Source organism: Tympanuchus pallidicinctus, unplaced genomic scaffold, assembly GCF_026119805.1.
Source record: "Tympanuchus pallidicinctus isolate F22 unplaced genomic scaffold, pur_lepc_1.0 scaffold16, whole genome shotgun sequence".
Lineage (NCBI taxonomy): Eukaryota > Metazoa > Chordata > Aves > Galliformes > Phasianidae > Tympanuchus > Tympanuchus pallidicinctus.
Window position 1 is genome coordinate 31,162,165 of NW_026294679.1, and position 128,718 is coordinate 31,290,882.

Consider the following 128,718-nt stretch of genomic DNA (forward strand, 5'->3'; position numbering starts at 1 on the left):
TGTGAATTTATAAGTAACAGATCCGGAAGAAAAATATTAAATTGCTCCAACTGCTTGAATTATTTTATCTCTAAATTACAACATGGATCTTGGAGAAGAAAATCCATAACCTGTGTAATATAAAAAAAAAAAATGTAACAGACTTAAAATGCAGTGAATTTGTTACTGAACATATTTCATTTTATAGCTAGTTATGCTGCACAGTAATCATTATGTATATGACCAAAAAAATGACTTGTGGAAGTAATTTTCATATGAATAAGCACAAAGGTTGATGTTCCCGAACTATTATACAGATTATTTAATCAAATACGCAGTCAAAAAATACCATAAATTAGAATAAAACAGATTTGATTCTATTTATTTGATCACCCTCCTAATAACACCAGTCTCATTTTTTCTACAACAGACTTCTAAGTAGAAGAAAGGCTCCAGAAAATCAGAACTAAAAAACACTGCAGATAAAATAGGCAGATAAAATTAGGCATATATATATATATATATTTTTTTTTTTTTCTCCAGCAAAGGCAACAGGGAAACTTTGTCCTTTAATTCTTACTGAAGAATCCGTTCACAATCACTTATTAAGAACCCAAATATGAAAAACCAGTGGTAGCAACCACTTTTTATGGTTCTCTGATCTCATCGTGCCTTCCATTCATACACATCATCAGCTCACTAATGCTGTTGCACAGAACTACACAAAAAGATGCGACAAACCTGCTCAGTCCAAAAAGCCTCTTCAGTGTTTCAGACATCTTATTTGCAGAGGCAAATTCAGCACTTGAGAGGAAAGGAATCAGGACAGCCAAGGGGGTAATGACTTGTTAACCAAGATCTATTTATTATACCCCTTACTGAAGAAGGTTGCTTTACCTGTCAGCATTCACATGGCAGCAGTCCTTCCTCCTTCCAAGCACAGGGATTTCACCAGTGGCCGCACTGGTACAACAGCACGCTTCATACAGCGCACCTAAACACCTCTCAGCTCACAGAAAACAAGTTACAAAAATCTGAAGAATAAATACAGCATAGCATCTCTAAATATTTCAGAGGCATTTTGGATGATGAGATCTGAATTCTCACAGGCTGTCACAGATTGTCATGGTCTTTCCTCATTAACCAGACTTCCTAAATGCTTTTATTTGCATCCAGATTATAAGGTCTTCAGCAATATCCACAGGCTGCTATGTACTAGAGAGGATTTATTCCAAAACATGTGAACTATTTGTATATTAGTACGAAACCACATTTGTAGTTATGACAAATGCTTGCAATATTATTCAGCATATTTTTAACGCAGACAGATGTGCTTCAGCGTTCCAGGCCAAAAAAAAAAAAGCACAGCATCCAAATTCAGCAAACAAACAGATTAGAAATGTTAAGAAAATCTTCATGTACCAAATAGTACTTGATTTACTAGCAAACAAATAAATAAGATACCATGGCTATAACATGGCTCGACATTTACAGTTATGCCAACTTTCACACACTAAGTCAGACCTCAACCTCCTTTTCTGTATTTGTGTGAAGTCCTAAGACGACTTAGCTCTGCTAAGAAAGCTTATTAACTTTTAACTAAATTATTAAGGAATGACATTGCAAAGACATTTCCATATTATAGTACTCCTTTATGTAACAACTTAAGAAGAAAATGTGTCTAAAAAACTCATTCAACCACCCTTTACCTTTTATAAATAGGACAATCAATAGGTGCATTATTCAACTGTCTCCCAGGGATAGCAGGTTGAAAGCAAATTAATTGACTGATCTACATCTCAAAACTACAACAGTGTGTCTGGATTGCATAATAGTCACAGTGTATATGTAGCAGTCAAAGCAAAATAATGAGATGTACAGAAATGGCTGGCACTGCAGTTTTATACAACTAATTACTGCTTCCTGTAGACCTTCTACAATGATACAACTTCTCCCATATCTAAAGCAATCAAAGTCTGTTTGACCTAGGAAATAAATAAATATCTGCTTTGAAAGAGAAGCATGTTAGATGGGATCCTTTGATAGGTTGCTAACTATAGCATCAGAAAGATTCTAATTCTTATATCAAGAAAGTTCATCAACTGTTTCATTCATCGGACAGCATTCATTTCATTTTTGTTGTCTAGGGTCTGGTCTAAGACCTCCACCAGTCAGACAAGAATTGAATAAATAGTTCTTTCTCTCCTTAGGATAACATCTTAAGGACTCTGCAGACTTTCCAGAAATGACAAACCTGAATTTATCTGAATACCCTGGTGAATGGTGATTTACTACTTTAAGGACAATTAGTCATGTTTTTGATGCAAAAAGTCTGAGGGAGTTGATTGTTCTAATTGCTGGTCTAATAAAAGATATTGTGCATACCTACAAAATTAATGGCTAGGCCACACATCAGGAATAGAATCTTAATCCATGACTTCCCATGTCTTACATAAGCATCTTTTTATAGTCAGAGAAGATGAAAATGTTTTCCTCTTTGCTTTGCCACCTGTGCTTCAATTCAGCACTAAGTAGAATAATCAGATGGACAGACACTTGCTACAATTTAAGCAGATGAGTTTTCCCATATATTTAGACTGGGACAGACTAAGTACCTCGTTAAACCAAAACCTTGGATCCAAAGATACACTCTCATAACTCTAGGAAACCAAGCAAAGCCTAAGTAGTTCCAAATCTATAGCAAGTGTTGTAAACACTGTTATTGTTACAGAGCAGAGGACCTTCCGCCTAATCCAAGAGAGTGGGATCTTCCTATCTTTGGCAAAAATCCTGAAAAGCAATCCACGATGTGCAGTAAAAGCAGCCCAGGTGCTTTCAGAGATAGCTAAGAATGGTAGGTTGTATTTTAGCACATACAACGTTACTACAGGGCACGTTATAGCATGTTAGCTGTGTTTTTTCCACATTTTAATGCTCACCAGTTACTGGTCTTGCAATTGCAATTGTTCTATTGGCAAAGACTACAGTGCCTCTCCTTTAACAATGCAGATGAAATGAAGAAACTGTGTATTGAAGCAGATTTGGTTCTGACCTTGATACCTTTTCTGGAAAGCACAGACCAAGACATGTTGCTTCATGCTGGGAGGGCTATTGGTCGCATCTGTTATGATAATCGTAAGTATCTATTTCAGAGAACCCTATTTTTGCTATCTGCAAGAAATTTTTTTGAATGACAAGCTACACTTTGAGACCTGAGCATGCAATGTTCTTCAACCTTCTATTATACAGTTCACACAGCTCATATATTGCCAGGCTGAATGCACTCCAAACAACTCAAACTCTAAGTTTCCCCATATATTTTGATTGTGTGGTAATACATATTTGTCAGACCAGAGACTGAATGCTCCTGATCTTCAAAGAGTAGCAGAGCTTCATATGAATCTTAATTAGCTGCGTAGAAGTGCCTTGAAGCCAAATCCTGAAGGTCATTGACTTCATCCAACACAGTAAGTGTTTAGAAGGCAAAGCATTTCTTTAAAAGTGTGTCAGAAGAAAAAAAAAAAAAAAGAAACACACTAAAAAGAACTAATAATGACATAACTGCTTCTTCATTAAAGAACATTCTTTGAATACAGAAAACATCTGTGATGTAAAGGCTTCCATACAGTCAGAATACCAGCTATCCTGCTGACCTACAAATTGATACTATTTTCACTTAATTGCCCCAATAGATTTCTCTAGATTTTTTTCTTTCATCTTTAATTCCTACCCTGATCAAAATACTTAGTGCTTAGTGGAGCTAATACGGAGATTCTCAACCAGTACGTATTATCAGTTTCTCTCCATGTAATTTCCCTTATCTTTCTAGTGGGGAACCACGCAGCTTTATCTAGAAAACCATGACTATGCCTTCTGTCCTACTGCTATGAAATACAAGCACATACATATGCATATACGTATCTGGTACAGACTCTACTACCCTCCTGAAAATTAGTCCAGTGATTCCCTGATTATAAGTTGTACAATAGCACTCAGCTGCTTTTCCTGGTGCTGGTCGTACATGCTGCCAACTGAAGTGCAGTCTAGGTCTCAGCAAGACACTTTCATGACAGCAATGTTATTGCAACATTAAGCAACAATCCCTGATCAGCTTTGTATTTCTGTTCATGCCATTCTCAAAAGTAAAGACTAGTTTTTCATTCTAACTAAAACTACATAAAACTACATAATTACATAACTACATAACTAAAACTACAAAACCACTAAACTGTTTTCTCAATAGTTCTGCAAAGCAGAAACAACTGTTATTAGCATATAAGAACTAGGAACAAATTAATTTCAATCCACTGTACTTCACTGACTTCCCTCGAGCTACACTGATCTGCATTGGTCTGAGGACCTTTCTCAGCCTATGAAAACACAGAAGATGGATAGAACTCAAGCATTTCCTGACTCTCAAGATTCAGAGCAATTAAAACTGGAAAAAAAAAATACTGAAGAGGATTATTCTCCTAGAATACTTTAATGTAACCTTTTTCTTCCTCAAAAAATAATTGTTACTAACAAAGAGCAGGTATGTCCCTGCCCCTCAGGATGAAGGAAGCCAATGGATAATACAGCACAGGTTGCTACTCCCTGAAAGAAATAAGCCAATGTATGTTCCTCTCTCCATTTTAGGACAGTTACCAAGAGACACGTTGCTATCTAGTCCATCAGAACTTATACTAGAAGCTGTCGTACAAATCATTACAAATCAGTATTTGTCGTACAAATACTCATTCAACTGCCTTAATCTGTTTTTTTTGTTGGTTTTTTTTTTGGCTTTTTTTTTTTTTTTTTTTAACTACTCAGGCCCAAGTAAAACCAGGAGGCCTAGCAGAACTGTCCTGAATCAGCATTTTTCACATACACATACCAGTCTGAACTCACGATATCAAAGCTGCATGAAATCTAGCACTGCAAGAATGAACTGGATTATCTTGCTACAGAGCAACTCAGTTGGATCCTCTTTACTTCATTAATTGGTCTCTAGTTAACCACCCTTAACTTCTGTACTTGCTATTACCAGGTGATCTTCAGGAAGAGCTGGTAAAGGTAGGAGTCATCCCATCACTGGTCCGAATATTGACTGATCACGCAGAGAGTGAACCACTTGTCCACGTTGACCTATTGGCCTTATGCAATCTTGCAGACCTTGGTAAGTAAATGCCTTCATATCTTGCAGGAAAATGCCATCTTCACACCTCTCCCTTTATGTGCAGAATGCCCACACATCTGGAAGGGTTTTTGTTTTGCTGGGCATTTTGTTTTCTTTTTTTTTTTTTTTTTGTTATCCCCTACTGGTACATAATCAGGAATTGGTCACAACATCCATGTTAGTAAAGTAGCTACTCTGTCCTGGAGTATCAGCAACTGCTGGATCATCTCAAAATAATATTTTTTTGCTCCATAAAGAAGTATAGATAGCATAACTTTACCTACTGTAAATTGACATCGTTTCAACTATTCATATACGGAATATGAAATTCTAAAAATTACTACTTTTTAATAATTAGTGTATAAAAACCTTAATGAAACAGCTTAGCTTTGAATTGACACAATTTTCAAGAAAAAGGCATCTACATCAACTTAATCTGTGCTACCTTACACAAAGTAGTGATGGAAGAGGAAGACCAAACAGAAGTAACCTCACCTTCTACATGGTCTGACTCTACAGTTTAAACTGTTGCTTCCTACCTACAGTGGGAGATGCAAAGAACAGGGTTCACACGTATCTCGCATAAGTTCAAGATCTTAGCAAGATTAAAGCCATTTAACCTAATCAAAGAAGAAAATACACTGCTAAAGCAAACTGGCATGTGTCAAGAGCCAATTTGATAAATGAAATATCATACTATAGATGGATGTATAAGGGTAAGCAGAGCTACAGTTAGGGTTAATTTTACAGCTATTATAAAACATAGCTACAGAAAGTAAACAAAAACAGCATTAAGTAAAAGAAAGTGTAAAGAAGTGATAACAGAGTTTTGCACTCTCCATGCTGTCCGAAGTGACATAATCTACAAATAAAACCTTTCAAAACCCATTTAACTTCTATCATTTCTGATTACATGAAGACAATTTTAACATTTTATCGAACATAGAAAAATTTCTAATGCTGGCTTTTTCACATGTACAGATACAGCTAAGGAAGCTCTGAGCAAGACAAAGGTTGCTGAACAGCTGGTGAAACAACTGAGAAGAGCAGAGAACCATGAGAGGTTAGAAATCATCTTTGAAGTCCTCCAAGCGCTTGCAGAAAATGGTAAGGCTTGGAAGGAGGAGAGAAAATTATACTGGTGCTTAGCTTTAGATCTGAGCTTGCTATGGGATCCTACTAGTGGAAATCAGTAACCCCTTCAGTGGAAATAAACCACAAGATCAAAACTTGGAAGTTAAGATAATAAAAAGGAAGGTGAGAGTAGTCATTTCCACTCTATTTCAGTAAAGTACGAACTGAGGGAGAACATGACTTTGCAACTGAAAAACAGACTAAATTTTTTTCACTGACAAACTTTAACGCAGTCTGATAGTGATAGGACAAGGAGGAACAGTTTTCAACTAAAAGAGAGAAGATTTAGATTAGATATTAGGAGATTGTCCACTCAAAGTTGGTGAGGCACTGGAACAGAAAAGCTGTGGGTGTCCCATCCCTGGAGGCGTTCAAGGCCTGGTTGGATGGGACGCTGGGCAGCCTTAACAGATGGCAACCAGCCCACAGCAAGAGGTTGGAACTTGGTGGGCTTTTAAGACCCTTCCACCCCCAAATATTCAGTGATTCTATGATGGTAAGCATTCAAAGGTATCTAGATACCTGATGAAGATTTTAAAATTGAAAACTCTTAACTGGCAATACAGCAAACTTTAAGGATCAGCTCTGAAGCTTTGCTCATTCAGCCTGTGGTATCATCCTGGCACCAAGACGTCTGTTAAAAACAAAACAAAAAACAATCAACAAAAAAGAGCACATCTGGAAGAGAGACTAGCTTAAAGTAAAGGACTTTGCTTCCTTGCTTCAGACACTTCACAAATAACCCAATGACCCAACTCTTAGTGTGCTTTTCTGATGCCTGCAGATGCTCTGAAAGTTCAGCTGGTGGAGGCAGGTGTGCAAGAGGTCCTATCCGACATCCTGCTGAGGCTCCAGGGCAGTTCACAAGCTGAAGACACATGCGTTGTGAAGGCCACATCCGATCTCATCGTCTCTCTGCTTCTTGGAGGTAAAACAAACCAACAACCCACACATTCCAGATACAAAGAACATCACAAAATCCCATTGGAATAGGAGTTGCCATTTGCTCATTGTCTTCCATTTCCTTGACAGACACATCTGCAACCTGTTTCATAACCCAATGGATTACTCAGACATCATCCTTTCCTTATTTATAGCAGTTGTATGCTCACGTTCCCATGTTTCCGTTCAAGTGTCACCTATATGCTGGCTCAAGCCATCTAATGTTACTATGACTGCCTCTTGGCAGAAGATAATACCTCTGTGCAGGTAGAATTTCAGGCCATTGCAGCTGTACCCAAGGCTGGTCAGTCCACATACAGCTTCTAACACTTCACTTTCAAAACTGGCCTAACAGATTGCTTTGAATTTAAAGCCAGTTGTCAGATTAAAACATTTACATGGCCTCGAGCCATTTATTTCTTTCTCATTTACTGCTTCAAGCCCATGTATATACTTCAAATATTCGGATTAACCAATAAACTTAAAAATTTATTTGTAATATAGATTGTGTATCTGTGAAGCAGAAAAAAAACATCATTCCAGACCATACACATAGCTGACCTAGAGTTTTCTCTAAGTCTTTAAGTTGATTTGAGACACACTGCAAAAAGTCTGAAGACTTCTAATGGCACCTAAGTTTAGGTGTCCCTGTTATCCCTATTGTCATTTTAGGCAAATGAAAAAATAAGTTTCAAGAACTGCATGCTTACACTGCACCCCACTCCCAAATCCCAAAGGAAACATCAGTCAAAGGTTTTAAAGGTTGTTGTCATTGTTAATAATTGAAGTTGTCATCGATTCAGATTTTCCCCTGGATCCCTCCAAAGACAGATGGAATAACTCACTGTGTGGCTATCTACAAACAGACATAAGATGTACTTGACATTCTCCATTTATTATGCCTCAGATAAGTACATGCTAAATTTTGTCTAAGGGATGTGGCATTCTCTCCCAGAATGCTGGAACCTGCCTCATATCCAAACATGCAGAGTCAGGAGGATCGGTTATTGTCAGCTTTACAAAAATAATGGTAAGGTTGATTGTTCTCTACCCATCATACCTAAAAAGCCACTGTTTATAAGTAGAGGGAAAAGCAACACTATTAGATTTCATTTGCTGCACGTCTCTTAATAACTTGCTTTTCTGCAGGCTGGAGACTTGAATACTTTTAAGTAACAAAAACTAATGTTGAAATAATCTAAGGAACAATGGTCAAAAATAGGGTGATCAGGGATGCAAGCATTCATACTTTGTTTTACCTAAAACCCATATTAATAGAGATGAGACTCTGGAACAGTTTCATAGCAAATTCATTTGTTCAAAATACACAGACAAAAAAGCTCAAGTTAAGTCATTTTTATCTTTCATGCTTTCCTATTTTAGAGATCTTTGAGCTTTAATACGATGCAGAGAGAAACAGAGAAACTCTTATGAAGAGATTCCTGGGAAGCTTTACTGTGCTGAATCAGTCAGAGGAAAACCTACATTTTCTGTCCATGCCTCTGCCACTGACAGCTGTTGTACTGGGATCAAACTGGGTTCAAACAAAAAAGAGCTTTTTCAACACTGCTCGACTTTCTCCATTAATTTAATTATCAGAAAGGACTCCCTCAGATCTCTCTGAATGGTCAGCAATATAGTAAGCTTTAGAAAAAAAGCTGTGACTACCATATGTGTTTCTCCCTACCTCTCCCCTACATCCTCCTTATACTTCCTTTATTCGTGGTCTCTGACTTAGCTCTTAATCAGCCATTGTGTGTCACTGACTATGAAGCCCTCTGTGCCTTTCAAGTCACTATCTTCCATTTACTCAGCTGAATGGCTTGCTTTGTCACTCCCTCTTCCTCCTCCATCTCTCCCACAACCCCATTAGATATTTCTTGGGGAAAAATTGAATAATCCTTTTCACATCCCAGTTTGTGCCACTGCTGTATGCATAGCTTTAATCTATGAAAAGAAATCCCATGGAAACCCCATGTCAGCATCAACTGACTTCTAAAGCAGTGAAAAATTGCACCTTTTGCAGCTATCGAGATGGTTGTTCCTAGCAACTTAACTATGAGCCACTAAATTCTGCTACTAGCCAAGCAAAAATCCATAAGAGAGGGAACCAATTTGGAACTCTGGAACAATCAAAGCAAGGCAGTCGCTACTGGGTTCCACTACCTGTACTCTACAACAAGAGGAAAAAGATGCTTAGCCATTCTTTGGTTTGAAAGGTTGGGGGTGTAGAAAAATTAAGTTCAGTGAAGATTAGCCTGTATGGAGGTTAAGGCATTTTTTGCCCGTAGAATTCTGTCAGACTAAAACAGTCTATTTTCTGATAACTTATTCCTTAATAGAGCTAGGCAACTTTCCTCTTATACTCTAATGTCCAAAGATTAGGGCCAGGCAAGAGAACATGTTTTTACTTGTGGTTCTTCAATCATCCTCTTTACAGAATGCAGACATGAAACTGTAATTAAAAAAATTTTGCACGAATGAAATTTGAAGTACTTCTCTGACTAACAGTTTACTCATGAAAATATCTACTCACACTCAAATACTTTTACATTCTTATTGTACACACAAAAACTTAGGAAGAAAAACATGCAACCAACTGAAATGCAACAGCAGAAAAAACACTAAAAGAGCAGTGCTATTGGTTCAAAAGGGAACATTCAAAAGGGAATAGTTTCTACTGCTTTGGAGTAGAAATAGCATTCAGACCAGCACAAGCCTTAAAAACTACTACATATGGCCATTTAAGCAGCATACACAAGAAACTAGAAATTGGTATATTTTAGGCATGCAGCTAGCAGAATCAACTAAACCTACTTTTGGTCAAATATGTACTAAGACTGTATTAGCTAAATAAGTAATTCATTATCCCACGTGAGGATGTGATCCTCCTGAGTAGCACTGACAATTTTTTGCCATCTTTTATCAACAAGTATTCATACAGTAAGAACACAGCAATGAAATAACGTTGACTGGTGTCAAGAAGATGCTTTGCTTGCAATGTGATTAACTAAACAGAATAATCAAATACAGAAAAATATTTGCCAAACGGCATCTTCAAAACACTTCATTCAGGAAAGATGTGGAGGGTAGCAGTTTCCTTCAACTCTTTAAGAGAACTCAATCACATTTCCTATCAAAGGGAGCTAAAGAACTTCTGATAATGAAAGAGTTGTCATCCCTGCAGAGTGTTCTCAAAGAAAGGGAGACAATACAGACAGACAGATACTCAAAAAGAATCGTGGAGCACATACTGCCCCAAATCATTGTTCTTTGGAAAGCACAAATCCACTCTTTCTCCAGGTTTGAACACATACAAACTCTCTAAATCTAGAGTTTTTTCTAGTTTCATGAGTGCAACAAAGACTTATTTCACAAAGTGCGTTTCTCAGAACAGGTAAGAAAAAAAATCTAACAATCTTACTATATAAAAAGAGGAGTCATTGTACAAAACAAGTAATCAGACTAACAACTGCTGGATAAGGTAGATAGTATCACAGTAGTCTCTTAAACAAGTAGAATAGCAAAATTGGAGTATTAAAGCTATCCTGCAGAGAAATGTGAAACACCACTAGAATTCCATCACATATATACAAGGGAAATTAAAGCAGTACTGGAGAAAGAAATTTATTGGTAAAGATATGGCTTTTAATCTGACAGTGAATGGCTCTAGAAAGAGTTGTCAAGCCATGTCTTACTCAAGGATGCATCTCAGCATCAGTTCACAGGCAGCTTATGTTCACTTTTCTCTCTAAAGATTTGAAGCTTCTAAAAACTACTGCCAAAAGCTTCCATCTCAATCTTTTCAAAACGTTATAAGAGACCAGGCAAAGACTCTCTGAATTCTCAATTCATATTACTTAAATTTTACCAGCGATTCTCATCTCACCTCCCCCACCTGCTTGGTTTCTCCTATTTCCTTAGATGGCAACTGTGTACGAATGGTACAGGTGGGAGTCATACATCAGCTTCTGGATCTTTTGGAAAAACACGTGGAGAGTGAAGACATCTCTGTTCAACATGCAGCACTCAGTGCACTTCGAAACCTTGCTGTCCCAGGTACAGTTTGAACACGACAGATTTACTGTGATTTTTTGTAAAGCTGGGTCATTTAATGGAGATCTGTGCAGTTATGTCCATGTCACCAATTCCAGTCCTCCGTATTCTGGAGGACAACTGAGTTTTTTCCACCCTACAGAAGCATATTATGTAACCCATCTGGACTTACCAGATATACAAGGGACCTAAATATAATACAGCCTGATCTCGTTGTCAGCTGCTGAAGTGATTTCACATTAAAAGCACACAGAGGTTAAAGACAAAAACACGTAACACTTATAACTTCACCCCATGTTTTGTACTATAAGCTATCTCACCACACTCGGTAGACATTATAAATTCGTTCTTCTATAAAGCCCATATCTCCTGGAAATGTTGCGTGTGTAAGAGTTTTAAAACTCCACTCTCACGATCTTTAATAAATGTACCAGAAAACTCTGTTACCTCTAATCTCTAAACTACAGCTTCCATGTGAAAGTTCAACTCAGACCAAGAAGATTTTACTACAGACCTAACAGAACAGCACCCCACACCACAGTCCTCACACTGCTGCAGAGCACTTCAAATAAGAACAAGGCACCAACATTATTTTCTGAAAATTAAAGCATAGACTTATTACGTCAACTAGCCAGCATGCTTAGTTGAGTAAACATTTCTATATATAGTCACTGCTTTGAATAAACAAGAGCCCCACAACATACTACTTGCTAGTTGGCTTCTATTGCTTCCGTTTGTATTGAGATATACCTTTGTTTCTTCCCAGTCAGGAAGATTTCTGTGGCACATCTTACTCCTTTCACTGTCGCCTACATATCCTGCAAGGCACATGTAAGATTGGAGGAAAATTGCTCTGGAGGAAGCAGCTTAGGTAGCACAGTTAAGCAGCATTAGGACTCTTTCCAGACAAGCTTCTGATTATTACCAGGGATTACTACACTAACAAGGAGCAAAGGCAAGATTTGAGAGAGGAAAGCAAAGAAACAAAGGCATGAACAACAGAGGACCAGCGAGCTCAAATAAAAGAAACACCATATGCAACCAGTACGGTTATGCAAGTCATTTCTGCCACTCAGCTCAGTTAAGATAAGCAAGAACAGAAAAAGCCTTGATCAAGCAAGTGGGCAAGTGAATAGAAATCTTTTACAAGATATACAAAGAGAAACAAGAGTGTTGTGTTTATCCTGTTTTTTACTGTGTTCTGGGGAGGCTTGAGATCAAAAGACCCAGAAGTCTTCTAACAGCAATTTCTTGAAAGCTTTTAGCTCAAAACACAGACCTAAATAGTTGGTCTGTCCTGACCTTATCTCCAACTTTTCTACTAAGTTGGACATTTCTGCTAAAAGCATAATGGAACACTGGATTCAGAACAATGATTATATTAAGTCATAATTATAATTTCAGATGTTTGTGTAATGGCTTAACTTCCCATTAATTCCTTTCTATTCACCAATTCCATTCTCTAGTTGTTAACAAGGTTCAAATGCTGGAGGAAGGCGTGGCAGAACGGATTCAGGCACTTCTACGGTCAGAGATGCCTCCTGCGCAGTTTAAACTTCTTGGAACACTACGAATGTTAGCAGATGGCCAAGGTAGGGAATTGCTGATGTTTACTGATGTCAACTACAAATTCTTCTCCTTCCTGTGTCCCATAGGGCACGTACAGGGAGAGGACAGGCTAAGCATCCCGCTAACCTAATTCCACTCCCTCTGGCGAGGTTCCCACAGAGACCATTGCTCAGGGCTGCAAAAGCCTTCCCACATCACTCTCAGTCAACCTCAATAGATGAGGAACACACCAAATAAACAACCTGTAGTAGTCAGTGAGAAATGCCAAAGGCCTAAAGGAAAATGTTTTCTACAGAAAATACATCAACAAAGCATGAGTACGATGGAAAGGATTTGTAATGCCAGATAGCTAAAAAATAAACAAACAGAAGAATTAAACAATACAAAGGAGTTGAGGTTTATGAAAAATGAGTTGCTACCACCAGTCCAGTAACCTAGTCTCTCTCTATATATATTTTCACAGGTTAGTTTTGGTAAGGCTCAAATGTTGAAATTAAGGGATTATCTGCTTGCACTTCACATCATTTTGCTTTACACTGAGATGAGCATGCAAAGGCAACAGACTTCAATGAATGCTTCTCAACAATCTAGCTATATGCAAAGTGCACAATTAAGGCACAAAACCTCACAATTATGTTAACATTATGACAACATCCTAACTTTTAAATGTATTGAGTTTCTTAGCAGAACATATACATAAAAACAAGTTGCTGCAGCTTTTTATAATAATGGTACGACAGTGGTCTGAAGTCACCAGAGCAGCTGCTCTGGAACACTGATCAATTTAGTTATCAAGGTAAGATCTAGCACTCATTAGTTTGCACTGATTCCAATGCTTTTAGAAACCTGCTTCCATTTAAATTTCAACACAGCAAGATATACAGGAGTTCAACCTCTTAGGTTTTGAAGCAAGTCAGTGAAATGTCATTTCTCTGAAGTTATATCTTGACTGTGAGAGGGGAGACTATTGATTTTTTTTTTAATTGAGTCACAAGAATAGTGCAGATCTACAATATTAAATACTGTATTACTTATTATTACTGTTTTTAACTTAGTGTTGTTTGCAAGCCCTAATAAGAAACTAAAATTTGGCACAAAGCTTCTGAATATGAAACAGAACCAATATAATAATGTTGAGTAGAAAAAAAAGATATAGAAGATTATTCAATGTTTACCCATTTACATCTATGAGCACACACTTCTCCCACCTTTAATTACTTTCTATTTTGTTTACCAAAGAGCTAACATTGCCCTTAATTAACTCAGTCTGAGACTCTTATGAATACGCATCTACTAGCAAGTCCACACTAAATTAGTTAATTGCCTTATCTAGGGCAAATTAATTACTGACAATCACTGGGCATGCTGAGGCTTATAAAATAGACTAGAAAAGGCAGGTTTCTCTCCAACTATAGAAAACCACACTGAAACATGTCAGCTTTGTCACACTAAAAAGAACACAGCAATAATCTTTGCTTTAGAGCTGCAAAAGAATTTGTGCACCTCGCTACATGGTCAAAGGACATGCAGCTCAAATTCAAGGTCAGTAATATGCACAATTTATTGAAGCTTGGCATTTTGTAAGCCAAGAGGTCCTTCTGTTCCTGTTAATATTGACTAATTGGTTTTTGTCTCAAAGATCTATCACTGGTAGACATCAGGAAATCCCTGACAAACTGGGTCAAGACCCCTTCTTTGAACAAACCTCTTACACCAGTTTCATTTGCCACCCTCTTACCTTTGTCAGCTTTCTCAGCTAAACTGGATTACCATGATCTCCTCAGACTAACATGTAACATCTGACCTAGAAATAAAGCCTTTTCATTACTGGAGTTTATCATACAACATGCCACTCAAAACAAACACATGGGGAATGGGGAAAAGCTCAGAATGACCAGCATGAAGTCAAATATAAAATTCCTCAATCACAAGCAATAAAATCAAGACTCTTAAATTTCAGCTAAAATCTATTACCACAATGTATTCTTGAAAATAGAACACAATCAAAGCGAGCATCAGTCCTGTGACTAGTATGTGCATTCGAATTGTTCATTTTAAGCCTTCAGCAGCCTATGAAAAGTTTAGCTTTACAAGAACAGCTTGATTTATGTTTTTACCTCCAAGATGTGTCCTGAAACAACTGACATTCCGCAGGCAAAGATACCCAAGATCATTCAAGCCCAATGCTTTATTTACAGCTTAGACCACAAGATGGAGCTCAGTATCCTTTGCTAATTTTACATTCATATTTCTGGGACAAAGACTGAGATTGTAAATGTCTGCTGCTGATGTTTTTCTCTTCAGCTGACGCGGCTGAAATTTTGGGCCAAGACCCCATGCTGCTGAACAGACTGGTGCAGTGGTGCGATGTCAGTGACGACACCGACGTTTGTGGAGAAGCAAATCGGCTCCTAGCATCAATCTTGCGTCACAACAGATCCCAAGTATGAGAGCATATGTTTTAAACCCGTCCTCCTTAAATTTTTTTTAAAGCTTGTCCATATAAGCTAGGGGTAAAACGTTAAATGGTGTGTACAATTATATAACTTAAAAACATATATAGATACATTTTGTTAAAAGTATCTCTAGTCAGCATCAGTAGCAACTGGAGAGACAGAAGCAAAAAATGCAATTCACTGCACAGATAGAAATCACAAAAACAAGCAACATGGTAATGACTGTCACTTGTTAACTTTTACCCTGCTCAAATTAAGGCTTGACCAATGTTAAGTGACGCCTTTCTATTTCCATAAATAAATAAGTTTCAAATACTTATTTTAAATGATAAATATAAGCCAGCTGTATCCTGCACATCTTTCACAAGCTCCAAACAGCTTGCTTGTCTGTCTGTTGAAAACGATGAATCCAGTGTGAGCTGTACCTGCTAGCGAATTAGAACAAGCTTCTCTTTCTTGTAAATCATGGTATTATGTACAGACATCCAACTATGCTTTACTCTGAAGCTGTGGAATAAAAAGTAGAGACTATCTGCATAGGCTTTGAGTGTAAAACTAAACCACTGCTAGTCTGAAGGCTTGAAAGAAAAACTGTAATAGATTCAAGCTGAAACTCTTAGAGACCATGCAAAGGTATCTATGCACACATCCTCTCTACATACTTCTGTGTACCAACATTTCAAGTAAATTAGAACAGCCTTAAGCACACGTGCATGACTTGTTCCAAAGACTTCTCCAGTCCTACGATACATTGATTTTCATACCATCAGCTCATACTGCAGCAGGCCAATCATTTCCATCTATCTGGAGACTGAAGAATGCAATCTCTTCCCTTTCCATTCTACTCACAGCTCTCATTTCCATCTATGTCCTTTCATCTTTTGTCTAACAGGAAGTGGTCAAAGCAGTGCAGGAAGCACAAGGAGTGAAGCACCTGGTTTCCATGACCATGAGCAAACACGAAGCCATGCAGAACGAGGCTCTGAACGCCCTGGCAATAGCATCTGCTATTGATTTAGGTATTATTCTCCTGAAAGTATTAAACTGTGCAGAATCCTCATATTATTAAGCAACAGCCAAGCTGCAAATTCTACTTGTAAGTAAAAGCACGACTGTCTAGATAGAACTCCTCAGACGAAGGAGGTTATCCACCTAGAAAATGACAGAAAGAACAGAATTCAGGAATTGTTTAGATGTTGGATGTTTGGGGTTTTTTTGTCTGTTTTTTGTTTAAGGTAAATAGTCAAATAATCAGGTTGTGTGGACAGGCACAATTTATTCAGTATCATGCCATGTTAAAAACCCTACAAAAAAAAAATATAGAAAGCGATGAAAAAAGGTGTAAATGCAGACACAGGGGCTGGTTATGAACTTGAATGATCACTGAAATCTATAAAAGGATGAAAGTTTTCACAAGACAGTTATCTGAATGTAGGAGTACAGGAAAAGCACCGACAAAAAGGCTCTGCCTAATCTGAAAATGAAAAATTACAAAACTATAAATGCTGTAACTATTAGCAAGTTGAATTTTAAGAGATTGTACAGTAACTGCATGATTGATCATATTTGAAAAATTGGGCTCAGTTTATGACAACAAAAACAACCACCACAAACCTACATATATGAGAAGAAACTGAAGGCCAACTAAATTTAGAATTTTCTATACCAACAAGGAAAGCAAGACAGCCCATCTTAATGCGTAGTGTATCGCCAAGTATCTCAGACTCAATTTAATATCTAATGTTGTCTTATAGCATCTGTAGGATAACGTCTTCCAGAATGATGCCAGAGGAAAAAAATTCTACCGATCAGACGCTAATTCCCCATTACTGAGAATGTCCTCAAGACATGTTTGTTTATGTAACTGCTTTTAAACAAAACCAGTTAGAGATCTTATTTTTATGAAAATGCTAGCATCTTCACATTCTATCATCTTTTCAGCTGAGGTGTCTGATTGCTTATTTTTCAGAAACCCTTGAAGAATCTTTCAAGGAATCGCAGCTAGTACAAAGCTTACACAAACTTCTACAAGATGATAATACGAGTGCCGAGGTGAAATATAATTCAATGAGTCTTCTGTGCAGTCTTCTTAATTCAGGTAACTTCATTTTAAGTACTCTTGTGATGCAAAGATGGATGTTTGTGATTGAAGTATTTGCTGTTTCTGAAACGTACCGTCCTTGTGATACTGCAATCAGTGAACAGTAAAGGATAAAGAGGCTCAGTCTTCATTGATCTCTAAAAATCTCACTCGTGGTTTTATTTCATGATAAATTGATTAAGCTATTAGTTAAGCTAAAAAAAAATAAGAAAAGCTTTATTCCACTGTTTGTGGCAGAATCAATTCCTGAATAAGCAAAACCAGAGCCTTAGAATAAATTCATCATGCACCAATCTGGCATCTAGCAGTCTCAGGCCCTGCCTATACCATAACATTTTGGTCTTCAAAGAATGATGGAGTCTGCACATCACTTCCACAGTTCAACATACCTTTATTCTGTCAACACTGCAGGCAAACCAGAGGCTGAAATAAAACAGCACCTTTATATCAGCACTCAGTTGAATGTATAGGAAGTTTCAGTAAAACAAATGAAGGATATGATTTCAGTTTCTCTCTATCTCTGGTCAGGGAAGACTGAAAAAGCTTCCAAGCAAGAAGAGACTGATCCTGGAAGCATGGTGTCAGCTTAAAACAATCATTCTGAAATCAGGAGTCTAAAAATCTCATGCCACAATTCACTATGTCTTTATGCATAAATTATGGAAACTGAAAGCAATTGCTGTGCTTTGCCAAAGATCTGCCACAAGATGAGCTGCTTCTGAAGTCCTGGCATTGCCCTGTATTTGGCAGACAAGCTGGATTTTGCAATGCACGCATATTTCCCTGTAGTGAATTGGCTCAGGGCTAAGTACCCACATCTTTCAGTGTGACTATGCATCATTCACACAAAAGATCTGAACTGAAAAGATGTATTTCATTAACATTCTGTAGACTTATCTGTAACAGTAAGAATCGAGTCTTACCAATATAGATAGGCTAGCAAAGTACAGAGGCAAAAAAAAAAAAAAACCAAAAACACTGAAGTGAAGCTTGTACTATATTTTCAAAATACTTTTCTGCTGTTTAACCAGGCTTTGAAAGAGAGAAACTGAAGTGAAACTCTTAAAAATAAGAATAAATACTTTCAAATGGTTACAAAATACCCATTGAGAGGAACATATTTAATAAGAAAAATCTGCTTCCTCTGAAGGTGGTCAAACAACTTCCTAGCAAGGTGGCTGATGGCCCGTGCCTGTGTCCAACAGACATTTTGACAATGCGCCCTAAGTCATAGCATACCTTAACCTTTGGACTCAATCACTTTTTAATGTCCCTTCCAAGTGAACAATTCTATGCTAAAGCAGCTCATTTTAAAAAGCAAATACTCCAAACACGTATATTGCAAAAGTTGTTGGGAATGGCTGTGCCATGGCACATCACTAAGTTAGCATTTACTCTCCCATTCAGGCCATCTGAGACAAGAAATAGAAGACAACAAGATTAAAGAAACACTCGAACAGCTCTGCAGTCACAGCAGTGCAGATGTGGTCAAGGAAGCTCTTTTAACATTGCAGATTTTGAAAGGAGAGTCACCCTACTAGCCCCCCCTTCTTCTACAGAGCAGTCCTGAGCAGTTCCCTCTACAGAGCAATGCTATTACTGAAGCAAATGTGATAAAATGCCAGCTCTGCCAATGCCACTTTACATTTGTCATCCTGCTGCACTGATGCTGTTAAAGACCAGGTACAACCCCTGCTTTTCAAACTGTACATAAAATGATTTGACCTACAGATATCTTTATTACTGCTGTTCTTCACTGAGCTACCAACACATGCAGTAGGAATAAATTCTGTCAATGTTTACAAACACTCTTGCTTATGTGAGAACCAACAGGCAATTACCACCTTTGCAATTTAAGTTGCATCATATTCTGAAATCAGAGTAACAATTTTTACATTAAGTGTTTCAAAACCATGGTGATTTGAAAATTATTATAAAAATCTAAAGCTTGGATCATGCAACCCAAAACAATTAAAATTTAGTTTAGATGTGAGCCACTGATTAAACAAAGCAATGGGCTGATCAGTACCAATTCAGCTCCTGCACGTTATGAATGTAACCGTGTACCCTGTTGTTAACTGGAAATCTCACAACCATCCACAAAGCTGTACCTTCAAACCAACTCCCTCTCCTCTTCCTCCTTTTAATTTCTGCTTTAGAAGTCATCTGAGTTTTTACCTACTAATATAACAACCTGTACTGCTAAGCACATGAGGACAACGTCATCCTGTGTTCAGAGATACAACCAATATAATCTGGAATTATACGCAGTCCAGACAGTATTGGACAAGACACAAATTAAAGCCAGTCAGTTGTGGGCATGGGTGAAGATTTGAAGATGACTGGCATTTCAGAAAGGTATCTCCACTAAGATATTCTCCAATAAGAAAGGGAACTTCATAAAACCACTCCAGACAATTCACTTGATAGCATTAAGACAGAATATAGCAGGATTATTACAAGTTTTTTTTTTTTTTTTTTTTAATCTTCTATATATACACACACACCTCAAGCAGCCAACACTAAGGTTGCCATTTTTAACGGAAATGATCCAGCCTTAACATTCTACAGCACTTATCCTAGATAAATGAACAATAAATCCATTATCTATTGGCTAAATGTTTCTGATCTTTCTAAAACTCAAAGCAAGTTTTTGTTTTAACGTTTTAAAGTCAAAACGGTCAATACAGACACACCAAATTATCAAGTAAACCTCACGTTCACACCTGTTAGGTTACTTCCCTTCTGCACTCAATGATTTCAGGACCATTGCTCAGGTAGAACAAACCTGACTCTCAGTAATTAACCAAGTGACACCTAGACTAGTGGTCATCACAGTACAAACATCAGTTTATAACTTGTTCTTTTTTAAAAAATATCTGCAGATTGCATAACTGTTTCTCTGCGAACTGACTTTCAACTTGCATTTTTTGCATGGCTTTCCATTAACAGTGAAGAGAAAAGCACACAGGCCACCTATAATTCATCAGTCAAGACTGGAAAAAAAAAAAATCAAGAATTATGTTGAGTAAAAAAAAAAAAAAACTTAAGTATTAGCACACCTTTACCTCACAGAGGATAATAATAATAGCAGTAGTGATAGCAAGCAATAAATTTTAGAAAACAAATTCCAGCAGTACAAAACATTTATTTTATTTAATCAAATGTAAGGCTTGAGAAAAAAAAATTATATATATATATATACACACACACACACACACACCAAAAGTCATTCAGAAAAGCCATCTCAGAAGAGACACGATCTCCCCTTACACAGGATAAACATTCAAACTGCATGAAAACCCACAGGCAGTATGGGAAGGAAAAGGAAAGGACAGAGTGAAGAGACAAAAAAGCAAGGTAATGCTATATATAAACCAATTGCCACATGACCCTCAATGTACTTGAGGTATAAATCTATCCACATGGCACTGTACAAGAGTCAACAGAAATAAAGACCCCCTTGGCAAGTAATATTCAGACTTTTAAGAGGTGACTGATGTTTCTTTGGTCACTGCACTCTCATCTGTGCTCATATTCATCCTCCTTTTTGTAAACAAACTAAGTGTTCAAACACGCATAAGAAACAAGAGCAGTTGTGTTGTCAGAACCAATTGAGAAATAAATACATTGCGTCACAGAAATATATTGTGCTCATTCCTGATAAATAAAAATGATCACATGTTGAAAAGTTCCCTTCGCTCAGTCCAGTTATTCAAGTCTGAACTCATATTTGATATCTTCATTAAAAACCTTACTTTTGTCGTAGTGTTTGTGGAGTTGTTCCAAATGCAACCAATAAAAATCTCAACATCATCAATTTATCAAACCTATCCCTGCAAAACTGTTGATTTGCTTCTCCTTCGGGGCTTTAGAGCAGGCTCACACTCAACTGCTTATTCTGACAAGACTTGTTTAAACCATAAGCTAAATGGTTAGGCATGAAGTCACTGTGGGTCCATACAAAAGGTGCTAAATAAAACTGTAAGTACAAAATGGTAAGAAAGCATTCCCATTCCGAGTCTGAAATTACAGTAGCCACATGTACCACCATCAAGGGTGGTGGTTTAAATGCTCAGAGGTAAAACAGCCTACAGCCACAGGATTTTAAAAATTTTACTGAATAAATGCACAGAAGTTTATCCATGGTGAAAACAGAAAATGTTCATGAATGTAAAGAGCCTCAGATAGGTTGAAAAAGTTCCAAAAGATTCCAAAAGATTCTCAGTTCCAAAAGATTCCAAAGAGTATTGATACTACAAAGTTGGTGTTAACATGGCCAAGGCCAGTAAGAACAAACTGTAGAAAGACTTTTAATCAGAAAGACTGATTAAATTCTGCTTTGCATACAAACCAGAATATCGAAAAACCAAAAGAAATCAAGTATTCATTTGTCTTCAGGAATCTTGGCAAGGATCTGCAGACAGTGGAACTCTGATGGATGGAACAGGCCCTTGGTGGCAGCTAACTTCAGTGTGTGAACTCCATTATTGACCTTGTTGAAGCCATGATGATTTTCATCAACTCTTGAAACAACTTCCCAGCACTACGTGCCTTGTGTCAAAAAAAATGGCACAGTGAAATGTACTCCATGATGCAATTTTCAATATGATGTTTTACAAACAGAAAGTTACAACAGGAAGTATTCTCCAATCTTATATACATCAGATTATTACACAGAATAGAGCAAGCTGGTTGTAATAGTTTCGAGCACCAGAGTTAAAAGCAAACGTTACAAAAAGTTACAAAACACTGCTTTGTTGCTTGCAAAGTAGCAGTAACTGCAGCAAATGTTTGGCTGCTCCTAATGAACTACATTCAACAAAAAGGTAATACAGACCACAAATTCAAGGCTCTGCAGAAGAAATGCATCTTGCCCTTCCTTCATTGATCTACAGCTATTTTTCCCTTTTTGCATAATGAAGCTAAAGAAGTATCACAGTGCACTTCTATAGATTTTACTTACAGGTTTTCCAGACAAATAATATTGGACTGTTCTCTGTTCTAAGGAAATCAGCCAACTTGAGACAAGCTTCTTTGTCCTCTTCTGTCTCAATCACTAGCCAGAAAAAGAACTATAAAGCTGCATTGAAATATACATGAGAAGTACAGCATGGCCTGCGAAGTGTTTCACAGGGTAAAGAGCTACAAGAACATCTGGACAAGCAACACAAAGATTCTTACTGCAAGTCAGCTTCTGCCAGTGAAACATTCATTAATACATGCGTAATACAAAAATGGAATTAAAAGATTTAGGAGTTTGGTTTCCTAAGAAGGCCATAGGCTTTGGAAATACAACTAGCAAGTTCTTCACACAGACTACATGTAGTAAAATATCATTAGAAAAATATATACTTCTTTAAAATTTACACTCTCAGGCACTGTTAAAAAAAAAAAAAAAAAAAAAATCTGCTCTCCCTGAAAAAATGGGTGCCACTGGAAGCAGTAAACACTGTTAGTTATACAGCCTACTGTAAAACCAACAACTACTTCCTAGAAGTTTTCATCCATATACATCCATCTTTGACAGATTAAAATAGTATGCCAGGCGTGGCTGTGCTTCTGCAGCCACTGCAGTCCTAATCCAAAGACTTTCAGACAAGACTGGCCATCTTACTGAACTTCAGGAAAAAAAGGATGGTAAGAAGAGTTCAGTTTTCTTCCGGAAAAAGTAAAAACAGTAAAAACCCACAGAAGTTATTTCAGTAGAAGTACTTTGGTTTGATACCATAAGAAGAAATGGTTCTTATCAGCACACTGTGATTGGCATTTGAACCACGGATTAGAAGACAAACAGAACTGATGATTTAGTAACTTTATAGAAGATTCATAAAAAATTCAAAAGCTAGTGTTCTACTAAGTGCAGACTTTCTGATAATAAAAAAAAAGGCCAGTAGTGATTAACGCTGAATCTGAATGTTTTCATCAACTTTGATACTAGCAATTAGGGCTTGTAATGATCAGCATAGCAAAGAAACCAGAGGAAAGGAAAACAAGTCCAAAGCTAGCATTAGCATGCTTGCTAACTACTGAAACAAACTGCACTTCCAAAATTCTGTGGGCAGCACTTCTTAAAAAATAGCACTGAACAGTAAAAAGCTACACATTTTTAAAGAGTTTTTTCCTTTTTCTATAAATAAAGACTATTTACATTTTTTCCAGACAGGAAACAGCACTAGGGATTCACATTCCCTTGCCTGAAATGGAGATTGCTAACATATAATACTATAGAGTCAGACTTTTCCCCTCATGCATTTTCATAACTGCTTGGGTTACTCAAGCTATCCAAGGCTGAACATAAGTTTCTGCTTCTGCTTCATTCCCGGTCAAAGAGAAATACCCCCTATTTCTGCACAACAAAGAACAAAAGAACTGGAAAATTTGTGATATTTGCTTCCATTTCCAATACCACCATGATGACAGTTGGTGGTCAACTTGCCCAACTGACTGCATGAGTCTACTATAGAGACTACAACCTTTTCAATATTCTTAAGAGATCAGCAGGCCTTCTGAAGAGATTACAACACTGGAAGCGATGATAGTTCAGAGTAAAATCAAAACAATCTTCATGGTAATTCTTCAAGGAAGGAGCTTAAAGCAGTTCCATTGCTCCTTCCTACAAGTTTAAAATCAGTTCTGACAACTTGGGAAACTTCCATTTCTTCCTCACCAGAGTTCAGTTCTGATGCACTGAGTTGTCTCGTAAGAAAAAAGGCAGACGGATGAGCTGCAGATTCTTTTTTGTACCAGCTTGAAGCAAAACTCATGAGCAGGTAATACCAGGAGTATTTCATGGTCTGGGCATTTCTTTCCACTTTCATGTCTGACCAAGAATAGTAAGATATACTTTTTGCAACATATGTTCGATTTTATATTCAGAAGGCATTGCCTGCTTTTACAGCTTCAATATCAGAAATCAATGTCCTGGCTAGGAAAATTCCAAAAATCTAAAAGAAAAAAAGAACAAAAAAAAAGTGTGAAATGTAATATGTGCTATGTACCAGTCTGCAAGTAGATTCTGAGACATAGAGCCTATTACCATTATCCATTATTGCAGAATGAGAACCAGCTTGTATGTTCAATGCACTTCAGTCAATGCAACTACTCTGTTGTGAATAACAATGCATTGATGAAGCATTTGTAGGCTCAGACACCACTTTGTAGCTAGGATCATCTGTTAGAGCACAGCTATTACTAAACAGTAAAGAAGCAGCAGAATCTAGTAGAAGATATAACTGATAAGAAAAAGATGATTTATGCAATGCTTCAGAAGTGCTCAAAATAATATTCCATCTCTAGACATCCTACAGGTGGAAGAAACTTAGCCAAGTTTACTTGGGTCTCATAACACTCAGTTTTAGCAACAGAAAAATTTGAAGTCAGTCAAGTCGTTCCAAACAATGAAAGTGAAAACCATCTTGAAAGAAGGAATTTGATATGTACTACTGAGAATCTTGATTCATTCTCTTTGTTGCATCAAGCACAGAAAAGGTACTGTAAGAAGTCAGAGGAACTCTACCACAGTTCCGCTAATACCATATTTGCAACTTCTTCACCAGCTACTCTGCTTGTCTATTCTTGATCAGTATGCTGTATATTTGCTCAGTATGCTGAAGTATGCTGAATGGGAGTCTTAGCATGAAAAATAAAATGGAATTTCAGGCTTTTTTTTTTTCCCCGTGTTTGTGCTATAAGGCTGTAGTTCTGATCTACACCGAGCAGACTGCCAGATCTCCTCTTCCACCTGATATAGTGAAATATTAAAATTACATCATATTTATATAAAAATAGAATAGTACGTTGTTATGTTCATACACAGTAAAATATATCATTATGATGTATCATAATATACTCTACAATTATATTTTTATTATGACCTTCATTTCTTGGAAAAAAATAGTTTTGGCATAAGGAAATCAACCGACCTCAACTTCAACCTAAGTCTCTACAAATGCTTTTGTTACCCTGCCCTCATACCCAAGAAAAAAAAGCAATAACAAAAGCAACTAACCTGTAGCAGTGAGATAGCTATGAAGACACCTGCAACAACGTAGATATTTCGAGGCAACCAAGCTTCCAGAGCAACGATACAACCTTTGATGAATATCTGATCATCCCACTGATTCTTGCTCTGAATGAGAAGAATTCAAGAACATCACTTTTCTGCTCAAGTTCATTGTAACAGTCAAGTCACATATGAAGGGATATAGTAAAATTTGTTAGATATGTAGTAATATTTGAAACAATTTCAGAAATACACAGACATGCCCAAATTAACTCAAAGGAGGTCAGGACATTAGTATCTTCCTACAATTCCTATTATTAGAATACTTCAGAATTAGTAGAAAGTGGAATTCAGAAATTGTATACTAGAACTAATACAGACACTCAAAATGGAAGTCATGCCCCCTTTTCAAATGGGAATTTTCCTTTAACTGTCCTGTTATTTTTTTCCACTTTCTCAGCTCTGAACAGAAGAAAAACTCTGCCATTCTTTACTAATAGCAGGATGCAGCACTGTCTGTGCTGACTTAAGTATTGTCCTTTTTTATTATTATCTACACAGAAAGCAGGATAGACAAAGGTTCTAGCACCATACCTTTTTCCTGACATCATAGCCACACTGTGTATTCACAACTTTTTGCTGAAAAACAAGGATTAAAAATATATCAGTTGAATTCTGCTTGCTTCTTTTCACACTAAGTTCTGTCTTAAATTCACAAACAAATCAGTACTGCACAAAACAGCTCTTTTAGAGAACATTTCAGTAAAAATAAGATAGCAAAGCATCAGAACACCAGAAAGGTATAACGTCCAAGTGGACAGAAGGTCAATTGGAAAGTAAGCATCCTCCACTACAGTTTCCAGCTTCTCTTGTTGGCTTTCATCCAGCAAGGACTACTGAACATGACATTTAACAGCTGTACTGACAGCCTTCAGATAAAACATCTGTACTTCCAAGATCGATATCATTTTATCTCTTTCACATAATGCCTAAACGCTGAGATAACAAAGGTACCACACTGATTTTTGTAGTAAAAAAAAAATATTCCTTACTACTCCATCATTTCATGTGGTTATCCTTGTTCGTGAATACCAGTACCAGATAGATAGCTGCAAGCTACTAGAGTGTCTTTACAGTTGATAAATCAGTCTCACATAATCCAGCTTCGAGATAAAACTACCGTAGACAAAAAAAAGTTCCAGTTATGTCTCAAACACCACAAACACCTTCCAGATTCCAATTCCACAAAGCCCAACAACAGTATTATGCTCCAAAGATGCTTCTTTTATGATACTTTTGTTTCCTTTCCCTATGAGACTAATCAAACCTATTTACTGCATAATTACAGAATTGCTTACACAGTATGTAGTGAATTATATCAAAATGCTCAAAAGAGAATGGCAAATTAAAGAAGTTTACATTTAACAATATCTCCAAGTATAACATCAACAACAGAAAAGACCACAGTGAAATAGCACAGTTCTGAATTAAAATAAGAGTTACCAGAGAATCTGAACTTGGAATACTTTCCTGACAAAATCTTTCTTTGGCTGACTCCATGATCAAAAGCCTTACCTGGCTTACTTCCAAGGTAGGTTACAAACAACCTACCACGGTTATCTCCCTTAGATGAGGATTGCCGAGTTGACCTGAGCAACAACTACTACACAGCATTAATTTGTGTCTGTTTCTGCTTCCTTTGCAAGGATCAGATTCCTACAGCTTCATAAGCAGATCTAACCATTGAGTACCTAAGAACTGCCAAAAGCCAAGAATTGACTCAGGCACTTCCACCTCAGTCTGTGTACGAGCCAGTTGCTGATAACCAAAGGCATGAGCAAGGACAGTAACTCCTACTTGTCAGGCAGAGAGGTGCTGTACAGCAGCTCTAAGATGGGGCACATGTGCTGCTTCAACAGTAGATGACAGAGCTTGAAATCAAGGCCTGGGGAATAAAACAGTATCAACAGCCAATGTTCACAGACTTCAATCACGTAAAAACACCTTCTGAATTCCTAATGACAAGCAATACATTTTCAGCCATATAAGAGGCTGACACATCTATTCTATCCTCTAGAAAGAACAGAGCAGTAACAAAAAGAGAATTTGGCCATTAATAATAATTTTTGATATTTAGAAGACTTCTTTAAGCCCTATGTGTCACACCATATTCAGGAAGTACTTCCTGTCGTAACTCTTCAATAACAGAAGGATACCAAACCAGGAAACAACTTACAGCAGGATCAGGTATACAACAGGAGAATGGAACACCACATTTCTCACGACTTTTGCTTTCACTGCTGCAGTTGAAGTATATGTTGAAATCCCAGTCATCCGGGCCTTGGGCACCACAGCAATGGTTCTGCAAGAGATAAACACCTGCTATGTGGGGATATTTTATAGATAATGTATTCACTGAATAGCTCTCTGGAATAATATTTGCTCAACTTTCCTATACGTCGTATATTCCTTATGGTTGTAAGGAATCGATGGCAACACAAGAGTAAAACAAACTGAATAATCAATACAGCATCTCTACAAAACAAAGGAAAAAAAAGCACCATTTGGCATAATGTTCTTGGAAATAGATGCTAACACAACTGGAAGCATCATAAAAACTGTCACTTGAAATGTAACCACCCGATGTTATCCATGTTAGCCAAATCCAAAAGAAATATGGAAAACTATTTCTTTAACTTTGTGATTTCACTTTTAAGTCTTCACGAAACAATCAGTTTTTCCCCCTTTGTTCACCCTGAAAAATGGATCAAAACATCTGTGAATATACTTATTTTCTTTCAAATGAGAAAATTTTCATACCCATGTGAATTAACTGACATAGCCTTATTCATTTGAAGGTCAGTCAGCTCTATGATTGTTTCGCATTAAGTTTCTTGACCTAAACAGTGCAATGTAAATTTCATAAATACAGATCAGGGAAATCCAAACATTTCAAAGAATTTTCAAGTTTTAGAAGAGGTGAAAGTTGGTTTCTCATTAAGTTATGTTTTGCAGTTCACTGACCTGTGCTACAATTTGTGTACTTAAAATGGTTTATTACACACTTTCCTGGTACCTCATGAAGTTTCCTAGCATCTCTAACGTTACTGATGTTTGAAGCAGCTAGGAGCAGCATCACCTTACAAGAAGCTGCCCTTAGTACCAAACACCAAAGAAAGCAGTACTGAAAACCATCCAGGCAGCTTAAGTCAGAGGACTGCTTCACATACTATGTTAACACATGAGTGAAATAACCAAATATGTACAGCTGCTGGTAATATACAACAGTCCATATAGTATACAGTATAAAAACATGTTTTGCTATCAAAGTGAACTGTAAACACAGATTTTTAAGCATGATCTTCTAAAATATAGGAGACAGACAGAAAAGTGACCTTTTACAAAAAAAAAAAAAGAAATGTTTTACCTCTTTGTGAAGTACTTCCTCAATTTCTCTCCATACATGCAGACATAAATTTAAAAAAATCAGAAAAATCACCCTCACTGATTGTTTCTAGAGTGTGAATGCAAAATAATCTAACTGAAAGCCACCAAGCCCTTATTAGCAACGGGCCTTGCAATCTCCTCTCCTAGCAACTAAGTATTTTAGGACAAAAAGAGCATACAACTATTTCAGGCTTCCTTGAGTACCTACAGAATAGCTTTCCACAGTTTAAAATCTTTTTTGCTTTCAGATGAGACGCTTCTCAGAAGCGTGGCTTCATCAAGGGCATGTCCTACCTGATAAAGTATCTTTTTTTTTTTATGGCAACATAATTGTAGCAGAGGACAAAAGAAGAACTACTGATGTCATCTATCTGGACTTCATAAGGCCTTTGACACAGTCCCCCATGATATCCTTCCCTCCAATTTGGAAAGATACAGATTTGGTGGGTCGACTGTTAGATGGATGTAGAACTGGTTGTAAGATTGTACCCAGAGAGCGGTGATCAATGGCTCAATGTTCAGATAGAGATCACTGAGCAAGTGGCATCCTCAGAGGTCAGTACTTGGATCAGTGACCTTGAACATCAGTGACACTGACAGTGGGAACGAGTGCATCCTCACCAAGTTTCCAGACGATACTAAGCTGTGTGGTGCAGTCAACACACGTGAGGGATGGGATGCAGTTCAAAGAGACCTAGACAGGTTGAACAGCAAGCCTAGGTGAACCTCACGAGACTCAACAAAACCAAGTGCAAGGTCTTGCACCTAGGTCATAGGTAACTCCCAGTATCAGTACAGGATGTTTAAGGATGGAGCATAGCCCTGCTGAAAAGGACCTGAGGGGACCTGTGAATATTAAGCTGGACATAAGACAGCAATGTGCCCTTGTAGCCCAGAAAGCCAACTTAATCCTGGACTGCACCAAAACAAGTGTGGTCAACAGGTCGAAGGAGGTGATCCTGCCCCTCTACCCTGCACTGGTGAGATCTCTCCTGGAATACTGCATCCAGACACGGAGTCCTCAGTACAGAAAAGATGTGGATCTGAAAGAGCATGCCCCACAAAAACTAATGGAGACGGGAAAGTTCGTGGAAGACCTGATAGCAGCCTTTCAGTATTTAAAAAGAGGCTCTAAGAACGAAGAGTTCGGACTCCTTAGCAGAGTCTATTGCAATAGGACAAGGGGAAACAATTTTAAATTAGAATAGTGAGGTACTGGAACAGGCTGAAACTATGATTCTATGATTTCAATAGAAAAAGTCAAGGCATTCACAATTAGAACACCACTGTATCTCAGATGTTTTGTTTAGCTTGGAGAAGAGAAGGCTCTGGGGAGATCTCATTGTGACCTTCCAATACTCAAAGGGAGCGTATAAACAGGAGGTGGAATGGCTGTTTACGAGGGTGGATAGGGATAGGACAAGGGGGAATGGTCTTAAACTGAGACAGGAGAGGTTTAGGTTAGATCTTAGGAGGAAGTTTTTCACCCAGAGGGTGGTGAGGCACTGGAACAGGTTGCCCAAGGAGGTTGTGGATGCCCCATCCCTGGAGGCATTCAAGGCCAGGCTGGATGCCGCTCTGGGCAGCCTGGTCTGCTGGTTGGTGACCCTGCACATAGCAGGGGGTTGGAACCAGATGGTCATTGCGGTCCTTTTCAACCCAGGCCATTCTATGATTCTATGATATCTAACACTCTCAGTAAAGAAACAGAACAGCACAACTGTCACATGGCACTACTAGCTAAAGACCATGATCAATCTGAAAGAGGAAAACTTCCTTAACTACATACTCTCCCAGAAAACAAAGGAAAAATGACAGGTAATGTACTTACAATTTTCTGTAGCGAATCAATGAGGTTCTGGAGGTCAATATCATCTCGATAGGACTTAATGTTATTCTCAAAGAACTCCTTGACTTTGTCTCTCACCCAGTCCTGGAACAAGACAGCCAGAACAGCCACTGCCAGCTCCAACAGAAATATAAATACAATCGTTCCACAGAACTGTAGAAGAAAAAGTCACAAATTAGAAGATATTTATCTCTTTGAATGCATTCCCTATTCTATTAGGAAAAGATTAAGACATGTTAAAACTCTTGCTCAGTGTAGATACTATAAAAAGAAGTGACTGCTAATTGAGAATATAATGGAGAAAAAAAAAAAAAAAAAAAAAACAACCAACAAAACCAAACCTAGAAGCTGAGTTATTTTTCCATTTTGGTTATGTGAAGTCAAAAGTGAAAATAAGCACTAATCTACAATCATTACACACAGCAGCTGGAATATTAATATATAAGAATCTGCAAAACACAGGATTTTGTGAGCTGTTCTCATTTTAATTATTTCTTTTGCCCTACTTAACTGTTTCTGAATTTAAATAAAGGACATCTCAATACAAAAGTAAATGTTTCAGATCTTTTAGTTAGTCATTTAAGTGCCCAATTTTTGCCCACTAAAAACTTAAAAGAGATTAAGCCCCTAAGCGATTTTGTTTGCCCAAAGCCACAACATGATCTCCTTTCAGTAACTTTCAGCTGTGTTTCAGAAACATCACTTCATGCTATTACGTATTAAATTACATTACAATCTGAAATACATAAAAACATTGCTGCACTAGCAGAATGAATGAAAAAAATCCTTTTTTTTCTAGGCGCAGGGCTAAAATACTTTAGTTTACATCTATTCTTCTGTCCCTTAAAGAAGTTTGTCAGGGACTGAGCTCACCATATGCACTGTAATAAAATGCACGCCACAAATTACTTTCTTTTTCCTTCACCCATAGTTTCATACTTCCACATACACATTGATTCACACATGTAATGATGTTACTCACAAACTTCAGAAGGCAGATGTTTTCTCTCAGAGCTCCCACACAGCCAGCAAATCCCAAAGTAAACATCACGATTCCCACGACTAAGACAAGCACCACTGGATCAAGACCATGAAGACCAGTCACCTTTGTTAGGTCAGATAACACACCCTGAAAAACGGAGTAACAGAAATATGACCACTACAGCCACTTTTTATTTCCTGTTTGGAATTGTAATGATTCTTACAAGATCCCAAATTAATTGGTTACAAATCCTTCAGCTTGCAAACTGAGACCCGCTTGGAAAGGTTTGATCACAAAAGGGTTGTTAATGAAATTACTTTTCTTTATCCCAGCAAGTATTAATGCCAACTCAAAGCTATAGACTCTTACTGAGCAATCTAGTGCAGTCATACGTTTCAGACTACCTATGTCTATTTGCCAAACAAGCTTCCACCAGATGGTGCCAAAAGCTCAACACTACCACTGAGTATCCACATCATTTGGAGCCAACAGAACTAATAATGTATATTAACTTGAAATATATCTATCAGGAAAAGAGAATTTGCCCAAGGTATTCTCTCACTTTTTAAGTGCATACTTAATTAACAAAAATAGTGTTTTGGAAATAAAGCATTAAAAGGTAAAGTTAACGTTGAAAAACTTCATCAGCTAATGGAAAGACACTGAGTAATAGTATTCTCAAGATATTCATGATATGTACTCATGATACATACGAGTTGATCTTCTTTCACAACACATCTTGTCAGACCCATTAATTTGGTGATAGCAAGACAGCAGAGATGTGGTGTTCTTGTTTTGTTTCTTTTAAGATCAAAACTGACTGAAGGGACAAAAAACGTAATTGGATAGTAGAAATCAGAATTGCCTTGCCACTGCTTGTCTCTAAGAGCTGAAATAAACCATTAAGAAGTGGTCACAGTTTAGAGATTACCTATCATTCAAAAAGTCCTGGGAAGCAAAGACTCTTAGTAGTCCAATCAGTGACATTATCATCCTTACAATCCGTGAAGCCTCAAAGCTAACTATCATATCTGGCCTACTGGTGAACTTGAGTCCTACCTAATCAATCACATCCATGCCTCAGAAGCACTTGCCTCAGACATTACGAACAGGGAAGTCACATCAAGACTAAGTCAGCATCCTTGTGCAAGCAATAAGCTATGGAACTAATCACAATACAAACAGGATGCTGAAAGTTTCAAAGCTGTTTCTGGCTATCCACTTCCCACATCCGAACTCAAGCTTTCCTCAGACGTCTCTTGGAAGAGAACTTCCACCGATCAAAGCACACTGTGACAATAAGACAGGAACTAGGGTCTATTATTGACCCTAGGTTCAAAACAGTCTCTTCACGTTCACATTTGAAATTTACAACGTTCTCTTGTTAGTGTGGAGATTCTCAGTCTAAATATGCCAAGTAAAAAATCCTGAAGGAAGGAGGTCAGTCATAAGCAATTCAATTCAAGGGACTATTTCATCCCACCTTATTCATCTAAGGATGCTTCTGCCAGTGACTATGGAAGGATGCTATTAAGACTTACCCCTCTCTCCCCACCAAAAATCAGCAATTTAATATATCACTGATGAGTTAAGAAATGCCATCAAATTGGATTTGTGGAATTGTTATTTGTTTGAAAAAATATGGAAATTTCTTTCAACAAGCAGGTAGCTCTACCTTCCCTTCATTCCTGCCCCAGATACAGCCTCCAGAATGAAGAATACTGTTGGAATAATCTCCTTCCCCAGCCACTGGTCACACAAGTGCTAACACAGCCCAGCAGGCAGAAGGCTGCCTTAGACCTGAAGGTACACTGTTGATATTCAGCTGAATGACTGACAGGAGGCCAATGTTTTAACTCCCAAACCTGCTTTCTAGGCAGTGAGCCTAGAAAGGCCTAGAACTGGCATCAGTACTCAGCTTGTACTGATGCCAGTTTTTTTTGACATGATGACTCAGGCTTATCTTGTTTCTAATACCTAAATCCTATAGTCATTTTTTTTTTTGATGACTTCTGTAATACCTCTCAGGCTACATGTTAACTTGAATCCAGCCTTTATTAATGTAAACTTAACATGTTATGCAACAACTTCTACATGACTGCTTGAAATAACAAGAACCACTTAAGAGATCATAAGTGTAGCCCAGTTAGATAAAAAAAAAATGCTGTATTTGACTCATAAGCATGATAATGTATGCCAGCGTGGGTAACTTTTTTTTTTTTTTTTTTTTTTAAATATATATATAAGTTACTTTCAACACTTGACACAAAATTGAGATGTTATCAGCTCACAGAGATACACAGCATTTACCTCCAGATAAAAAGAACACTCAGGAATCAAACTCGTAATGGAAAAGTTGATGACAAAAAAAAAAAAAAAAAACACAACAAAGAAGTTAAAAAGATCGATGTACTTCATGCTGCACTAAGAGACAGGATGTTTAAAACTCTTCTGTACTACCTTTAGTTTCCCTTTGGGTTGACCACTGCAAATTTTAGAGTGTTTTTCTTTTACTTCCCTTCTATTGTTCATTGAAACTTATCTGTAAATAGATCCACACTGACACACATCCACTACTGCAAAAGAACAGCATTAATAAGAAAATGTCCACACAAAGCAACTGACATAAAAGAAAAAGAACGTGCATTTTTTAAGAGTCATTCAGAAGATTAAGAACTCAGGAAAACCTTTTAAGTTCTTAGTTGTAGAACAGACAGTAGAAACAGTTCAGACAAAATTCAAGAAATAAAGACAGGAAAAGTCAACTATTTTAGCAAGGCTTTCATTTTCAGTAATGTTAGTGTACCGTAAAGGTCATTTGGCAAACTGAGCTAGTCATTTCCAACCACAGAGATCATATGTGCCTCTTTACACAACAGTCTGAAGCAGAGAAAAGCATATGAACATTACAGAAAACAAATTAAAGCTAAGCTTGACACCTTCTGAAACACACCTTCCATAAAGGATTAGAAAGAACATCATTTTATAGCAGGAGATAAAACCCAGAACCTCACTATATGGTCAGTTTATTGATACAAAGGCTCTATGGAAACGTTACGCTATCCTGGCAGTGAAAATGTACCACTCAGTAGCATGGCTCCAGAGTGAAGGCACGTGCCCTGCACTGTCAATTAAAATGCAGATAAGTCTGCAAACCACTGTCACTTTTTCCTTACTGCTTGCAGTCAAATGTGAGCCATGCTTCTACAACCATTCACAGTGGGGTAAACCATTCATTTTCACACCTATATGGTCTCTTGTGAGATGTGAATTACATAGAATTACATGTGAATTACATACATGCCCAAAGCCTTCCCTCTGTTGAGGAAGTTACACAGCTGAAAGAAACTTCAGCAAAACAAAAGCAAGAAAGTATAACTGAGTTGGGCCGTGCTGCCCCAATTTTCTTCCTCTCTATGGTTCACAGAATCAGGTCTGTAACTCCACAGGAAGTGGATAACAGATGGCCTTAAAATGAGAACACTACATAAAGATGATCTCACAGATGCATGCTAATTTTTTTCTTTTTACAGAAATCTTTTTCATTCCTTCCAAACATTAATAATCTTCCCCCATCCTTTTATTAGAATCAAGTATATTTTTAGAAAAAATGCTTTCAAAAGAGAAACAACCCATAGGGACTGCTCATAAAGATGAAATTTTCTTTTTAATTCTCTTAAACCCTGCTCTTACAAGTCCATAAGGAAGTATAAACTTATAGGGCCACAGCCTAATATCCAGTAATGGGCAAGAATAAAACTCCAACTACTTTCTATTTAGAAGATCTGAACGTGGTCCTGAGTCCAGGTCCTACATTTAAACTCCACTGCTTCCAGAGGAAATCAATTGTTTCACTAGGGCAGGAGAGGGCAGCCACCAAACAATGTAATACCAGTCATTTTACCCTTACCTTTTCACTCCATGCCCACAGTCCAGCTGCAAGGAATGCCATGCCAGCTAGCTAAAAAAAAATAATAATTAAAAAAAAAATTAGATACACTTATCAGCGAGAAAATGCATTCTCAAACACTTAGCCAGTAGCACTATCCTTGAGTAAACATTGTCTGCTGTCCAAGATAACATTCATGGAACATTCTTCCTTATGAGTCAAATTCAATGAAAGAGAATCTGCACCACTTCTATTCTATTCAATTTCTGCACTGTGAGAACTTCTTTCAGCGGTCTTTAGAATTTCACTACTCGCATTTATTTGAGAAGCACATACTAGATTCCAAAAGATTTATTTCACTAGTTCACTTTCTAGTTATTACCTATTGCCAACCCCAGACTGTAGCCATGCTTAACTTCTCATAACCTCAGTGGCAAGAGTCAGATGAGTTTCTTCCCTAATTAGACACAACTTCTCTTCTAACACTTCACCTTTTTTCAAGTCCTTTGAATTTAGCTAGTCCATCTTTTTACCTTCAACAAGTAGCAAATATAGCGCACAACAGACAAACTCCACACTAATTCTAATGCTGGCATAGTAAATACTTCTCAACTGCACTCACATGAAGTATGAAACCCTGTGTCCTTTATTTACTATCCTCAGGCTGTTTGCCTCCAACATCTACTTGGAATAATCAAGCTAAAATTACTTCTCTAGACAAGGTTACTACTCCCCTGCCTCCACATATGCACAAAACACTACACACACCCTAATGCTTAAAATGACATTCTAGCTTGTTACAGCTGTGAACAAGTCTACCTTAGCCATATGGAAGAGGTTGTTTCACTCCCACCCAAAGCCTACGTGCACATTAAGAAGTAAATTCCAGCACTCCAAAACAACCCTCAAACAGGGATCCTTTCTGCCAGGAAATGCAGCACCTTCCAGTAACTAAACAGGCATTACAGGCAATTCCCTGTAGCACAGACAAGAAGCAAAAATGAGACTTTGTTACATTCACCCAAGGAAATCCATGTAGATTTGATGTATTGCTGGGTTCATGGTCCCCAGGCTCTGAAATCGCACTCAGATAAAGCCAGAAGAGCTACAAGTGTTCTTCATGTCATCCTATCTAAATTACTGACATGATGAAGGAGCTGTATCCATGCATGCATCATGTCATATATTGGCAGTGAAGAAGAGAGGTGAACTAAACAAATCCACTCCCAATGCAGGAAGATACTAATCCAGTACAGGAGGAGTTACAAATAAGCAAAGAAGCACTAAGCAGGTTAAATTTCCATATGTTGTTTAACAGGTGTCCTTTGCAGACTGGCTGTCTTCCATTATAATTACCATCCTAATTAAACTGGAATAGATTCTTATGTATCTTTTAAAGTACATTCTAATTAGCTTGACTCATTCTCATCTGTCAACACGAACACTGCTCTTATTTGTTGATACAGAATGTTCAGTCCCACAAACCACTACTTTTGCAAAATTATTTGTGACCATTAAGGCAAACTAGTTGCAAGAAAAGTTGAGTTTACTGGAAAAAAAAAAAACCAAAAAAACAAAAAAACAAAAAAAAAAAACACCAAAATAAAAACACTCAAACTTAGCCTTAGCAGAGTCTAAACAGATAAATCTAGAACTTACCTCAACTTAGTCTTAAGCAATTCAGAATTTTCACTAGAAGTGGCCGAAGTACAGAAAGCAAATAGCAGTCACTTATCACAATTTTGCTTGAGAAACAAAAATATCAGGTTTAGGGCCTGGTTTCCAAGCCTGTCCAGGTCCCTTTGGATGCTACCCCTTCCTTCTACGGTGTCAACTGCATCCTCGGTTGGTGTCGTCCTCAAACTCACAGAGGTGCACTCAATCTCTTATGCTATTTCAGTGATAAAGATATTGAAAAGCACCAGTTCCAAGCACAAATGACAGCTTAGCATAAGCAGTGCCTGCCCCAAAGCAGTGGGACTCCTTAGATTATGCTGTGAGGATTGCCCTATGAACTCAGTACACAGCACTGCCTTTTTTTTCCTATCCAGGCTGTAGCAGAACACAGCTCCTGCAATAGGACCCTTACATGCAAATTGACTGCGTCAGCCTGCCTTGAGCTCTGATAAGAAGTACTGGGAATATATTCCCAATGAATTCAGTTTCAATACACACAGAATGTTACTCTCAAGGAAAAAAATTTCCACACCCTGGTAAACCCTGACATCATAGCTCTACCCACACTGGAGCAATCAGTAGCTTACAGTCTTTCCTTCCTATCCTTCTCTCTTTCCTGACTCGTCCTGTGGGGTCAGGAAACAGCCCAGTGGTGGATTCTTTTCTGTTTCTGGCCTAGCCTTGCTGTTTCAGGAGTTCCTGGAATGCAACCTAAGCTGCAAAAGCTAAGACCAATACTAGACTAGTTCTCTTACTTCTCAAAAATGAGCTTGGAAGAATACTCCAGAGCATAAGAGAAATTTTGCCCTTCATCATTACGTTCAGGACAAAATCACCAGACTCCTATAGTAGGAGTCCAAACTGCCTTTTTCTCTCCCCGCACCCAACTAAAAACACTTAAGAAGTACATTTGAACAAAGCTAACAGAATTAAAAGACAAAAATCAAGATGACAGCAGCTGGAAGCTACTTTATTCTCTCCTATCAATTTGAGATAGGTTTTGGCAGACTATACAAGCAATCCTTCACTGAAACAGGCACATCCCAGCTGTGGTGTAACTCTCGGACTACGTCGAAGGCTTCAACTGGAGACAAAACAGCAAACAAAGTAGATGGGTGACTTTTATTCCATAGGCTTCATAAAGCAAAAGCTGAAGGCTCAGATCAGAGCAGCACTCTAAAGACAGGGCACCATCAAGCTCCACCCACCATGCTGACTCCTCTGGGGCTTTCACAACAGGATAACCCAAGTGTGGAATGAATCAGCACAGCAAGATGCCAGAACCAAGCCCTTCCTCTGATGCTATTGCAACTTCTTTATTTCATTACACTGGATGAAGCTATCAGAGTGGGGGGTAAGAGATGTAGACTCAAAAAGCAGCTCTGAAAGTCAACACGAGATCCAGTCTTGCTGTATAGGTGATTTCACTCCCAAGCACTCACTGCAGGGCTCTGTCCTGATGGTTGCATTACTGCCTCTTCTCTGCTCATTAAATGAGTATACCTGGAGAAGCTTGATCTTAATAGCATGCTTAAAAGTTAAGAAAACAAAGGAAACTCATATTAAAATTGTGCCTAAGACAAGCATTCCTATGACTCCGTCCCACCTCTTAAAGGAAAAGCCAAGCACAAAGAACAGAAAAATGACTGCAAGTTAGTCATGCACAGCTTAAGGTTAGCAGAATTGAAGCTTCTACAGTTGAGTTGTCTTTTTAAAAAAATTCCAAGGAATGCAGAACTACTTATTTCTAGAAATTGCTTAAGCTGTGAGACTGCAACAGAACTGCATTTTCCTCCTCTAAGTTCAATATTTTGCCCCAATTTACATGAACTGAATGTATAACATGAGAACCTGACAACATACTGAGAAGTTTGTGTATTCTGTAAGACACTATATATTTTTAAGTTCACCGAGTCAGTTACCTTCAGAACTACAACAAGAAGGTCAACAAGTGACTGCAACTTTATTAAGTATAACTATATTAAGTTAACTGCAACTATATTAAGGATAAATATTAAGTATTTATTAAGAAGAACAAAAGCAACTTCTATTTATTTACATGCAAATTATCTGGCTCATGAATAAACTGCCATGGTTTGAGACACAGGTGAGCTATCTTCATACTCCAGGAAGAGCTAAAATTGGCCAAAGTCAGTCACATAGCTGAGGTGCCATCCCTCGTACCCACTACAGTAGCAACACTCATTCTGAAGAAATCTCACAGGGAACTGAAAGAATTTAAAAATAATACACTGGGGGTGGGGGGGAGGATAGGTTGCAAAGAGCTACATTTAGCTGAGATCGATTTCCAAACTCATTTTCTTGCACAGACAGTTGTGAGAGACCTGAAAGAAGGCATTAACTGTCTGGCAGAGGAGAAGCAGAAGAACTATCTCTTTCAGTCACAGCTCAATGGATTCAGCAGGGCTTCTGGGCACAGCTCTGCACCTCATGCATGTAAGCAGTGCTGCTTACACATCACTTAACAGCCCTGCTGTTGGAATATTCACATCTCTGATTCCAGCAAGCAGATTTGTCCTGCAACTAGGGAATGTAAATCAGAATACCAATGCCTCCTTAAATGCTGATTTTTGAAGACAAAATTACCTCTCCCTTCTGGTTTTATAGCACCCCCAGTTTCCAAGGAATCTATCTTTTTTTACTTTGTTATACACAGCACTGATTTGTTCAATTGAAGAAATATTAGACTAGCCATTTCAACCAGCTTGATATAACACAGTCTTTGGAACCACTATGCCAGCTAAAAGTCACTCATTTGCTTACAGGAGCACCTACCCTCCTACTCAACTTTTTTACATATCCTGTTCTACAACCAAAGCTGTTTTACCAAAAGAGTTGTAATTATACCACATCAACATGGTAACTTCTCAGCAGAAGCCTCAGACCATTTACTGAGTGAGCTACCATGACTATTAATACTTAATCAGAAAACCAGCTCTTAGTCAAAAAACTCAACCGAAACCTACAAAGTTGTATTTCAAGTTTACATCAATATTTCCAAAAGTCTAATGGAAAAGAAAAAAGTTTGGACCTTCATCAATAACTTCAAAAGATTATAATGAAGATATGTGGTTACATGAGAAGTAATAACTATTCAAGGAATTAAAGGAAAATAGAGGGGAAAAAATGAATTATCATGAAAAAGCAGAAACCAAGTTATTAATAGTCTTCCCAAGATACAAAACTGTTTTGTATAGGCTGCTTACCTAACAAGCAGTACTTTGTGAGCCATTCACTAGAAAGGAAGACATCTAGCACCTAACCCTCACGAGTAACAAAAAGAAGAAATTCTGTTCATTTCTCACACACACCCCATGCTATCTGCTTTGGAGCGTCCACTCAGTAATGCTTTCCCTGAAAATCCGAGCTATGAAGAATACAGCCAAATATGACCCTTTACCACACTACATCCCATTACACAATCATAGGAGCTGTACTACAGAGAAGAGGAAAAAACAAGTACAGAGGCACCCAAGGACCTGAGTTATGACGCATGGAAACGGTAACCATTTTAAATGGCAACTCATAAATGCTAGGGGAGAGAGAAAATACCACTGATGTTCAACATACTCTGGTTGTATAGCAATATTGTGGCCAATTAACCTCCCCTGGAAAAACACATCTGCACAAACATACACCTTCTTTCTGCCCTGTTAGACACACAAGTCCCTACTGCTTAAAGCTACAGAATCAGGCTAAAACAGTGCACTACTAAGCAGGAGGTAGTGACAGCAGCAAACAACTCTGTAGTATTTAACAACATCCAGACATTTCTGTCTCTGTTTTCCTGAGCTCTCTAACAATTTCAGGCTGGCTGAGGACAGCAGAAAAGCAGCTCACAAGCCTCCTAGCTCTCCTCTTTGAGCAGTGGTCCACCACACAAAGCATCTTGCTTTGAACAGAAGATTAAGCCAGATAATTTCCATAAGATCCCTCAAAACTACATTTTTCTATCATTCTCTCAAAACTTAATTTTGCCCATCACTCATGCATTTTCCAAAGAGATTATTCTCTATCCTGTACACTGCAAAAGCAGCCAAAAGACATAGGAACGCTAATCCAGTTTATCAGAGCTTTATGTGAGTTAATCAAGCAAAATACCAAGTCATTATTCACAAACACCAACAAGATCCTGCAGTTTGCAGATAATGTTCAGACATATTTATTTCGGCTGAATACAAATTTAGGTTATAATTACCTGGACCTTAAACTTTACAATCTAAGAAGATTAGTTGGTTTAATGAATAGCAACAATGAACAAAAAGAACACAGTCTTCACAGTCTGACAGTCAGGATCAAGAAAATCAACTTGTACTTTCAACTTGCACAAGCTGTTTCAACAACATGCTATTCTTTCATTATTACTATCTAACCCTTCTGACTTTGGAAAAAAAACAAAAAAACAACTCTGAACTATTTCAAAGAAGCCACCCATACCATACATGCATTTCAACTCTGAATCACAACATAAACCCAAGATTCTAGCATTGTGCCATCAAGTTAATGCATCTGCTCTTTATCATAACTACCTACACCTTTCCGTGAATGTGTACTCCTTTTTCTGACCTGTAAGTTCTGGGAAGAATTTTCAGCTTCAACTGATCAGTACCTTTGCCTTCACCTCCATATTAATTATTTCCAATGCAATGCTATGCATTCATCTTTGAATAACAATCTTTCCAGAGGTAGTTTAGGTACTTCAGTCATTGCACTCTCTTCAAATTAAGGCAAGTAAACATATGCCTACTTTGAAGTCCCTAACTATTTCAAGACATTCATAGGCAATTTTGTTGCCCTTGGAGCAAAGCCTTCAAGACCTTGACTACACTGTAATTCTTAGCAAAACTACAGTGTAACACCAGCTGTTGAAACATTTGTGCTGCAATTATCACAGAATCACAGGATGGCGAGTTTGGAAGGGACCTCAAGGATCAGTAATCTCCAACCCCTCTGCCACACGTAGGGCCACCAGCCTCCACATTTAATACCAGATCAAGCTGCCCAGGGCCCCATCCAACCTGGCCCTGAACACCTCCAGGGACAGGGGCAAATCTTCAACATGCTGCACATATTGCAGCACTGCTCTAACACTAAGATCAAAGACTATCTGAAAGGATATATGTGAAGACACCTAATTTAAAAGAGAAGCAGCCTAACACACCAGTTCAGTGCACTTAAAGGCAAATCTAACATTTCCCCTCACACCACCAGTGTTTAGTGCTCTCCATCATTCAAAGATGTCATCATCAACAGCTGAAACTATTTTCTTTCAACAAAATCTTAAAGCAGCTCTTTCCCTTTTGCGCTGAAAAAATAAATTAACTGTTTCACTCATTTACCTTCACTCACAAGGTAGGATAGGAGGAAGGGGTAAGGAAGAGAAAGATGTGGAGCTAGTATCTAAATCTTTTTCTAGAGTAATTAATCCTGTTTAATGGGATGCACTTACAGGACATACACTACAGATCATACTCCTGGTTTCTATTAATGATGGCAGTCCACTCTCAAACAAATGAGGAGGAAGTTCAATAAAATGAAGCGTTCCCAAACTATTCCTATTTCTACACTCTGTACTTACCCAGAAGACAATGTTGTAGCTGAAGAGCAGATATTTGTACCAACAGCTGACTTCTGCATTAGAATATCGGTAATAGTGCATCTTCTATCACACGGCGTCTGCAGAGAAGAACAAATAAAAGTGAAAGATAGTTAAGAATAAAAGATTCTGCTTCCTGCTCTTCCACTCTGCTAAGAACAAACTATGGCAACCTGTACCATACACTGTTTAGAAACTTCGAAACTTGTGCTTCCCTCAAACCTTCTGAGTATTTGTTGCTTAATAACCTTATCTTCTTTAAGCACACTAATGTGGCAACAGGAAGAAGCATCCAAAAAGGAAACTGGCTAAACAACCAGCCTAATATCTGCATCAGCAGCTTCACATTCATCAACCTTGTCACTCTCTCAAAGCCCTTACATTTACATGGACAGCTATGTGGACTTGTGCAGAAATCTAAATACACACCAACACCCCAGCAAGCACGATGTTCCAAGTGCCTATACTGCTAAATGCAACAGGCACTCAGACTTCTCAGTACTTTAATGTTTCTTTACCAAAACAGCACACTATAAGAGGATTTATTTTTAAGAGTAAAAGCAATATGTGCTCCAGAGTTCTGCTTTCATGCTTCCAAACATACACTGGAGAGATAAGGTTGAATAGCAAACACTTCAGAGAACTGAGGCTTTTCAGAGCACTGTAAGTAACCCACCTCTGCAGACAGGCCACGTACAGAAAAACGTAGGGCAAGCTCTTAATGTGAAAGCTAAAGCTGTGCAGCCACCCACCCAAGTTTCAGAGGCGTAGCTGCATAGACTACATAGCAAGTACTGCCTACAACAGACAGCAAGCAGCAGCTTCAGATTTCAGTCCTCCACACACTGTTTTCTTCCAATAAGATGTTTGGGAAGTGCTTGCAAGAGAAGCAATTAGGGAATTTTCCCAACACCTTCTAAGAAACAGATTTCAAGGACAATGTTGGCATTCACAGGTTAGCTATAGCTATGAGAAGGGAAATGTACTTCATTTAGATGGCAATCTGCAGTTGAGTGTATAAAAACTCCACTGAAAGAGAAAGGACAGAACTACAGACAGACATTCTCAACCCAAGAGATTTCAGACAGAAATCTCAAGTAGGTTTCAGTTTTCCTTCTAGAGGTCTCCCTGTGCCAGCTTGGCTCCCCCTGAGCAGACTGGGCCCCTCCAAGGTCCAGACACATGCACGTCCTCACCAGTTCCAATGAGCAAACTGGTTTGCAGCCTAACCAAATGCAGATAGTTCACAGAAATGCAGAAACAGTGCAGAAAATCCAAAGAGAACACTTACATAATAGAATACTCCATAGTTTTAGTAAAGGATGGAAAAACATAGGAAAGCCATATGACTTGGTGCACCAAGTATTATTTAAATACTTAAAATTTCCATTGCTTCCAAGCTAATATGAATGGCACATACAAAAAAAGGAATTATCAGACCTCGGTGACATTTAGTAATGATTTTATGCTAAATGCCATTGGTCAAAAAAAGCATAGATGATGTGCACTGCTACCAGAGCTGCACTGAGCAGAGGTGCCACAGCACTGGTCGGTGAGGACAGTGTATTCTGGACAGTGCATCAAACGAGCTCACCAGATAGAATGAGAGCACACGCAGCCAGCATGTGCCACATTTCAGGTATGAGATATTCACAGACTTAAATTCTTTGTTTATGACAATAGTTCTGTCTTGAGAAAGCCATAGAGCTTCTGTATCAGTATCTTTCACCTTTCCGTAAGATCAAACTGCTACCACTGAATCCCAATTCCTACCTCTTCCCTAAATCAATGCTGTATGCACAGCATCAGTCAGCCCTCTCATCATATCAATGGTGGAGGATGCGAGGAAACAGATGCCTGTGTTCCACATGCTATCACACCCAGAGACTCCAAAAATTCTTCAGGACAGTTAACAGCCACACCTTCAAAAGCCTGCTATCAGTCTTGCTAGTATCTTACTTAGTAAGATATCAGAGGCACAAACACAGAAGAGGAATGGCGTTTTGTTATCACCGTGTTCTGATACCATTACGTAAAGGACTACTTGATGAAGCCTATTAACCAGAAAGCTTGCTTGAAAGCTACTAGGAGAAACTGAGAAAATTGCACAAGAAACGGAGTGAATTTAAGTCAAAACGGAAACATTTCTCCCTTCAGCAGCTCCTGAAGAGACACTGACTGCACACCATGAACTGGTTTCGGGGAAACAACAGACTCAGCAGAAAGATTAAAGGAGCTGTTGTGCATTCTTATACAAAGAAAAACAGCAAAATTTATCATGCTAGAGTCTGGAAATTCATCACTAACACCTGAGCTGGGTATTTCCATGGCACAGAACTTTAACCTCATTTAGTTTTAACCAAATACTGAACACAAGTTGTGCCTTCTGAAGTTCACCTTATAACTAGTTTCAATGCTCACACCAACACCACGTCACACCAAGTATGCACAACCTTTCCATTTTAATAATGGAAGCTGTACTTCACTGCAGTATGGGCAGCCACTGGCAACCACTTCTTTAGAAGTAATCCAGGCATTCACGTAAGCTGAGTTTTGCAATTTGTGCTCCCAAGACGCAGACGGTTCTGCTTCCTCATGCCCTGCTTCAGCTTTACTAACTGACATTTTCAACCCACCCAGTTTTACAGACCACATTTAGGAATCTTACAGTTACAAACAAAGTGAAGTAAATAGGTCTGAATACCAATTTACTGACATGCTATTCTAAACCTGCAGCTAAAGAAGGAACAAACGTTTCATTTTCCCAGCTTGAACTCATTTAAAGTGCATACAGCTAAGTCTTTAGCTCCAAGTGGCAATTTACATTTCAACAACCAAGGTTCATGCAGCTGTCCAAGTCAGCAAGTATACTGGGTCTGGGGAAGGGAGGGAAAAGAACCTAGGAAACAGCAGTTAGTATCTCAATATGCTGCACCATGGCTGGACTGCAGCAAGACAACAACTGTCAGAACAAACAACTTGATCTGTCGCAGGCATACCAAGGCCTCCACTGCTGTTTGTCTTCCCTCCCCTATGAAAATGAGAATCTTGCAAGAGACAGAATCTGCAACTTCAAGCTGCACGTAGTACAATTAAAATATGTTGTTTTTGCTTTTGCAATTACAAGAGGTGGCTGCAGGTGGCATTCAGCTACCAAAGTGTCTCACACACATCATGAAAGCTGGGATTTGCTAGACAGACCTCAAAAATACAGTCTGAGGCAGAAAGGAAAGCAAACAATTTCAGCAATCAAAACACAGAGTCTGAAGTCCTGCTTTTTGTTGGGTTGCCCTTTCTGACATCAGGCATTCAAAGGCTCAGCAATTATTCAAATTTCAACTTCAAAGAAAGTAGTAGTTCTAACAACAGCATCAGAAGTGTCCTTACTGATAAGCATGGTAAGTCATCATAAGTCATCATTTTAACCAACAGCTTAACCAAAAATTTCTCCTCACTTCCCCATACAACTGGCAGGATGACCCAGCCAATATTTCCACAGGACTGCTGCAGAATGAAAAAGTGAAGTGTTTTAAAGCTTGCAAATGGCAGGAGGGCAGTACTACCAGCACCGGTTCTTCATTGCAAGCAGCTGTCCTGCAACAGCACAGGGCTGCTGAGACAAACGCTACCTTCTGATATTCCTGTCTATACAGAGCATATTTGACTACTGCCTTTGTTTATCCCCACTGCCATCCATTTGGTTCCTCTCAATGGACCACCAAGTGCCATGTGGAGCAGTACAGTCAGTACCGAAGCTGGATTCACATTCTGACGTACTTAATCTGAAGCATAGATATATTTGGCTGTTTTTTTCCCACAATCCTACAAACAAACAGAGCAGGCAGCCCACTCAAAGCTGCAAAGCCACCTTCCTCATGTTTATACTAACAGCAGCCTTGTTTCCTAACATAGGAAGCATCTGATATCAGCCCAAAGATCTGCTTTGTCAGTACTTCACGTAATTTACATCACAGGCTACGCAACTAGAGTTAATACTACAAATCACTTGGAAGCCCATAGTAGCATGTAGGCAGCACTGATTAGTAACTTTCTCTACTGTATTTCTTACAAAGCAGGTCATGTCATCTCAGCTGACAGTCATCACCCACTCACAACAAAACCAATTTCTGAAAATTAAACAGAGCACAGTTGCTTGGGTAGAAATTATAACATTGTTTAGAGATTTCATGAGGAAAACATGTTGTTCAAGAGACTGCTGCCATTTCAAAAGCATTTCCACACCTACCAATTTCACTTTTACCTTCCAAACGCAACAGCAGTGATGCTCAGACTACTGATTAACTCTTGTGAAAACAGCCATGATTTATTAATCGTACCTGGATATGCAAGGAAATCCTCAAAGATCAGATGTCAATCTAGAACTGGAACAACGGGAACACACGTCTCTGAATCCAAGCCTGCAAACCCACGAACATCAAGCAGCACTGGCTTTACTGAGAGGACCGAGGCCACACTCACATTTCACAGATCATGCCAGCGTTGCCACTGCATTAAGTTCAATCGTCTTGCCCTGTCCCCTCCTAAAATCCACAACCATTCATCAGCATATGGCAACAATCATACACTGAACCATTAAGCAAATACTCAAATCAATGCTGTAATCTGTTGTGAAACACGCTAAGAAAGCAGCATTAAGTCTCCCAATCCATCTTGCCAGAGGCACGCTAATGGCAGCAGTGGATGCAGCCATGTGGTGGCACGAGGGCAAGGCTGGGAGGCCAGAAGCTGCGCCAGCTTCCCCAGGGTGCTCAAGGAAATGTGGTTACACTGTGATGTCTGCCTACACCAGCATTGTAGACAGAACGTTAGCATGCTGAAAAGGACAAAGCAAGGGGACGGGGGCAGAACTAAGACAAAAATAAATAAATAAATAAAAATCAGTAAGCCAGTGGCTGTTCCCCGTATCAATCATCAGTACAAAGCATTGAGCCCATGTGAAGATGGTGAAGCAAATGAACAGAGACACAAGAACAGAGCACAGAGGAGTGAGGAGAACTTGGCAATACAATAAGAGATGCACTGGGGCCTACTGCTTTTTTTGCACCTGCCTACTCAATGCCACTCTGCTATCAACATCAACTTCATACCAAAAACATGAGCTGACTGATTTGAAATGCTGTCACTAGAAATTAAAAACATATCATTCTTTCAGAGGATAATAATCAAATAATAGTGTTTAGGGTTTTCTGTTTGTTTCTTTTGTGTCTGTCTTTCTATTTCACACATTCCTGACCTGGATTTTCTTAGCTCCAGCTCAGATGTTCTTAGTTCTCGTTTCAGAAGGCACAAAAAGGCACATTTAGACTGCTCTTTCCACACTGTAGAGATAAGATGACAACAGTCATAATGTTCAGTACAAAATCCAGGCACCAGGCATCAACTCTTCACATATAAGGACTGAATCTGGATGACAAGAAGAAGAACTGATGGGACTTCCAGCTCTTATAACAAATCTGTTCCCAAAACTGGAGACAGTAATACTTCCCAAGATTCAGGAGGCTCTACAATCATATGTCATCTTCGTTTTTGTCATTTTCTATCCCAGGGACTCTTAGAGAAGTCCCTAAAGAAACAGAAGTTTCTCTTCAAGAAATAAGGGTACAGTGCTTTTACTTCAACTACAATCCAGAGGAGGAGAATAATGTCAGCTCATTGTTAGGGGAAATGTGAACATTATTCAACAAAATGGTTGCTTTCATTGTTTAAATCTGAAAGATTCCAGATGCAAGACTGACACTGTGAACACGTTATCCCTATCTTGCTAAAGAAATAATGGCTGGTAAAACAGCCCTCTGAAATTCACGGAAAACATGACTAAAGCTAGAGAGATTTCTTAACACATTACCCTTTAGGGCTCATATTTCTGTACCATGCTGAAGATTCAAAGCCTTCCTTATTTGAAGGATGTTAGTAGCACAATTTGCTCCAACATAAACTCTACAAGACAATCCTTAGCGCAGGCACAGTCTGCTAATCAAACTGGTGGCATTGTATGACAGAGTAAAAGTTTCAGCAGATAAAGTAAAGGCAAGTCATGTCATCTACCTGGACTTGTGCAAAGCCTTCTATGTGGTCGTGCACCACAGCCTTACCTCCAAACTGAGGCTGGTCACAAATGATATCCTCCAGGGGTTCCACCTTGAGACCTGTGCTCTTTAACATCTTTACCAATGACATACACAATATGATTGAGTGTACTCTCAGCAAGTTTGCAGATCACAGTAAGCTGAGTGGTGCATCATAGAAGAAAGAAATGCCTCCCAAAGGGCCCTGGACAGACTCAAGAAGTGGGTCTACAAGAATACTGTTAAGTTCAACAAAGCCAAGCACAAAGCATTGCACTTGGGTCAAGGCAATCCCAGGTATGCGTACAGACTGGGAGAAATCACTAAGAGCAGCCCTGCAGAGAAAGACTTGAGACTCTGGTGGGTGAAAACATAATGTAAGCCAGCAGCACACACTTGCAGCTAGGAAGCATCCTGGCCTGCATCAAAAGATGGGTGAGAGCAGAGTAAGGGAGGTTACTGTCACCTTCTACTCTGCCTTTGTAAATAGTACTCCCCTCCTGTATTCCACAGCAGCAGAGGGGCAGCCTGCCAAAAGGGTGTTACACATGGAAGCGCATAGGAAGGAAAGGTGTCAAAACAAATTCCTCCACACAGGAAAGAAACGCCCCCAACACTTGCTAAACAGCTACGGAGACCAAACAGTGGATGTCAGCACAGTGAGTGGTGCATTTCAGCAGGGTACCTGCACTGGTGCAGATTTTAATGACCACAGCACATAGGCTTTGGTTCAGTGCTGGTGAAAATGCATAACCGGCAGTGGAGACTACACTGAAAAATGGTGTTTTGTAGCTGAGAACTAGCTCTCTAAAATAGTACTACTGAGCTCTTAGCAGCTAGTGTAATTTCCACAGGAAAAAATTGCATTCAACAGGCTGCCCATGGAAGACGTGGTCACTGTCCCCAGAAGCTTTCAAGGAAGATGCAGATGTGGTACTTAAGAACGTGGTGGTGATGGGCTGATGGTTGACCTTGATCACAGGAAGACAGATCTTATAAAAGACTAATAAAGAAACATGACCAATTTTTTCTTTCAGTTGAATGTCTTACTACAACTCCATATGTTCCATTAGAAGATGTGCAGGTAATGAAGTCAACTGAAAATGGAGTCGTGAATATGCCAAAGAAAATGGCTGATCTACCTGGAAGTCTTGAATTCTCAAATTCCTTTATCAAAATGGAAAGCAACACTGCATATATTTTACTGTTCACAGGACTGCGTTTGGTCAACATATCGCATGAAGTTATTTTCCATAACTTGAGCTAGTTTGCTGGGGTGCATTCAGTAGCCACACCAGATATGTTGACAAGGGTTGAAGAAAATCACTTTTAAGTCATTTTCACTGCTTCACATAAATCAAGAGATTTAGCTGTGCCCTTCATCAGCACCAAAGTAGCTATTTCTTCAGTGACATTATATTTATTATCAATATCTCTAGTGAAAATGGCAAGTTGAGCCTTATCTGTAGTGTCACTACTTTCAACTATTGTCAAAACACAATGTTTGAAATTAGCAGTGGGAGCTGGTTTTCTGGATTTTTGTTCTTCATTTTTAAATCAGGACACATTACATCTGCCATGCTTTCCAAACACTGCCAGTAAACTCACCATGAAGAAATGCTTTTTTTTTTTTTTTTTTTTGCAATCAGATTTGCAACTATGCAACAAATTTCCGTAACAGAGTCCACTTGAGTTCTAACTTTCTTTTCACAATTCTGCTCAGATGCCAACCATTTTTTCAGGTTTATCTTGTCTTTACAAACCATTTCCTAACGCGCATCTGATTTGGCAACATGTTTTTACAGTTGGAAAAGATATCATCTGCAATCTTTAAGAACTGCCAGTTTCCTCACAAATTAAGCATAGTTATAGTATTTGTCTTGACAAAGAATACTCATCTGTCCATTTCTAATTGAACACCCAAGATATGCAGTTTGCAGTGCACTGTACCCTCCCCTTCCCCTGGCTCCAGCCCATGATACAGTGATGGTTTGCCTGTTGCTGAGTCACGGATGCAGAGCCATCACCATGATGGCATGGGCTGCACTGGGACTGGCCCAGGCTGCAGGTGAGACACACCTGGACTAGATTATCTTAGTGGTCTTCTCCAATCTTAATGATTCTACGAGGAATAGGAGGCATTACTTCCATAGCACTTCGCAAGTAACTTTTAACTACTGACACTGAGGAGAGGTACAACTCAGTATGCACTGAATTTTATCTAGTTTATGCTACTCTTACTTTGCTGACATCAGGTTCACTAAAGTATTACGCGAACAGGGAAACCTGCTCTGACATATAGCAGCAACTTGAGAAAGGACACCAACTAAAAAAATACCTCTGACCTAGTTTAGGAATAATCTGCTCCAAGTAGCTGACTGCAGAAAGAGAAAGAAACGTCATGAGTAAACTGAGTCAAAAAGTCAGAACATAGACAAGAACAAGTGAAAAACTGTAGAAAAGGGAAGATGTTAGGCTCTGTGTAAGTATTTGAGAACAGCTCACAGCAAGAACACAAGACACAAAGCCCTTATATCTTACCTTCTAAAGCACTACAGAATAAGACGTTCCTGCAAATTAAAAATCAGACTGACTACACTAGGAAAAATAAAGTCAACGCCATATACTTACTGCAGTTCAATGAATGGCTCCTTAATCCAAACATTTCCAAGGGATTAATTTTATTCTGTTTTAATAACATGACTATGAAAAGTCTCTATTACAGTTTCACCTAATTAGAAGGTTACCTACATGTAGTAACTTATTTAGTATAGACACAAACCACAAGCTATATTTGCCTTTTTCCTTCACAGAAGATTCAGATATCATCCAACAGAAATGTGTCAGTCATCCTCACCACCAGTTGATTCAGTTCAGGGAGCAAAGCCTGTTAGAACAAGCAGCTGCCCAGAACTTCTCAGCAGCTTTCTATGCCTCTCCTGAGAGCAGACACACACCCAGTCACTATAACATTAACAGCAATGGGACGGAACTCCTAGTCCCAAATTAATTAATTATGCATAATTATTTACTGCATAATAATTAATTATGCAACTGCTCTCACAAGAGCTTAGTAGAGGGGGACAAGCACCTCCCTCTCCCTGCTGGCCACCTCTTTTTTAATGCAGCCCAGAACACTCCTAAAACATACCCCCCCCCCCACACACACACACAAAATTCAACTTATGGGGGTGGTTAAAAAACATTTTAAAACCCTTACTGGGTTTGGAGACCTCATGCAAAGCCTGCCCTCTGCTGCTGCCCTGCCTCACGCCCAGGAGCACCTCACTTTACGTGCTGGCCAGACCAACTGTGGGCTCATAGGCTACAGGAGAAAATAGTTCTTTGTGGCTGCACAGACAGCTCAGCTGCAGCATGACAACCAAGCTTCCTACCAACTGACTTCCTGGTCAAAAAAAAAAAAAACCAAAAAACCACTTGTTTGATTTTCAGAAAAAGGAGTAACACGTAAACCTCCAACATACAACACTGGAAAACATTCGAGAAGTGACAGAAGAGCATTCACCAAACATCTCCCACACCCACCTGCTACCAACTCTTCAGGAGACTACATGTCTGGGCCCAAAAAGGTGAAAACAGAGGAGGCTACAGGAGATGCAGCAGGTAGGTTTGCACAGCACCCTGCCCACACTACCACAAAGCGTGGAGAAAGAAAAAAGTTGCTCTAGGCTGCTCAGGCAGGGCTAGAAACACTCCAGTCCTTCCTCCAGTAGCCAGCACGGGAGGTTGTGGAGTCTCCTCTGGAGATGTTCAAGACCTGCCTGGATGCCTGCCTGTGCGACCTGCTGTAGGGAACCTGCTTTGGCAGGGGGGTTGGACTCAATGATCTCTGGAGGTCCCTTCCAACCCCTACAATTCTGTGATTTTGTGATTCTGTGATTTTGTGATGAGAAACCCTCCGTTGTTTTACTGGAAGGCTCACATCCTCCCCAAGGTAAAGGAGAAAAACAAGCTGTCCACCTCGTGCAGGGCGCATCAACAACAACACAGTGCAGCAAATCACAGCAGTGCAGGACAGGCAGCAATGCTGCACACAAAGACATTGGTCTCTGCAGCAGCAAACAGCAAAGGCACCCAGCAGAATCCACAGGCACTGAGGTGGGACAGAAACAGTCCCATCTGCACCTTTAATCAGAGGAGAAAATAAATACCTCTGAGGAAAGAAAAAAAAACTGTAACACAGGAAACTGCCATCTTAACATGCTGACAGTATCATTGGTTACACAAGCAGCAGAGAACAGAGGGGGGAAAAAAGCAAACAAACCAGAGCTCAAAGATATCTTCCCTGCCCATTCATCTTAGATGGGCAAATCTTACAGCTGAATTCCCTCCTGCTCTGCAGAATTAATCACTGCTATGACCACGCTGTCAAAATACCCTACACCATCTCAACATGCTGTGCATTTTGCAAAGTCACCTCACTGTCTTCTGAGGGTCACCTCACCAACTCCCTATCCATTTGTTTCAAGTCACCTAACTTTTTAAGTGAACCTTCTTCCTCTCCAGGCTGGCCACAAACTTACTAGATTAACTTAATAAGCAGGAAAGAAAGCTTTTTTTATTTTAATCCTTTATTAAATACAGTTTTCAATCCCTGCATTCCCTTCTCATATAACACTAACACCATTTAATAACAAACGATTGAGAGGAAAAGAGTATCAAGAGAATCAGCTCCATATTCCAACATTCAGAATCTTGCTCTCATGTTGCATTTTGGTTGCTTGCATCTCTGATGTCTTCCTTCGGAAGCAAGTTCAGGCTACTCTATTTATCCTCTATTCCAGAGGTTCCCAGACGTCAAAATTTATGCAGCAGCATCAGTTTTATAACCCAAAGCAAGAGCAGACAGCTCCTGCTAAGCAGAACAAAAGACTTTCAGAAATACTGATACACACAGCATTCAGCTGCCTCTGCACACCGTACCCCACCCTGCTTCCTGCAGCTGCATCTTCCCAGAGAGAAAGAGATACCAAACATTTAGTCTTTCAGCTACAGAACATAAGCCTTTAAAACAGCGAAAAGATGAGTGGAAAGTGACTTGGGGACACAGAAACACAGTAGGCTTGGTACACTACTAAGCTGTCTGAAACAATTAAGCCAAAAAAAAAAGAAGAAAAAAACCCACAAAAGCGAGCCAAAAGCTCACCAGCATGCTCAGAAAATGCGTGAGCCTATTAGGGCCAAAGGAAGAGACCAAGCTCCCTTGAGCTTCAGTACAAGTCTTCAGAGGGAAGACCACTTGCTCAGCTTGTCAGAAGTACCTGACAGAGGGCATACAGCTGCTATCAAAACCAGGACAATGCTCAACAACAACATCTACACGTATTACATACACCCTTCTCTTTGATGTTCAGATTCAGATTAACAACAAAGACTGCCATCAAGCTTTCTTTTAGCTTTTGTATGGAGTTAGTAAAGACAATGACGCAGAAACAGTTCTCAGGAAGAAAAATATGTAAGCAGACTCTCTGAGTAAGAGCGGAAATTCAGCCATCATATGTAAGACTCACTGCAAGGAAAGAGAAACTACTGTTCTCTTGCTCCCCAAAAGGACAAGAGACAGGAAACATTAAAGTAAAAGCAAGTGCTGGTGCCTCCTTACCAACAGGTGCTGAGGCATCATTTGAACCACATAGGAAAACTAACTATCCTGCAAAGCAGCCCAAGTTTGGATGCATTTCCTCACACACTCAGCCTGTTTTATTTTCCATCACTCTAAGCTCTCTGCATCATACGAGAACAGAAGGGTGAACAATTGGGCAGAACAACAGCTCTGCTCCCTCAAAGACAGGCTTCATTTCCTAGAGTTGGGTCAGACTAGTAAGCGAGGCCAGAAGGAGCCTGGCCATTCCAACCAAGTGGTTTCAGCTGCAAACAGCAGCATCCCTCATCCCGACAACTTTTGAGTATCACTACTTTCTACAAGTTAAACCTTCCGCTGTGTCACACTTAAACCAGCAGAATTAACAACAATTTTTCAGCTCACTGGCCATACTGAAGACAGGCTTTGTTCAGGCATACAGAGAAGCTCACTTACAAAGCAAAATAATTAAAGCACAAGACCTACAATCACATTTAATTAAAACTGTTTCAAAATGAAGCTGTGAGAAGCCAGAATGCTTTAGGTTTTTTTTTTTTCTTTTTTTTTTTTTTCCCCCCACCTTCATTTCCTGAGGGGAAAATCAGATTTCAGTAATTTTATGAGGCTCAAATTATCAAACTATAACCCATACATCACAAACCTTGATTAGCTTCACTCTCAAGATATCTGACATGGTTCTTCACCTTTTCCTTACTGGAAGCTTTCAGCTTAGCACAAGTCAAAAGGCCAAGGAGAAAGATGCTGATCCAGAACTAGAGGCTGGAAGGTTGCATCAGACCCCTCAAACAAGCTAACAACACATCTCTAGAAGAGCCCTAGGCTTTAGGGCTTGTAACACTAGCAAGGAAGACGCCTGCTTTGGATTCCTTTAGCTGCTGTTCCCCACAGCAACTTTCTGCAATAACTACCCCCAAACTAAAGAAAATCCTTGTTTGGGTGTTTAGTTCCTTATTTCAGGCAAGGGACACGACAGTCACAGTATATTCATGGATTTTGTGAATTACAGCCTGTTAGCAACTTTTAAAATATGCCACGAATGCTGAAGTACAGAGGCCCCTTTTACCAGAACTGGGAAGTTTTGACCCAGGAAACCACAGTGCGAGGCAGCATGGCACAAAAAGCCTGCAACTAAAAACATTCTTGGATCACATGTAAAATAGGCATAAGCATCTCTTTTCTTGTTCCTGAAGCCCACATTTTGCCATACACCATTCAAGTGTATGTGTGTGTGTGTGCGCGCGCAAAAGCTGAGAAATCACTTAGAGTGAGGATCTGTATAAGCAGCTTTGACAATAGCTCTGTGAACTCCACTTCCCCCATACACACTTGAATGGAATTTCTAATAGTTAGCAAGCACACCATTTACTCATGTTCAGCACTGCTCAAACCACACCTAAAACACAATGAGAAACTTGTCCAGTTAACACTATTACTCTTCTCACAAGTCTGTCAGCACTACACCCATTTACTGGTAGCAGTTGACTTACAGCCACACAGCACAACTTAATAAACCAAATCTAACTACCTTCAGAGAAAAATCAAGGTCAGCCTCAAGACACGAGATACTGAACAAGATCAAAAAGCACATTCCTCAGTTACTCACTGGAAGAAGTTAGATGCAGGCTAACTTCAAAGACTACCTACATGCTTGCATTCAGACATGAAAAGCTCACAGCACACCGTGTCAATAATTCTTCTATAATCTAAGAGTAAAACTACAACACCAAGCAAGTGCCCTCACTTGGCTGAATTTCAGGGCTAGAGAGAGAGAATTCACAACCATCATACACATCATACCTAAATCTGGCAAAATGTAGCTCAGAGCATAATGTAGTTCAGTTAAGCAAGAACATATCTGGCAGCTACGCTGCTCCTAACACAGCACTCACAAAAGATTTTTTTTTATATTATTTTCTTCTAAGGGGTCAGGGAGGAAAGGAAAGAGGTTTGAAACAGGAAAGCAGCATAAGATAAATTATTTCACAAGCACTAAATGCCAAGTAAAACTTGTACTAATGCCCAAAGATAAGAATTGAGGCTTCTTCTGATTTAGTCTCCTTACTCAATGAGGAGAGTGGAGATAACAATTGAACACAGAGGAACCAAATTGCATCAGTTCACACTGAGTAAAGATGAAAAGAACACCAACTAGACAAAGAATATCAGCTTTCAGTGACTTTGATTTATTTTTAGATCCTATCCTTTAGTGAGGCCTTGCCAACCCAAGAGTGAAACCATTGACTAAAACAAGCAAAAAAAAAAAAAAACAAAAAAAAACCCAACAAAAACCAAAAAAAACAAACCAGCCACGTAATGAACATACACATAGTTTCTCAGCAGATGCATTTCCAAACTTCTGGGATGTCATTTCTGAAGTCCACTGTTTTAGTGGTAGTGTAATTTTGATCATAGAAGTTTTCTAAGGATAGGCAATTTCACTATGTTCATATTCAGGTGTTCAGCTCCTTACCCCCCAAGCACTCTCTTCCTGTGTCAATGGCTGGTGGATAAAGAGTCCCATTCCAAAAACACAGGTGACCGAATTTGTTTAAGAAATGCACAAAAGCTGCAAAACAGCTTTCCCCAATAGTTCATTTCTATTTCATACCAATCCCTAGCCCAGAATTCATACCTGACCACCCTTCCACACAAAATCTCTATGGAGCAGAGTGCTGCTATCTCAAATAACCACCGCTACCTCAATTACCTACAGTCTCACACATACACGCTAGCATAAAGTTGCTCAGGAAGTCACGTTTATCTTTCCTCCATCAGTGAGGGAAGCACATCACCCCACTGAGCACTTATCAACAAGATACAGGGCATATCTTTTCATCCTCCAAAGGCTTCTGCGTTGTCCAAGGGGTCACAAGTGTTATGACCTTTGAGGAAAAGAGGAAACCAAAAGCCAAACCAAAACAAAAAACAACACTGGAAAAATCAGATACTGCCAAATCATAGGACGGCCTGGGTTGAAAAGGACCACAATGATCATCCAGCTTCAACTCCCCTGCTGTGTGCAGAGTTACCAACCACCAGACCAGGCTGCCCAGAGCCACATCCAGCCTGGCCTTGAATGCCTCCAGGGATGGGGCATCCACAGCATCCTTGGGCAACCTGTTCCAGTACCTCACCACCTTGTGGGTGAAAAACTTCCTCCTAAGATCCCACCTAAACCTCCCCTGGCTCAGTTTAAGACCCTTCCCCCTTGTACTATCACTATCCAAATACTTTAAAATATCCTCCCCACCACCCACTGAAGAAGTAAAACCCAACAGAAATAACGTATGTACTTACACTGTTCAAATTATGATTCAGAAAGGTTCCAAATGAAGCTATGAATAAAAAGAGCACGAGGTGCACTTGGCTACACACTTAGCTACACGCAGGCACTCTGAAAGTGCACAGCTGTAGCTCGATGCACACACAGAGAAGAAAGGTCGGCAAGGAAGCGAAGCAGATGGAACAGCGTAGGTTTTGCTTTCTGCACAGCACCCAGCCAGTTCTCCCTAAAAAGGCAGGTAAATGCCTAAAAAGGCAGCAGTGACCTTGAGGCATTCGGCCCCGCGCCGACCCGGGCCCCGTGCCCACCTGCGAAGCTCTGCCGGCTCCCGGCGCCCCGCCCGCACCGACAGCCCCGCGCGGCGCCCCGAGGGAACCCGGCGGCACGGCAAGGACAAAGCAGCGCTCCGCACCTCGGGCGCTCCTGAACCCCCCCGCCCTGCGCGCGCCCGGGGAAATGGCTGCCCGCTCCCGGAGGCGGGGGAGCCGCGCACTGGCGCTCCCAAGGCACAAAATGCCGGAATTCTAAAGGAAAACCGAGAGAGGGCGGCAACCACAGGACGCGGCGCTGCCCCGGTCGGGGCTCGGACTCACCCGGGCGGCAGCTGCTCGCCAAGTTTCGCTAAGTTACAAGGACAACGAGGCGACGTTCAGCACGCTCCGGAGTCCTTTCACCGTCTCGGCTAGTCCATGAGTACAACCAAACCACCCCCAAACCCAACACCCACCCGTACCCTCACAAAGCTCCAACTCGCCCCGCGAGCTGCCGGGTGCCGAGCAGCGCGGAAATGCACCGCCAGGCCACGCCTCGCGCCCGGGCACGCAGCCGCTGCACACAAAGGAGACGCGCAGCAGCGACGCTCTCCTCCCACCCTGAGATCCCTGATCCCTCCAGCTGTCCCTACGCTGCCGGGGTGCCCTCGGGGCCGGGTGGGGCGGTGAGTTCCAGCAGCCCCACCCCAGCGTGGGGAGCGGCAGCTTCGCAGCCCTGCTGCGCTGATCAGCTGGTGGAAGCCCGTGCTCAGCTTGACTGCTGTCGTTACTGCTTTAGACGGGTTTTGCGGATAACTGTACTCGCACCCTACAGAGGAACGGTTCAGGTCGCTGGTGGCAGCTAACAGGGCAGGTAGCTGAGCTGAGCAACCTCACTTTCTCCAACACCCCTCTGACTTCCATGATGAGAATGAGCACAGAGCAATTCTGAGGTAACCTCGAAGGCATAACCTGAGCATTTCCTAGAAAACCCCAAGATGAAGGAAAAAATGAATAAATAAAATTCTAAATTGTACTTTGAGTCTCCAAGTATCCCAGGGCCCCAGGTGAGACCCTCAGAACTGAGTATTAAGTGGCTGCCTGATGGTTTTCAACTTATGTTGTGAGCAAGTGGGAGCTCGCAGCTGAGGCAGTCACCCCCTGGCTTCGCGTGCCTGTCCTCCAGTGCAGCCCTCTTCAGGCACCACAGCTGCTTATCTCAGCTTTTCCTGCCCAGTCTGCATTTTCCATCCTGTCCTTCCAAATTCTGAGAGAAAGGCGCTTTTAGTCTCCGTATCACGCCTGCACAGATGAAAAACACTAAGGCCTGCTTTGTGAAAGGGCTTCAGGAAGTCAGCTGGATGTGAGGGAGGGCATGTGCTGAACAACAGCCGGAAAGCTGAGGATGGGGATGGGAAACAAAGGCAGAGAGCTCTTTGTTTGCAGACCTCTGCAGCAGCTCTTTGTACCCCAGTTTCAAGCTTAGCTCTTCCACACACTTCTGCTGTTCTCCATGCTTTAAGATCACTCTTGGCACAAGAAAAGGTCTGTGCCACCTTTGCTGTCTTCCTCAGCACCTCACAAACTAGAGAAACACACTGATGTGCAGAAAGGCGAGGGAAAAGAGGATGGTTCAAGTCCAGAGGTATTACTACAGCCCTTGTATTCTCTGCACTTCTTTGCGTGCTTCAGGGCCTAGAGTTTGGGACTGCCTTATTCCTCCAGATCAGCAGTAAGCATTCCGCATGGAGATGGCAGCAATTCAGCTAAAGGATGAAAGGAAAGTTTGTACAAATTTGTACAAATACACTGCTTACGTTTGATGCTTTTCTCATGTGATGCTTCTAGGTCAAGGCCAAGATCTGGTACTGTGCTGGAGTTAGTAAGGATAGACACAGAGCTCTGTCTGAAACGTGAGAGGACAGGCACACCAGTGAGCGCATCACAGCCCTCTGCACATCCTTTCAATGGGATTTCTTCTTACCCTCTGCGTGCAGTTGTTCAAAGAAATGTTAATGTGAATGTTTTATTCCTGACTTCAAAGCCTGAATTCTCACAAATGCAACAGATTGCATTTGTGAATGCCTTAGGTGCCAATACTGTGACTGCTGGCTTAAGCCAAAGGCAGGAAAGGCTGAGCACTTGGAGAGCCTTAGCTAGGCTCAGCTATCCTGGCCCTCAGATAGATCACGCTTCAGGGCTCCCATCTGGGAGTGGATAAAGACATCTCTAGTTCTGCAGATGCACCTATAGATCATTGCATGATAGTGGCTTAGGATTCTTAGGAAGCAGAATAAAATTGAATTGATTGGTAAAGCTGAAAGATGATGCTTGAAGAAAGATCACTTGTATCTTAGGGACGATCTAAATGAGGAGGGGCAGATAAGAGAGGTCAATAGATTATCATAGCTAGAAGAGATCCCTTCCTCATCTCAGAAGCTACTCCAGTCACCTTTTGCTGAGCGCTGAGCCATGTTTTTGGTAAAGTCCACAGCCAAAGCAGTGTTCATTATTATGTTTATCACTTGGAACACAATAGGCAATAGTAACTGTTAAGGTTCAGCAGCAGAGGGAGCAGCTTTAGGAACTAAGCGCTGTGAACAGAAGAAGGGGATTCCTATCAATAGAAACAAGGATCACTTGCAAGGATCACTTTGCAAAATGGTCAGTGGTTGCAGCATAGTCAAATTAACCAAATTGACTGTCAGCGTGGAGACATTTCAAACAATCTCTCTATGTGCAATTTATTAGCTTTTGGCATTATGTCTGCTCTTTGTGCTTCACTGTGTTGCCAAGAAAATTAGGGCAAACATCTCATCCTTCGCAGACATGCTAACTAAGCACAAGAGAAAACTGATAGCCTTCTAAAAGACTTCAGCAGTAAGAGGGTGTAATAGCACTACAGGAATAAAAATAGAAAAACCTGATCTTTCACTTAACTTTGCAGGCACAATCATGAATGATTTGCTAGTGCAGCTTTCCCTAGCCACTACAGAGCATATCCCGAAATTAATGATTAACGCATTATGGCATTATTCCATGGTGGTGGAAAATAGTAAGGCCAGAGCTATTCACCAATTCCACTGTATGCCATCAGCTTTATCATTCCCAGCTGCTTAAATTTTCAGTGGAATAAATTCCTATTTTTATAGGAAAGCTTCCGGGAGTGGGTGTTAAATTTGGAACTAACACATGATTTTGATAATTATGAGGTTAAGAGAGAGGAGCGTGGGGATCAGAATCTACTGAGAGGCTTAAAGTGCTGGGAAATCAGCAGCTGGACCTAAAAGATTAGTTAAAATATTTTGGTGAAAACCTTTAGAAGATTTCTGAGATCAGTTAGGAAAAAAAAAAAAAAAAAAAAAAAAAGAATGAATGTGGGCGGTATTTTTTAGATATCACATATAATTTAGCGTGGTCAGACCAAACTGGTGATTTAACTTCGTTCGTCGTTTCGCCACAGCGTGTTCTCCGTTTTCTCAGCGCCCTCTGCTGGTAGCAGCGGATTCTGTACCTCTTCTGCACCACTGAGAAGCCCTTCGCACACCGGCGGTGTCTAGAATTAATATCAGTAAAACATGAAATACTGGTGAGGATTATAGCGAGTCTGTTAATAATTCATCCCCTCCGCACTCATTTGGAAACATTTATATGCCGCAGACTCTATCATTCAATATAGTATAGCTTTCCTTTATCATTTTAAAAAGCTTAAAGGTTCACACAAGGAAAAATATCGCAAAATAAATGTCTTTCCCCACGGCTTTCTTCTAGACTAATCGAGACCTACAGTGCTCTGTTTCTAGCGCCTTTGTTATGCAAATCTTTTACTGCAGGAAAAAAAAAAAAAAAATCGGGTTTTCTTCTGACCTTCACTTTGGCTACGGAAGCAGTGACATCCAGCGGCTGGGGAATAAAAAGAGCTTTCTCATTCTTTTATTTCTGTCAGAGTGCATCTCAGGAAACACATCAGAAAAAAAAATGGCAGTGATCCTTTGGCGTTCCATTCTGGTTGTGTATATTTGCAAATGGCACCAATTACAGGCATCTGACAGCCGTGGGAATGGACAACACACACAGGGAAACAAAAATGCAGAACAGGAAACAAACAGAAAACACCCTATGAGGCAAATCATCATTCTCATGGATTTAAAAGAACACCAAAGTCAGGAAACACCATTGATACATTTTAAAGTTTTACAAAGGCATCTTTTAAGGTAAAAAGCACTTACCTGTATGACACCTACCCCTCCCCCCCCGGCTTCACAGAATATTCCTTTTTTAAAAAGGTTTTTTATCCTAACCTTATTTCTGTACCAAATGAAAAAATGAATGGCAGGCTTTCAAAGAAACAAGAGAAAGGTAATTGAAAAGAAAATACTACAGGAGAGTTTTATTGTTCAAACCCAGAATAAGAAAGTTTCCAATTATTAGTGCTCCCAGCATTAGAATTTCCAGTAAGCAACTGAGTGTTCAATTGTGATTTTGTATTTGGTGCACTGACAAAAGACTTACTGTATACTTGTGTTAAATGAAGAAAACATCAAAGCTTTAAATGTGAGTGAGGAACAGGGCCAGCAGAGGTAGCTGTTGACACAACAAAATCAACAACGTTAAAAATACTATTTTTTAATCAACACTTACAGAAGAAAACATTTTCTTAAACCAGGCATTCAGACCTTGAACAGTACCTGTCACTGGGAATTCACCTGCAATTGAACGGCTCCTCCCTTGCCGTTCTCTGCGCCTTTATTTTCCTTGAGACTGCCCTTTTCATAGCCTTACTAACTGCTCCAAGGCACCACGTATCTTCCCTCCTCTGCATTTGTATTCTGTCAACGTGGAGTTCGGAAAGAACGAGGCAACTCCAAATAATCCCGAGGCTGGCTTACTAAAAAAAAGTTTAATCACTAATTCTCCACTTTTTCAAACATCATTTGTACTTTTTGTATCTCCAAATTTATGCTGACCTCTGAAAGATGTGATTAAAGAATTTTGACATGTGAGTAAATGTATATACCTTTCAAATCCAGAAGAACACTGTTCCTTCAGCTGTTTACACGAACTGCTGCTGTTAACAGTGACAAAAGGCACACTCCCATATTTGGAGGTCTCACATAGTTACTGTATGCATGCCTTTGCTGATGGAGCAGAGAGAACTTGCAGTTCTAAAACCATTTCTATGCTTAAGTGTACGCTTCATCATGTTATTGCATTAGTGACGTACATACTTAACAGCCATTACCCTTTAACAAAATGTTCTAAATGCTAGACCTAGTTGTTTCCTGACTCGATTTCCAGGGCCACAAAACAATAGCCTTTTTGTTAGAATAACAGCAGGGCTGCAACACAGTGGCTTTTATCTCATAAGAGACCTTCGGGACTTTGACTCAAAAGAACCATAGGCAAACTCAGCCAGAAAGGGTGAAATTCAACTGCACATCCAACAAAACTTCAAGTGCATGGCTTAGCGAGTTCTGAAGTACTTGACATGACATTTCTTGGAATTTATCTGTCTTCCAGCCCATACTCCAAGGACTGTTTACGTATTTCACATTTTGTGTTTACGTAAAATGTGTAAACAGCCACTGGAACAAGGCCTGAAATCCAGATCTCTGAGCTCAGTACTTGCTTGCCTGTCTTTTTGCAGCATCTGTCCTCTGCAAAAGACAAAGCCTCCCATTCCCAGTGCAAGTAAAGCACAACTCAAAACTCAGTAAATGCAGAAGTCTGCTCCTGTTGTAAGTTCCTTTTTATTAGTAGCATCTTGCACGGTAAGGAACAGCAGCTCTCAGGTATTTCTTCCATCATCTCTTTTGTGTTTCCTACCACCTGCGCGCCAAATAACATGCCTGTGTCAAAGACAACTGTTAGGTGAGCACTCACGTTATGGGTACTTTCTTAAAACAATACAAAAACAGGACAAAGAGCCTTCAGAGAATTCTTTTCTTCTTGGGGCAAACTCATGGCAGTTCTCTGGCTGCTATGGATTCCATTGGAGCCCATCTCCACTCTGTCATTTAGTGTCTCAACTCCTTAACACCATCACAAGCATCAGGTTCTGAAAACCTAAAAACTAAGAACCCCATACTAACACTTTTTGCTTTTAACCTAAACACCTTCATACAACACCAGGACACTTATTTTATTCAAGCACCTAAACTAACCAAGGCAGTCAGTACAACTGAGAACATGCGCATAAACATCTAACTAGATTTTGTGAAACAAACATGGAAGAAGACACAGATGAATATAGATTTTGTCCCAAAACCCTCAATGCTAGTGCTGTTTCAGGCAACAGTGAACAAAAAACTATGAAGAGTGCATATTAGTTAAAATTAGGTCTGTTTAGACGTTTTAAGTCAGGATTTTACCCATAATGACACAACTGCAGAACTTGCACAACTGATTTAACACAAATCAATACCACTCTTCAGTGCTTGTGAAGTTTAGGCTTTTAGTTTTCATATAGTCATCACCATGCACGACCATACATATGGTCATACTAATACTAATATATACCATACTAATACCAAAAATAACAATAACAGGCTTATTACCAAAGTTTCAGAGGTACAAAGAATCCCTGCCCTCAGTATCAATGATGCAGCAAAGTTTCATAAATTTTAAGGCCAAAAGAGTAGAATGACAGGTATGAATTTTATCCTGCCAGGACAAAACATTAGTTGTTTAATTATTTTGCTATCTCATCATGTTCCAGCCCACATTTTTTCTCCCCCTCCCAAAGTTATTTCATACATATGCCAGCTGGTTAAGGATATTCTAGGACACTTGATGCAGAACATTTAGAAATGGAAGCTCTACACAGTCTGTTTTTTTCATACTGCTTCCCATTTTTTAGAATCACAAACACAAAAAGGAACTCGCTCTCATATCACAGTTATCTTCTAGAGAGAACATTAGATGTCTTCTATCTTCCTTGCAGGCAATCACACAAACAGCTGGAATTCTCAGAACCTTTAATTAACAAGAAACTCACTTGAGTAGATGTGGTAGTTATTCAAAATACAACAGAATGTCTTGAATGCGGAATCTCTGAATTATCTAGACTGACAGGATTTTGTCAGGATTGACTAATCTAGACTGACAAGATTTAGGACCTGAGGGAATGGCACGAAGCTGCATCAGGGAAGGCTCAGGTTGTATATGAGGAAAAAGATCTTCACCAAGAGGGTGGTCAGAAACTGGAACAGACTCCCAGGGAAGTCATCAGGACACCAAACTGCTGGAGTTCAAGCAGCACTTAAATAATGCCTCCAGACGTAGAGTTTGAATTTTGGGTGGTTCTGCGTAGAGCCAGGAATTGGACCAGATGATTTCTTAGAAATACAAATGTGTTTATGTGTTAAGGAGCAAAAAAAAAAAAAAAAAAAAAAAAAGTGAAGACATTTCATCCACATAAAATTTTATTACCCTTCAACCTTAGGTTAATTTCTCCAGGTTTAGCAAGGTTTTGCTCCCCTAGGTAGACAGGCTTTCAACCAACTGTCTCTGACTGAAAACATCTAGGCTACGTCAGATTTTAGACCCAGCCTTTCATTAATACAGTCAGACACAAAAAGTCAGCTGAAACTCTGACCACCTGAAAGACAGCAAAGCCGCAAAAAATCTGAAAGGGTTTTCATCAGTTACTACATTTGAAAAGAGAACCTTTCTTCGGCACTGATCACTAAATAGTTAAGAAGCAATTAAATTGCACATTCAAGAAACAGATATGTTCTACATTTCAAGCTGTGATCAGAAAAACATGCAACTATTTTTCAGCTGATGAAACCTGTGGCTGTATCTTCTCAGCAGCTTCAAGGACAGATGGAAGGCTGACTTTGTCACCAAATTCTTTCTCACGATGCTCCAATAGAATACCCTATATAAACACAAACACACACACAAAAAAAATCATACAATAATCCCAGGCTCCTCAAAGGAGATCAGCTGATAAGCAAATGAGTAATTACAAAAGAGAAACCTGCCAGCAGGTTTGCAGTTACCTGTCTTCCTGCTCCAATCACATATACTCCTCCCAGAGTGAACCCTTCTCCTTCCAGGTTACCACTATAACCATTTTTCCAAGCACGGAAGAAATTCTGCCAGACTCCAATGCGGAAGAAGCCTGACAGCATCATTTTTCGTTTGCGTGGGCCATAGAAGCTTCTCTGCAATTAAACAGAAAACAGCAAAGTGAAAAGGACTTCTCCTCCCAAATTAAATTCAGAAAACGTTACAACCCTGTATCCAAAAAGGACCGTAAATAGAAAAGATGAACAGGCAGAGCTGTAAAGAAATTGCACCTGAACTAATTTCTTACACACCACATGACCGTTTACTTCCACACAGCCAACTAGGATTACTGCCTCCCTTTGTGTGTCTTTTGAACTATGATCCACAGCTATTTAAGCACAATCGTCTACATCAACACTGTTGAGAACAAAGAGCACTTGATGATATGTGCATTTTTTCCTCATTTTTGAACTACAGCAATAAAAGTGCTGTTTAAATAGGTGCTGAAGTCCTAAAATTTCATCAACTCTTTTTTTTTAATCAGTTTCCTTTAAACAGACAGAGTGAGAATGGTAAATAAAGGCATCTTTTCATCGGTTTTGAATATTTCTTTCAGAAGCCAAATGATTTCCAAATGTGTCCTCTGTATTAAGAAGTAAGCAGGTCTGTAGTTTTGCAGGACATTAAACTGGCAATACAGTCATACAGCCTATGTAACTGAGACAGGGCAGGTTTAGGTTAGATATCAGGAGAAAGTTTTTCCACACAGGGGGTGTTTTCCACGCAGGCACTGGAACAGGTTGCCCAAGGATGCTGTGGATGCCCCATCCCTGGAGGCATTCAAGGCCAGGCTGGATGTGGCTCTGGGCAGCCTGGTCTGCTGGTTGGTGACCCTGCACATAGCAGGGGGTTGGAACCAGATGATCATTGTGGTCCTTTTCAACCCAGGCCATTCTATGGCATTCTATGATAATGGGATAAGCCACATCGTAATTAGAGCTGCACTTGCTGAACTAATTGTCTTCTACCTTCGGACCTTGATTCATACATTATTAACAACAGCAAGTCACAAGGACAGTGCAAGAACAGAATTAATATTAAAAGACTGCATCTGTTAAAGAGGAAGGTGTGTAAACAATGAATATTAAGATGTTATAATTACAAAATAAACAAGAGAGTTTGGCAAAGCAGATTACGATAACAAAAAGGGAATAGATAGAAAGCTTACCTGTACCCTGGGCTCACTCACAAAACTCCCACAGAGTGGATCTCCACATGAGATCCATCCCCACTGGCAGCCAGCTCTTAAAAGGGTCTAGGAGAGGCTCCACCCCTTCTGGCAGCACAGCTGAATTGCCTTCACCTGTTCTCCTCTGGCTGACTCATGGCTCACCTCAAGTGATCAATCAGAGGTTCAGGCCGTGACTCAGCAGTTCCCATACAAGGAAGGGAAACTTCTTGAACTACAACGTTTCATTCAGAATACTTTCTATGTGTATCATACAAGCTCTTCAAAGAGGACATCCATAAGCTTGGCATTAAGAAAAAAAAAAAAAAAAAGAAGAATAGCAGTGATTTCATTATACCTTTTCATCCAGGAAGATTTCTCCTTTGAAATAATGCTGAAAATCCTCAACTTCGGTCCCTATCTTCTCTTTTACAACAGCATAGAGAGGAACACCCAGCTTAGACAGCTGAGGTTTCAGAGAGGAAAGCTCAGAAGCCTCCTATGAAACAAAAAAAGAACATTTCAGGCAGTAGACAGAAGTTAGAAAGCTTCACCTTGAATTTTAGAGCATCTGAAACACAAAAATTCTAGCTTCAGGTGCAAAATAGAGACTCATCTGCAGGCTAGACATTAAAGATCTATTTGTAAGCCGGTCTTCGTTAAGTTTACTGCAATTTTCCTCACTAAGAAATAAAGAAAACTTTTGGAGCATTCTCTGGAAAAAATAATAACATCCTAGAGAAAACACACTGTTAATTCCAAGTTCTATGCTTCCTTTGCTTGTGCCACAGCTTCAACTATTTTTTAAGCATTTACAGAACAGTAAAAAGATCCTGCCTGTACATCACCTACCTTTCCCAGGCCTAGGTCTCACATCTTTTCCCAAAAAGAAACGTATCATAATGATGTCAGGCTTTGTGTGAAGCACTTGAGTGTTCAATGCAGGAACATAATATATAAGTCTAGAGTAAGTAATGGAGTGAAAACGCACCCTCCTCCCTAGATTTCCCAGTGAAAATGAACAAGAAATTTCTTCATACATTTTCAGTATCTCAGAAGCAATATTGCTTTATTACTTTTTCTGGTGTATAAATACATATGTATTGCCATTCATCTCCTTGCCTTTCTGTTCTGCTGAAGAAACCCCTGCTCCCACAGCTTGTACAAAGGTCTCCAAGGCTTCTCCAATTGAGATAATTCATTTTTATTGGACAAAAGTCCTCAAAAGAGCTCTACACTTGTTTAAAGAAAAAAAAAAGGACATTTGCTTGAACACTGTCAGTCAGCTACGTGCTATGCCTTAACTCAAAGGTTTGTGGGTGTGGGTTATCCAGAATTTAGGAAATACAAGTACATAGATAGGGCAAACAGACAAAAGACATTAGAGAAAGATATCAGTAGCTGAAAGGGTAAGCACAGCACTATAGTTCACTACTCTTGATATTTTCCAGGGGAAATGAAAAGGATGAATCAACATCAAAAGGAAACAGTAAGTAGGAAAGTGTAAGGCTTAAAGGATCATTGCTTAGGCTTGTCACACCTTTCTTTTCTGCTCATAAATATCTGCTAATTATTTTATGTTCTTCCTTGAACAAACTGCCTTAATGTTCTTCCTAAAAAAACAATGGGATGGGGCGGAGGGGGGTGGCTAATGGCTATTTTGGTCTGGATTTTTTTTTTTTAATACAGTTCAAAACTTTCATAATCAACAAATCAAGTTTGTATTGGGATGTAACAGTCTACATGTCTGAGAAATGATGTTCCAGTCTAGAGCAATAGGCTCCTCTATTACATAAACTCTGAGTCCAGGCACATACATGTTCCTTCTTGGCACTGTCACCAAGAACAAAGTTGGAGTTCCTTCCCAAAGTAGAAGATAGCGGAAACCAACTGTGATAAAGGATGTCTTAGCAATAAGGATCAATAACAGCTGAAAGACCAATGTATCAGTTTATTATAAGGAATCAATGTGTGCTAGTTCTAAAACTTTCTAATCCAGCTTTTTCTGGTATGTGGACAGCCTTGTTTTTCTCAGTGACTCTGTTTCAAACAAGTACTTCACAATAAGACTACTTGATGTTGCCCAAAGAGGCTGTGGATCCCTGGAGGCATTCATGGCCAGGCTGGATGTGGCTCTGGGCAGCCTGGTCTGCTGGTTGGCAACCCTGCACACAGCAGGGGGTTGAAACCAGATGAGCATTGTGGTCCTTTTCAACCCAGGCCATTCTATAATTCTATGATTTATCTTTGCACCCACCAGGGGCAAAAACTTATTTCTTGAGTTCCACATAAATTGTTTTGAACTGTAGTGTATCAAGACAGAACGTTGCTCATTATGGCATTAAAAAGTAATGGAAATTTGCCAAATTGTGGAAGAACAGCTACAGGTCAGCCAAAAGTCACTGCACTGAAGCTGAAGGAAAAATAAAGGGGAGGAAGACGGTGGTCTTATGACCACCTTAGATGCAACTGTGCATCCCCCAGAGGGATATTAATATACATTAATGAATTCTTAAAAAAGAATGAATATGCATGCTGATGTACTGCATATGTATGCATTAAGTGTTTAAATGTAGACCATGAACTCTGAGAAGTTGACTTACTGAGTCACCTGGTACGTGGTGTGAGGAACAAAGTAATGTCAGCTTTTTAACACCACACTGGAGTTAGAGAATTTTCTACCTGGATAAAATCAAGCATCAACTCATAAAAATGCTTTGGGTAAAAAGCAACCCAAAATAACTTCAGTTTAGAGAATTTAAAATGCATTTCAATCATTTTTGCATTTAAAATACAAAATAATTCTTTGCCATATTTAGCTGAGCTATACAGTGACTGCCTCTGTTAATAATTCAAAATTTTGAAACAAAAGCAAGAATCAGAAAATTTAAATCTTTCCTTCCCAAATTTTTCCTGAAAGAAAAGGGTTTTTTACTACGACTTAGGAAAATAGCTTTGAAAAAAAACTTTACTCAATTCCAGTCTGACTGTATCGAAACAGGCATGCAGGGCATTTTCCTTCTGTCTACACGACACCTGTTCAGTGGACAAAGTAGTTTAATATCTTCCATTACTCCTACACATATTTAAGCAGATATTACTGATGGCAGAAGATACGTTAATTAAGTGGTTACAATATTAATTACTATTTTATGGAGCAGCGAGTAAGAACATAATAGCTATTTTTCCCCCTAGCTATGAGAAAAATAACAGCCAAGTTGTACATTACAACTGTTTCCAGGCACATCTTACATTCAAATTGCATTCTAAGTGTCACTTTCCACCTCCACCCAAGAAGCCTAATGCCAGCTTAAAGATCAAATCCTGCTTCTCAACCCACCCTGTTATCAACCAGTACAAGTCTACATAGACTGCTGGTGAGGAAACAGGGAGTTTTCATAACACATTCTCCTTACCTTCACAATCTTTGCCTTCCTGACTCCCATTCAGCGCCCATTCAGCATCCAGATTAGTGAGGGAATCCCCTTCACAGACGTGTTTTTTTGCAGGTGAGCTTTATCTGATTTCTGCCAGTCCAATCTTTGATTGCTTTTGACCAGACCGTACCTGGCTCATATTCCATACGTCCAAAATAAATCTCTATGACTAGCTCCTAAGACTCCTAAATAACTGAGTTTTGGGTAGTCTCCATTTCTAATTACTGTCTGCTAGATCTCTGGCAGATGTAAAAATAAAGCATTAATCACCTTCAGAAGGAAAATACTCAAGACTCAATCTATACACCTGCTGCAAAGAAAACTAAAACTAGTACACTGTTAGCGAATAACCAGTTTGTGCTAGGATTAGTATCTTTCAGATGCTTCAGATGTGTATGATAACTATCCTGCTCACCTCTTCCCTTTATTCAAAGGGAATCCATACAAGTAGAACTTAATTCATCCTAATTAGCCCCCAAGTTCAACAAGTACCTCTCTGCACAAAAATCATCCAGGTCTTCTCACAGCCATGATCACTGCACCATTCTTCTTCCACAGTTCACCTGCTTTGAATGTTCTTGGCTCTGTTTATAGAGGAAAAAAAATATCAACTGAAAGCATCACAGAGAATTCCACATTCAAATACAATTCTAATTCTACAATTCAGAGAAGTTTTCCATGTATATAACAGAGTATTATTTGCTTTATTGATTTTTTCAGTGTGTGTCTTCACACATACTGAAAATTATACACATCAACTGTATTATAATTTGAAATAGACCTTCTAGAAATACCGGTTGCTTTTCCTTCACCAGAATCATCTGCTATCAAGAACACTCAACTATTCCTAAAACTAGAAAAGACTAAGAGAAACTCTTTAGACACCTCACGTGGTCTGCGTGAAATCTTGTATCCCCTACAGATAATCTCCAATTCAGGAAAATTAAACCTTCTATGCACACTTCACTGTTCTTCAGCTTTTCCAGCCTTGGTCATATAGAGGTTCTTTCCTCAAACAACAGCTCAAACATCCAGAATCTTACCTGACCCCAAAGTTTTTAGCTCTATCCCCTCCAAAAATTCTAGTGTTGCTTTTTCTGCCTTGGACAAAAAGAAGTCAGTGTTGGCAAGCACAATCCCTGTTATGGCTGCACCGACGGCTCCGAGACCAACCGACCACATGCCCATAGTGAAGATGCCAAAGTCAGGTAGGAAGGACATTTCTGGAAAGAAAAAGAAACAGCAGCTCTAATACTGAATACCGATAATGCTGGATAAGGAGGAACTGGTAATCTTTCCTGTTCCCAGTTCAGTGTATGAACCACAGCAGGCACAGAGCCAAGAGCAGAGCTCAGCAGTATTTTCTACAGAAAGAAATATTTAGACTTGCAACCCATTTCATTAGGTACAAAAAAAAAATTAACATTACAAACATGCCCTGGACAGCACATTCTATATCCTGATCAACTTCCACTCTTACAAACCCAGATCACATCAGGAACAAACAACTTAATTTCACACCCATTGATCAGAACAGATAACACTGCAATGGAAGCCATTAGATATGCTGGCTCACATCTAAAAAGCACTAACTGCTCATTGTTATCAACAACTCTGGTTTCATGGCAGTTTTATTAACCAGCAGCTCCCTGCTGAAGACTCCAGTACCCAATCCTGACCTTTGCATAGGTTTCACAAGACTGGGAAGGGCTGACAGCCACCTTCCAGAGAGGGTAGAGGAAAGCAAGTTTAGCCTGGGATAAAATTCAAGCTCCAGCTGTGCGCAAGAACTGTACAAAAGTCACAAAAGTTTTAGCAGGGTAAAAAGTCACTGCTCGTTTACATCACGACAGTTAGGTATTACAAAGGGCTGCAGATCTCATAAGTCACTCAACTTTAGTTTTACACAGTAGAGAATCAAATACTTTCTACAGCCACCTGCAAGACCCCATTTCCAGACATGCTCTTTTGGTGACTATTGCTGCCTGTATATACAGTTTTGAACAGAAGATAATATTTTTCCCCTACGAACATAGGAAAAACGTCACTGTTTTGAACTGTGACTGGCAACAGACCAGAAACACACACCATGTTTGTCTCCACAGCTAACTGCTGCTAGAATTCAGAAAGTATAAACCAGGAGTAGGCTCCACTTTTCGAGTCAGACACATTGCCCAGATTTTTCCAGGTGAAAATCTCTATTTCCATCCTTAAAACCAGTTCCGGAATGCCTCTGAGAACCAAATACAATGAACTGCCTGCCTACCTGCAGAAATAGCTAGAAGTATACTGAAAAAAAGAGATTTTTTTTCCTGGTAGCGCCATATAATGCTATACTTGGTGCTGAGGAAGACAGGACCACAGTACCTCGAAACATGAAAATCCCAGAGATAGACTGGGATTTTGGATGACGAGCCTGAGCAGGAAACAAGGGCAGTTTACACAAACAAGGTGCAGATAACAGAACCTAACTTCATGGCTTATTTGTAACATGGGAAAACTCTCCTTGTCCTTATCTGCTTTGTCTACATACTTTTTTCAAGTGCTTGTAAGGACATCTTTTGATTTGTGCATCTAACTTGTATCAGAGACCATCCTGACCCCAGCTTTCAGAACAACCAAAATGTAATTGAAAGTGTGTCGCCCTGATGCTCCAATCTGCGTGGCACATCAAAAGGCCATAGCCCCATTCCCTCCCAGATCCAGATATTCTTTCCCATCTTGCCTAGTGGAGATACTCTTCTCGTAATTCTTAGCTACAAGAAGGGATGGCGATAAAACAAAACTGTATTTCCCTGTGTATTTCATTTGTGTACAAAAGTGCTGCCAAGTTTGTGACAACTACTAAACAAGCAACTTCCCGCTTAGCTTTTTTTTTTTATGAGCATTATCATTAGTGCTGCCATCATTAGCATTGCTGAAAGCCAGCTTCCCTCCATTATTTCACATCCACCCAGCTGTAGTCTCGATACAGAGATCACTATCTTAGCCAACACACCTCTTCGGTCTAATTGGGCTCCTCGGGCTCTGTTAACTGAACAAAAAACTCATCCAGATGTGTGATCTTTTGCTATTTGAACAAGCGGGGAGATAGAATCACAGAATGGCCCAGGTTGGAGGGGACCTCAAGGATCATGAAGCTCCAACCCCCCACCACATGCAGGGCCACCAACCTCCCCATTTAATACCAGACCAGGCTGCCCAGCGCCCCGTCCAACCTGGCCTTGAACACCTCCAGGGACGGGGCATCCATAGCCTCTCCGGGCACCAGTCCCACACCTCACCCTTCTTCTAGTAAAGAAACAGCAGAACGACGAGCATAATTCTGCCAACTGTCCATCAGCCAATTAAATTTCCCCAGCATACCAGTACATAAGCCACCTTGGCATGCACCGCACCGACTTTCCTCCCCTACCAAGCAACACCGCAACCTTCCGCCACCCCAAAAGCGTTGTCCCTCCATCAGAGCCTCGGTGACCGCCCCCAGCAGCAGGCAGGACGGGGCACCCCGAGCGGCTCCAGAAGGCGCGCACTCACCCAAGGCAGCCAGCAGAGCCCCGGGCAGCAGCGGGCGGCGGAGCGGGGCGCACCCAGGGACGGGCGGGCAGCGTCGGGGCTCAGCCGCCCTGCCTCTCCTCCTGGGCTATGCGCTCCGTGACGGCCCGAAGCGCTTACGCCAGAGCAGCTGTCCAATCCCCGCCGATCCGGGCTTAACGCTTCGAGCGCTCCGCGCTCGTGAAGCTGAGAACGCAGCTAGGAGCCGCGCTCAAGTTTTTTGGTTTGTTTTTAGAGCCGCGCTTTTTCACAGTGAGTGTCTTCCTGCTGTATTCGGTCCTTTTTACTTCTAACTGCCCTCCTCCGCGCGCCCACACAACAAAAACAGCCCTGGCAGCAACGAAGGAGATGTCAGCCTGTTAAAAAATGCCATCCTCCGCAGTGCTGAAGAGCCTCCTTTTCTCCAGAACTATCAGAGCTCTCGGTTCTGCAAACATCACCAGTCCTCAAAGCCTCCACAAGTGATGGAGCACTTCTCTTTGCAGAGCGAAGCCAAAGAAAACAAAAAAAAAGACTAAAAAAAGACTTTTTTTTTTTGGTGTGGTTTTGTGGTGGCCATCAGAGATTCCCAAGATAAGAGCGAGTTGTTTTCTGGTCTGTCAGTACTTAGCTAACCCACATTTAAACAAGCCAAGTCTCAGCCCTGCTGTAAGAGTCGGTTGATGGTCTTCACCTCGCGTCAAGAAGACCAATTGAAACATGGTTCTCTAGATGTCTCATTTCCCTGCCACCCACAAATGTCATTAAGAGGACAGCTATCCTTAAACATTTACTTTAGCAGCATAAACATGACCTGCTGCAGCTGTGTCAAAAAACACTGGAAAATTTGTGTATTCCAGTTGTCAGAGTCATGGCAGCACACACAGATTTACTTGCATGTTTTTCCTAAGAACAAGCAGAAGTGGAAACACTCAGCCAGCACTGCCACAAGGCAGACTGCACTGCCACATATCCTCTGATCTTTGAAAGGGCAGATAACAGCAGGACAAGGGGAAATGGTTTGAAGTTGAAGGAAGAAAGATTTAGGTTGGATGTCAGGGGGAAGTTCTTCACTATGAGAGTAGTGAGGTGCTGGAACAGCTGCCCAGAGAGGCTGTGGATGCCCCATCCATCCCTGGAGGTGTTCAAGGCCAGGTTGGATGGGGCCCTGGGCAGCCTGGTCTGGTATTAAATGGGGAGGCTGCATGTGGTGGGTGACTGGAGCTTCATGATCCTTGAGGTCCCTTCCAACCCGGGCCATCCTGTGATTCTGTGATCAAAAACTGCTCTCACAAGTTGATTCTGACCGCTGCTTCTTCACCCCTTCTCTTCCCTCCCATAATGAGCCTAATCGTCTTTCGGAGATTTGTCACAACTTGCACATCCCAAGCACAGGTTTGAGCTGATTACTTTTTTATGAGACATACCACCAGAAATGAGTCACCAGATTATAAATATCTTTGTAATTAGCTCCTTTTAAAGAACATTTACAACTCCCAATAACCCAGTGACATGCTCATCAGGATTTGATGAGCTTTTAAATACCTTTAGGGATTGCAAAATACACCCACCTATCCAACTCCAAGATCAGCCTGGCTTTAAGCAGGGGTTGGACCAGCAGTCCCTGCCAACCCGCAATGTCCTTTGAATGCCAAAATCAACATGCAAAGCACCCTCCTAACATTCTGAAGGCATGAATTTAGGTTTTTTTTTTCTTTGTTTTTTTTTTTTTTTTTTTTTTTTATAACGTTAGTGATTCTTTTTCTTTCTTTCACTGCAAAGATCCTGCTGCAAATCACTCCCTACGTCAAAAGCAGCAGCCTTCTTTCCAGGTTTCTCCCCAACCTGCACGTTTCACTGCTCTACTCAACTGGGTGGGATTGGAAGAGAAAGTTACTGTGTCAAGCAAGGGAACAATACTCTTTCCTTGGAAAGGAAGACTATTGTTAAATCATGCAATCTGTACTCTCCATTTGGATAATGTTTTCAAGACATGCCACAAACCCACATCTCATCTACTTTTTCCTTTTAAGCATCTCTTACACTTGGAAAATCTTCCAATTTTCTATCTTCTGTGTGATATTCAGAGGGAATGGGCTGCTCGATATGTGCCAGGGACAACTCAAATCTCTGCTCAACCAGCATGCAGAGATGCTGCACAGGTGGGATGAAGCACTGAAGCACAGAACTGCAAGAAGTGCTTATGTGTAGATACCACAGACTGAGCTCACAGCTGGGTCTGCTGGGGTCCACAGGTGAAAAGCTAAGCACCAAAGTGGTCTGTAAAGGAGAAAATAGGGGAATTCCAACAGATCTGCTATGCTCAGCAAAGTATGGCAAACACAGAACTGTGGGCCTGGCAAATGGCAGCAATTGCTCCCTCCAGCAGGAACTGCACAGTCAAACTCAAATTAAGACATATTTCCCCCCTATATTTTTGCTTTCCTCGCATTTCAGTTTCCACATTCCTCACATCACACACACAACAGCAGAATAATTTACTACTAAAAGCAGAAATACAGGATAATCAATACAAGCCACCAAGCAGGGCAGAAGCAGCAGCAGCAGCACCAAGCATCAACCAAGTAGCAGCACGAGGCTCTGGGCACACCCCCATTCTGAACCCAGTGCCTGCTTCTGTCTCCGATTAGAACGAGGCCAGCAGAGCTCGAAGCAGTCAAAAGGGGTTTCCGAGGCTTTGCAGCCCGAGCGCACCAGGCATCGCACCGAGGCGCCGGGAACAGAGCTAAGAACGAAACACAGGATCTCTGTCTTTCACTGCGCCCACTCACTCTCCGCCTAAACGACGCAACAAAACAGCGATCAGCCCAAACATCACACCGCAAGGACGAGCGAATCAGCCCCGCGAGCGCAACCTCCCGCTCCCTCACCCCCCGGGGGGCAGCGCAAGGTCAGAAGGCCGCGACGGCGCCTCCCGGCAGGGCTGACATCGGCACTCTCCCGCGTCGCCCGCCACTCGGAGCGACCCCGCAGCCATCGCAGGGCGCCCGCACCGCCGCCCCGGCCCCCGGGCAGCCCCCGACCCCGCACTCACGCGGCCGCCGCCGCTCCGAGCCGCAGCCTGGCACCGCCCCCGGCCGCCCTCTGATCACGTGCTGCGGTGTTCGCCCGCCTCAGGCCGCTAGCGAGAGCTTGGAGAGCTCCGGCTCCATCCTTAATCCCTTCTTGTCCTCGGTAGGGTTTTATTGGCTTCTGACGAACTAGAGCGAAAGCCCCAAATACGCAGTTTAAATATGATTAAGGCAGAAAAAAAAAAGAACGTGAGCAAAGCCCGAGAATGCAGTGACCTTATCATTCAAGCATTTGATTAACGGGGCACTTAAAATGCTTACATATACATCTCATTCAAGAACATACTTGCCCAGATTAGCCTGCCAATAACGTGTCACAGCATCACCTAATGAGCAAGCTGCTCCTCTGTTGCTCGCGGTCATTGGGCAGCCCTCCACTCAGCAGCTCTGAGGCCTATCTCTTCAGGGTTCCAGCTCTGGCAGCCATATACCAAAACATAAAGAGGAAAGGCAGTAGGCCCCACATCACACTGTGTCTGAAGGGTGCTGCGCTGTGCTGCCTGCGTGCAAGGCAGCCCTGGACAGCAACATCACAGAATCACACAATGGCTTGGGTAGGAAGGGACCTCAGGGGTCAGCACGTTCCAACCCCCCACTGCAGGCAGGGCCGCCACTCCCCATATCCAACAGTATACTAGGCTGCTCAGGGCCTCATCCAACCTGGCCTTGAACACCTCCAGGGATGGACAGGGCATCCACAACCTCTCTGGACAGCTGCTCCAGCACCTCACCATCCAATCATCCCGCAGGACAGAGCCCCTTCTGCATCACAGTGCTCAGGGAAGTCACTCAGATGTGGTTAATGGCAACTGAAAATAAGGAAAAGCCTAAGAAAAATTCGAAGCGGGAACAGCACTACTGATTTCTTGAAGGAGCTGAGGAACCTGGAGGACTGTTGGGTTTGGAGCTGCATTTCTTTGGAAATGCAAGGAATTCATGAGAGCAAAAAATCTCTCCACTTTAGCTCCTAAACCAGGTCAGGTAGGTGCTCTGCCATACCCAATCGCAATACACTGAAATGGCTTTCTCATTGTTTGTTAAAAAAAAAACAATACCAGAATTCATGCATTTCTGCTGTTGTGCCAGAGTGGTCTTCAGGCAAACAGCATCATGTTAAAAGTGCAATGGACAAACACAGAATCATAGAATGTCCTGGGTTGAAAAGGACCACAATGATCATCTGGTTCCAACCCCCTGCTGTGTACAGGGTCGCCAACCAGCAGACCAGGCTGCTCAGAGCCACATCCAGCCTGGCCTTGAATGCCTCCAGGGATGGGGCATCCACAACCTCCTTGGGCAACCTGTTCCAGTGCCTCACCACTCTCTGCATGATGAACTTCCTCCTAATATCTAACCTAAACCTCCCCTGTCTCAGTTTAACCTCCCCCCTTGTCCTATCACTAACCACCCTTGTAACATGTTCAACTGTCATCAAATGATTAAAAACCTAACTTCTACAGACTATTCACATTCCATTCTTCCAATTTTTATGATTGAGGTTCCAGTTACCAACATTTAGCAATGTTGGAATTGCGGTTCCATTATTTTTGTCACCACGCCAAACGAAAAAACCACCAATTCTTTCCTCAATGATATTGCCGCACATTACACCTCTAACAGTCTGGCAGCTGGCCTCCCCCTCCCCCTCCCTTCTCCCCCCAGGTTGAAAGGTAGTCAGTGCTCTCAAGGGAAAAGAGCTTTCACAAGACAAAAAACATCCTATTTACTCTTTGCTCCAAGGAGGAGCCCCTGAGGAGCATCAAGCAAGAACAACGAGCAGTTAATCACAGCAGTGACCCCACCTTCATTTGTCCCTACTGAAATAAGAAAAACATAGAAAAATCTGAACCTGCACACTTGGAATAAATTCAGGAAAATCTTCCTGATTCATAAAGCAGTGAAAACGCTTGAATGCACGCATGCTTCTAATTAATGTAGAAGTGAAAGACAAATGGCATCATGAAAATGCTGTCATCTAAAAACCTCCTTCCGAGTCTCCAGACATGAAAAGTTACCATGCTGTGTGAGAGGAATAACAGCAGCCATTCCTCGACCTCATTCGACTATCGCTGCCTTCATTACTTTAGAAAACATAGCGAGGTTTTGGCAGGAAAGCTGAATGGAAAGTTAACTCCCTTATTTTTCTATTTTCCCCTCTGGATAAGGTCACATTATGATTGATCTGTATTGGTTTAATTTGTCCACACAGACCTTATTTGCACATTTTTCGTCTGAAACAAGAGGATAATAAAATCCCTAATACAAAATAACATTTCACAGAGCAGCAGGTACCAACACTATCTAGTTCTTGGGTATCGAATGATGATCTTTAAAACCATGCTGAATTCTTCTCTTCCTACTTTCGTAATCAAGTAGCATAGCAGTTTCACAGAATCACAGAACGGCCCAGGTTGGAAGGATCCCAAGGATCATGAATCTCCAAGCCCCCACCACAGGCAGGGCCACCAACCAACACATTTAATACCAGACCAGGCTGCCCAGGGCCTCATCCAACCTGGCCTTGAACACCTCCAGGGAAGGACAGGGCATCCACAGCCTCTCTGGGCAGCTGTTCCATCACCTCACCTCTCTCATAGTGAAGAAACTGCAGAATGAAGAGCATAATTCTGCCAACTGTCCACCAGCCAATTAAATTTCCCCAGCATGCCAGTACATAAGCCACCTTGGCATGCACTGTATCAGTATCTATGCTAAAACATGACCATAGCATTACGAAACATTCAATTTATGTACAGAATGACAGAGCTCTGCGTTACTTCAGAAGTTAATTATGTTTCTTGTTGGATCATGCTTCTATAGGATCAGCTTTAGACCAAGGGTGTTTTTAGACAAAGGGCTTACATAAAGATTGTCTCTTATATCGAGAAATAGGGGATCTCAGAAGCAATATGGCAACACAGTGACAGGCTAGGGCAGTATCTAGATCCCATGTCTGTAGAAGGATTTACAGGTTAATTAAGTCTGGACTAATTAAGATGCACACGTACAAAAATACAGTTTGTAAAACTTTGAACTTTTCACCTCTGTCCGTCCTTCTGATGGCCTATATATACAGATGCAGAATGACAAAGTTTTCAAATACACCAGGCAGAAGTCATCTTGCTTGGAGGTTGTACAGTTTGCAAATAAAAACAGACTGGACACAGACTTATCTTCAGTTAAAGCAGGGTACAGTAGTCACTGAGTAAACCAAAAGGCCTACAGGTCTTTTGAAACGTTTTACCCAGATGAGCAGTTCACAGTGAAAGACCAGGCAGAGATTGGTGCAACACTGTCCATCTGGCCAAGAACAGGAAGTAAGAATTAGTAAGTCTTAATGGATATACAGATACTCACACACATCTCTTTTTGGCAATAGCTTAATAAACATTCTGAATCACAGAAAAGCCTATCAGTTATTGTAATACATTAGCTATCCTTTGGAAAGAGCTAATGAGGTCATTAATTATTCTGCGTGTTCTTCAGTCTGGCATCTTGATGCCAGAAAGGCTTTGCTTTGAGCTCCATTTTGTACCACCTTTCTTCCAAAGCAAGTTTTCTTCAAGGTACCTGGTGTTTTATCACCCATCCAGCTCCCTCCATTTCCTACTGCTTTGGCTCCAGCTGGCTTTTCTCTAGAGGTGGCCTCCTAAACAAACATCAACCTGTGAAGCACAAGCTCAGAAACAAGAGATAAAGGAAACAGATCCCACAAAAGCAGGCACTCATAGGAACAAATAGGAACATGCAGTCAACCCATTAAATCTGACACGGTAAAGTACACAGTTGAAAGTCAAATACAACAATAAGGAATTATGGAATTTGCAACTGAGAAAAAAATAACACATCATCTCAAGAAATGCCAGTGAAGTTTACCTAGTAAGGAAAAAATCTTCAAACCTAAAGCATTAGAAACATGTGAAGATATTGTGAAACACACAATTTCAGTACAAGCTAAACAACTGCCACAGTGTAGACCTTTTCCTGTACTACCAACAGGATGATCTACTGCTCATAGAAAATAATATCTGTGATCTTACAATAGAATATATTTTTTACATCAGTTAGTAACATTAAAGCAAAATTGATTCTAAATGGCCTATCATTTATTTGTCTAGCTTACTGAAGCACTGTACTGTTTTTTCTGCTCTGTTTTTTAATGTTTTCTCACACTAGGTAGGACATTAAGGTCAATTAAAAAGAGTTACTATTAACTTATCAAACCACAAGAAAAGTGATCAAGCTTCGGTCCTATAGACAAAATCAAGTTCTTGAGTATCCCAAAACACCCATGTTGATACAACGAAAGCAGCAGTAACTCTATACTTCTCAGAGATCAAGATATTGGGAAAAACAGCCATTTTACACCAGTGCAGGTTAAATGCCCACAGCTACTACTTAGCTTCTATTAAAATCCCAGCACTCAAAGTGTTTCTCGGTTATTTCTCTTGTAAGTTGTTGGGGCAGAACCGACAGGTTTAATTCCTTGCTACAGACCTCAATAGTAACTCAACATACTGCAATCCATACAAGTCACTAGTAAGGACAAGACTGCTTGTATTACTAATACAAGTGTCCTACATTGACTGATTATTGGGGTGAGACAAAAAAAAGACAAATAATGAATCTCATCATGTTGGTTCCATATAGCTAGCAATACTAGTATAACATTTTTTAAAATATATATATGCATTTAAATCTGGAGGTAGCCAATTTGTAAAGCTTAAAATAATCTGTTAATTTAACAGTTTAGTTGTTGCTGAAAATCAATTGTTCAAGCACTAAGGAAGAGAATGGGGCTTTATCTAACAAATTTATGCTATGAGCAGAACTTCGTTTGTACAATTTCAGAGAAAACTTCCATGATCTCTTCTGCTGAAGAACTAGGTTAGAAAAACAAAACACCACCACCATGAAAAGCATCTGGGTCATTCTGACAAAACTTGGCTAGACATCAAATACACATCCCAGAAAATTGCTATTGGTAAGGTGGTAATGAGTAGTTGGGCACAGTAAACATCTCATCCAGAAGAGGTACAGCCACAGTAACTGTAGCCTTAGAGTTAAGCTCCTAATCCTCCTATTACCCTGAACTACTTGCACATGCAACTTCCTTGTGCTAAAGTAAAATAAGTATATTTTACTATCACGCTGAGTTTCAACACCACATACCTATAGCTTGTGTTAGCATTTACTCTTGGGCTCTGTGCAACACACCAACCTAGACAAAGCCATCTATTTTTAATGTATGATTTCCATTTAATTCCGTAAGAACTTGATCTTTAAGCAGTTGTGCTCATCTTTGGAATATGTGCTGTGTCCATACTGACATTCATCTGGAGTCTTCTTCAATTTGGTAACTTTCATCCTCTGCACTCTGCACTGGTGAAACCTCAGCTGGAATACTGCATCCAGATGTGGATTCCTCAGTACAGGAGAGACACAGATCTGCTGGAGCATATCCAGAGGAGGGTTACAAAAATGATCCAAAGGATGGAACATCTTCCCTACAAGGACAGGCTGAGAGAGTTGGGGCAGTTCAGCCTGGAGAAGGCTGCAGAAGACAAGATAGCAGCCTTTCAGTATCTAAGACCCCACTCCACAACCTTTACATATCGAAAAGAAAGATTTAAGACAAATAAGCGGACACTCTTTAGCAGGGCCTGTTCTGACAGGACAAAGGGAACAGGTTTCAAACTAACAACAGGGGAGATTTAGGCTGGATATAAAGAAAAAAAAATTTAAAATAAGGGTGGTGAAGCACTGAAAAGGATGTCGAAAGAGGTAGTGGATGCCTCATTCTTAGAGAAATTCAAGGTCAGGCTGGATGGGCTTTGAGTAACCTGATCGAGCTGTAGGTGACCTTTAAGGGACCCTTCCAACTCAAACGGTTCTATGACTGGCAGTAAGACATGATAAGAGGTGGTGTAAAACATAGCAGTAATAATGTAGAAAACTTTCAAAGCCATCAGTTGCTACTTTGCACCACAAAAAGTGGAATTTTGCCATCAGTGAATGCTCATTTATCATACAGATTAGGCTTAAAACTCAAAACTTCTGGAAGGGAGGTTGCTTAGACAAAAGGGGGGAAGATAAGGCTAATTTCATTTCAAGCCACAACTCTTGAGGAAATGATCCGTGCCATTCCCACTTCCTGTGGTTTTACCATTATGATTCAAGACCATTCACAAAACCCATTAGAATTAGCTCCCTGATATGATTTGGCAAATACTTTTATTATGACTCTTTCTTTTCCTAATAACAAAAAGCCTCCATGGGCTCTGCTTAGTTTAATTTGAGGAGACAACAAAGAAGAACAGATTTAGTGAAATCCTTACTACAGTGTAGTAACGTACACTCGAGACATTAAAAGCTTAAAAGTATTTATAGCATGTGGGTGCAAGTCACTTCAGTTGGGAGCACAAGAGACAGGAAAAGCTAAAAGCCTTTTTAAAAAAGATCCACCAAGCAGATGAACGATACCCTAAATGCTAAGGAGAAAGGGCAGTGAAACAAAGGAATTATGAATCTAATGGCTACAATTCAGAAGGAAACCATTAAAGTTTGGTTTTTACTGAATCAGGGGAAGCCCTAAGTAAGCATATTAAAGATGAATCAGATGTGGCTATGAATAGAAGCAACTTACTAAATGAGAAAGATGACTAGGAAACACATTTAATTAAATACTGTGGACTGAACTTTGGATAAAAGACTGAGTAAGTAGGAAAGATTTCATTTCTATTTGGAATTAAGAGACGTTTGCAGGCTTACTCAAAATATAACATTTTTCTAATTTATTAAATACTGCTTATCAAGTCATTCAGCTTAAGAACCACAAGACATATCCAGGTAATTGCTTAAAACAGCAAACTTCATTGTTGTAGACTTTTAGATGAATACATTTAAGTACTGCTCCCAAAGAAAGCAGCTGTCAAAGAACTACACCACCACTCCAGGGAACTTCCTTAAAACATCAGAAACAAACTACTCATACAACAGAATGACACTGTATCCCCCTAATGCCGGAAAACCATTTAACCATTTAACCATTTAAAACCATTCCCTCTTGTCCTATCACTATCCACCCTCTTTAACAGTCGTTCCCCTCCTGTTTACACACTCCTTTCAAGTACTGGAATACTACAATGAGATCTGCCCAGAGCCTTCTCTTCTCCAACCTGAACAATCCCAGTTCCCTCAACCTTTCCTCAGAGGAGAGGTGCACCAGACCTCTGATCATCTTAGTGGATGATCTGGACCTGCTCCAAGAGCTCCACGTCCTGCCTGTACTGGGAGTCCCAGAGCCGAGGAGAGGGGTACAATCAGCTCCCTCTTCCTGCTGGCCACTCCTTTTTTAATGCAGCTCAGAATATAGTTGGCCTTCCAGGCTACATACTCACATCCACTCTTTGGTCCCCATAAACATTCAGCAAGCATCAACAAATGGCAATGAGTGCAAATTCTTTTCATGAAGGAGTTCAATTCCACATCTTTGCTTCACAAGCAGTTCCATGTCAGATGCTGCCCCTATACTGCCATCTGTTACGTGGCAACAACGTGTAGCAGAATACTGGAGTGAAGATTCAACTTGTACTGCCATACCAACATCAACCTCTGACACAGTGGGCCAAAATAATAGAACAGGAGGCATTACTTTCAGAACAGCCCTCATAGCACCTCCATTTAGCCATTACGTTTCCCAAATGTACATACTGAAGTGATATTCTGAACTCTGTTTCATCCAGACTATTAGCCAGGTTAACTTTCAGGGAAAGTTCTAATGCCACTGGGACAATGCATTCAGCAGTACCTGATCACTTGCCTGAAGCACACTGTAATTACTCTCAGGTACACCCTACAATTCCTTTCTTGTATTTCTCCACCTGTGTCTCTATTCTCAAATTCTCTAAGATAGCAGTAGATCAATCCATCACTACTTATATAGAACACCTGACCAGAACAGATGATTCACAGGATGCTCTCAGCTCCCCCAAGTTAACACGTACTCCTTGAAGCTCTAAAATTAACTAGCAAAACCAAATATACCCAGCTTATAAACTGACTGGTTTTCTTCTGGAAAAACTGAAAACTGCATGTCAAAACCCACAGTTAATTGAAGCTTTTCAAACCCATCTCCACACCAGTCAAAATCCACAACAGTGGACAGTGTCTCATAATCACAAGTGATCCTACATAAGGTAGAACCAGCTGAGTGCATCAAGGCAATTGAAGAACCACCAAAAACATCTGGGACTTCATTTAGTGCGACTTTTAATATAAATGTGAATACAAAAATAAACAAAGTGTTCTACAGTTCTCACAAAAGCTCAAATTTTCTTTTACTCAATTCCCTGGCAGTTTGGCAAGCGCTTGTTTTCTCTGCTCCGCAGTCATATATTCACAAGCTTCTAAAATATTTACTATAATTAAAGTCTGTTGAACTGTTTTTGCTTTTACCCATATTCTTCCATTCATTCCCAGCACCAGCTCAAATGGGTACAGCTGTGACAGTTCCTGAATTATTTCACATTTGGGAGCCAAGAGTCTGTAAAATAAGATCAGTAAGAGTTAGAGGAAAAAGTGAATGCTTGTGTTTGATAAGTATTACATCATTATCCGTCAGCAACTAAGCTGCAGCACTGGCATCACAAGAGCAACTCCAAAAGGTAAGATGATTCAAATTGCATGTCCATCCAAAACAGTCATACCGTATCAGAATTTAAGTTTTTCTCTCAAAATACACGCACCTAAGGAGAGCACTTGTGTATTGATAATTGTTTTTCTAATTAGTCAGAAGAGTTACCGAGAACAAGGCTGAAAAATAACTTACCTGTTCACACTGATGATAGGACACGTAAACCAAATCATTTACAAAACCCAGGTATGAAATAGCCACTTTTCAAAGAACAGATGCCTACTTTTCCTCCCCTCAGCATCAAACCAACAAGAAGTTTTACCATCATTTATCACTATTAACTCATATTTTGTGATAATCACACACTGCTCAATGTACATGCATCCTCTACTCAGTAAAACTGGCATCAATGCACTAGAACAACCACATAGCTTGATTACTGGCTAGTTCACACTACTTGGATTAGAGATAGTTATGCATATCCTATCTAAAAATACAATGTGTCTCTCTTAGTTTCAGCTGCACAGGATTGTTTTTCTCCAGCCTATTGGGAAAGGCAGGGGGAGTGTGCGGAGGAAGATGAGCAAATGACTATGTGGTGTTTAGCCACCTGCTGGGTTAAACCACAACACTTACAGGTTAGCACAACTGGATTTCTTAGTACTTACTTTCTTATCAGACCTAGGGAAACTTTAAAGAGGAAGCCATCTTGCCCAATTACTCCCATTCCACTTGCTCTTCCACTGCTGTCTATACAGACCATCTCTGGTTCCATGTCTTTATTTGCTACAAGGAACTGACCGTAAATAAGATCTCCCACCTAAAGCAAGCAGTGCCAGAAAACAAAAAAGTAGTAGTGAAGATCATACTGCACATTTGTAAGAAACATCCCATTGATAAAGATGCACCAAGACAGCAAAATAGTTGTTAATTGGATGAAAATCTGGACAAGAACCAGCAGTGTACATTTGCAGCTCAGAAGGCCATGAGCATCCTAGGCTGGATCCAAACAGAGGTATCCAGTAGGGTGAGCAAGATAACTGTTCCCCTTTACTCTGCCGTCATGAGGCTCCATCTCGGGTACTGTGTCCAAACCTGTGGCCCTGTCACAAGAACACAGAGCTGTTGGAGTGAGTCAGAGGAGGGCTCAGAGGAAACACGTCTCACGTGAAGAAAGGTTGAGGGAGTTAGACTTGTTTAGCTTGGAGAAGAGAAAGGTCCTGGTAGACCTCACTGAAGCCTTCCAATACTTGAAGGGAGTGACTTTTTATATAGCATAGGAGTGATAGGACAAGGGGGAATGGCTTTGAACTAAAAGAGGAGAGGTAAAGGTTAAGTGTTAGGAAAAGATTCTTTACTCAGAGGGCAGTGAGGCACTGGCACAGGCTGCCCAGAGCTGTAGCTGCCCCATACTTGAAAGCAATCACGATCAAGCTAGATGGGGCCCTGGGCAGTACGATCAGTATGATCTGCATAGTGGGTGGCAACCCTCCTCATGACAGGAGATTGGAACTAGATGATCTTCAGGGAAATTCTTTACTATGAGAGTAGTGAGGTGCTGGAACAGGCTGCCCAGAGAAGTTGTGGATGCCTCGTCCCTGGAGGTGTTCAAGGCCAGGTTGGATGGGGTCCTGGGCAGCCTGTTCTAGTATTAAATGGGGAGGTTGGTGGCCCCACATGTGGCAGGGGGGCTGGAGATTCATGATCCTTGAGGTCCCTTCCAACCCTGGCCATTCTGTGATTAGGTGATTAATTACTGGTGATAGAGAAATGAATTATGGTGCTAGAGAAATGAGCTGTTATAATAGGAAGTGTTCTCCTCTTCTACTGAAGACATCTTTAAGAACACTAAAGATGTGTAACCCTATCTCCACTAGAATCTGGAAGGCTACTACCAAAGATTACAGAATTATATGGCACATAATAATTGTTCCTCTTTAAAGTACCAAACTTCAGTTTCTCTTTCTCCAGACATTAAGAGCATAAAAAGCCAGGCCTGTTACTGCAATACTTTATCAGGTCTGCCACGGGCCACAGTAAAACCTTGAATAAAGCCACATTAATCCTTATTATTGCGTGAGCAGCACAAACACCTTTTGCTAAGGTAAAAGGCCGCACACCGGGCAGCGTTACCTGCACGTTAGGCCTGTTCCTCTTGGTCGCGCCCTCGAAGGCCAGGTAGGACAGCGAGGCCTGCTCGCTGCCGCCCACATCCAGCCGGAACACGTCCCCCACCTTGCCCGTCACGATGCCGATCACGTGGTCTCCCTTCACCGGCACGTACTGCGCGCGGTACAAGCGGTACAAGCGGTCAGCGCGCCCCTCCGGCACCCCCCCTCCTCCCCCCAGCCCGCCGCCGCGCCGTACCCGCTTCTGCTGCGAGTCCACCCAATAGGCGCCGCCCGCCGCCGCCCCGCCGCCCGCCTGCCGGTGCCGCAGCAGCCCGCACTTGGTCACCAGCAGCCCGCCAGCACAGCGCCGCAGGCCTGGCCCGCACAGCAGTCGTCCCCGCGGGGCCGCGCTGATTCCCAGCGGCAACCGCTCGGGGTCCTGCTCGGCGTGCGCGGGCGGCAGCAGCACGTCGCCGGGCAATACCACTTGCCCCACGCGGGATTCCGCCGGCACGCCGCCGCCGCCCGCCATCGCCTCAGACGGGCCGCTCGCTCGCGCGCATGCGTGGTGTCCTCACAACCTTCCGCGACCCGGCGTACGCGGACGTAAAATGGCGGCGGGCGATCGAAGGCAGCGGGCGGAGCAGCAGCGACACCGCCCGGCCGCTTGCTCTGATCGCGGGGCGCCTGCAGGGCGTGCGGTTGCTCGGTAACGCGGGAGGACGCGCCGTGCGAGCGGGCTGGTAGGAACGGCACGGGACGGGACCGCTACCCCATTTAGACGATTTTCTCCTATTAATTGCCGGATTAAATTAGCTTCAATGAAATTATTAGCATCGCATTCAGCATGTGATGCAGTCAATACTCCCAAAACTCCTGATTTGTTTGTTTGTTTTTTTACCAATTCTGTTCCCCAGCCTATTGGGAAAGGCAGTGGTGTGGGTGGAGGAAGGTGAGCAAATGACTGTGTGGTCTGAATTCTGCAGTTGGTAACGAATGGCTGTTGGTTTATCGTCAGTAGGTACGAATGGAGTCTCAATACCTGAAGAGTTGCCTGGGAGATTGCTTGAAAAAGGGTCTGGCAGAGGTTGTGGAGCGTCAGCCTGCAGACCCCATAGAGTACCTGGCACACTGGATTTACAATTACAAGAGAAATCTAGATGAAGAAAAAAAGGTGGATCTAGCTTGGGCAAAGCATTTCATGGCAATCTAATCGATGCTGTTTAATCTCTCTTTATGTTTTGCTGTTTTTTAAAATTGATTTTGTGTTACCTCTGAAATAGAGAACGTTGGAAAGGATTGAACTGGAAAAAGAACAGCAGGCAGCCCTGGAAGAACTTGAAATGTTAAAAAAAATGAAGGAAGAAGAGCTGATGATACAACAGAGATTTGAAGAACAACGACAGGTTAATAATAATACATAATTATAGTAGCATATGATGCTGGGGCAATCATATTGCAGCTCTCCTACAATAGTGGTCATTGTATGACTACTATTGCAGTGATTATAGTCACTTAGAAAAAGAAAAGATAACAAAACAAGTGTTTGAACATCATGTTTTGGAAATAATAAATGAAGGACTAGTCGGCAGCTGGGGAAAAAAAGCTTACCTGCTGTATGGCAAGACGTTACCAAAAATGAAGAGTCGAAGCTGAAGAGCAGCTAACGTAAGATTCATATGTAAAGTAGCTTAAAAGTGGTAGACTGTCTTCTGTAGTTAATTACCTTACCTATTTTTTTTCCCCTAGAATCTACATGGATTAATCTGATTAATTAATACTACATGCTGTGCAAAACTTCAAAGAGCCTAATCCAAATTATAGGATGTAATAAATATTAACTACTCAGGGGTGTGAGGAATGAGTATCAAAAGTGTGTACGCTATCTTCAGCTGTCTTCTTTATGATAGGAACAAGAACGGGAGAAGTTGAAACTGCAGAACGAAGAAGAGAAAATGCAGCTGCAGCAGCAGGATCCCAAGGTTTAAGCCAAAGCTTAATAGAGATTTGGAAATATTGTTAATCAGCTGTCTTTTTCAGATTCAGTCACTAAATACAGAACACAAGGCAGAAACCTAGAAGCAAAAGTTGAACTAACGCAAAGAAAAAAAAAAAAGCAAACATCAGGGAAGGATGTGTAATGCTTCCTTTCAGTCTAGGTTTTATATTTGAATTTTCATCTGTTCTATTGGGTTTATTTAGCTTTTATTCAGAACAGATCATAAATTTATTGTAAAATCTAGCTGAAGTTCAGCTTATTTTTTAATGAGAAAATACTAAAACTTATATGTCTTATCTAAATGTCTAGACAGTAATGTTTTACTGCGTGGCAGCATGAAGTTCATTTGCTGTACCTGGAAAAGGAACTATCACTTGGAATTGGGATGCCTGTTGATTCTGTGATCTTCCTCTGAGTACACAGAGGTCCATGTGAATAACGTTGTTTCATTAAAAAATATAGACTGATAATTGACATTTAACTTAAACGTGAAATATTTCTTAACTTTTCACAGAGCACAACAGTTTAGAGATATTTTTAGAGCTCTGTGTTGAAATACTGATAGCACATAACTAGAAAAATGGCAGTGTAAATGTAACAGAAGTATGTACGTATATAAATAGAAGAAAAAAGAATCCTATAATTTAAAAGAAAACCTCAAGAAATAGTCTTGACAGGCATGCAAAGGCCCCATTCACACGCTAACATTCCTGTGGTATGCATCTGAAGTACTGTTTTTACATTAATACGTAAAAGATGTTTTAGTGTATTTAAAGTATCCACTGTAGATAATTACTCATGACATAGAATACTTTTAACTGAAAACATATTTCCATTACCATGGGAAAATGAAAAGACGACAGCTGAACTTACAGATAGAGCAGGAGCACCTAATTTGTCCAGTGCTGAGGAACTAGATGAGAATGGACTGTCTGAGGTAAGTGTTGGGAAACAAAGAGATTACAAATAATTAATTATGGGATACTTGCTTGCTGTCAAATCAACGATTAGAACTGTTCTAGTTAACCCTCTGCTGGTTCGTTCCTATAATTTTAAGGGATATTATTTTGACCACGGTCTTCACGCTGTCCTTAGCCTGTTGTCTGGTGCAGTCTGAGACACCACCATGTGGTGTTGAGTGAATAAATCCCCAAGACTTAAAATGCCCCTGGATAGTGTTGTGTGTCACGACTGGAAGTATTAATATTCTCAGAGAGGAAGCAACCTTACTTTGCCTTTTGAGCAGGTATCATACAGAACATGGACTAAATCACTGACTTGCTTCTGACTGAAATTATCTAGGTTTTTCTGATTGGTCTGAAGTATATTGTTTGTGCAGCAGAATGCACTCTGCTGCACAGTTATCAGAACAACTATTTAACGTAAAAGACCAGATACCAAGCACACACAGCGCTCAGTGCAGCAAAGACCTGCTAAGAATCATGTTATCTGAGCCTCGTGCCAGCGTAACAGTACTTACTCTGCACAGCACTGCAACTGTGAATCTAAATTGTGATATGCAAGCATCTTCTACATTTTTCTTTTTTTTTTAATTACTTTGTGCTTGATAATGCAAGTACGTGAGAGGGTGTAAATCAACCATCACTGACTGTAAACGTGGCAGTACGTTTAACAGATGATGCCTTTTATGCACATCACTGGAGATAAATATTGATGCATCTATCTTTTTTCAGCTACAGTCTTGATAGTGTGAATTGAAATTTTGCTGGATTGGTTTTAATACTACATCTGAACCCTTTCTCCTTTATTAACCTTAGCCATCTGCTCACTTGTTTTCTGACATTATCAGCTTCATTCCAACTCAAAACTTAAATGTGGTATTAACGTGCTTTAAGCTTAAGGTTGCTTTATTAACAACTTGTTTTATAAAGGTTCTTCAAATACATTTGTGAATATATTTATGACTATACCTAGGATCAAGTTTTCACAATTATTTTGATTTTGCTAAGAGGTAAATGTGATGGGACCTTTAAGTCCTACCTAGCCCTATTTTTTATAGTTTTCTGGCAACTGAATATTAAAAACTGTACGTGAGGCTTCAGGTCTATTTTGTGTCCTTAAATGAATGAATTGCAAAATCCCAAGTGCAAATGAATCAAAGAACCATAAAATGGGTTCCCATTAAGGGAAGGGACCTTAAAAGCCATCTAGTTTCAACAGCTCTGCCACAGATGCAGGATCCCAGATGGGGCCCACAAGGGTGGAGCAGAAAGGAACTATCACCTCACTCACTCTGGTGACCACTCCTCTTTTGATGTAGCCCACGATGCACTTGGCCTTCTGAGCTGCAAACACACACTGCTGACTGCATCAAGGTTTTCATCCACCAGAACCCCCAAGTCCTTCTCCCCACGGTAGCTCTCAGTCAGTTCTTCTCCCAGTCTGTACAGATACCTGAGATTGCCCCTACTCTGGCTTTATTGAACCTCATTAGGTACATGTTGGCCCACTTCTCACACTTGTCCAGATCCCTCTGGATGGCATCCCTTACTTATGTTCCATCGAATGCACCACTCAGCTTAGTGTCACCTGCTGATTTGCAGAGAGTGCACTGGATAGTGCTGTCCTGGTCATTGATAATGATGAGGAGTGCTGGTCCCAAGATGGACCTCTGAGGCGCCTCCACCTGGACAGAGACCACCCTCTGCCAATGACCACCCGACCAATTGCTTATCCACTGAACAGTCCACTCATCCAAACCATATCTTTCCCATTTAGAGGCAGGAATGTGATGCAGGACCGTATCAAAGGCCTTGCAGCAGTTTAGGTGCATGAATCTCTACCACCTTTCCCTTATCCACTGATCACAGAAAGCCACCAGATGGGTGAGGCACAATCTGCCCTTGGAAGTCACGTTGGCTCAGATGACCTTCTCTTGTCACACGTCTTCTGCATCATCCATGAAGTTTTCATGCCCGAAGTTGTCTAAAGTTGGATTACATAAATCCATTGGTGATGTCACTGCAGGTTTTGCAGTGCTACAATTTTTGTATTAAAATATGAATTGAGAATAGATCAATGAAATGAAACTGCATTCACCTTTAGCATTGAGACTAGTCTGTTCTCAGAGATCTAACACATCATCCAAACTTACTGAATCTGAGAATCAGACTAGTGATAAAGCTTCATCATATTTAACTGAATGGAAAAATGCATATTTCTATTTATGAATGAAGACTAGTCTGTATTATACGTTTTTTCCTTCTTTGTACAATGTTAATGCTTACAACTGATATATTTGTTTTTGTCTTTAGATTGCAACTGATTTAATGCCAGAGTTTGAACAAGAAAGTTCCATCTGATCTGAAAGCAGTAAAAGCTATTTCTACTCATTACTAGCCAGCCCTGAAGAGCTATGCCTTAATTAGTGTACTTTGTACAGAAAACTGATTATACACATACCTGTTGTTTTGGTTTCTTGGCTTTCTGGGTGCTCCTATAAAGCCTATTAATTTTGGCTTGCTATGCTTCTTCTCTGTTCTTAAACTACAGTAGCTGGCACAGCTGACTTGGAGAAAGAAAACTGGAACTGAGATAAAAGAAATAAATACATTTTTCACTGATTACCTGTTGATTTTTGAAGTGTAAAATAAAATTATTACAGATACAGATTTTTGTGTATCAACATCATTTTGGAGTAGGGGCTACAATAACATCATTTGAATATACAGTTAAAAAAAAAAAAAGATTGAAAAGACTTGACATGAATTTGAAAGGTTTCTGATATTAAGAAGGAATGCTGTATGTATCAGGAGGTGAAGCAAGTTTCGTACATGGAACTAAATGCAAAATTTAATCAGAGTATTTATGTCATTAAGAAGTAACTTTCTGTGACTTCATAGAAGCACAGAACGGTCTGGGTTGAAAAGCACCACAATGATCATCTGGTTTCAACCCCCTGCTATGTGCAGGGTCACCAACCAGCAGACCAGGCTGCCCAGAGCCACATCCAGCCTGGCCTTGAATGCCTCCAGGGATGGGGCATCCACAACCTCCTTGGGCAACCTGTTCCAGAGCCTCACCACCCTCTATGTGAAAAACTTCCTCTTAATATCTAACCTAAACCTCCCCTGTCTCAGTTTAAAACTATTCCCCCTTGTCATATCACTATCCACCCTCATAAACAGTCATACCCCCTCCTATTTACATGCTCCCTTTGAGTACTGGAAGGGCTTAATAGAAACGTGTGCTAAAAGAAGTCAGTCTGTCAGAAATCATGAGGTACTTTTTAATGACACTAATTGTTTGCTCTACAATTTAAAATCTTTACTGATTACTGTTTGATAATAGGTGAGCTGCAGGAGTCAGTATATTCATTTTGGTTAGTCAGATCTTAAAATTACTGAATTTGCACTGTGTTGATCATCTCTACTAAATATCATTATTAATCTAATTAAAATATATTAATGATGTATACACAGCAACTTCTTGTGCCAGCCTTGAATGGACTAGCTGGATAAATAGATGAAGGTTTTCATTTGAGCCAGTGTTTTTATTTCAGTCCTTTTTTTATGTTAACTATGGAAACTTCAGCCTTCACATATAACTTAAACATATTGCCTAATTACTTAAGACAACTTTAAACATGCTGATAAATAAGTCTAATCACTAATTCCAACCAGTGGCTTTCATTATCTATTCTTCCATAACATTTGCATCCTCATTCCAGTTTGTTGTGTGTCCACTAGAGTGCGTCCTAAAAAAAAAAAAAAGAAAAAGAAAAAAAGGTTGTCAGTTACAAACCATCTCCCGTTTTGTTTCAGCTCTTTTTAATTTTTTCCTTGTGATTTTTCAGTTGCTGTTTCTCATTCTCTCCCTAAAAACAAACTCGAGTTTTCAAATGGAAGCTTTTAGCAGAAAACTCCTTTAGCAACTGTCAAAAACTCTATGGCAGATTCTAGCTTACCTATTCTTTGGTGTTACATAAAGACATAAGGTATTCAAAGGTCATTTAAAGGAATTCCAGTTCTTCATAATTTAATATGCCCAGTTTGTCTCTCCTTGCTTCACAATAATTCTCATCTTAAATATGGGACCAGAGGGTAAATGTGTCAGTGCTGTAGGTGAAAAACAGCTGTAGGAAATTTGGAAATGTTATTGCTGTTCACAACAAAAATGACTTCTGCTTAGGTGTCTAAGTGTGGAAGTAAATTAAGGCAGCTTAAAATCTTTACCTTTCCTGCTAAACTTCTTTGTGGAACAGGTGCAGAACAAGGAAAAAGGTTCATTACTACAGGTGATGTGACAGTTTAACCCATACGTTCTAAAAAACCCAAAGTGTAATTATCTAACGGGAGTTAATGTTTGCTTTTTCACTAAAAACACTTCTATGAAATGCAGAAGATGGAATTCAGAAGTAGATAATAGGACATGTTGCTGAAAATATTATACTAAATACTGACAGAAAATATTTGGATTTGTAATATTTCTTTTCTTCGGAACAGGAGCAGACTTACTTAAGCTGTTATAAGACCCCAAGTACAGACCCTCCAGAGAATGTGATGATAGTAATGTGTCCAATCACAGCTGTTCTCATTCCAACAACACTGGAACATAAGGATGAAAACAGATATGAAGCCCAAAATAGGACAAAATGAATAGTTTAATTACCAGTGGGTTCACAAAGAGGGAAACTCAGCCTGGTAATGTGAGAAGCTTTTCTCCTAGGAAGAGAAATACATGGTGCAGCAAGCACATTTCTATGTTATCATTTAAGACAGTAGATTTTATTAAGTATGCAGTCTCTAATAGTGGTGATTCTCTTTCACAGTATAAAAACACATCCTTCTCTATCCAAAAGCTTCACACAGCAACTTCCTAATGGCAGCGAGAGTTGGACGAATTTGTCCAGATAAAATGTAAAACTGATTTATTCTGAACTTTGCTAAGACAGTTTACTTCTATTTGAAGCCAGCTATTATTTGCTTTCCTTTGAATTTGTTCCTGTTTTTAGCTTAGTTAAAAAGCAGTGTGATATAGCAGCTACAGCTAGAAAAGAGTCTAATCCTGCTTTTTGCTGATAAGGACCAAAGTGCATTTTAAAATACCTTACCATATTGTTTGATTTTTATTTATTAGATTTAATTGGTTTCTGGCATAACCATTATAAACACTGTAAGTCTTTTTTTTTTATGCTTATCTATTTCAATTCAGAGGAAGATAAAAACTAGACTACCATAAACATTTATATAGATACTATGGGCTAACAGTGGTGGAAGAAGGTCAAGACAGAGGAAAAATACCATTCAGTTGTCACAGCACAGGAGACTTGATAAGGAGCAGGGGACTCTGATGCACAGGATTTGGGAGCTCGCACCTTGGTCATTATAATCATAAACTAATGTTAGTGTATAACACAAATCTGAATTGTTGGGGTTTATACCAAGTTTTTGTTGAAGTTACTGTAAAAGATGCTACGTCATGAAAAATGATGTCCATTATGGAGATGCTGAGTGCTTCCATTTCATCTTCAGATGTAGGGCACCCAAAGCCAATTGCTGTTTTGGGAACCATTTGAGACCATTAGTTTGTTAAATCAAACTCATTTGCTGAAAATTAATTAAATTTGCCTGTTTGAACATGAATTAACTGAAGGTGAGTTTAAGAAAAACAAAACCAATTTATTATTAATACCAAGCATGGTTGTATTATTACTTGAAAGTAAAGCATCAGGGAAGCATTGATGTTACAAGTAGAAAAGGCTAACCATCGGTTTCTTGTTAACCTTAAGCAAGCTGTTATTTATTAAGAGGTTGCATTGACATTTCTGTATTGACACACAAAGATATACTACAATAAGAAGTCAAAACCCTTCCTTCCAAGCATTCTGCAGCTGGTATATTTTAACCTTTCAACAATATTTTAAAACCGATGCGAAGCTTGAGTATGACTTAGGATAAATATAGAGTAGTTAGGATTATCATTAACAAACTTAACTGAATTATTGTAACCTCTCTAAAGGCTATTAAGAAGTTTTAAGAGTCTTAACAAATTCACCAAGGAGAGTCTGTCACTTCTTGTGTGGAGTCATTCTTGGGTCTATTAAGAGGAAATACTGTTATGACTTCTTTTCCATTTAACCTCGATTAAGTAATATTGTGAAAAATATCTTGTTTTAGTTTGATGTTCAGCCCATTGGTGTTAGAGCCCAGCAAAATGGTTTCGGTTTTTTTTTTTCATTTTGACAAAATAAATGATTTTTTTTTACTGGTTTGTATGCAATTTAAATGTGGTCTTGCATAAGCTAAATGAAGATGAACTTAGTTTGCTTTTTTTTTTTTTTTAGTGAGTTTTATCAATTTTCTCCTTTTTTTTTTTCTTTTTTGCGCAGGAAGAAAGTAACCCTCTTTGTTCTCCCTGAAATTTCTGAAATGATTAGTAAGAGGACTGATCTCTACCAGTGTAAGCATGAGTTCTACCTCTGAGAACTCATCTCTTACTCGTTGAACTCGCAACACACTCAACACAGTTGATTCAAACTACTGCAGAAGAAAGAAAATCCATTACACTGAGGAGGGTGAGAGAGAGAGAGAACATTCCAATAAATGATTGCCATAGCAGCAGCAAGGCACTGCAGCTCCCCTTTGCTCAGTTTCAAGTCGCATTCCTGGGAGTGTGTTGGGCTTCTCCAATCATTCCTCTTCATTTCTACCCCACCTCCTGACTCGACTTTCTTCTAGAAATGACTGGCTACATGCAGACACACCTGTATTTGGTTCATTGTTATCTTGAGCAATTTTGGTTTTGCCACTGATGTATTTAGAAGATAAGTTTAAAAAGTGCTATTTACTTAACTGATAATTGTAACCCTGGAGACAGGATTTGTTGTTTGTTTCATTGTAAACCTAGCTGCACTGAAAAGCTACCCTTAGGCACTGACAGCTGAAAATTTCTGGAGCTGGGATTGCTGTTAAGTTCTGAGGCAGCTGCTCTTCAACATTTTTCAGTAATCATATGTATGCATATATGCAGAGCAAATAGAAATAGCACACCATTATTATTTTTCTCTCTTGGGCTTGAGTTATCGTGTTACAGTACTTTACAACTATACAAGTGGGTGTCTTAGCAAAAATACTATAGTAAGTAATTTCTCTTCTACCCTGTTAGTAGAATGTGTTTATATAGACACTGATCTCTTAATAAGGTTAGGAAGAAATTTTTACCATTTTTCAGACCTCGGCCATTGATAACTTAAACACATATTCCCTCTACCCTTCCTATGTGCATTTTTAAGGTTTTTTTTGTCTGTGAAACTCAACATATTTTCACAATATACACATTTGTTTCAGAATTTATCCAAGCTTTACTTGGTTAAAAAAACAAACAAACAAAGAAAATCAACAGGAGACTACAAACATACCTGTATATTCTTATATATTTGCTCTGACTCTTCACCTACAGTGTAGTATTGTTTCCCATTATTTGCTAGTCTATATTTTGCTCGGCATGGGAAGATAATTAATTTCCTCATATTTATCAAGATTCAATTTTGGGAACAGCAAAAACCCTTCAGGTTCTGAATAGGTTCAAATACTCGTGAATTCTGTATTCTGAATTTGTGAATTCTGTAAATTCATTTTTTTTATTCTAGTTTCATTCTGTCTCAAGAATATTTATTTTCTGTGGAGAGCAGGTCTGAACTTACTGAAGTTACCAGCAGAGCTCCCACTTCAGTCCTAGTAAAACATTCATGCCGTTTGTGTGGGAATCTGTGCATGTGTCTTCAAAATAATTACACACTGCAATCTCTTTTGTGACCTTGCTTCTAAAGATTTACAGAACCCCAGAAACATACTTTGTGCTACTGAAGATGGAGAGAGATGATGAAATAGAACAGATCACCCAACACCTCTCAATAACTCATGCTCTGACCATTGCTACTGGAATGATAAGGCATTCACAGCAATGTGAAATGGTAAATTAAGAGATGAATTATAGGCATAGTGTTTTCTTACAAGCTACGATTCCTGGAGACACACACACACACACACAAAAAAAAAAAAAAAAAAAAAAAGGACACCTTTGAGTAGTTGATTTATGGTGGGTGCTACTTCAGTATTTTCAAAAGAAAGTACCTTGTGCCTAGGAGACAGAATTAATGACTGGTATGAACTTAGGAAATTAAGTACCCCAATACAAACTCATTAGTAGTAAAAACTGGAAGGGGAAAAAAAGTGAAGGGATGCAAAAATATTAGAGTAGAAGAAGGAGGAGATACACCAAAGAAGAGTTCTTGCACTTTTTTAACGTTATGCCTACCCATGTAAGGTAGTATTTGTGAAGTTAAAGAGAGTTGCTGTTTTCTTTGCCCTTCTCTTACCCTTAGGGCTTTAGTTACCCTTTACATAAATAAAACAAGTTTACTTTCTTGAGAAGATCTAACATGAGTTACATGGAGTAACTCCATTTCATGATGGGCATAAGCTGAGTACTCCACTAACAAAAATGGCAAATAAACACTCTTAGCCCTAGAATTTGTAGTCTTAACCTATATCGTGAACATCGATTCTAGGTCATATCCAGGTTTGTTTCTGTTTGTTTTATTACTTCTGGTACATTATGTATAACACTGTAACACAATGAAAACCATAGTAGCAAAGACCCACAACAGATGAGGATATCCTCCAAAGCAGCAGCCACAGACACCACACAAAAAAAAAAAAAAAAAACAACAAAACAAAGACTTCACTCACCTTCAAAAGGCCTCAAGCAGGCATCAATCCCCAACAAATTCTCTTTGTCTTCACTGCCAACGCTTAAATGAGGTCTGTAAGAGTTGGATCCCGGCTCCAGCCCTTCTGGTCACTCAGCTGCATTGAGTGCACCTGAGCTCCTCTGGATTGGCCCTGCCTTCCTACCAGGTGCTCCATCACTGCTTCAGGTTATGAATTAGCATTTCCACTACAGCAGGAAAGGTATGACATTCTTAATCCTGACATTTTTCTTCATTAAAAACATTCCTATTGTTAAGGGTCACCTCACAAGTCCCACTTTTCAGGCAGGCTTATTTGGCAGAAGGTTAAATATTCACTTGTACAGCAAGACAAAATTGTTACATGTCTTGAAGGAGCGTCTGGACAGTCTCAGCATTCTTTGGAGATTCTACTGTATTTTCCAGTAGCGAGTGACTGGGCTGTCAGTCACAGAGAACATACAGAATAAGAAACCAGTGCATACATACATTTCTATAACCAATCATTTTGAGAGGATCAATAAAAGATTATCTTTTTTTCTGTTTTTATACTTTTCAACTTTGATAATTCTACATTTGTCTTTTAAAACTTTTCTTTCTGAAAGGCTATTATTTGCACTTCATTCTCATGATAGGCATTCAGTTGCAAAAACAATGGCATGGAGAACATGACTCTGTTGAGCACCCAGCATAACTGTAATTGAGTGCCTAATTATTCTAAACACCTGCAACTCATGCATGTCATTTCAATATGTGTTCATGATTAGGTGCTTTCAAGCATCTCGTGATGTCAAAACACTTGTTTAGAAATGAAAACGTAGGAAAAAATTCCTCATGCTATAGAAAAAAAATGTTTATGCATATAATTACATTTATGTGAATATAAAAAAAGACTTTTGCAGAGGTCTCCTACACCTTTTCTTTTTAGATGGCTATGAAATAATTTTTAGCCTCATAATTTTATTAATTTTTGGAAAACAAAAGAAATCATGGGGGGAAGCGGCTGATCTCACCCTGTGGATCCTGTGAGCTTTTGCTGCTCTTCCCCAGAGTTTCATCGCCATAATGTATTTCAAAACTAATAAAAAAATCAAGTCAGTCTTTCTGGAACACGATTTAAAATGTCAATAGCACACTGTGAAACATCATTGGTTTTTTATTTAGAAATCTGACATATACTGAAAAAAAAAAAAAAAAAATCCTGAGCCTTAATTTCAGGGCAGAGGGTTTGTAAAACACTGAGCAGCAAAATAAATGATATGGCAATTATGTCTATAAGCCTGACAATCTTTTTGATGGTACTGAATTTTTCCATTCTATATTCCATCTATGAATAGGATTCCGTGGAAATTTTTGTCTGCCCCAGTTACTGTCTGTATTTTTGTCTAGTACCATTTATGCCTCCATCTTCATTGATGCTACATGCCCTTCACCCATTATCTAACATCCTCTGGTTAGGCAGACATCTAAGAATGTTTTGGCTATGTTTTATTTAGGACTTGTTTATTTGCAACTGCTAAATGACGAGGTGCGGTGAAATCTATCAGGCATTGATGAAAGATAATGATGTTTGTTGTTCGCTAATATATTTGCCCAGCTCAAGTATGTGAAAATAGTACTTGAATGGCAACCTAGCTGAACCAATTCTGGTGACTAGATCAGGCTGAGAGGGGTTCTGAAAGATGTGGCCAATGAGGTTATGTATTCAGCAGTTGCATGCACATCTCAGAGCATTGGTAGTTTGTTTGAGCTCTACAGCAATGATGATAGGAGTGTTTCTGAAAAGAAATTGATAGGCACAATGACTAACAAAATTGTGGGATATATTTTATATCTTGTTTTCTTCAGATAACCACGGAAGCCAGAATCTGAAACTCACAGCATCATGCTGTCATTTTCAGTCTTGCAAAATTAACGTATAATGATTTTATGATTCTGTGATTCCATAAACGGTGCACATATGGGTGACTATGGATTACTATAGGGTCTGCTCCAAAAGTAGTGCCTCCTCTTATATTATGTTGGCCCACAACATCAAAGATGGATATTGGTGGTATGACAGCAGAGGTTGAACTTTCCCACCAGTATTCCATTCCATGTTGTTGCTGTGTAACAGATGGCAGTAGAAGGCCAATCTGACAAAATGACGTCTGACATGGAAAGGCATATGAAGCAAAGATGTGTCATTGCATAAAAAATGGCACACTGACATTCATTGGCACATGCTGAATGTTTCTGAAGACCAAAGAGTGGATGTGAGCATGGTGAGGCAGCGGGTGGTGTGTTTCAGCAGCGGTGACAGTGGGCCGCCTACACTGGTGCAGATTTTCACGTGTGGTATGAAGGCTCTTGTTCATCCCTAGCAAAAATGCCTGGCTAATGGTGGTGACTATGTTAGAAAATAGTATTTTGTAGCTGAGAATTTGCTCTCTCAAATCATGTTATTGTGCTCTTTGTATCTGTTCTGATTTCCGTGGAAATAAATAGGAGACATTACTTTCAGAGTGACCTATGTAATATGTGCCAAGGCCATGAAGCGACAACTTTGATGTGATCCTTAGAAAATAACTGAAGGTACCTTGATGACTAAATTCTGCTTTCATTAAAGTTAAATGCGGCCTTGATTCTATTTTCATTGGGAGTGTTATTTCCTCAGAGCAGTGCCACAAGGCAGAATTTAATAGTACCTTATTTTCTGTTTTCTTTCTGTTAAATTTAATAAATTAACCCATTAGTTGTTGAAATTATGCCTAGGACAGGAATGAAAAAATGTTCAATTATAAATGGTCTCCCTTTAACCTTACAGAAAGCCATCTGTGTATTTTACCTGAATGTTTTTTCCAGTTGTCACGGTCAGTTGTTTGGTTCGGGTGGCTGTCATCTGACAGAAAACAGAGCACAACCCTTAATTTTGGTTTGCATGGGGTGTGATCATACATCAGATATGCACAAAACTATAGTTCCTTTCTGAGTAAATAGTTAGGACTCCCTGTTGTTAATGACATGGCTAATCACCTGTCCAGACTAAATCCCACTGCGGTCATAGATCTGTATCTCAAAAACAATTTGGCTAGGGAAACACAGCAGTCTTCTAGCAGCTTGGCACCTGTACAACCTTCTGCATTTACATGTCTCGTGACATTATTAGTGTATATATGTAAACCATTACTACTTCCTCAGTAGTTTAGGGAATAAACTGATGCATTCAATTAGTCCTCACCCAAGAGTTTTTTCGCAGTGGAGGTTCATAGATGTTTACAGAACAGGTGGTCTTTGGACTTTGAAACAAATATTGACTCTAGTACATCAAGTCATGTTGCAGAAACCTATCTGCAAGAACACAGTTGTGGAATCCAATCTGGCTTCCTGACAAGGAACATTAGGTTAAACTCAGACACTTTTAACTTATTCTAGCTAAATACTGCCAGAAAAGACTTCTGTTTCCTTTGATATAGGACTGAAATTAATTTTCTTAATCACTTACATTTGTCACTCTGAAAGCAGTGTCTCCTATTTATTTCTGTGGAAACTGCAATAGATACAAAGAGCACAATAACATTATTTGAAAGAGCAAATTCTGAACTACAAAATGTTATTTTTTAACATAGTCACCACGACTAGCTATGTATTTTCACAAGTGATGAGCAAGAGCCTGCATGCTGCACTTTTAAAATTATCTGCACGGCCATCTGTGATGTGACTTGTCTTTCATTTTGCCGTAACCGCTGCTGAAACACACCACCTCACCACCCACTGTGGTTACATTCACTGTTTGGTCTCCATAACTGTTCAGCAAGCACCGATGAGTGTGAGTGGATGTAATTTTTTCTGCATGGAGAAGAAACACATTTCCATACCTTTTCTTCATATGCATTTCCACGACAGACACTATTCTGTCAGACTGCTCTTCTGCTGCTGTCCGTCATGCAGCAACAAATACTGGTGAGAACGTTTGACTTCTACTGCCATACAACCAACATAAAATAGGAGGCATTACTTTTGGAGCAGCCTTCATACGTAGTGACGCTGCACTGAGCAACCTGCTCAAGTTTGTTCTGCTTTGAGGAGTGGATTGTAGAAGAAACTTCAACCATTCTGTAGTTCAATGTTGTGTCAGAGTGGAGAATTGGAAGTCAAAGAGGCGTGAAGAGAATAAGCATATGGAATGGGTAGACAATTCTTTGCTATTCATTGTGGAAGAACCTGAAAAGACTTCTTAGAGCATAGAGAGGAACGTAGATGTGAAATATTGTAGAGAATCACTGATAAGCTAAAGCAGCTCTGGACTCAGATGAAATGCACACTGATAAATTGCTGAAACTGGAATTGATATTCACAAAAAAGTTGGAAGAAAACTCAAGTTGGTAAGAGGTGAATTACTTATACTGGTCTGCAGAGGTGACAGGAGTTCCCATGTTCTAGTGTGAAAAGGAGAGAGGGATAAACACCCAACTCAGAACACATACTGCCTTCTATTCTATAATAACAATCTTTTTTTTTCTGTCCAATAATATTTGATTTTGTCCTAAACGTTCATGGGCCAGTGAAATTCTGCACCTGCATATCCAAGAAGCCTTGAACTACATTCATTTTCAGAAAATATTAGATAGAGGTGAGAGTTCTGAAGCAGGTGTGAGATCTGTGCTGAGATCCTGCTATACAAGCTCTATTGCTCTGCTTGTCATTTTTCATGCAGAAGGAATAAACCCAAATAAACAAATCTTCCTTACATTAGCTTCAAAAACAAAACACCCACCTCCCTCAAAACAAATATACTGAACAACTCATGTCAGCCTGTTAAACAGGTAATTTGAGTACACTAATATCTGATGATGAAGTTAAGAGAACAAAAGAGAAATACTTGGGAGAACATTTCCACGTGTGCTGTTTGTGTGCACAAAATATTTCTGTGCATCTTTAAATCTAAGTGTGAGGTTGGATCCTTTAATGATAGTGGAATGTTACTTATGAAGTCTATGAGCTCTACAGATCAATTTGTTTTACTAAGCTTCTGAAAGTTGAGGTGAGAGAACTAAATTAAGGAGTGTAAGGAATGGTTTTACCATGACTGATTCTAATAATGTGGAAGACCTTCTGAGTCCTCGATACGGTTTCCTCATTGTTCGAAAGAAGTCACTTCAAAATGTCTGCTGCAGTGAAATAGTATGAGTGAATAGTCTAAATGTGTATTGCTTCCAGAGAAAACATGATTCTTTTGTAGGTGAAGTGAGGATGTCTAGATCTGGAGGATTTTCCCTCCTTCTTCTGCAGTGATAGTTTTACATGTAAGCTATTCGACTCAAGCTCATTTTATTTCATTTCTATAGATATAATTCATCCATCCATTTAGGCTCCATTCTCAGTGGTTTATAACGTAAATAAGACATCAGTAGAGAAGCGTAGGGAGATAGAAAGGAGTAAAAAGAGTAAGTAAAAGCGAAAAGGAAAGAAGAAAGGGAAATGTGTCTTAAACAAAAAGAAGGATATAAGCAAGACAAGAAGAAGGGAGGAGGATAGAGGAGAAAAAACTGATAAGGGCAAGAAAGAGCAAGGCAAGCAAGTAAAGTGAACTGATGAGCCTACGTCATTGAGAGGTCTAGGGTCAAAGCAATTAATCAGTCATATCTGCCCAGAGAATCAGCAGCATCAATTGGAGTCAGTCGTAATTTTCTAAGTTAAATCTTGTTCATTATTTCTTGGGCTTTCTCAAGGCTACAGTAAAACCTAGCATGCCTCCTCACAGGTGACAAATGTTACATGAACTAGGAGGTAGTTAAAAGAGAAGTAGTTTTGCTGCACTGCTACAAATAAAAGTAACAAGAGTGTGGAATGGTACCGGCCTCTTCCAATTAATAGAAAGAGCTGCCTTGCTATTCCAGTGGTTCTTGTTAACATGAATAAATAGGTACAGCAATACAGAGGACAGTGCTATTTTTGCCTTAGTTTTTCTATCTCTCTCCTCATTTAAAAGCACAAAAGTTATACAGCTTGAGAAAATTCTGCCACTAGATATCTTCTGAGTAAAACTCATGGAATATACTCTAAAGATACTTAACACAATGAAAGGCTGTATAGGATTTATAAAGAGATCTGCAGAGAAACTGACTTTGCTAGAGCTTGGTACCACAAACCTGTTGACTATGCAGGAAATCATAGAATCATAGAACCATAGAATCACCAAGGTTGGAAAAGACCTAAAAGATCACCCAGTCCAACCGTTCACCTATTCCCAATAGCTCCCACTAAACCATGTCCCTCAACACAACATCCAGTCTTTCCTTGAACACCCCCAGGGTCGGTGACTCCACCACCTCCCTGGGCATCCATTCCACTGCCTGACCACCCTTTCTGAAAAGTAATACTTCCTCATGTCCAGCCTGAATCTCCCCTGCCGTAGCTTGAAGCCATTCCCCCTGGTCCTATCACTGATGACACGAGAGAAGAGGCCGACCCCCAGCTCACTACAAGCTCCCTTCAGGAAGTTATAGAGAGCAATGAGGTCTCCCCTGAGCCTCCTCTTCTCCAGGCTGAACATTCCCAGCTCCTTCAGCCTCTCCTCATATGGCCTGTGTTCCAGACCCCTCACCAGCTTTGTTGCCCTCCTTTGAACACGTTCAAGGGCCTCAATATCTTTCTTGCAGTGAGGGGCCCAAAACTGGACACAGTACTCGAGGTGCGGCCTCACCAGTGCTGAATACAGGGGAACAATCACCTCTCTGCTCCTGCTTGCAACACTGTTTCTGATGCAAGCCAGGATGCCATTGGCCTTCTTGGCAACCTGGGCACACTGCTGGCTCATGTTCAGCCGAGCATCAATCAATACCCCCAGGTCCATTTCCTCTATGCAGTCCTCCAGCCACACCGCCCCAAGCCTGTAGCATCGCCTGGGGTTGTTGTGGCCGAAGTGCAGGACCCGGCATTTGGCCTTGTTGAAACTCATCCTATTGGCTTCAGCCCAGCTCTCCACCCTGTCTAGATCCCTCTGTAGGGCCTCGCTACCCCCAGGCAGATCCACACTTCCAGCCAATTTGGTGTCATCTGCGAATTTACTGAGGGTGCACTCGATGCCCTCATCGAGGTCATCAATAAAGATATTGAAGAGGACAGGCCCCAGCACCGACCCCTGGCGAACACCACTCATGACCGGTCGCCAGCTGGATTTGACTCCATTCACCACCACAAAGTGGTGTAAAGTAAAAAGAAATGTTGGAAGCCAGTTGCACTGGTAGCATTGATAGGTGAGTCTCTATCTGTAAAATGCAGTGGGGAAAAAAATGCTTATATCCATCTTTTGTTTACTATAAACTGTTTTTTTTTGTTTGTTTTTTGTTTTTTATTTTTTTCTCATAGGCAGAAGATCTGTGCCAAAACTGTATGATGTTAGAGCTCTATCTTAGCTTTTCACAAATATTTAGCAAGTCAAATTGTCTGGGAATTGAAGCCAAATTAAACTTTACCTAAGCCTACGCTCATTTAGAGTCCTGGAAGATGTCCTAGAAAAGAGCATGCTGAGATGCTTCATGGCCATATAGCAAATGTGTTGCTCTTGATAGTAAAATTGCGACTGCAAGCAGTTCCAAGTGAAGGTTTTACATGAGTTATGTGAAATGCAGCTGTGCAGCATTTCTAAAAAGCACTATTAGTGGAGAGGCTATTTAATGAAGGCTGACCCCCCAAAGGTCTCACAGACCAATGTGTTTAACTAGGCAGAAACTAATTCAAAGGAAGGAACTGCAAAAGCAGGATAAACAACAGATCTGCAAATTCACTGCTCGTGTGTCCAATTAATTGCACTAATTAGCATTTTAAGAGCTTGCAATTTTTATTTTTATACAGAATAAGAGGGTTGCAGATTGAGAATATTCGATCTTGTCTTCTTTTGCTGGAGGATTGACCATAGAATCAGAATTAAAACTCTTGTGTTTATGGTTTTTTGTTTGTTTGTTTGTTTGTTTTTGTCAGAGGTGTTTTATCCATTCTGTACTGCCATAGAAAAAAACAATTACATTTAAGAACACGTGCATGCTGCTGACATTGTTTTACTTTAAAAGTTAATATAATTTTTGAATGTTAGGCATTAACTAAAGTTAACATAATTAGTTACTCTTTGATCTTCATTTCTTGTTGTTTTTTGTTTTTGTTTGTTTTGTTTAATTCTACCTTTCTCTGTGATATCAATGCAGGATTTATTCAGGCTGGGATGGAATCTTAGTGTCAGTGGAATGATGAAAATTTACTCCAGAGAAAGCTATGGCTCATGTTATCTGGTGTGTGAATTCTGCATTGTTAAGTGCAACTGGTACTTTTTTGTCCTGTGACATGAATTCTATGCAATAGAAAACCAAGAGAGAGTGTTTGGAAAAAGACTAATCCATGTCTGTGATAATTAGAGGTGGACCAATGCTGCAGCAGATCACTGGTGAACATTCACAGAAACTGGTTATTATTTTCAGGAATGTAGGTAGAAAGTGAAAATTCTAATGAATTCTTACATAAATATGTGGCAATGCAGAAATTTAAGTCCAAGGGACCGTATACAGGGGTATTCTAAAATAACATGAAGAGTTGGAGGTAAACTGATTTTTTAAACAGAAGAGTAGTAAGGATGTCACTGCAGTCAACATTTCAGGACTATGGAACGTGTGCTATGTTATTTGTTTCAATCCAAATACCAGGTGTTGTATTGTAATGTTGGAGTGAATGATTAAGAGAGTATAACTTAGTGTTCAGTGAAGGGAAAATTTGGTTTTGTTAGATCTATAACTTGATCTGAAACTGAGGCTAGAGCAATTTCTGTAAATGAATTAAGAACAAACAAACATTATTATTATTATTATTATTAATATTGATAATGGTGCAGTAGTGCTGGGCATGGTCTGGGTCTGCCTCATAGGTATGTTTGCATTTTTTTTTGCATTCAGACTTACAGACATATATCCACAAAATGCAGTCTGCCTTCATACCTGTCATACCACCAGCATATCCCAGACACTAGCCATCTGACTGAAGTCGTTTTTCGTGGTGGAACTGAGTACTGAGTTCTCAGCCGAGGCAGTCAGTCTATTTCTAAGGATTACAGAATGTAATGTGAGGGTATTATTCAAGTAGAAAATTAAGATGGATCTTAACAGGAGAGAAGGCAGATGAAAAGGAGAGCAAAGGTTGCAGTAAGAGGTCTGCATAAATGAGAAATTTGTCATGTGCTGTATCTTATCAAATGTTTCGTGTCTCAAACACACAGGAGTAATGAATGAAAATGAAAAAAAAATACTTCAGGAGAGAATTCTACTTTTCCAGAGGTGAAAAAGGAAAAGGAAAATACAGTTACAGAATGCAGAACAAACTTCTTCCAGTCTTTTCTACGAAAGGCATGCATTTACCCTTTTTTAATCTATCCCTGTGAAACCACAACACACGGTTGGAAACACAGCATAGGTCCCAGAACTGGGGGAGAGGCAAAGTGGAGAAGCAGCTGAACTGAACCGTCACCAGTACTCCTGGATTACTTCACGCTCATTTGAATTCCTACGATACTTAATCTTGCATGGGTTGAATCCAGAGTGTTTCCAAGAACTGAGTTAATTAGTGAAATATCCCCAAATTAACTAACTCCCCTGCCAAGAAATGGGCTCTTCCATTTTCCTCACATGATTTTCTAGGCACTTTCACTTTTCCATATATAGGAGCAGCCCAGAGACTGACAGATCAGGCTAGGTAGGGATACAGACTTCAGGCACATGCGTACTCCTTGCATGCATACACAGATAGAAGCCCATGCTGATTTCACAGACTAAAATTTGAGTTAGTATTACAGGTAGTGAGTGAACACAGTGGCAGTCCTGCTCAGAAAGAACCTTCGCTTTTAACAGAAGGCACTAAAGGCAGAAATCCTCAACCACTTTTTAAAATAATCCATCAGGAAAAGCATCACAGCCATGAATGGGCCAGTGGATGGTTTATGCGATCACACGCTGGATGATGAAGGAGCTTTCATGTTCACATCAGAGTCAGTAGGAGAAGGACATCCAGGTAAGAAGCCGCTATGGCAAATGCATTCAAGAAAAAATACTTTCCTTGAAATAAAAGTCCGAAGAAGAATGAATCTGCTATTAGTGTTATTATAGAAAGTCTGTTTAACAGGGTGCTTTTTACATTTCCATTGGACCTTTCCATGTAGACTATAGAACCGCTGCAACTAGAGTTCTTCTAACAGGAGTTTTTGTGCCTTTGCTGGGTGTGTTACCCTGCGGAGGGCAGTGGGGTTCCTTGTTGCTACTCCTTCCTTTTCATCTTGTTTGCTTTTTTATTCTGTATTACTGTGGAGGCATTACTGTACCTCTGATAGGCTCAAGTTTCACATATGGATAAGAGTACATAGCTTGCCTCTCAAATTCCATATCCTTATGGGCACTGTGAAACTGTCTTGCATGTAGGCTGTGCTCTAAAACTGTCACCCATAAGCAGTCTATTTTAAAGACTTGAAAAATTGGTGGTCCCTGCATCTGCACATGTCCAAGTTGCTGACATGTTTTCTCCCATTTCAATATCTGGGTATTAATGCAATATATGGAATTGCTTAAGCAAATAGTGGGCAGATATTTGCTAAAATGTATATATGGTCACCAGAGATAAGTTCAATTTTATTGGAAACAAATGGTCATCTGCCCAAAAAACGTACTTTATGTCAAATGAGTCCAAGGGACAACAGACTGTTTGATGTCCTGAAAAACATGTTTGTTTTAGAAGGCGGTGTGGTATCACGTACTTTTTGCTATAGCAAGGTGTTTTTTTTTCTTGTGATTACATCGTAAATGGGTGGGATAACATAGAGAACATAAAGGTCAGCAGTGAGAATATAACGTCTGTAATTCTGATACTCCTCTATAATATTAACTTATTAGTGCAGGTCAAGTCTGTGGCTGATGCAATTGAGTCCATTGCTGTCAATTTCAGGTTAAGCAAGTTGGAGTTCTTTCTGATGTAACACCATCAGAAAATGACAACCATATTCAGTCCTTCGTCCATAAGTCCATCTCAAATTTGTGTATAATTACATCCAGCAACCACAGAACAACATAGTTGCATATGAAAAATAGCATGCTGTAGGGTGATCTTAAATTGACAGTGATTTTTCTGACGATGACAAGTCATAACTGATGCTATTCTGATCATTTTTTAATCTCTTTGAGGTTGTAAAAGGTAAGTCTTCAAATAGGAAGACAAATAGTTCAGCTCAGCCCCAGGTGTTAGAATATGACCCAGGTTTCAGTTACTTAGATTTTTATTTCCACAAACTCTCCTGAGTCTTCTTTTAAGTCCTGTAAATGTAGTCCATCTCTGAAATACCTGCCAGGCCTTTGACAAAATGTTACCACCAGTGAGATTTGTGACCATCGTCTCATCTGCCAGAGACTGCTGGATCACTGGGTACTCTGAGATGCACACACCCAAAGAGCTTTATTGCAGAGCAGAGAGTATAAAGTTGACATTTACTCTAACTTTTTTGGTGGTGTATTTTCCTAAAAAATATACACTTTGATATACACCTATGGGAAAAGAAATATCCAGATTTTCCAGATCAAGTATAGCAGGATAACAGTAAATAACTCTGGCTTTTCCTGATCACGGTCCAGCAGTAGGTCTTATTGGTCTCAGCAACAGGTCTAGTTTGTAATAGCAAACTGACTTTTACAACCTGACCAAAGGACGTTTTCCCTGTCTGTGGTTTTACACTAGACGTAAGGATATACCATTAGCTTTTTGTCTCCCAGGAAAATCTTGATTGTTTCTTAAAACTGGGGCCAGTGCTCGAGGCAGCAGTTGGGCTTTTGATTTTGCTATCAGTAGTGCTAGAAGTTTACTAGGAGTTTTGAGTACCTCTGTTTGCTATCAATGGATAATTTGAATGTTCCTGATTGCTTCCTTTCTGCATGTGGTAGCATAATTTTGCTCAAAGGTATAATGTGAAGATCCTGAACCAGATCCTTTTCTGGTAGAAATCTGAGTTGTTCTGATTATAACAGTTGAGTTGAATGCTCTCACATATACCTTCATGATAAACAAAGCAGAAGAAATTGCATGCTTACTTATTTGTGTATAAAGACAATAGCCTTGTATCTGTACAATGCTTTTGAGTTGCGTGTACTTAAGAAGCCCGAGTTCTGCAGAATAGCTGAAAAAAAAGTAAATAGCTGCAGTGATTAATATACACAGGCATTATATATACTCCCCAAAGAAAAAAATCCAGAGAAGTCTGTTTATCCCACCTTCTCAGACCCACTTCTTCAAAATGATTTGAGCATAAAGTTTTGAACTCCTTTCCAGAAGGTCTTTAATCCTGGCATTTAGCAGGGCAAATTCCAAACTCTCTGCAGGCTTACACGTAACCTCCTCGTTTCTGATGTAATAAAAGCACATGAATAACAGATTTTCTTTTCTTGGCTGCTTTTTGTCATTTCTTCACTTTGCTTCACAGAACTGTAATGGTTGGAAGGGACCTCTGAAGATCATCTAGTCCAACCTCTCTGATAAAATAGGTTCTCTCTTCATCCAGGAGAAGAGTGTCTGTGCTGCACAATGGTTTCATTGTGCTTTGAAAGGCACTGTGTGCTACTCTGACCCATAATGTCTTACAGGTGCCAAACTATTTAGAATTAATTCCTTCCCCTTTCTGGCATGGCACCAGGTGGATTTGCCTGCACACAGAATGTCATTCAGCTTTGCAGTAAGTATTAAAAATATGAGAGAACACTTGCTAAAAGCACTCTCAGACTATTAACCGTATTAAAAAATGTTTGCGTCAATATTCACAGAAGAAAAATCACCCCAAAACCCTTCCCCCCAAAAAATCAGAAAGTGCAGATCTTTTCAGTCAGCTGATGCTCACGTCTGATGTAATAATTCAGTCAACTGCGTACTGAACAAGAGAGCATGTAAGAAAAGCTGTTATGACACTGCAGCAGTGTTAATACTAAGTGTGGCAGCTGTTTTCAACAAGTAGTCCTCAAGAGTCTTTTAAGGAAGGAAAAGCAGTGGAATTCAGCTATTCAAAGTCTTTCCAATGAACCTTGGTTTTGGTAGAAAGCTCATTTTTCAGTGACGTGCTCAAGATAGGCATCTGTGTTATGAACTTTTAATTTTGCACAAAAAGATCCTGGGAATTGCTCAGTTTACCATATTTTGAATGCATAATTTCACCTTCGAGTGCTGTTGACATAAATAAAGTATTAAAATTTGTGCTACCCTAAATTATTTCGACAATCACAGGTTTTTAAGAAAATGAACCTTAGGTTTGAAATGTTTGATGTTTATGATATTTACTGCATGATTAAAGCTAGAAGTGTGGTAGTACCTGTTTGCAGTTTCAAAGGGTGAAGCTTTTTGAATTAAAGTTTTGGTTGTTGCTGTTTGTAGGTTTTATTTCTGATGAATGTATGGAGAGTCCTGAGAACTGTCTTCAGTTACAGAGCATTTCTTTTTTAAGGAGATAGCACTTACAACTGCTGTGCTGTTACTGTAGTCTGGATTTATACAACAAACTTCTAGTCCACTATGCAAAACACTTTGGAGATCCTCCCAATCAGTGGAGATCACATTTGTTGTTGAATACCTTCTTTACTCTACAATTTGGCAACTTAACATTTCAGTATGGTTTATCATCAGACCCTTTCATCCCTTTTATAGCTATCAAAAGCTGCTTCTTTGGCTAGCTGGCATCTCTGCCACAAGGCTGACTCTGTGGTGTGATTGGATTTCTAGATGAGAATTCACAGTTATCTAATATCTTCCTGTTCAGTCAAGAAATCCTCAGGCTAGGCATTGTTTTTGCAGTATGTGTCTTACTGGATAGCAATTCACTATGTGAATTTAAAATAAAAAAAAAAAAACAACAAAAAACACAAACATATTCTGTCACATTCAGCAGCTATAAGAGAGCTGTGACAGTTGAGACGATAAATTTAAATAACAGAATGAAAAGCACACAAAGCCTGCTAAGCATCACTAAAAATAGAAATGCCAGGTTTTATTTTACATTAGAGACCTTTACTAATAGACATATGTGTTAAGCAGCTGATCATCCTGCTTGCTTTCTCATTCGAATGGTGATAGCTGCCCCTGTGTGTGTCAATGAAAGTACCTAACTGCACTAGGACTGCTGGTTCTTGCACCAGCCGTCCATTTTTGAATGAACTACCAAAACGATTTGTCTCAATCTATTTTAATCCAAAATCAGACCATCAGCATGGTATTATAAATTATTCTAATTGATTTTTTCAATGATTAAAATTCTCACGTGCGTCAGAGGGGATTTCTGGTAGAAATTTTACACAGTTAATGAAGTTTCATCCAAGAAGTCTTCAAAAGCAACTAAACAAACCATGGTTGAATTCCATTCCTACCTTTTAAAAAGATGTTCAATTTTTAACCAGTCTTGAAGGAACCATGCATACTACACAGCTCTGTAGGAATGGCTTTAGTGGTTCCTTACCCTTAAGATTTGACTTTTTCAGTCTTTATCTGTTTTTCTCCAATCTCCAGCTGTCAAATATACTCACATTGTCATCCATCAGACAGAAAATCTCCTCAGCATATTACCTTTCAGGATTTTAGAGCCCCATGCAATACCCACTAGGATTTCCTGGGGTAGCTTACCTTTCCTTCAGCCTTTCAGAACTAAGTTGAGCTTGAATGATTTCATCCTGTAAGATATTTTTTTCCTGATTTTGAGACATTTTTCTCAGTCTGCCTACTATAGCTAATGATCCCTTGAGACATTTCAGGGGAGTTCTAGTTCAGAAATCAATTTCAACCCACAAAATCTATGTCAAGCTCTTTGTACTGGCTGGGTGCTGCTAATGAAATGAGGATGAATTAGCTATAGGGATTACTTGTGTTCTTCTTGAGTTTTTTGGGAAGATTGCATTCAATAAGCAGTACGTCACATACAATGAGCTTTAACTAATATGGGACATTGTCGTCTAATGCAGATGAAGATATGCTTCATGTGGGACAAGGACAGGGAGAAATGTTTTTCCTGTCATATAAACTTTCTGTAGTGAAAAAAGACTTTACAGGTTTCTTAATTCTTGGAGTTTGCTGCAGGGCTCTCGACCTGCACTAAGAAGGTCATCCTGTCTCAGTTATTCTGTTGTTGCACCTAGATATTAAAAAACAACTATTTTCATCTATAATTTTTGCTTTAATGCTTGAAAATATGGCTTTATTGTCTAGTAAAAAATGGAAAATTTGAAGAGAGCAAGCATTTTAATCAAAGTCTTGCTACCTTTGTCCCTAATCTTCCTAAGCAAAGCTCATTTGGACTTCTAAATAAACTACAAGAATAGCGTCTGATTCCTGTTGGGTAATAATTGTCCAAAATTTAGTAATACATGCTCCATTCCTGAGAGGCAGAATGTTCAAATGTTCAAATGTTCAAATTACCTTTACTAATCATCTTTTGTATTCATTCTTTCCATATTGAAGCGATTAATACATGCAATAACTGACATAGTAGTTATCTAATCTGTGATCTAAACTATTCATCGGGCTTTATCAGCGGCCTTATTCAGGTACATTGTAACTTTCTGCTGGTGAGATGGAAGTTAGTGGTATAATATCACCTTTTTTTCATACTGCTGCTGTGGACTGCGTGCTGTAATGGTTGTGATGGCGGAGAAGAGGCAAGCAGTAAAACCTCTTAGCCTCTCAGGTAACTCATATCAGAACTCTATGCATAACACACTTGTTTCTCAGTGATTTTAAGTTATAAGTAGTACTAGTTTATGACTAGTAAGTACATTCCTTGTTTGATCTATCTATCTGTCATGCTTTCATGATATTGCATGTGACTTTCCATCTAGTTTCTTAAATACTTAATAAGCAATGTAAGAATTCCTGTCTATCCAAACAGATGCAAAGGGTCTGTGTTTTGTACTGAGATTCCTGTTTTGAACAACAGTTTTAATGCCTTGCAGATAAAATCTGTGATCAAATCAGCGATGCTGTATTAGATGCCCATCTCAAACAGGATCCAAATGCCAAAGTTGCTTGCGGTAAGTCATTTGCTGCATTGCTTTCAGCCACTGTTCTTTTACTGTTAATATGTTGGCAAAGAGCTTGGTGTCACGTGCTACATCATTTTACTCTCAAAAATTGTATGAAGAATATAGTCTTCAAGAGAGTGAGAGATGAGGAGAAACAGCAGAAGTTCTTAAAAAGGCTGAAGCAGCTGTAGGTAGTTACTTTCAGAAGGGTAGAATAGTTAATTTTCTGTGTGGACTGAAAATTCTGAGAAAAAATACATTGGATTTCATCATTCAATATTTGAATGCCTTTCTAAACAGTACATTTATTATGTTTAATAAAGTACTAATTTTCAAGTCTTAGTCCCCATGACTGCTTATTATCTATTCAGAAAGAGTTGTACCATCATTCCTCAGCTAATTTTCTCAGTTCTTTTAACTAAACCTCAGCTTTAAAGTCTTTCTCCTTGGGCTGGAGGCAAGTTCTCAGAACAGTTGGTCACTGATGAGAATTATTTAACCTCATTGTGTGTCTTAGAGTGATTAAGCGGACAAGGAAATCCTGGTTTAATACTAAATTTCCCTGAACATCTCTACATATAACTCAGTTATGCTGAATGCTTGAGTTTCACGTTTTTGAGTTGGACGTAATTGACTTTTTCATGCTTTCACACACGCGGTAAAGAAATTGGTTGTAGAAGGAGATAAATATTGCAAAAAAAAAAGCATAAAAATACGAAGATGGTATATATCTGGTAGATTTCTCTAAATCACCATAATCACAGACATAGTTATTTGTCTTATTGGGCTGATTATTCTGCTACTGTAATGCCGTTTTCATCTCTGTTTTCAGAGACAGTATGTAAAACAGGAATGGTATTGCTCTGTGGGGAAATCACATCTCATGCTATTGTGGATTACCAGAAGGTTGTCCGAGATGCAATTAGACACATTGGCTATGATGACTCAGCTAAAGGTTGGTGGAAAAACTGAAATCCTTGAAGAGCAAGCAGTAAGCAACTGCAAACCAGGTCTGTTAGCACTTCTTTATGTGGGCTTTAGCAAGCCTGATAAAAACTCGATATCCTGTGTGAAAGCTGCTTACGTGGTGCTACGTGAAACACTTTCTGGCTTTATCCCAATAAGTAGAAAAAAACATTGTATGTTTGTTAAAACTGAAAGGGAGTGGGCAGAATATACTTTGAACTGTGAACCCGAGCCACAGAATCTACCACTAACGTAAACTTGTGAGAACTTGAATCTGCTATGTGACAAGCTGGTAGATGCGTCTTGGTGGGGAAAATAAGGAAGAAGAAACTTAGGTTTATTATTACATATATTTACTACGGCGGCATCCAGAATTACTAGGAGACTCTCACAGTGCAAAGCATCTGAACAAATGCCCACACTGAGGAACATGCAGTCCAGGGCAGATCCGTGTTTTGTAAAATGATAAAAAAGACAAAACAATGTAAACACCAGACATATTCCACTACTGGATTTGCCACAAATCTCTTAATATGATACAGATATTCCAAGAATACTGTTACAATAATTGTACCTTTCCTAGTCTTTTATTTAAAAACTGTTGTTAGCTGCAATCTTTTTATAGCTGTATAATTTCCAGGGAGATTATTGTAGGAGAGAATCACAGCAGCACATATGCAGGTTGCCTCCATCACGACACAGCAGCAGGATTCTCAGAATATACTGGCTAATCGATTAGTTCATAAATCTGATTTTTATTTTAACTGTCAAAATTATAAGGGCAGATGCAGAGAAAAACAGTTGCTATATGGAAGTAGAGGTAAAGATAAAAAAAATTGCATACTGACATATAGTGTTCATCTCATTATAGCCTATCTAAAAGAGGATGGTGAGGATTCTTTAAGTGACTCATATGCATATGGACATGTATATGTGATTTATTAACTGAATGATAGCAGTAATTACACTTCTAGGAAATGCTAAATTTGCAGAAATACAAATTATTCTTAATATACCCCAGGGAAAGGTGGAAAACTTTCCTACCATTGTATATAATTCTTCACATTTCTTTTTTAAATCTTCCTTTCGGTCTTTGAATGTAATGTAAAGTAATCTCCCATTTCCATATTTTCTGTGAGACTCAAATCTGTTTTTTCTCTCATATGAACTCCTACGAGAGAGTTAGGTACATAACACTGCTTTGCATGTATTACACGTATATCAGAAAGCAAGTTCTTCAATTGCTGAAAACATCAGCTCATAGGAATTTATACAGAGGTTTTGAATACTGTTTGTTTGGGAGAGGCTTATCATTTATTTATTTTTCTTTTACAACTTATCTCCAGTTCCTAACTGGCAGAGGGTGCCAATGCAAGAGAAAACAAACAGTAACAATCAATAGAGGCAATCCTGCCTAACCTACCACCTCTGCCACAAAATTAAGGTCTATCGACAAACATTTATCAAGAAATAGCAGTTAGATGATGAATTCTAAACGTGATGTTCTTCAGAATGAAAATTCTGTTCTCTTGCTTCTGTATTACTGTCTATCGAGTCCAAGTCCTGTCTCCACAAAACTGTGACAGACAAAAAATTATTTGTCACTATTCTATTTATTTATTTTTTTTCAACTAGGTTTTGACTACAAGACTTGCAATGTTTTAGTGGCTCTGGAACAGCAATCACCTGATATTGCCCAGGGAGTTCATTTACACAGGGATGAAGAGGATGTTGGTGCTGGAGATCAGGTAGATGTGACATCACACCTGATATATCCAAAACGTTTGAATGGAAAGAGATTACCTCATATCATTACTGTGTTTTTTAAAACAAAACCCATCTGAAGACTTGTACATTTCTAGCTTGGTCTAGCCCAGAATAAAAAAACATATCCTTATTGAGTCAGTTGGAAGTATTTTGCAGGCAGACCTTTTGCTGGATTTTACTATGGCAGTCCACATAAGCCATAATAAGGAGAGTTATGTCAGTTTGTAGTAGTGAGGATGCAGACTGTAGATCCTCACAAAGGTTTTTGCTTATCTTTCTTGTATTTTTGTTGACTGGCTTTGGATGCCTCTGACCATTCATCTTGCAGCCAGACCTGTTTTGTAAGATGAAATAAACAAAGGACCTTAGCACTTTCACAAAGCTCTCGAGATTTTACGCAGCAAAAAATTAGGCAATGTTTCAACTGTCTGCAGCATTAGTAAAATGAAGGCAAATATGCCAGAGTACTTTTAATTCTCCCTTATTTCCCAGAGGCAGAGATCTGTTTTATTATAATAGGTATTCCACGTAATTAAAGTTGTCCAAGCTCCATTTCTGTGAGCTAAATAACATGTGTAGATAATTACAGTGTGTTCCCAAGAGAAACAGGCTAACATAAAAACTCCATAATCTGACGGATGCCTGTATGAATGAGTTCAACATTTACAGTAGTTATCATTAGTAGTAATATCTAGTTTATAACGATGCTGTTGAGAACCATAAATGAGGATATCAGAGTCCAGGAGCCAAGCTAATATTGTTTAAAAAAAAAACAAAAAACAAAAACCACACCTTGCGGACAAAAATTGAAATGCTTTTATGCTGTCATGGGGACAAAGGACTACAAAAGAAAAAAAAGATTTCTGGCTTTCTTTAGCACTTTCATGGCCTCCTTTCCCATTGTATCTGAATAGCTACCAGTCGTTATTTTTGTATCACAACATATGCTGTGTGAGGAGAAAGAAAACGCTACTGACTTTACTTCACAAATGATGCTGTGACACAGGGACTGGGGCTGAACAATAGTAGAAGCTGTGACTAGAAGCATGCTATGCTGCAGTGCAAATCTGACTCAGGTGCCATAGCTGTTGAATCGTACTTCTTTTTTGTACCATTCAAATTGCATTCCTCTGAGAAGTCAGATGTGAGCTTCGGTATGAGTTAGTGACAGTCTAAGCCTCTACAGTCCTTACAGAGTAGTAAAAACATCTTTCGTGTGACAGAGTGGTCCTGAAATTGTTCAGCTCAAACAGATCTTTTTTTGCAATTTTTTTTTTTTTTTTTTTCACCCAAACTTTCTCATTTTTGTCTGGGTTTCCAACTGAACATGTAAACCTTCAGGACTTCTGCGAAGAATCCTTGGAACGTGGTTTGTTTCTTGAACGTGGTTGTTCACTGTAGCATGTTGGAACCTGATCTGAATTTAGGCTTCTTAGATTGCAACGTTAAATAGTAGAAAGTAAATGTGAGGGTGCTGTTTGCTCTTTGTTTCAGACAAAATCTCATTGCCTTCGGTTCTGGCGCTTTTCAACAGTGATTGAAGTCTCTTCTCTCCTCCTGTAGGGTTTGATGTTTGGTTATGCAACGGATGAAACAGAGGAATGTATGCCTCTAACAATTATTCTTGCTCATAAACTGAATGCCAGGCTAGCAGAACTGAGGCGCAGCGGGGAGCTTCCTTGGCTGAGGCCTGACTCCAAGACACAGGTAAAAGATGCTGTCATTCTGGTTTTTCTCCTTTACCAAGAGGAGCAATCCAATCAGTTACTGATTGTCCTTGAAAATCATCCCATTTCACTTCTCTAAAACATTATATAATTTTAAAGAAAAAATAAAAGGCACTCAGAGTACCAAGGCTGCTACTGAATAAGCTACCATTAGCAGGGAAAGAGTTTCCACTGCTTACGATAGCCTGCTTGACTGTCAGAAAATGGTTAGCTTGCATCAGACTGCCAGAAGCACTTAACTATATACAAGGGAATAAGTGTTTTTTGTTGTTTATTTCCTTCTCCCTGCTTTGCTCAGGTCACTGTTCAGTACATTCAGGAGAACGGAGCAGTCATACCAGTGCGTGTTCACACCATTGTGATCTCAGTACAGCACGATGAAACCATTTCGCTGGAGAATATGCGCAAAACCCTGAAGGACTGTGTGATCAAAGCTGTTGTCCCTGCAAAATATTTGGATGAGAAAACTATTTATCACCTTCAGCCTAGTGGACGTTTTGTTATTGGAGGGCCTCAGGTTTGCATTTACTTCTTCTGCTTGTCTTCTGCTTCTTCTACTTTCTTCTATCAGCTTGTCATCCCCAGTGTTTGTGTGCCTTAACACAGATGCTCAGCCAGCCCTGCACAACCACTCTTAAGTTGTGAGAAGCAAGCAGACTAGTGGAAGTTCTAACTGTGGCTGTAGGTGGGAGAGGCACTCAGGGTTTTGTGTGCTGTATTCCAAAGTAAGCTTTGAGGGCATGGTTGCATCATTCTCTGTGATGTAACTTCAGCAGATAAGCTGAGTCAAATTAATATCAAACATACAAGCCCAGCTCTGGGTTTCTTAGGTCTGAATCCAACACTGTATGAGACAAACAAACCATTCTCATGGAAAGTATGCCTCAGAAAGAGACGGACAACAGTAGGCTCACATCTTTTACAATGAATGTGATCTTCAGACCTATACAGTTCTGTGCCACACCAGTAAGAGATGAGGTGCTCATCAGTTCTCAAAAGGTGGTGGATGCCCCATCCCTGGAGGCATTCAAGGCCAGGCTGGATGTGGCTCTGAGCAGCCTGGTTTGCTGGTTGGCGACCCTGCACATAGCAGGGGATTGGAACCAGATGAGCATTGTGGTCCTTTTCAACCCAGGCCATTCTATGATTCTATGACAGGCTGTTCTTGTGAGAAGGCTAATGTTGCTTTTGCTTTATCTGGACAACATGGGAACTAGGAGGGATAATTTAATCTCACACTTGTATAAGTCAGAAATTTCACACTCTGTAGGACTGGGATTTTTGAGATTAAGGTTTTAAAAACTGTTTCACAGCATGCTCTAAGTTTTTGCCTTTGTCACAGCAAAATTTCTAAGCCCCTTCCTGAAATTAGATTCAAGTTCGCAGCAACTCCAAATAAACTTTTGTGGTTGTTATCATTCAAATTCATTCACCTACTGGAATTTGCCAGAGGTATTTCTGTGGCTCCACATCTTCACATTAGAACAGGCAGGAAAATGTTGAAGTTAATCATTGTTGCACAGTCTTAGTGTGTAGCTGAATCGATCATATCACTATAACAGTGTATTGTTGATGTTTTAGGCTACAGACAAATGGACGGACTGAACTAGGAAAAAAAACCAACATGATAGCAATCATAGCTACAAGCTAAGATGACAACCACACATACAAAATCTTGAAGTGTGCACTCAGCTGTACTCATTTAAAAATGTATTATTAGTACTTCTAAGCCAGCCAGCAATCTCCTGTTAGAAACTTCTTTTTTTAATGTTTGCACATACAAACACGTATGTTGCAGTGTGTGTTTGCAGCTTTTTGAACCAAGGCTAAGCTTACTTAGTATGGGTCAGTCTGCTTGCATGTCTGTGGCCTTACAATCGCTATCATCAGTGGGCTTGTGCAATTTATGATAGTGTTGTGGCAATAAAAAAAAATAAATATTTCCCTTTCTGTTACATCTTCAGCTTTCCAGGTTCCAGTAAGTTTTGTTTTTAACAAAGCAAGCTAAGGAATTCTGTCTTCAACTTCACCTCAGTTTATCTAAGGATGGAAATTAAATCTCACTTGGGATTTTCCCATTGTTTCCAAGTGCAGTGATAGCTTGAACTCTGTGCTTGTTTTTACAGGCGTCACAGTTTTCCCAACAGCATCACCTGATGGTGATGCGAGGACATTGCAGCTCTCCTTAAAGTCTCTTGCAGGCTATATTAGCACACACCCAGCCTCTTGAAAAATAAGTTTTTCTAATTATACTTTTTACCAGTCCATTTCTCTTCCTCTGTCATTTCTGCAGTCAACTTATCATAGCATGTAAGGTGCTCTCACTGCACCAGTCTGTGCTGTCAGAAATTAAGGTTTTAGTCAAATTATAGGAAACCCAAAAGGTTCCTTCATATTAAATTCTTAACAGAGTGGGAAAAATAGTGCCAAAGGTTTTCTTATGCGTGTATGTTTAGTCTTTCTAAGAACAACTCTGGCCTTCCACTTGTTTGCTATGCAAACATTCCAGCAGTTGAATTTCACTAGCATGATATTCTCTACAAAAAGAATTTCAAGCCTGCCCATACAGGTGAAGGCTGAATGTCAGATGTTCAAACATTTATTAGGTTTGGGGTCAGACAACTGGTCAGCAAAAGATCCATAAACTGAGATTGAATAAAAATCCCAAGTACTTGTAAGTATGCAATCAAGATAGCTTTAACCGCCTATTCTTCCATACCCGTTATGTACAGTTCAAATAAATGTACAGATAATGTGAAGCTGGACATGTGTTTCTAGCACATAACTGCCTGACAGTTTGTGTAATGATACTGCATCAGAAATGTTGACTGTCAGCCTCCGTGTAATGGTGTATAAGGTTGCATAGGCATACTTTGCAACAGTAAATAATAATTTTATTGCATATTAGTCACACAACTTCAGATTTTGTCCAAAAACATGAAAAACTGGTCTATTTATATGTATATTTTTACCCTAGCATAAAGTCTCTCGGTGGTTCAAATACAGTGCGTACTTTGTGAGCAATACTCCGTATTCAGTTTGAACCTTGTAAACAGGTCACATTTAAACCAAGGTTCCCGTGTTGTTCCTACACTTTTGAAACAAGCGCTGAACGCTCTAGCTACCTAGGTGTGTTATGTTTTGTCTGATCACCAAACACCATTCACGACAGGGTTGTCTTACGAATCTGCCTTTAAAGAACATTTATAGCCTCTGTTGCAACACAGCGAGATGAGTTCACCCCTTCAGCTATCACACAGTAATCCACAACTGAGAACTTCCTCATACATTATAGTCTTCTGAAGACTGCATAGCCTTGTTTCAGAGTTATAATAAAATGCCTTGTAAAGTGGCCCAATTCTTTTACTGATTCAGGGTGATGCTGGTGTTACTGGTCGAAAGATCATTGTGGATACGTATGGTGGTTGGGGAGCCCATGGAGGCGGTGCTTTCTCTGGAAAAGACTACACAAAGGTGGACCGATCAGCTGCATATGCAGCCCGTTGGGTGGCCAAGTCTCTTGTGAAAGCTGGTCTCTGTCGTCGTGTTCTGGTTCAGGTATGGTTTGTTCTTACTGGTGCTCTTCCCTAAAAGCTTGTTCCTTTCCAGCTTTACCTCAAATAAACATCATACAAGACACTGTACTAGAAGCTGTCTTGGTGATGGATTGGGGGAGTAGAAAGACTTCCTGTTAGACACATTACAGCTCCTTGAACCTGGCCCTTTTTGCTTAGCTTCCATTTTCTTGACTTTCTTTTCCAGACATTCACTGAGCTTAACCTTGATGCTTACTGTCATGGGGACAAGCATAGGTAACAGGGAAAAAAATTATCCAGAAACTTCAATGTTTACAAAGATTATTTTCTCTACAAATACAGGTAGTGCCAATACCAGGCATAGTCTTCATAAGAATGGTCCTGAAAAAAATACTTGGATTTCTGCATACTCTTGCCCACTGAAGCACCATGCTTATTTGTTAACTATGGTGTATTTTTTTCCCATAGGTTTCTTACGCCATTGGAGTAGCTCAACCACTCTCAATCTCACTATTCACTTACGGAACCTCCCAAAAAACAGAGAAAGAGCTGCTGGACATCGTGCACAAAAACTTTGATCTGCGGCCTGGAGTCATTGTCAGGTAAGAAAGCAGAAAGATATAGAAACACCTTGTTGATCACACCCTAGAACTGCTTTCTTGCAGAACTGTTAGATATAGCAGTGTGATAATGATCCTACTAAGCCAGCTCAGAATTGTTCTGTGCACTTCTAAAGAGACCTTTTGTCAGACTGCATAGTTGATAGCTTTGATGTAGCACTAGCATGCCATGTATTTTTAAATGACAGATGTTGTTTTCAAGTTTCATATACTTCCAGCCTTTGACCAAATATACTAAATGGAATTGATATACATAAAGCTGTAACATGACGGAAAGCATAGCAACAACAGAACAAAAGCAAAACACCAGGCTACAGCAAAAGAGAAAATACTGAAACATGACACAAATGGACAGAGAGAAGGGGGGAGAAAAAAAAACAAAAAAAAAAAAAAAAAAAAAAACAAGCAGTAAGCTACTTACCTTTGCAAAACTTCAAATACATAGGGAGCTCTAACAAGATCCCTTTGCTTCCCCTGCCAACCCTTAAATGAGGTCTGTGAAGGGTGGATCCTGGCTCCAGCCCTTCTGGTCACTCAGCTGCATTGAGCGCACCTGAGCTTCTCTGAGTTGGCCCTGCCTTCCCACGAGGTGCTCCATCACTGTTTCAAGCTGTGACTTAACATTTCTTCTACAATATAAAATATTTTTTTATCTTATTTTGCTATGAAAAAGAAATAGGTTTAATTTTATGAAATGAGTGGAATGTACTTCTTCTTTTCTATTAAAACTCATTATTTTCAATAAAAAGAACATTTCCTGTAGCCCTAAGGAGTTCACATGTATGTTTTGTTGTCAGCTGTATGGTTTGGGTACATTATGCTGAATGTTGCCAGCAGGTCAAGGGAGGTGCTCCTCTGCCTCTACTCTGCCCTGGCAAGATCACATCTGGAGTTCTGTGATTCTGCAACTCAGTTTACATTTGGACACAATCACTGATATGTTTACATCTTTAGAATATGCTTCCTAGGTGAAGGTTATGAATTGGATATCTATGTCAAGATTTTATTCATAAATGCTATGAATATTACATGGTGATTTTGTTTTTTGTTTTTTCTAATTATTCACACAGGGATTTGGATCTAAAAAAGCCCATTTACCAGAAGACTGCATGTTATGGTCACTTTGGAAGAAACGAATTCTCATGGGAGGTGCCTAAAAAGCTTGTGTTTTGACCCTTGCCATCTATCTTTAAAAACAAAAAGGAAGAAAAGTTCACTAAGATGAGGATGCTTCCAAAAATCAGATTTGACAGCTTTGTATTTAACCAAAGGAATTTTAGATTTTAAATGGAAAGAAAGGAAAGGATATTTTCTTGGAGATTGATTTTTTTTTTTTTTTTTAGCCCTCGGTGTCCTTCATTATCTAAAATATACAAAACAGAATCTTGTTTTTAATCAACATAAGACAACAAAATACAGTTTACTTTTTATTGCTGCTCCATTGGTTCCTTTGATAAAGGTCAAGTATGACTCAGGTACTCAAACCAATGGCTGAACGTCAAACCTTTCATGGGCAAAGGAATGGATGACTTTCCCAACTGACTAAGGATCAGCAGATCTCTTACCTCTAATTAGACAATGGGAAATTCTGGGGTCCAATTTCCTTACTGGAGTTAGCACTGCGTACAGCTGGGGGTTGCTTTGATGGGAGAAGGCTGGATATCACATAACTGTATCTTGGCCTCTTTAGTGGAAGATGTTACCAGGTACATAATATTTAAATATTCTTCACCAAGTATGTGCTGTTACTGTTGTGTTTCAATTACCTGTGTTTTTGAAACGTGTTCTCCTATAAAACAATCATACAATAAAAAGCTTTTTCCTACCATGCATGTGAGGGTGTCTCTTCCTGTTTTCTAACATTACAGTATAATAGTCCTCTCCACTTAGCCTTTAATACTCTTGTAGGATTTTTGTTTATTAATGTGATTAAATTTTAATAGCTTTTGGAATTGTGATATGAATTTATATTTCACCACATTCGTGATTATTGTTTAGTCCTTCTCATTAATAGAAACTTGAAAAGGTATTAAAATCTTAAGTTTGCCCTTGACAGTATTCTCTAAAGTAATATTTGCTCCCAAATGTTAGGTTTATTGCACAACGTATTATATTTTATCTAAATTTGAAATAAAATAAAAAATGCAGAGAAATAACTGCAGAACATCAGAAAAACACATATACTACGTGGTTAAAATTTGTACCACTGGCCTATCCAGCAGTCTCTCATCAAAGAACTAACCACTAGATGGCTGTGCGTCCCTCTGCAGCTAAGGGAGCAAGTCTGTGTAGAAAGCATGTCGGCATTTGTGCAGGTACTCAGCTGTTAAATCCGGGTACCTGCACCCTCGCTGCTGCTGAAGATGGTGGCTGCTTTGCCTTGTACCATTTCTGGGTACCTGGTGAGTACGATGGGTTAGTTGTGATTGAAACTGATGACAAGGATGTTGTTGCTGTGCGATAGTATTATACCGTTCTATAAAGTAAAGAAGTAAGTAAATTGTTTGCAAAGGACCACAAATTGATCCCAGGCTTGTTTAGTTCAGGAGGACGTGGGACCTTTATCCTCTTTATCCTCTGTGAAAAGTTTTGTTTGTCAACAGGCAACAAGGACAAACTTAATGCTACGGTACAAGGTTCACCTGCATATGGCTCCAGGAGTCACTAAACTCTAGTTTTATGCTTTAAACGGCAGCCTGTTAGATAGTCTGCCCTGGACAAGTCCTGCTACCCCATATTTTTCTCCAGATTGACTTTCATTGCAGATTGTCATCCAAACAGATGTTGAGGTGGAGAATGCATGACTGTGATGATTGTTTAAGAAAAGCTGCCATTTATTCTCTTCTTTCGGTCTGTCACAAACAAAACTACGTCTGCTCAAGCCAGAAGCTTTTCCGCTTTACTCATCATGCTAATGTGCTAGGTGAATTGTGAGTTGAGCAGAGTAAGTAGTAGGTTTGTGTGTAGCATCCTACCTCCTTACACTGTTTATCAATGGCCTTCGTTAGACCCGTAAACATGTTCTGGCAGACAAATACCTTAATGTACAGATGCACCTTAAATAATTGGCAAAAGTGATTACCTAGCTGCATATTGCTGATCACAGAAGGAACAAGATTGCTGTTTGTGTGTAAGCCTCAAAAATGTAAACTGTTTGGGGCTAGGTCCTATTGGTCTGCCTAGAAACACAAACTTTGGCTTTTTTTGGTATTAAAAAGTTGTTTGGCTAATGAGCTTACAGGACTGTATACAGGATTATTTTTATGATTAAGAAGGCTGTCACCATTCATGCTGGCATAGAACTATTTTGTGGAAGTGGGTTACGGTTACCTGCATCCCTTTATCGAGACCTCTCCAAGACAAGGACAAGAAAGCATATTTTGTCAGCACAGCAGAGGCCCTGCCATTGGCTTCACAGCTTCAGGATCTCATAATGGGTTATACTGAAACTAAGAGAAGCAAACAAGGAAGCAAAATAAATACAAAGACCCCTGAAAGACTGCTGCATAAATAAATATGTTTTGCAACCTGGCATGAAAGCAGAACATCTATGTCTCAACCAAAACAAATATCTGCAGAAAAAATTGAACTGTGCTACACAAACAGTAAAAGGAAGAATCATTAAGGAATTTGGTGGTGGTGATGTGTATGGAGGGGTTGTTATTTTCTTAAAATGCATGTACATACCCTAGGATAGGTGATGTAAAGCACAAAATGTGTGCTGTAGGTTGGCTACATACTATCAGAGACCAAAGAACAGACCTGATGTTTGAGGTGCTGGGATGTGCTGCTGGTGGGCCACACGGGGTTGGCACAGGCCTGTGCATTTGGTAAGAGGCTGGGCACTGAGACCTGACCCCTGCAAATGGGGCAGTCAGCCAATCACTCCCAGCATGTCAGCAGTATCTGGATTACTGAAATACTCTGCTAGTAAAAGGTAGAAATGATTAAACTTGAGTGGTAATTTTGCTAATTAATTGGCATTTCCTGTGAATGGATGTAAGGGTGTATGAAATTCATGGACCTATTTAAAAAAATGCAAACTACATCTAGAAATACCATGCTACTGATATGGTATACTTGGAGAATAGATTCATGTTCTCAGGATTTTGTGGTTTTTTTTTTTTCTGCCTGGGTCTCCACTTTGTTTAGTTTGTATTTAATAATCTGAAATGGAAACCCTATGGAAAC

The 128,718-nt window shown here is 39.8% G+C and overlaps 6 protein-coding genes and 1 long non-coding RNA gene across 15 annotated transcripts; 3 read left to right on the plus strand and 4 right to left on the minus strand.

Annotated features, from left to right (window-relative positions):
• Positions 1-2,993: 2,993 nt before the first annotated feature.
• On the plus strand, positions 2,994-18,936 carry LOC128077945 (rap1 GTPase-GDP dissociation stimulator 1-like). Its single transcript, XM_052677651.1, has 10 exons — positions 2,994-3,114; positions 5,009-5,137; positions 6,119-6,244; positions 7,056-7,199; positions 11,138-11,272; positions 12,736-12,861; positions 15,143-15,282; positions 16,187-16,313; positions 17,264-17,392; positions 18,803-18,936. The coding sequence occupies exons 1-10, from the start codon at positions 2,994-2,996 to the stop codon at positions 18,934-18,936; spliced, it is 1,311 nt and encodes a 436-aa protein (XP_052533611.1).
• A 1,587-nt stretch (positions 18,937-20,523) lies between these two features.
• TSPAN14 (tetraspanin 14) lies at positions 20,524-58,695 on the minus strand. 4 transcript variants are annotated; one of them, XM_052677621.1, is made up of 9 exons: positions 58,587-58,695; positions 42,844-42,941; positions 35,589-35,639; positions 31,679-31,825; positions 30,679-30,849; positions 27,637-27,762; positions 25,995-26,039; positions 25,407-25,526; positions 20,524-24,342 (listed from the first exon to the last, which is right to left on the minus strand). In XM_052677621.1, the coding sequence occupies exons 2-9, from the start codon at positions 42,922-42,924 to the stop codon at positions 24,271-24,273; spliced, it is 813 nt and encodes a 270-aa protein (XP_052533581.1). In that variant the 5' UTR covers positions 42,925-42,941; positions 58,587-58,695; the 3' UTR covers positions 20,524-24,270. The 4 variants fall into 4 exon arrangements, with proteins under 4 accessions (XP_052533581.1, XP_052533578.1, XP_052533580.1 ...); XM_052677618.1 differs by lacking the exon at positions 58,587-58,695 and adding an exon at positions 58,447-58,576; XM_052677620.1 differs by lacking the exon at positions 58,587-58,695 and adding an exon at positions 57,868-58,093.
• A 6,815-nt stretch (positions 58,696-65,510) lies between these two features.
• PRXL2A (peroxiredoxin like 2A) lies at positions 65,511-77,481 on the minus strand. Of its 2 annotated transcripts, none has more exons than XM_052677634.1 (6): positions 77,375-77,481; positions 71,829-72,008; positions 71,278-71,369; positions 67,707-67,847; positions 66,111-66,275; positions 65,511-65,986 (listed from the first exon to the last, which is right to left on the minus strand). In XM_052677634.1, the coding sequence occupies exons 2-6, from the start codon at positions 72,004-72,006 to the stop codon at positions 65,876-65,878; spliced, it is 687 nt and encodes a 228-aa protein (XP_052533594.1). In that variant the 5' UTR covers positions 72,007-72,008; positions 77,375-77,481; the 3' UTR covers positions 65,511-65,875. The 2 variants fall into 2 exon arrangements, with proteins under 2 accessions (XP_052533594.1, XP_052533593.1); XM_052677633.1 differs by lacking the exon at positions 77,375-77,481 and adding an exon at positions 74,323-74,451.
• An 8,184-nt stretch (positions 77,482-85,665) lies between these two features.
• On the minus strand, positions 85,666-88,715 carry EXOSC3 (exosome component 3). Its single transcript, XM_052677625.1, has 4 exons — positions 88,414-88,715; positions 88,180-88,329; positions 86,715-86,866; positions 85,666-85,956 (listed from the first exon to the last, which is right to left on the minus strand). The coding sequence occupies exons 1-4, from the start codon at positions 88,687-88,689 to the stop codon at positions 85,755-85,757; spliced, it is 780 nt and encodes a 259-aa protein (XP_052533585.1). The 5' UTR covers positions 88,690-88,715; the 3' UTR covers positions 85,666-85,754.
• On the plus strand, positions 88,342-93,584 carry LOC128077938 (DPY30 domain-containing protein 1-like). 3 transcript variants are annotated; one of them, XM_052677641.1, is made up of 6 exons: positions 88,342-88,356; positions 89,179-89,331; positions 89,441-89,563; positions 90,068-90,139; positions 91,013-91,093; positions 93,432-93,584. In XM_052677641.1, exons 2-6 carry the CDS (start codon positions 89,185-89,187, stop codon positions 93,477-93,479), a joined length of 471 nt encoding a protein of 156 aa, XP_052533601.1. In that variant the 5' UTR covers positions 88,342-88,356; positions 89,179-89,184; the 3' UTR covers positions 93,480-93,584. The 3 variants fall into 3 exon arrangements, with proteins under 3 accessions (XP_052533601.1, XP_052533600.1, XP_052533599.1); XM_052677640.1 differs by lacking the exon at positions 88,342-88,356 and adding an exon at positions 88,790-88,900; XM_052677639.1 differs by lacking the exon at positions 88,342-88,356 and adding an exon at positions 88,808-88,900 and having other exon boundaries at positions 89,176-89,331.
• On the minus strand, positions 91,152-106,018 carry LOC128077947 (uncharacterized). Of its 3 annotated transcripts, XR_008205218.1 has the most exons (7): positions 106,000-106,018; positions 104,932-105,018; positions 99,870-100,077; positions 97,174-97,257; positions 95,634-95,723; positions 93,580-94,873; positions 91,152-93,102 (listed from the first exon to the last, which is right to left on the minus strand). It is a non-coding gene; the product is annotated as an uncharacterized LOC128077947 (long non-coding RNA). The 3 variants fall into 3 exon arrangements; XR_008205217.1 differs by lacking the exons at positions 99,870-100,077; positions 104,932-105,018; positions 106,000-106,018 and adding an exon at positions 98,822-99,141 and having other exon boundaries at positions 97,174-97,215; XR_008205216.1 differs by lacking the exons at positions 99,870-100,077; positions 104,932-105,018; positions 106,000-106,018 and having other exon boundaries at positions 97,174-97,454.
• Positions 106,019-109,560: 3,542 nt separating this feature from the next.
• Positions 109,561-126,355, plus strand: MAT1A (methionine adenosyltransferase 1A). The gene is made up of 9 exons (XM_052677611.1): positions 109,561-109,897; positions 115,843-115,920; positions 116,744-116,866; positions 118,513-118,625; positions 120,208-120,351; positions 120,670-120,888; positions 123,747-123,929; positions 124,376-124,509; positions 125,598-126,355. The coding sequence occupies exons 1-9, from the start codon at positions 109,804-109,806 to the stop codon at positions 125,698-125,700; spliced, it is 1,191 nt and encodes a 396-aa protein (XP_052533571.1). The 5' UTR covers positions 109,561-109,803; the 3' UTR covers positions 125,701-126,355.
• Positions 126,356-128,718: the final 2,363 nt, after the last annotated feature.

Coding starts and splice junctions, on each gene's coding strand:
- MAT1A (XM_052677611.1), top strand. CDS start 109,804: ATGAATGGGCCAGTGGATGGTTTATGCGATCACACGCTGGATGATGAA. Junction 115,921..116,743: donor AAATGCCAAAGTTGCTTGCG/GTAAGTCATTTG, acceptor CTCTGTTTTCAG/AGACAGTATGTAAAACAGGA. Junction 116,867..118,512: donor CTATGATGACTCAGCTAAAG/GTTGGTGGAAAA, acceptor TTTTTCAACTAG/GTTTTGACTACAAGACTTGC.
- TSPAN14 (XM_052677621.1), bottom strand. CDS start 42,924: ATGCACTATTACCGATATTCTAATGCAGAAGTCAGCTGTTGGTACAAA. Junction 35,640..42,843: donor GCTACAACATTGTCTTCTGG/GTAAGTACAGAG, acceptor ATTTTTTTTTAG/CTAGCTGGCATGGCATTCCT. Junction 31,826..35,588: donor TGTGGGCATGGAGTGAAAAG/GTAAGGGTAAAA, acceptor TCCGTTTTTCAG/GGTGTGTTATCTGACCTAAC.
- LOC128077945 (XM_052677651.1), top strand. CDS start 2,994: ATGAAGAAACTGTGTATTGAAGCAGATTTGGTTCTGACCTTGATACCT. Junction 6,245..7,055: donor CCAAGCGCTTGCAGAAAATG/GTAAGGCTTGGA, acceptor TGATGCCTGCAG/ATGCTCTGAAAGTTCAGCTG. Junction 16,314..17,263: donor AGCATCTGCTATTGATTTAG/GTATTATTCTCC, acceptor CTTATTTTTCAG/AAACCCTTGAAGAATCTTTC.
- LOC128077938 (XM_052677641.1), top strand. CDS start 89,185: ATGGAGTCTCAATACCTGAAGAGTTGCCTGGGAGATTGCTTGAAAAAG. Junction 89,332..89,440: donor ATCTAGATGAAGAAAAAAAG/GTGGATCTAGCT, acceptor CCTCTGAAATAG/AGAACGTTGGAAAGGATTGA. Junction 90,140..91,012: donor TGCAGCAGCAGGATCCCAAG/GTTTAAGCCAAA, acceptor GAAAATGAAAAG/ACGACAGCTGAACTTACAGA.
- EXOSC3 (XM_052677625.1), bottom strand. CDS start 88,689: ATGGCGGGCGGCGGCGGCGTGCCGGCGGAATCCCGCGTGGGGCAAGTG. Junction 88,330..88,413: donor TGGACTCGCAGCAGAAGCGG/GTACGGCGCGGC, acceptor TACCGCGCGCAG/TACGTGCCGGTGAAGGGAGA. Junction 85,957..86,714: donor TCCCTAGGTCTGATAAGAAA/GTAAGTACTAAG, acceptor CTTATTTTACAG/ACTCTTGGCTCCCAAATGTG.